This window comes from Lepisosteus platostomus, chromosome 3, assembly GCF_059453375.1.
Source record: "Lepisosteus platostomus isolate fLepPlt1 chromosome 3, fLepPlt1.hap1, whole genome shotgun sequence".
Lineage (NCBI taxonomy): Eukaryota > Metazoa > Chordata > Actinopteri > Semionotiformes > Lepisosteidae > Lepisosteus > Lepisosteus platostomus.
In genome coordinates, this window is record NC_142613.1 from 9,393,995 (window position 1) to 9,499,856 (window position 105,862).

Sequence of the window (105,862 nt, forward strand, 5' to 3'; positions counted from 1 at the left end):
TTTCAGATGTCATTTCTGTGCGAGAAGAGTCATTCTGCGGGCCAAGTGCAAATCGAAGGCAGAATCGCTTGGTCTCTACAGAATGATCTGCAACAAGAGAAAGGAGGCAATGCTCTTGTATTAAATATTTGTGCTCTTATCACGCTCTCAGTGCCCATTATGTCTCATGTTTTCCTTCTGCAGCTTAATCGCAAATGACTGCACACTCCACGGCCCTTAAAGGGAGATGTCTGTGCTTCGGTCTTCAAGGGTCGCTTGTCGTTTGTTGTTCTCCTCAATCGCCCCGAGCGTGAAGAGTCCCCACACTCCCCACAGACAGACACAGCAGGGAACCTCGGGGCTCAGGGCTTGTGCTCTTGGTTCGGTGACATCGGAGCATTTTGTATGAGGAGGGAGAGGCTGTTGTTTAGGCGCTTTAAAAGGGCAGAGCAAAGCGCAAAGACAAGGCGCAGAGGACAACACTCACAAATTCACACACTGAAAAATGCACAAGGCTGCATAATGCAGACACTGAAAATAGGCACGGAAGAGCCACACTGCCGTGTCCTATACACGACATGCAGGCAGTTTCATTATTTAACAAGATTACTGGCCTGCTCGTGTTCAGATGTACAGGTGCTTACACAGGCAGGAGTGCACACAAGAGCAGACATCGCAGGCTCTCAGGCACAACACAACTGCACAAAAACAGACAGGAGCACTGCAGACAGACAGGAGCACTGCACACAAAACACACAGCTGCACACAAACACACAGGAGCACTGCACACAAGACACAGCTGCAAACAAGACACACAGGAGCACTGCACACAAGACACAGCTGCACACAAACAGACTTCTGGGAGCCTGTAGTCTCCCACAGAGGTCTGTCTATCCCCAGCTCTGATGCCGTTTGCCTGTCTAGTTGATGGGAGTCCTTTGCGGATGTTGTTAATAAAGTGATGTCAATGGCTTGTGGGCTTGTGGTTCACTAGAGAACACAGCCTGGTGCCTGAGGGAGCACAGCAAATAGGGTCCGCTATTATTAAGAGCACTCTCAACTCCTGCTATTCCTCTGTCTCTCACTGTCTCTTCCCTTCTTCACTACAGTCCTACTCTCCGAGACACTGCTCCCTACCCTCCATCCACCCATCTTCTAACTGCTTTTTCCAACACAGGGTCACAGGGCAGCCGGCACCTGTCCTGGCAGGCAAGGGGTACAAGGTGGGGTCCCCCCTGGACGAGAAGCCAGTCTGCTCCCTGTCTCCCGTTCTGATGTGCCTCCGTACGCTCTCTCCTGTTCAGCCCATCGTGTGCCTCCACCTACAGTAGGTAGCTCATCAGTGAAGACATTTTGTTCATTGCAGTTAAAACACCTTCCTTTTTCAAAAAGTAGGTATAAATTTGCATGATTCATTTGAGTGAAAATGGAAGGGATGCCTGTATTCTTAAGGGAAGTGTACCTCTTGCTTGTTCCTGTCTCTTCCCTCCCTTCCCTGTTCCCCACAGTCTAGCTCTGCCTTAAACTGTTTTTTTTCTTCTGCTGATGGAACAGGAGACATACAGTAGCTGAAGACTTCCTTGTGTCGTTTTACGTTGTCTTTCTCACAGCTTGTTCTGTGTTAGTACCTACATATACATTTAGTATCCTTATGTGCTAATTGGCCCTGCGTCTGAATTGCATTCACAGCTTTCAAAGGTTCCCATCATCAAATCTGTGAATGCGCTAAAAATACATTCTACTTGGTCACGCGCGGTCTCATCATGAGACAGATGCTTGCATACTGCATTCCAGGTTGAAAGGCTTGAATGAAACTTATCAATGAACACAGGGAGCTGGGCAGGTGAAGTGGGGGTTTCTGAAATGTAGTGCCCTGGTATTCTTTGCCGCAGATGAGCTAGTTCAGAGCGCAGGACAAGCTCTAAGGCCCAGATGTCACAACGTCAAGCCTTGGCCATCTGGAGATTGCAGTGCATGTAAAAGCCCTGGGTTAATCCCTGGGTTGCTATCTGTGTGGAGTCTGCATGTTCTCCCCAGGTTTGCATGGGTTTCTTCCAGGTGCTCTGTTTTCCTCATATAATCCCAAAACATGCTGGTAGGTTAATTGGCTTCCGGGAAAATTGGCCCTGGTGCCTCGGGACCGTTGCTTACCGGGATAGGTCCCGGCTTCCCCACGACCCTGTATCTGATAAAGCCGTTAGAAAACGGCCGGAATCAAGAAGCTGGCTTTTCAGACGACGGTTTTCATGGACAACCATCAGCAACGCAGGGTATAAAAGGCTGGATTCCACCCCAGCTTCATGCAATTTCGCTTTTACAGGGCTGAAAGTGCGCGGCGTCCAGCCACATCAGCACTGAGATTGGCAAATATAAGGCTTTGCTTCCCTTGAAAGCAGTTGTTCCTTGTCTTTCGCCAGGCACAGTGTTTTTTCCTTCACCAGCAAATAGTGCTCCCACAGAATAAGGGGACGGGGTTAGCGCGATCTCGTACAGGCGGGGGGTCCAGCTCATCCTTGCCTAAAAGATCAACCAGGAGCTGAGAAACAAAGGCAATCGGGTCACGATGCATAGATCATTTCTCCTACAGTACCTCTCGCATCTAAGTCCTCCACTTCCTGTGTAAGCATCTCATTCTCCGCAGCGAGTGTTTTACATGTGCTTTACATGTGTTTTACATGTTTACAGGTGGCCTCTAATCCCGTCACCCTGCCCGGAATACCAGATTAGCCGGCTCCCGTGGGATTCGAGGGTGTTCAAGTGCAGCGCTTGCCTCTCGATTTTCAGATCGGAAGGACTCAACAGAAGTTTGTATCTTGCGCTGTTAGTTCTCCATTACTCTCCCGCGAAGCAATGTTACTGTCGGCCCGGCATGCTTCTGAGTCCAGACGAGCGGATTCTGTTGACTGTTCCTTCTTGTTTTTTTAACTTGGACATTGCAAATTAAACTAAAATAATAACATATCAGTATTATTGCAGATAGAAGAAATAAATTACCCTGTTTCACGAAAAAAGCACCTAACACACATCTACACTGAGCCATGCTCAACAGCGCCCCCCAGAAGTTGGCTTTTCTTCTTTGTATAAACACCCATGGATGTGGCAATAGTTTGATGATGGTCCTTGGCTCTCTGGAGTGTAGACTTGTAGAGGGATCTCTTTCAAAGTCTGCGCTACCTTAACAAAATACATTCTGGGAGGTCAGAAAACGATTTAATTTGAAGTGGGATATTTTCCGTTTGGCTGCAACCATTTATTTCCAGGTCGGTTAGCTCTCGAGGAATGACAACTCCTATCAGGCCTTTTTTTTACTGTACATCTCGTGACTTCTCTTCTCCCGGGACACCTGGATGCCTGACAAGTCCCTCACACCTCTCCTCTGGCTTCTGGCGAGCTTGAGGTTCCGCCCCCTTGGATGAACGTGTCGGCTTTGCTCGAAAAGCAGGTGCCAGCTCCCGCACAAAACACGTCCAGGCGCCAAAGACTATTACAGGTCAGTAACAGGAAGTGGAAAAACACAAGAGTTTAGTCAGGGGCACCAAATGTCAATCTCTTAATGTTGTTTTGAGCAAGACGGCACTTTCCTTCCATTTGCAAACATTGTCAATTATGAATGGCGCACCTCTCTAGAAACGCACGCCAGAGCCAGGCAGCTTTGTGCATTGCAGCAGAGCGTCTGAGGAAATTGCACAGCAGGTTAATCTGTCTGTGGGACTGCAGCGCAGGTCACGCTCCGCCTTGCTAGTTACACCACGGGTGGCCTGTGTTTAAGACTCCCACTGCTGCCCCCCATCAAAGAAAAACTCTCAGGCAAAAGCTGTTGAATAATTCAACCGCACATCAAGAATTCGCAATGATCTGACATGAACATGGCCTAGCTTTCCCGTCCTCCTCCGAGATCCTCACTGACTCTCTTGCTGGCCTCTGGAATTGCCTTTTAAAAAAAAAACAGGGGTTATGCTAACAAGATGAGATTATTCGGCCTCTCCCAAGAGCAACTGGTGCCTGCACGCTCCCTTCACTGCAAAGTCAGTGCAACCGTCTGGAAACACTGGCTTGGGAACTCAGTCCTGCAGCTGTTCTCCCTGCATCCCTGCCTGTCACGCCAAAGAGACCGTGCTTTAGTTACATGGACGACGCCACACTCCGGCTGCAGATGGCTGGAAACAGGCAGGCATTTCTGGGTTCCGGCCTTCTTTTGCCCTCTCTTTGACTGGCTATCTGTGCCAGTTACGCAATTTGACCCAAAAGAAGTGGGCACGGCCCAGGCAATCCTGGCACCCTCTGCAGCAGTTGTGTTTTAGCAAAGGAAGTGAATTCCACCCAGTTGCCCTAGCCCTGACAGATCAGAGATGTGGGCATGCACAGTGCGCTTGCCTCCTTAATTTAACGCCTCCTCCAAATTAATTAAATTAATTGACCTCACAGTGTAGCCAGACCCTGGAACAGAAATAAGCAATATTCTGCCTGAAATTGCCTGCGTGTTTAACAGGAAGAAGCAGAGAGACGTGGGACTTCTGTTTTTTTTCCTTGGGTTTCTGTGTTCCTAAATTCTGTGACACCTCACTTACTTCCCTTTTCCCCTCGTTTGCAGATGTGGTCAGGAACGTTTTATTTCCTTACAGATTTCGATTTTTCAGAGTTTATCAAGTTCACTGCACGTATTTAAACCAAGTGTAAATCGAAAATCCCTTAATGGAGTTTTTAAACAGATGATCAGGAGAGCAGACTCTAATCTCACCCACTTCTGCTCTCCAATGAATAAATCTCTCTCCTCCATCACCTTCGCAGCAGCTCCCTGGCTCATTCCCTGCCTCCACCTTACAGCCAGTCTGCCTTCTCCTCGGCCAGACAAGTAAACATGAAAAACAATATCCTAGAAACCTGGTGTTAACCAGAGTTTGACCCAACTACTGAATTCCTGTTTAGAGGTTCAGTCTGCACCCTAGAACTACTGTAAGTCTTGCTCTTATCCTTCCTAGTCCTCATTAAGACTTTCTGCATCAGGCCTATGACTTTCGGCTTCATCTCTGGATTTGTCCCCCGGAGCTGGATGTTTGCCAGTATCCTTAACGCTCAGAACTTACCAGTGTTGGCATGGCAATTTGCCCGTGTCCAATTTGATCACATTTTATTCCAAACTCGACAGCACTATGCCCAGGAGGAATCTCAGACTTAAATGCTGTCAGTCGGACAGGGCAGAGCGATGAGCTCGGTGTGGACGAAGACATATCCAGTGAATTTTTCTCTCCCAGCCCACCTCAGGGCATTTCATTTCAACTTTTTCATGGTCCCCAAAAAAAGGCGACTGGTAGTAACATACGTGCGAACCCTGAGCATTACACAGGCAGTTAAGTAGTGTTATGAAATTAGGCTGCAGGACGTCTAACGCAGCTGTCAAAAAAGCCGGAGAAGAACAGTGAGAGCTGAGGCAGCGGCAAGGGAGGCAGTGAGAGAGAGGAAGGGCTCAGGCTGAGTTAATGCGTAGAGCAGAGAGCCCTGCCCAGGGGCCAAGCCATCAATATTACAGCACACGGGGGGGGGGAGGCATATCAAATATTTATCACCCCCCTGTTTTTACACTCATTCTTATTTTCTCTCCCATTCCTGAAAAGACAACCTTAAAAGCTTTAGTGTCACGGGAGGCACCGAGCTTGACAGGTATTGCTGCACGCCGAAGAAAGGCAGCGCAGAGCTCTCCTGTTCAATCAGGCCACATCGAGCTCATTCTTCCCTCGTCTGCACCAAGGGGGGCGGCCGGGTCATGCCCTCGTCGGTGTTGCTGTCCTCAGAACGGAAAGGGAGGACAAAAGCCAACTTGGAAACGCCCGCATGTTTCAGGTGGCATCAGCTCTCGTCCGGGTATCGGAAACAACTCTGGGAGGTTTTCATTTTGCCCGTGAAGGGAGTTGGGAGGTAGAGGACATGGAAACGCTTTATAGTTCAGCCATTTGTGAGGGCTGGTCCTGAGCTGCTCGCTGGCATTAAAGTCTGAATGAAACCCAAAGGTGCGGAGATCACGGGTTCAGATCCAGGCTGTGTCTCCTCCTGTCTGCGGCCCACAGTCCTCGGCTTTAGCCTGTTTGCACTGGGGGTATAGGTTGGGTAAACCCTGCTAAAGGAGGTAATGTAGCCCTAACAACAACAGCATCCTGTTTTTAAAGCAAAGGCTAAACTCTGCCCCAGAGACTCATCAGGTTAGAGCTCATCCCATTTTCTGTTGCCTTAAGTGGATATGATTCCTCTTTAAACAAGATGCTAGAGGACAGTTGCAAGGGTACTCCCAGCAACGCAGGGACCCATTTGTACAGTTGGGTGGACTGGAGCAGTGTGAGATAAAGTACTTTGCTCAAGGATATGAACAGCAGTGTCCACAGCGGGGATTTGAACTCGCAACCCCCCAATTATGTGTCCAGAGGCCCAGCCGCTACTCTACACTGCAGGCAGATTACAGGACGTAGTCGGTTTTAAATTATAACACATGAGCAATGACAGTCACAGATACCTCTGCAAAATGGCTGGCAACGTGACAGGGTCATCTGCTGACCCAGCCTGCCCTGCAAGCACAGCAGGGCACCATGGGATTGCAGCTGCAGGATGGGCTGAGTAGCAGGCAAACCTAATGCCAGGAGTTCTGGCAATTCTGCTCAGTACTATCACTATAGAGACACTGAACGTGTGGTTGTATTTGTTGCATTTTAATGCCTCTAAATATAGAAGAACTCTTTTTACTATATTTCTGGATTTTCTTTCTAGTTATCAGTTGCCTTTTATTACATAAAATCCTCCTTCCACAACCACGTAAACTCCCAGGGGAAGCGTATAACTAATTTATTATGATATGTCGCTGTGCAGTACTGCTTTAATGCAACTATTGCATAATTCTTAAGTGTCTTTTCAACTTATTTTTAGAGAGTTCCCCGAGGTCAATTTAGGCTCAGAGCGTCTCCTATAAGACCAGATTCACTGCCATGGCTTTAAGATATGAAAACAGGCCAGACAAAGACAGTATATAAGCTCCAAAACTGTAATTAAATTAGAAAAATCAACATTTCAATGACCTTATATATTTATTTCCATCATGCAAAAAAGTCTCCTGATCCAAATATTTGCACACATCACTGCTGCTAAACTACATACCTAAAAAAAACAGGAATAACAAGCCCCAAACTAGAAAAGCTCCAATATCAGGTTCAGAGGTGGCATGTCCCAGCAGCTTGTGCAGGTAAATTACTTTGTGTTGCGCAACTAAATTATAGTCAAAACTGCGCTTTGACTATGCCTCATTTTTCACAACCACAACTATTCCCCCTGCCTCAAAGAAACTCAAAGCGTGCAATCTCTGGAAAATGAAGCTGCTCACAGCGAATGCAGTCTTCAGAGCTGCAGTGAGCGTCTTCTCCAGTGACTCATGTGTTGAAGTATAGCACTTATCTCATCGGCAGTACCAAATAACTCAGTCTGAATTCGGTTTATAAAGAACTTAGGTCTCGAGGGTAAGGAAAACAAGCACTTGCGCTGAATAACGCGGAAGAAAGGCGAACATTTCTTCCAGAGGCCGACGTGAAACAGATGTTGCCAGGTGCTGCCTGGGGAGTTTTCAAAGTCTGCCCAGGGGTACCTCATAATAAAAAGAATGAATCGAGGCAAAATGTGCAGAGCCAGCAGTCCCACTTTTGATCATCTTCTGCAATTCTAATTTAGCTCCTGATCAAACCAGTCAGGTTCAGTCCTTTCTCACAGGCTGCCTGAGCTTTTAATGTACTGTCCTCTAGGTCCATTATTACCCCTCTGAAGCCTGTCAGGCTGATGAGCCATTCCTTAGGGGTCTCTCTCAACTCTCTCCCCTGCAATAAGGAAGTCTGAGGGGCTGCTACACCCTTTGTACTGATGTTTGCTGTAACCTGCCCCTCTTTTTCTTTGGCTTGATTCTGGGGATTCTGATTGACCACCACGTTGTAAAAATGTCCAAAAAATGCCCCCGATTTCTATTAATTTATTTAAAAAGCTAAAAGGTTTTAAAGTGGTACGTAGAAAGTTCCTCTGCTCTTGCAGGGGAGGAGAAGGAGTTCCCACATCGGTTTCTTTGATTCCTGGCCAGGGTGTCGCTGCAAGGACTCGGGTCCAAGGGTGGTAAATGTCTGTCCCTCAGGAACTGATGCCGGAGTGATTCAGACACAGTTCCCACAGAGACCTGTGTGGGCCAGGGTTCAGGCGTTCCTCTCGGAAGCGGGGATGAACTCCAGCCCCAGATGGGAGAAAATCTCCTCTTCGGAGCTGGCGGGTAGGAACACGTTCTGCGACAGAAAAAGAGACCTTTAATAACAGGGCTCACACTTCTGCCCGATTACAGCAAAGCCTGGTGAGTCACAACATTTTCGTACACATTCCATCTGCTGGGCTGGCTGTGAGCTGCGGAATAACGATCCCACTTCCAACTGTAGAAGACCTGAGCGAGAATTAGTCAGGACAGCTGTCTGAGCCCCTGGATGTACACCGGGAGGACAGCAGGGATCCAGTCAGTCATTCAGGTGTGCCTGCTCCCGGGATAACAAATGAAGCTCAGGAAGCCTATATGCAAGCTCCTTCACTCGGGGAGAGACGGGGTTCAGCAGCAGTTCACAAGCAGGGAAAGGCGAGCGTGCCCCTGGAGGGGAACTGCCTCTTGAGGAGCGGGCTTATGGGAACAAGGGGAAGGCGTGGGGTCTGGTGCACGCAGGCGGTCTCCTCCAGCAGGGACCAGCGCACTCGTCTGCATCACCAGATGGGCGCGTGCCGAACACGAACCGGCACCCCGCAGGGAAAGCGCCCCCCACTCACAGACGCGACCGAGTGTCCTCACACGATCCATCCTGCACGCACATCAACACCGTCATTACGCCATGGAGCGACGTGTTTCATCCCCAGAAAAAAAAAACTTTTCAGTGGGGATGGGATGGAAATGCTGGCTGTCTGTGTTTAAACTGAATTTTTTTTTTTAATAACCCAAAAGACATCTGCGTTGGGATTTAAAATTAAAAAAACAAAAACTTGTTTTGCATCTACTTTCACCTTGTGTGAAGAGGAATTTGGGCAGAGGACTGGAGAGTAAATAAAAAGAGCGAGAATCTGGAGTAAGATGCGAGAGGGTGCATCGGCCTCACCTGTGTCCTGTCGTAGAGAGCATGGCTGTTCAGGGTCATGTGCTTCTCCTGCCCTGCCCAGCGACGCAGCTCCCTCTCAAAGTGCTGCAGACAGAGCAGAGAGACAGATCTGTTTTCTAAATGTATGTAGATGATGTATCAATTGTATATGCTTTGGCAACACTAATTTACCAGTCATACCGATAAAGCTGTTTGAATCCGAGTTTGAGGGAGGGGGAGAGAGAAGCACAGGTGATGATTACATAAAGCAGGTCAAGAAAAAGAGGAAGCCAGAGGAGAGCGAGAACGGACAGAAGGCGGAGACCAGAGACTCACAGGAGAGATCGAGATCTGGGAAATGGTGGGGGTGAGGGGGAACCGGAAGGCTGGGATGAGCCACAGGAACTCAGCTTGTTAATTAACCTGAGCAGACACAATTAAGTAATTAGCGCCTGGTCCCCCGGTTTGAGACACCTGATGGCCGGACTGTGATGAGAAACTGGAGCACAGCAGTCCTCGCTGTCTGTGTAATAATAACAGGGAAGTCTGCGAGACTGTGCTGGCATTAATAGAACACTGCTGCTAGGCTCTCCACTTTTGTCAGACAGCAGCTGTTCACCAAACTGCAGTTTCAAATGAAGGTTATTTTCTGTCTTATCTTGTACAACCCTTTTTTTTTTAAGATCTTAGAAATAATCAAAGACAATAATGATAATAATGTGCAAGCGATTAGATTTCACAGGACAATATTGTTGCCCTGCAAGACTGCTGGGTTGTGTTACAGTCTAACATCACAACAATTACAAATGAGAGGGGGCATTTGTTTGGTTTAGCTTATTTGGTGGTTAGTAGCTAACTGATCAGACGATCTGATCCACTAATTTTTGACTATTCCACTATAGCTGGGTTGCTAGTTCCAGTCCCAGACAACCCTATGTGCATAGAAAAAGCCTCCTGTTCTCAGTTCTAATTGCACTTTCCCTTCTGCAAAGGCACATGTGGTTTACTTAAAAATAAAGGTCTTGCACAAAATCCATCTTAAGGAGCCACAGAATTAGAGAATGTTGGTCCTTTATACAGCTGTGGCGCACAAGAAACATTCCAATAAATTACTTGTCCCGATGAATTAAAAAACAAAACCAGAAGTATAAATATTTCTAAACAGTTCCTGGAGTGACCCAGGCATGAACACTGTACCTGTGAACCAGTCCAGCCCAGGAGGCCAAACGCAAACTGACTAACAGGTGTCACCACCAGGTCCACACGAACGGCCTTCCAGCTCCTGGGCTCGCCTGAGCAGTGACCCCCAGAGGCTGCACTCTCTTGGGCTGTCCCTCCACTTGAGGCTCCAGGCTCTGGTGGCCTGGCAAGAGGGTGGTTCAGCCTAAAGATGGAGAAGCACCTCTCGAAGTGGTCCATGCTGCTCTGGGAGCGAGCCAGCTGTACCTTTGATTCTGAGTACGTGTTGTCCTTCACCCTGTGATACAGCAGCAAGTCCTGGAAAAGCAGACAGTGGGATTCACAAGCCAGAACAGCAGGAAATCACAGCCATCACTCTGAACGTAAGAAGTGTCCAGAAAAGATAAGAACCGGTCTTGCAAACAGCACTTGTTCTCCAATTCAAAACCTCCAGCACCAAATCTAAGAAAACACTTTTTACGTTGTTACTGTACTGTTTCATTCAGCAATGCAAAATCTCTCAGTGTTTATGAATACACAGACATCCATGAAAGGGGTAATGAAAGTCCCCAGTTATTACAACTTCAACAGGTGTCAGGAACAGGAATAGGTGTCTGCAGCCTGTCCGTCTGCGATGTCTAAAGTGAGGATGAATAAAGGGCTCGGACTGTGCTCCACGTGGGCTCTAGTATTAGATAAACCACTCAGCAGCCTTGTGGTTTTACTTTCTTGAGAGTTTTTAAAATGTTTTAAAAAAAGAGAGTAAAGATCTCGCACAAGGGAACTATTCCCTCCCATTCCACACCTTAACACAGTATGTTCCCTTTGGTTTGAGGCATTGGATGAATCTGAAGTCTTATGCTCGCCCCTCTCCTTTACCTGGCTGTCCAACCAGCTGATGACTTTGGGCAGAAGTCCCACCTCCTTTCCTTCCTCTGGGTGTGTGATGAGGAAGTCAACATCGTGGCCTGTTTTCTTCCCTCTGCAGAGGGAGGGAGAGAAAGTGGAGTGATCGAACACAGACTTTCCTGATTCTCCTACCAACTGTATTCTAATAACCAACTTTTCCATAGTCACTGCTACACACTCAACTTAAACGTGTAATCAAGTAAACAACTGCACCTGTTCAAAGAAACAAAATGCAACATCAGCACCTATCGATGTTAAAACACCACGAAGCCACGCCTACCTTCTAAATCCTCCAGTGATAGTGAGCTCCGCCCCCGGCAGGACAGTATGAACCGCCTCTTCCACAATCTGGCCAATAGCATGAGCCTCTTCCTTGGTTATGGGTGTGGACAGGTCTTCATAATGCCGCACACCTGTGCAGAAGAGCAGACTGAGCCCAGATGCAGCTGAGTAAGCCTTACCTGAAACTTTAACAACTGCAGAGCTGGAGAGAGCCATCATGAGCATGCCGTCTCATTTAAATGGAAAAACCTGATGGAGTGAGGAAAACGGGAACTGAAAAAAAGATACTTCTCGAGTTCCAGAATACACCCTGGCTTAACAGAGCCAGGGTACAGATTTTGGACTGAAATGGTTGAAAGAGCAATAAACATAAAAATTATACAGTACATTTTCCATTGACATTAAACTAGCAAACATAAATAAACCCACTGGAGACTCAGCTGGTCTCTAGGGCCTCAGCTTGGGGGGGTCATGCCCCTGGAAGATCATAGCCAACATGTTCACAACTGCTGTTTAATACCTCTGCATGTTAGATAAAAAAAGACAGATCCTATATAATGTTAGCAAAAGACATGCACCACTGTCTACATGGTGATTGCTTAGGGGACAGTGTAGCATGGCTGGTACATCTCTAGTCATGTAACTGGTGGGCTGTGGGTTCAAGTCAGCTGCTGTTATACAGTGAGGTGAGAAACCAGTACAAACTCTGGCCCACAGAGCCACTGTGGCTCAATATAGGAACAAACTTAAATATGGTGACTACACTTCATTAGGGATGGTAAAAGATTGTGATCATCTAAGTCACCCCTGTCCTGAAGAAAATTCTCTCTGTGATCTTGTTCTTAATGCGAGAACCTGTAACCCACGTTGTGTCTGAAGTACTAGTCAAAGTTCACATCTAAGGACCCATATTAAAAGTTGATAAAATGTCAAGCATTTTAACCAAATTGTCTGTGGTACATTTACTGTATGTATAGGAATATATATAGATAGAACTGATCATAACATATCTAGCATATCAGTAACATACCGGGCGGTGTGGTGGCACTGTGGTTAAGGATCTGTGCCTGTGGCTGGAAGGTTGCCGGTTCGTATCCCACAACCCACAGGGGAATCCTACTCTGTTGGGCCCCAACTGCTCCAGGGGCGCCGTATAAATGGCTGACCCTGCGCTCTGACCCCAAGCTTCTCTCCCAGTCTGTGTGTCTCATGGAGAGCAAGCTGGGGTCTGCGAAAAGACAAATTCCTAATGCAAGAAATTGTACATGGCCATTAAAGTGATCTTATCTTAGCAGATTCTGGGTGTGTTTTTAGACAATATACATGCTTGCTTCTGCCTTCTTATTGCCAAGCAAGACGCCTCAGGCTCTTGCAGGGGTGTACTACATTAGCGAGAAATGGAAGGGGGGTAATCTCAAAAGCTGGAAAGCCTCCGTGTAGTCTGTGTACAGGCTCAGTCTCCTCTGTGAACTCTGCAAGGCTATCCAGAGGACACGGTCTGAAACCACCCACACGGGACAGCGGTATAGAGGGGCTCCTATGGCCCCAAAGTAATTTCACCCCCGGCCCCCGTTCCCCCCTCCAGGTCAAACTATTTTCATCAGCACATTAAACATGGGATGGGCGCCCAAGGTGACCTCCCTCTCCCCCTCATCCATCACTGTAGCCGGCAGCAGCACCATGTCTTCTGAAACAAACCCCAGACAAGCTCGCTGCAGTCTGAAGCCTTTAATTTGTTTTATTGGCCCAAATCCCAGCCAAGCCCCAGACCACACTCATTCCTCTCCACACCATACCGCGTGTGTGTTGAGTTACCACTGGCTGAAAGATGCAGCAAACATCCCATTCAAGTCCGGAGCATCTGGCACTGTTGTCCGTTTTCCTGATGCCACACACACACACACACACACACACACACACACACACACACACACACACACACACACACACACACACACACACACACACACACACTTTGCTGTGAATGTTTCCCACAATGCCGCAGTGAGGTCTCCCAGAGACACATCTGTCACCTGCTGATGGCTGCAGCCGGCTTTTGATGGGCCTGGGATTCAGGTCACAGACAGAGCAGTCACCCACTATGGTGGACTCTCTCATTTTCCAATAGCAGCTCACAGATCTCCCATGTGTCCATAGCAGCAGTTCTTAACCTTTACTGCAGCTTGCAGCCTCTTGGTTCTCAAAATATCTTCACGCACCCCTGATCACAAATTGCTGAAGCAGGTCAGTTCTCTAAACTTGAAATGTATCATAACTATTGAATGAAAGAGAGAGAACTATATATTTTTTTTAAATTTGCAGCAAAACTAAGAATATATTTTTTACATTGACTTTAAAATACTAAGGTTTGATGAAAGTCGTTGTGCTTAAGTGTCTGTGCTTAATTAGTGTTTTCAGCGATTTACCTTCTAAAAAAAACTGGCATGTCTCGCACTCCCAGCTTAAGGGCATCTTGCACCCCCGGGGGGGGGGGGGTGTGCACCCCAGTTTAAAACCCAGTGGTCTATAGAGAACATCTGGACGTCCTGTGGCGACACTAGACTGATGGCAGGAATGGATGGGATTACATTCTTGAGTGAAGGTAAAATCCAAGAACATACTAAGTTATCAAAGGTTCCCAAACCTGCCTCTCTCTGTCCATACTCCTGGAGGTTTTCCGAATCTTTTTAAATCATCCACACCTCATGGCAGGAGAAAAAGGAAAAGTTGGAGTTGGATCAGTCAGATGGGGGGCAGCACGGTAGCGCACTGGTTAGTGTTGCTGCCTTGCACTGGGCTCAGGTCCCAGGGGGTGGGGATCTGTCTGTGTGGAGTTTGTATGCTCTCCCAATGTTTGCTTAGGTTTCCTACTCCGGTTTCCTCCTACAGGGATACCGTATACTGATAGGTTAACTGGTTTCTGGGAAAGTTGGCCTTGTTGGGAAAGTTTCTATGATAGGCCTCAGCTCCCCTGTGACCCTGAATGGGAAGAACCCGTTAGAAAATGAGTGAATGGCTGGAGCTGTTAAACTATCCCATGGGTATAAAGTGGTTGAGCATTTAAAGTGATACGGAAAGTCAGCTGGACTGTGGACCTCGGAAAAAACAAAGAAACTAAAGGATCACTTATTTCATGAGCTGCTCTGTTCCACGCCTGCCTATTCAACCTGATCAGGAAGTCCCACTGACACATCAATCCACACTGAGTGCGCTTCAGCGAAAATACGCGTCACACCCTGAGCTTCCACTCAGCAGCGAGCCCTGCGTATGGCTCATCTCAGGGGGTATGCAGTCTGTTGCAGTGCATTTTCCTAGCCAGACCAGAATGAATCAATTTAGAATCAGAGACCTTCTCAATTTAGAGGACAGCAAAGCCCGGAATGCTAGTACCTGCCTCCTGCTCCCGGGTCAGTCTCTGGCCGGAGGTCAAGAGGTCACTGGGGTTCCGTACCCCCTCCCTGAACCAGCGGTCCGCTGTCTTCACACCCACCCCAAAGATACCCGTCAAGGTCTGAAACGACGAGCGCAAGACAGAGATACCCCATTAACAAAGGAGAGAATCCGATAGACACACCGCCTTCACCAGTACAGCCCCGAGTTCACACACTGCTCACCTTCATAGCCTGGTATCGCTCGGACTCTACGATGGCCTCCACCTCCCTGGACAAGCCATCTTCCAGGATCTCCTTAGAGAGAAAGGGACCGAGAGAGATGAGGTGAACAAAGAGCAAAGCAGACAGTCGAAACATAAGTTTATAAACCCTTTAAGGGCATAAGAATGTAAGGAGAGACGATCTCAGTTTTAGCACCTAATTAAAACATCAGGAGAGAGAACCATATTGGGCTTTATCATAAGTAGCAGTAAGACATTAAAAATACAGTAACCACACCCCCGCTCCCTCAATTTGAATGGTATGACCTTGATGACTCCGAGAGAGTGCTCCCCCAGGCATGGTACACCCTGCAGATCACCCACACTCTGGACAGCCAATGGGAGAGCCTTCAGCACCGACGCCGCCTTCCGGAAAGCCAGGCTCCGCCCTTCACTGTCACAGAACTCCGCATTCTCAGCTAGGACCTCCAGGGCATCCTGTGGGCCAGGCGCACAGGGTAGCACTGACTGGGCAAACAAGTGCCCTGCAGGTCTACACAGGGTGCTGTTGCTATGTTAGGGCCACCTTAGATGTTCCAACACAATGAGCTCTACAATGCGCGGGTTGTGGGTTCGAGCTTTGGTCATTCTAGCCAAATGTGACAAGGATTCCCCAGGTGTGGAGGGGGAATGCAGAATTGGAAGAGTGGGATTAGCAGCAACACAGCCTCTCCTCCAATAGGTACCAACAGGTCTCCTCCTGTATATTGCTACAGCGATTGCATGGTAAGGATACTTATCCTGGAACCTGTCTGCTCTTCCTCACTCTCAAAGGCCAAAGGATCTACTAAAAATAATTCCAAATTCTAAATATTTTAAAAAATATTTAAACATAGGTGTTTTACAGTACATGTGGTTCAGTGGGATGGAATCAGAAACACAAAAATGCACAGAGTGGAGACAAGTGGGGATATTTACTGTTAGGGCTCTGTTGTGATGTTGGAGGGGAGTCCTCCTCCCGCACGCATAGGGACTGACTGTTCTCGTTCCGCCACCTGCCTGGGACACCGCCTTCACCTGCAAACACAACGAGATGAGCTCAAACCGGCAGCTGGCACTACCCAAACTCCCAGTGCACTGCAGAGTCAGGTCGCACTGAAGGCACCAGAGGAGTTGGTCTCACTTCCCATGTAGACAGACACTCTACTGCACAACGTCATCGCTGAGCAGTGGGTAAAATAATTACCAACGATTCAGATTAGAAGGCGTAGTAGTACAGTAGTGAAAGAACAAGACTGAGCAACATTTTAACCAAGGTAAAACAACCTCTTGGTACAGGCAAGATAGAAATAACAGCATGATTAAGATAAGATCACTTTATTGGCCATATAACATTTCTTGCATGAGGAATTTGTCTTTTCGCATACCCCAGCTTGCTCTCCATGAGACACACAGACAGGGAGAGAAGCCATTGTACAGCACCCCTGCAGCAGGGCCTTGCTCAGGGGCCCAACGGAGTAGGATTCCTCTGCCAGCCCTGGGATTTGAACCGGCAACCTTCCAGCCACAAGCACAGATCCTTAGCCACAGTGCCACCACTCCGCCCTGATTATCTCTTATTAGGCTTCCCTATTGGGAAATAGGTCACTCTTGATACACAGAACTATTCCCTGCTGGTGCAGAGACTGAAAAGATGGAAGGTCAGACTGCAGTATAATAAATTACATGAGTGAAAAAGCTAGCCTAGCTGGCGCCTGTCGCCTCATGTCATGTCCAGACAGTACAGCACAAGGCACGCCCTGGGCTCAGTGACCTTCAGCCTGTGTGCGTCCTGAACGTCCAGCGGCCTGGCTGCCCCCATGCTCTCTGTGAACCAGCTGATGTCCAGCAGGTGGACAGGTCTGGGTGTCCATCCGCCAGGGATCTGTCTGTCCAGCCAGTCCACGACTTCTTCCCCCGTGTTATTCTCCGATACCACATGTGTGACAGCATCACTGCAACAAGAGCACAGCAGGTCCTGATGAGTGGCACATCTTGCTGAAGGGTACAAAATGGATTTGACACACAAATTTCCAGTCACAAGTCCAGAGCCCTGACCACTGTTTCAGACAGTTGATTTGTAGTCCATCCATCTACTTTCTAATCTCTGTATCCAACACTGTCGCTTTTACAAGTTGTGCACAGCACTTACAGTTTTTAAAGCGTTTATATTTCGTTGTACCACGTTCCTACCTGTAGCAGTCCTCCACGCGGAAGCCTTTATTTCTCCCCAGGCGCGTGAGAAAGGCCCTGCGGCTCGCGCCCATCCTGCGCTCCAGGAGGAAAATGACGACATCGGGGAATTTAATGACTTCATTTCTCTCGCAGTTTACGTCATTGCGCACCGTCTTCCTACGCTTTAACGGGACCATGGATAGGTGAGGTTGGGGTTCGAGATTTCCGTGCTGTGACGCTCTGTTGTATAAAATCGTTTCAGCGAAAAGTGACTGCAGTCTTAAACTGCGTTAAATTCCATTTTTGCTTATTCGATTATGTGTATTTATTTCCTTTCCGATTTTGAAACTTTGTAACTCCGGTCCGTAGTTCAAGTCGTTCAAAAACGCAGTGAACCCTATAAAATAATACGGTTTCGACATTCACTAGTATTATGGTTTAACTATAATGTGTGCACTCCAGTCAGTCACAGCAATGAATTACACCTGAAAACATAGTCAATGTCCAGACTTAAGCGTGTTAAAGAATTGCAGTTGGTGTCTGAGCAATTTAACTTCCTGAAAACATTGTTTCTGTCCCGGAGGCGACCGCAGCTGTGCTCCAATTTCTCCCCTATGCCGCGGTGTTGCATCAAAATATATCCGATTGGGAAACACCGCATGAAAAGCTTAAATGGTAGTGATTATTCTTATTAGTTACGTTTATATTAACGTTACAATTTGCATTTGTGACTGATGATTCACAATTAATCAGACAAGAAAAAGTCTGATTAAACGTTAATTCTGCCTGTCCTCTATTCAATCTTTAAAGCATTTTCTGTTTTATAAGTAACCAACTGTTAACTAGGCTATTATAATTTTTTCCGAGGTTGTTACGTTTAAAATGTCTCATGAACTAATAAATAAGCACGGGTGTAAAGAAAACATATAACTCAATAATAACATTACTCGAGAAAACAGATTTAATTGATTCTCGGTTGACTTTCAGGCTGCGACTAGCATCAATCTAGTGACTGAAGTTGCCCAGCCGGAGACATAAAGCGCACTTTCCCGGGCTCCACCCTCTTACAACTGTGATTGGCTACTTCAAAAGGACCGGCGTACTACTCCAATCTGATTGGTCGGTAGAAGGTAGCGCTGCCCTCGTGACAGAAATACGTAGATGACCTTAAGCGAGTCCAGGAGGTTCAAGTCTAGTATGACTCAATAGATTTACGTGTGATGTTTTCTGAACATAATTGTTTTTAGTATGCACTGTTTATATTAATTTTCCTGTTGCTTCGACTGTTCTGCAAATATTTGTACACTGAAGGAGGGGGGCGACGGCGTTGTTTTAATAATAAATAGCAGCAGCCCAAAGTTGGTTCTCCTTTTTAATGCGAGGTTTTAAACCTAATGGAGCACGTAGCTTTTGTAGTTTCTGTTTTATGAAATGGTTATAGTGATGTGAAGCAATACAAACCCAGTGCTCTGTTTTTAATTTCTTTTCAAGCCGCCGTCCGCTGAAAATCCCACTTAAAAAAAAAAAGTCATATGATCAAGAGTCGAACAAGTATCAGGGATAGTTTCTACTTCCTCAAAAGTTCCTCGGGCCACCCCCCTCTATACACACTTTCCGTGTTGCTTCTCCTCTCCTCCATTAGGCATTGCTGTGCGCCCCTCCAGAGTAACTTCAGGGCGAACCGAGTGTGCTGTGCGGTGTTCGTCGATGGCCGGTTCTCAGACTACCGGGAGCACGGAGAAGCGGGGCCGGTTTGGCCGCATGAGAGTCCTTCGCTCCGCCGTGTTGCTGGGGCTGTGTGTCTGCGCGCTCAGGTGTGCGGAAGGCACCAAGTTAAGCAACATCGTCCTCATTCTGACGGACGACCAGGATGTGGTTCTCGGAGGGATGGTGAGAGTCCGCTTTTGTTGATAATTTTATTTGCGGTTCAAGTTGGAGGAGGCGCTCTTCCAACTTGACGCATTCAGGACAGCAGGTAACGACATCAGTCGTGCCCTGCTCTTCGGTTGTCACGAGGAGCGCTTTCCTTGACCTCCGGTAGTGGTCAGGAGTTAAATGTGCTAAAAACAGTAACGTCAAATTTGGTTTTCTGAACGTGTAATGAGAAGAATTTGAATGCAGGGAGTTTAGTCTTGTACAGTAAGTTCTGTAAAATTAAATCAGGAAGACTATGCTTTACATACTTCAGGGTAGTGGGTGACAGGGAGAATCGTGACAGTGTCATTTTAGAGTTTCCACAGAAATCAATTTTCTAGAGGATCAGTGGTTTCAATGTTTCTGTGGAACGTACACGCTGGTTGTCTGTGAGTATGGGTTCTCTTTCCCTGGACTGTCGAGGGCCTGAGTCTCATCTTACAGCGACTAATGGTCACACAGCAAGGCGTGCAAGCGCAAGAAGGGAGAGCCCACTGATCCGTTGGGGGAAATGGGCAGACCTGCCTCAGTAGGGCCTGGAGCTGACAGCTCTGTTCTCTCTCTCTCTCGATTCAATTCAATTCAGTTCAAGGTGCTTTATTAGCATGGCCGATGGGTACAATCAGTGTTGCCAAAGCAAATCAAAATAATGACATTCACATGAAACAAAACAAAAAATAAAAGTAAAGTAAAATAAAATCTACAGACATTTACAACAAAGACATATCCTAAAATATTTACATATACTGTAAACATATTGAGCATTATTGGGGGACAGATTCACTGTTCCTCAGGCTGTGACAGGAGATCACATACTGGGCTGCCAGTTCAATTGAGTTCCTTCCTCCCTCTCCCAGTAGGATTGGGACCCGTTGTTATTCTGGCAGGTGTAGGAACTCTGGGATTAGATTTTTAAATTTAGGGAAGAATGTTTCTCTAATCCCAGAGTATCTGTCACAGTGCAGTAGGAAGTGCACATCTGTCTCTATTTCTCCCAGCTGGCAGTGGGAGCACAGCCTGTGCTCTCTGGGCAGCCAGGTCTGCCCGTGTCGCCCAGTTTCTATGGCCAGGCTGTGGTCACTGAGCCTGTACTTCATCAGGGTCTGTTTCTTATCTTGGTCCAATATTCGGCTACTGTGTATTGTCTGTGGGGTGTTTGTCCCATTGAGTCTAATCCTGGTCTGTGAGGGGACCCCACACTTGGATTACATTTTCAAATATTTGGAGCCAGATTCTTGTTGGTGGGTTGATGTTGAAGAGCCTCCTTCTTATTGTGTGGAATGCCCTGAGTGCCTTCTCTCTCAGTGCCTTCACTACCAAGTCAAAACTCCCAGATGAGCTGATGGTGAGACCGAGATATGTGTAGCTGGATGAGTGCTCCAATGTGTTGCTGTTGAGTGTGAATTTGTACCTGTTTCCCTGAGGTCTGGCTTTCTTCTGGAAAACCATAACTCTGGTCTGGTCCAGATTGACTGTCAGTGCCCAGGTCTGACAGTACTGCTCCAGCAGTGCCAGGTTCTGCTGCAGCCCCTGTTCTGTGGGCGACAGCAAGACCAGGTCATCTGCATAGAGCAGGAACTGGATTTCTGTGTCGTGTAGTGTGAGACCAGGAGCTGCAGACTGCTCCAACATTCCTGCTAATTCGTTGATATAGATATTGAACAGTGTTGGGCTCAGGCTGCAGCCCTGTCTCACCCCACGGCCTTGGGGAGAGATATATCTCACTCTCTCTCTCTATCTCTCTCTCTCCTTACAGATTCCCATGAGGAAGGCCCAAGCCCTGATCGGGGATGCTGGGGCCTCCTTCTCGAACGCGGTGAGTCCAGCAGAATGAGGACTGGGGGTCTGGGCGTCGCTTCTTTCTCTGCTGATAGCCTGACGAGTGTCGGGTTTTGGTACCGAACTTTTAAGAGCGGCTGAGTCTTCCAGCCTCTCGTGCGTGCGTGCGTGCGTGCGTGCGTGCGTGCGTGCGTGCGTGCGTGCTGGGGGAGAAAACGGGGTCTCCACAGTGTTGGGGGTTTGGGGAGGAAGCTGGACCCCCTGGCCTGATTCGTGCTCACTCCGAGTTCGGCTGCCTTGCTCCCCAGTTCACGGTGACCCCCCTGTGCTGCCCGAGCCGCAGCAGCGTCCTCTCGGGGAAGTACCCCCACAACCACGGGGTGCGGAACAACTCCCTGAACGGCAACTGCAGCAGCGCGGACTGGCAGAGAACCCAGGAGCCCCAGGCCTTTCCCGTCTACCTGCAGAAGCGCTCCTACCAGACCTTCTTCGCTGGCAAATACCTGAACCAGGTAACCCGAGCACCGCTGCGCTGCCAGGCCCCGCGCCCCGGCCCTCCCAGCAGCACCTGCTGCCTTACAGCCAGGTGTTGTCTGGAACCGCGGTCATTAAAAAATATTGCACTAATCGAAGAGCACCCCCCCCCCCTCCCCCTGACCAGCTTGCTCAGCCCTCCCTCGCCTGCCCTTCGCAGACGTCCTGTCCCCCCTCTCCCTCTCCCTCTCCTCTCCCGAGCCGCCAGTCTCAGCCCGGTGTCTCTCTCTCTCTGTGTCTCTTCACAGTACGGCAAGCCTCAGGCTGGTGGGGTGAGCCACGTGCCCCCAGGCTGGCACCAGTGGCATGGGTTGGTAAGTCTCCGCACACTGCTGCTTTCCTGCAGGGACCAGCTGCAGCTCTAGACTCTCAAGTCTAACATTCTTCTAGGCCGAGTCATACTGTATACTGACTGCGTGGAGAGACGCAGGGCCGCAGCTTTGGACAGAAACCCACAACTATTATTGTGCAAGGATTGTTCACTGTGGTATTTTGTACGTTCGTTAAGGCATCAATAATTTGTATGCATTGCCTATATATACCAGTAACGTGTTTGAAGTTATGGGCCAGTCAGAATACATCTCCTGTGGTACCATTAAGGTTTAATGCCACAGATACAGAGTGCAAGCATTTTGGATTTCTTTGTTCTCTGGTTGAAAGTCTTGTATGCAATGCATGTTTAGAAAGAAAAGCTCTATCATACTGATCCATATGGTGTTTTAGAGAGATCAACTTTTAAATGTTTTAATTGCTGGTGCTTGTACAAGTAGCTCTTATGAAGCAGTTGTAATTGCCTCTCAAGTGAATTCCACTGTCTGCCCGTGTGCTCAAAAGACGTTTGAAGTATTAAATGCCAGCTGTTGACTTAGGTAAGTGCCTACAGCTTGTGAAACCTGTAGAGGTTCAGATTGCAGTGTGAAGGCATCTGACCCTGCTGCCCTGGCAGTGGGCGAGACCGTAGGAGAGTGTTGCAATCCTATCCAGGTGTTGTGCTGAGTGTGACATGTGCCCCTGTGCCTGCAGGTGGGGAATTCTCAATACTATAACTACACCTTGTCTGTGAATGGAAAGGAGGAGAAACATGGTGACCAGTACAAGACTGACTACCTCACCGATCTCATTGTGAGTCCTGCTGGCCCCTTGTGCTGCCTACAATCTTTCAAGGAGTCATGCACAATTTTTTCAGGCCATTGCATTCTCTTACCTTTCTACATTTCTGTGTGTTGTTTTAGGAATGTGGTGTTGTCTGTTCTGCTTTAGCAGTCTTCCATCAGTTTTCAGTTTTTTCGAAAGGCTGTGGGGACAAGTGTCCGTTTTGCGCAGGGCTCTGAATCACTTCGCTGATGAGCCTGAGAGCACTGCGCGACGCAAATTCTCTTCCCCGCCAAGCTTCCCTGCAGTCCACCTTTTATACAGTCTGTTCTGGAGCACAAAGGCAGATGTGTTTTGAAAGTGAGAGAATGAGTAATTCAGAAAATGAAGAAGCAGTAAAGGTCTGATCTGTTATTCAGACTGAACCATAAGGGGGAGGTCACAGAGTTAGTCATCTGTAGCAGGAACTGCTTACTCATCCTCAGGGTCCACAGTCCAGCTGGTTTTCTATTTAAATTGTCAGTACCTTAAGGCTTTGAAAAATGAATAAACTGGTCCAGTTAAACGTTAATCAGATCAAATTAATGCTCACCCCAACTGAAGAGGCATTTCTAACTTGAGAAGACATGGAAAACCTGCTGGTTTCCAGACCCCGAGGACCAGAGTTTAAAGCCGCCCGTTTTGTTCTGGGGGCACTTCACCCCTGTTCCTGGAGGGCTGACAACCAGGAGACATTTTCTCCCACCCTGGCAGTTTGGTGTTTGAATTGATTGTTTTCAGGTTATTTGCTCATTGAGGATTACAGGTTACTTATTCGTTTCGGTGGACTGTGGCCCCCCAAGACCAGGAATGCCTGCCAGGGAGCTAAAAAATTAAAATACAACAAATTCGAGTGACAAGCCCTTTGATTAAAGATTAAAGAACAAGTACTGTACTTTTTCTCAACAGCTACACTAAAATTATAATGGGTTTTTTTTCCCACTGCCTACCTTGCGTTAATCTTATTTGAGATCTTTTGTACGCTGGAGCTTCTGACAGACTTTTGACAGTCTGACTCTGCCAGAAAGGCCGCTTTCTGAAAAGAGGAGTCTGTCAGCACCTTGCCTTGGGGGTGCAAACAGCCCTGCAAGTTTAGTGTTGCCTCCCGTGTGGACTTCTTGGTGCGGGGAGTTCTGGAGAGATCTTGTGATGAGGCCTTAGTCAGCACAAGCAAAGATAGCATGAGGAAAACAGAGACGCAAATCTAGGAGGAAGATAAGGAAGAGAGTGCTGATGTCTGCGCTGTTCCAGCTGTAGGGGCTGATTCTACATGCAGTGAGATGTCACTTTGGTGCAGCTTTTGTAGAACTTCTTTGGGCAGTTCTGCTTCACCGAGAGACGACCTGCCAAGTGTGAAACCACTAAACAATGTGTTGGAAAGTAAGCAGCAACTTCTTATAACAGTACCTTGCAAAAGTATTCAGACCCTTTTAAAAGTTTTCAAAAGTTGCTGGATCACAAATCATACCTGCACACTTTTTCCAATAGGTACTGGAAATCCGTAAACTTATAAAGGCGATAATATCCTCGTTAGGGCAATTTCAGCTGTGTAAGCGGAGAGCTGTGAGAGCACAGGGCGGGCTGAGTACTTATGCAAGCAGCGTATTTCAGTTTTTGACTTTCTTTCAGATATCTGCTGACAAACATAATTCATTTTTACTTTAAAAGTTTTCTGTTTGAGCATGCGAGTTTGCAGTAAAAATATACTAATTGGAAAAGGCTGTGTAAGTATCATTTGTAATCCAGCAACATTTGAAAACTTTTAAAGGGTCTGGATGCTGTTGCAAGGCACTGTATTCAATTGGGATATTTCGCGACAAAGAGAAACCATCACGCTTAGCAGCAAACATTCCCCCATTGCGTGTACTAGTTGATTATGGGCAGATGCAATCATGGCAGTATGATGCCTTCGTGGCTGAAGTGCAGTTATACGAGAACAGACGCAGTGAAAAATGGTTGGCTGGCAGCACTCGGCGCGCCCTTTAATTGGGTCCTTCCTCCTCCCGCCCCAGGTGGACAGGTCTCTGCAGTTCCTTGACCAGCGGAGGTATCCGTTTTTCATGATGCTAGCACCCCCTGCCCCACACTCCCCCTGGACCTCTGCACCCCAGTACCAGAACGACTTCGGCAACATCAAGGCGCCCCGAGATGGCAGCTTCAACAAACCTGGGGGAAAGGTAACCCAGGCTGCCCTCGTGCAGCATTTCAGAGCCTGTCCACGCAGAGACCACGGCAAACAGCTCAAGTGTCCTCTCCTCCAGGGAGTTATCGCTTGGATTTTCTTAGGCTGCAGTGGAATCCTGTGCTGTCACCTAGTGGGCAGAACATGTACTGCAGGCAGGGAGGAAGCAGAAGTGAAACTGTTTTGACTTCTGCACACAGTTTTCATTACTGCTGATGCCCGAGTTTCACTGTCATTAATATGATGACAATGGGCAACCATTTTAAAGCAGGAAAATAAACAACACAAATCTTTTGCCAATAACGCGCACTTCCGCTGTGGAAACAAGTGATAATTTGTTATGAAGTCGGTAAAGTATGAGGAACAAGTAAACAACCGACAGGTCTGACTGCATGTTTTCGTCAAGGAGGGCTGTTGAATTAAAAAGGAAAGTGAAAACGGTCACAGCTTGAGGAGAATAGTGAACACAGGTAGTAAAGTCTCTATGGTAAATCAGACCAGGCACAGCCCCTCCAAACGAATGTGCACCCTGTTTCAGAACCTGTGCAAAAAGCAGTTTGGGCAGCACAGGGTGTCAGTAATTGAAATGCCAGAGAGAAAAGAGAGAGCCGGGCACTAACCCTTAAATATCTCCCTCTCTCAGGACAAGCACTGGCTCCTGAGGCAGCCACACAACCCCATGACTAACAGCTCTATCAATTTCCTGGACAACGCGTTTCGCAGAAGGTAAGAGATGATGAGGGCAGACAGGGGCTCAACACCCTGTACCACGCTTCTGATCTGGGTACATGTTCAAATGGACGCCCTGGATGGCATTTTATCAACGCCACATGTTACCCATCGTGGGAAACTGTGAAAAAGAGGCTTGCAAGAACACCTCGTTGCTAAATACATGAGTTCTGTCTGTCTGTCCAAGTTTCCATCCCACATTACCCTCATCAAAGACTCTTGAGGCACCCCCAGATGAATACTGCTGGCTCTGGGATTGCTAGCAATCTAGTCACTATCTGTAAACGGTAGTCCAGCGAGGTTGGAAAGGGTTTCAGAATTAGAGGTTTGCCTTTTGCTGACAGCAGTGGGTTTCTGTAGTGAAAGAGTGTCAGCTCAGGGCAGTTAAATGTGGACATTTCCTATGTATTTAACTCTGCAGGTTTGCAAATAACAGTGAATGGTCTGGCTTTTGCAAAGATCTGCACTGCAGACAGGAAGGGCTGGTATTTGGCTACCCCTGCAGGGCGTGAGAGAGAAGGAAGGAGTGTCGTCATCGGACGGGCAGCATGGTGTGCTGACTGCGCTTTCCGGCTCTGTCCCTAGGTGGCAGACTCTCCTGTCAGTGGATGACCTGGTGGAAAAGGTAGTCCGGAAACTGGAGGATCTGAAGCAGCTGAATGACACCTACATCTTCTACACCTCCGATCATGGCTACCATACAGGTGCGCCGCCTGCTCTTCCTGCGTGGCCCTGTATTTCAGTCACCGAGGAGACATGGAGGTCAGGGGTCATAGCTCACAGCAGTCGCCTCTTCCTCCTGTCTTGTTGGAGATGCTACAACAAGAGAATCCTGGGCTTGATATTCTGTTGAATTTTGTTGTTTTGTTTTTGTTTTCTTTTTACCTGAATCAAAGCCTTGCTTTCTGTGTGAGTCCCAGCTTCCGAAGCGGCAGACACAGCTAGCCTTGTGCTAGCGCTGTTCATCAGCATGAGCTTTTATAGTCCTGTCAGCGCAACATGTGACAGCCGGCTGGCCCCAGTGAGCGGTGAAGTTTGCGTGTAACCGTGAGTGTGTCTTGCGTCCCCAGGGCAGTTCTCCTTGCCCATTGACAAGCGGCAGCTGTACGAGTTTGACATCAGAGTCCCTCTCCTGGTGAGAGGCCCTGGGATCAAGCCCAAGCAGACCCTGCAGGTGAGAGGAGGCCGGCTGAGGCCACGTTGGACATTAGTCTTCCCACTGTCTGACGCAGCTCCCCATCACAACACTGATGAAACACCTACCAGAGAGCACAAGTAGAACTGCGTTTCCCCGCCGTTTACAAATTCAAAATAGTTTTTTTTACTCAAAAAGCTGGGGCAGAATGCAGCAAGTACCTGGTCAAGTTGCTAAAGCTGAGCCTTTTTAGCTTTACTTTCAAGAAATGGCTGGATAAGATCCCTGGGTCAGTTAGCTGCTACCAAACGAGCTAGACTGCCAGAGAGGCCTCCTCCTGTTCCTTTCATGTGTTCTTATGTAAAATGCGTGTGATTAGCTTCAGTAATATTTTTATAATTTTAATGTAGTGTTATTTTGCTGAGTGCATGCAGTAGATAGTGAAAACAGTCTTCTTTGTAATTGCATGTTAATTCACTATTGACAATTTACTGTCAAAACGTACAGGTTTACAATAGCCCTTACTTTGCAGCTGCTTGGTTATTGGTACTGTATACCCAGGTTTACTGTAGTAACAGTACTCTAAAGCAAAAGATAATGTGAATTTATCATGAAAGGGGCAGTGAACCATGCTTGCCCAGGTTTGTCTTGAGAAACATTCTTTCTGTTTTCCAATACGTGATATGTATAAAGCTTTGTGTAGTAATCTGCCATATCTACCTATCAGGAGGTGTAGCTGCAGCCAATCAGCCATTAGTAACTGCAACGTGTTTCTGTTTGCCAGGCACCAGTGCTGAACATCGACCTGGGCCCTACCTTCCTGGACATCGCAGGAGTCAACGTGTCCCAGACACCCATGGATGGACAGTCCTTCCTCCCCTTCATGGTGCATATTTTAGGGGGCACCCTGGGATGGGACATTGGTATATTTTAAGGCTGAGGGAATTTTTTTTTTAATGTGAGCATATCAGTAAAGCGCTTGCTCAGAGCTCAGATTATGCTCTGTAATCGAAATGTTGTGGGTTCAAGTCTGGCTCATGTCCCTAACTGCCCGTGGGCTGAATCCCCCAAATGGTGGAGCACTGTTGGCAGGGGGTCACTGGGTGTTAGGTAAGAGAGCCAGGGCTCTGCAGCTTGTCAGGTGTTTGCAGTGATGATGTCAGCAAGAGACATCGGCCAGTCGTGTCTGCCTCTCCTGTTAGGCGCCTAGGAGCGCGTCAGATGACCAAGGGCTCTGGAGGTGGGTCTGCTGGAGAAACATGTCCACAGGTATCATTCTCTCCTGAGTGTTATGGCAGTTGTCAAGGAGTGCTGTCTTAAAACAATTGGCAATTCCAAATTTCTATGAAGAACAAAATATTAGGATCTGTAAAGGTTGCTGTGTTCATATTTGTTTACTGTGAGAAGAGCTTTCCTGACCTCTGTGCAATCAGAGGTTATTGCATATCTTCTGCCTGTATGTGTTGTTCTGTTTATGTGAGCACAATGGATAATTTGTGGCTTTTCTCTATATGCTGCATGTTATGGCTATGAGAGGGCATTGTGTTTACTGCCTATGTGCTGCAAGATGGGTGTGTCCTCAATGTGTCTCTTCCATCAGGCCCCCTCTCTGCGAAACGGCTCCGTGCGCCCCTACTTCCTGGTGGAGCACACAGGGGAGGGGCACTCTGATCAAGACCCTGCCTGCCCTTCTCTTGGCCCGGGGCTATCTGTGAGTATTCGCCCTGCATCATCATCATCATCTTCCAATCACAGCTCTCTTCCTCCCTGCCCCCGTGTCACCATGTGTGAGTGTACCCCTTGACATTAAGACTCATCACTGTGGGACTGAATTAGTAAATTAGTAATTAGTTCCTTGTCTCCAATGTCGAGAGATTTCTATGGTGAGGGAGCTAAACAGGATTAGAGATGTTTAATCAGGACCCAAAATAGATCGTGAACATCTTTCCTGTGGGAGGCAGTGTGGAGTCGCACTATCCTGGTATCACAGTAAAGTGCAGAAGGCTAGTGTGATCCTTCATTTCACCCATATAGGATTTGTGGGCAAATTGCAGGCTGCTACAGCTCATGGATGGTGCCCTACAATCCCCAGATGTATAGGTCATACAAAGGCAGTGTGCTGTTACTTTGGGTCGTTTGTTGAAGAACCCATGCAATAGTACAGACAGGTAGAAGTAAAGCATTTGTTCTAGCTAACCCTTAATTACTGAAGTGATCTGCAACACCTGGGTTAATTAAGCAATTAATTTACATTGGAAGGTCAATTAATTCAAGTGGCAAAGTTGAGCACTTCTTGTATAGACTGATGCTGGGGATCTGTTTCTTCTGACAAATTTCAAATTAATGCCTAAAGTGTCCTGGTAAAATACAGCATCATTTGACAATGTGATGCTCTGTAATCCAGATGTTGTGGGTTCGAGTCTGGCTCATGTCCCTAACTGCCCTTGAGCAGGATTCCCCAAATGGTGACGAGTAGTTGGCAGAGGGTCGCTGGGGGCTAGGTAAGCTGGCCGGGGCGCTGCAATTTGCCACATTAATACATGTTTTAGTTCTGTTGTACAGAAAACATGATCTCGTCCTTCACTCCACACACTATACCTCTGAAGTGTCGATCTGCCTGTGCACTGTCCTAGGACACTGAAACCCAGATGAATACTTGGCTCGCAAGCAGAAAGTCCTGCATTGCAAGCTAATACCAGACACAGTCTGAGATCTGTAGGCAACAAGCTTGATGGCTCCAGTTTTTGTTAGTAGAGATGCTTGTATTTCAGCATTTTTTTTTTTGACAGTCTGGAACCTTAGACATTCGTGTCACTTAAGAGATGTGAAAAATATCGCCTTTCTCTCTTTATCTTCCTTTACTCTGTAGCAATGCTTCCCAGACTGTGTGTGTGAAGACGCCTTCAATAACACGTATGCCTGCGTGAGGACACTGAGTGATTACAACCTGCAGTACTGCGAGTTTGCAGACAGCGAGGTAGGACTCTCGGCCTCTTGAGTCCTTGTCATGCCACCGAGGGTGGTGGACTGGATGCAGGCTTACCAGTAGGAGACAGCGCATGGTTAACAGCTTTCATCATTTGTTGAGTCAGGCTTTCACAATTTCTTCAGAAGATTGTAGATAATCAGGAGGCAAAGAAGCAAGGATCTGTAACGCGTTTTACAGAAAGACATCAATGTCGAAATTTGTGCTTTGCAGGGGGCTTGCAGGGCATCAGAAATGTGGAATGGCAGCTGATGTTAACCTTGGGTTTTGCAAAAGTGACCTGGTGATGTGAAAAGATATGACAGAGTTTGAGAGAGTGTGATAGGGCTGAAAAGCTAGCATAAACTGATAAAAATAGATATACTCACAGTAACTTTTTTGTACTGTGCTGAGTGTTCTGCATACACATAGTCTCAAGTAATATTGTCAGTAAACCTTGTTCTTAAGTAATTTGGGTTATGTATATAACTATATCTGAGGATTCTGCGGATTAATAGGCGTAATTGTATCATTCAGCACATCCTGCAAGACAAATGTCAATATGAAGTGAGGGTTTCACACCGTATTGCCATAATGTAGACTAAATCCATCCTCAAGGCTTATATCCAACACCTGAATACCCATTCCCATTCAGCTGCTGGCAGCTGTACTCAGTCTCTGTAGCAGTACAATGTTTTACTGTAAGTGCACAGAACTACACAGATCTACACTGCACACCATGGGTGATGCAATTAGTGGAGTACTTTAGGGATCTGTACTAGGACATCTTCATTCATATCAATGATAAAGATTCCAGAATAGTTAGTAAAGTAGTCAGGTTGACCGATGATACCATTTTAGGATCAGCAAACTCTGTAAAAGCAGCAAATGAAATTCACTGAAATCATTGCACTGAAACCGGTGCACTGAAAAGACTTAGTTGTTTGTGTGGTGATGTCATTTACAGTCTCTAGACAATGGCAGTTGATAAGGCAAACAAAATGCTAGGATATATTTATAAAAGTGGAAAAACTTTAATCAAGGGATGGTAGTTTTAGTCAAAGTGTTACAAGGGAACCTGATGCAAGTATTCCAGATCTTTAAAGGCATTGACCGTGCCAGCCCATAGAATGCAAGTGGAAACTACAAACTACATTAAAACCGAGAACGGGGGGTACATCTTTACCCAAATGGTTGTGGGAGTATGGAACAAGCCACCTTGTTGTTATGTTGTTGAGGCTGAAAGCTGTTTTTTTTTAAGAAACGATTGGATGAGATCAATTAGCTACTAACAAAACAAGTTACATGGGCTGTATGGCCTCCTCTCTTAACTTGTGTTTTAAATGTAGCTGTACTGGCAGGGGGCCAGTGCCTGAGAGAGTTTCTAAATACAGCAGGAGAGGGAAGTAAAGACTTGTGGGGGGAAGGGGCGGCGAGTCCTGTAGTCCAGACATTACTGTCTCGAGCCAGTTGACGTCATTGACCACTGGGATTCCCCAAGCGGTAATGAATGATTTGTCAAGCCCCCTGTACGACTGGCTGCCCTCAGCTTGCCATGCTGGGAACCTGTGACTTTCTAGTGTCACCAGTGAGACAACATGACATCTCCAATCCCTGCTCACTGTCCTGTGAGGGGCTGTGGGGTTCACAGTGTGTAAAATGGCAAATGGCTTGACAGTGTGCTTTGGAGCAAATGTGCCCTGTCTTCGCTCAACAAGTTAAAGAGCTTGGAGGCTATAAAAAGAATGAATATGCGATTCCAGATTTATTAATCACAGCTTTAAAGGGGCTCAGGGATATAGGAGCTCGGAGAACAGTGTAGAATCAAGACTGTGTGTTATCCAATAGGCCTTCATAGGGGTTTAGTTAACTGGGGACTTGGGTTCAATTCTTTGTCTCTTACATCTCTTCCATAGTCCTTTGTGGAGGTCTACAACCTGACCTCTGACCCTCACCAACTGGAGAATGTTGTCAAGAAGGTGGACCCCACCCTCCTGCAGACTATGAACCAACGTTTGATCAAGCTACAGTCCTGCTTGGGCGAGTCCTGCAGGGTCTACAAGCAGTAGCTGAGCAGGCCAGAGACCGTGTGGCCTCTCAGTCAGCAAGGTACAGGACTTAATAATAAGAGATTTCTCACCCAGCGACAGTTCTTAGTCTTGCATTACGCATGTGGCGGTGATTCGAAAACGAAGTCTGCATCAAGCACGTGTTTTACACTGTCATCATTATCATTAGCATAGAAGGCGCTCTTCTCAAGCACACTACTTCCTGATTGTGGCGGATCAATGCAAATATGGAAATCCATCTCTGCTAAAATTAAAGAAATCCTTTACCTTTATGTATTAAGAGATGTGGCTGAGTAGTGCAATGTGATAATACAGCACAATTCTCGAATAGATTTACACTGCATATACCCATCAGACCTCCAGAAAGTGACTATTATAGGTTTCTGGATGGACTGTTGACCTTTTGTATCCTCGAAATTCAGTATGTATACCTTTTGTTTTGCATATATGACTGGTTAACTTCACATTAACTTAATTTTTAGCACTCGAGTAAGGGTAGCATATTCTTGATTAGACCATTTCCTGTTTGTGCTATTCCCTGTTAGTCATGTCTTAAGGGTGTGAAAATGAAGCTTTATCTCCTGAAGTTAGATGAGTATCCAGACACCAGCGCTGTTCTATAAAAATAGCCAGAGAGAATATTAGAAGGAAGCAGAGAAACCCCATATTTCAGCCCTTCTAAAGGACGGTGTTCTTGCCATAGTCTCTGAGGATGTGATCGTCTCACCAGGACATTTCTCATGCAGGCTGGGCCCATTGAGTTGTACAACGTGGTTTCTGACATGACTCTTTATTTGTGATTTTATTCTTCATCAGTCCGTGGTAGTTCACAGCGCCTGATCTGTGCTCTTGTCTTACAGGATGTGAAGCACTTTACTGGGTGGAAGGGACTGGAGCCGTCTGCTCTGTACTTCAATGTGAAACCAAAGATTTTACTTTTTCAAACTTGTGTTTCCTTTCTTTTGTCCAAATTAATCGTTCGTTTTGTTTTAAAAATCGAGACTTTTCTGATCGAGTCCTGAGGGAGTGTTAGGGTTCGAGGAGAACAGCACACAGGCCTGTGAGGCTCAGTTTAATAACACTAATGAAGAGTGCGAGCCTGTTTTCAAGACAAAGGTGGCTTTAACTAATCCCTTGCAGTGAAGCAGAATTGAAAGCCATGAATTCACTTTTGTTATGTGCTGGAGTCTGCTGTTGGTAAAGTGAACGAACTGTATAAAACTGTATTCCTCTTTCGGAGACAAGGGGTCGTCTGTATTCTGTACAGTCACAATGGTTTCGCTCAATTCAGGCCTGAAAGGGGCTGGTTGTATCAGTCAGATACAATACAGTGTAAAAACAGAGTTTTTTTCTACAGTCAGATCTTTCAGAGATAGGTGCTCATCCTTAACCAGGAGCACAGTTGACTCGTTTTGAGCAGTAGCAGAAGCACCCTGAACTCTGCCACAGACTCTTTGTTTCTTATAATAAAAAAAATAAAAATAACCACTGTGAGGAAACACTTCTGTTCTCAGAAGGTTTTGCATGAAACCCCTTGTCATTCTCCTTGCTGTGAATCAAGGTGACTGTACTCCATGAAGAAAGAGGTGTGTATCTTACCTCAAAGAATCATTGGTATCAGTTCCTAGTCGAAGTTCCCCCCCCCCCCGGCCCGCCATTAGAGCTGCATTAAATATTTTGAACTTCCTAAATTGCTGAGCCCTCCGCTGCAGTGCAAGCGGTGAGGAGAAACAATCCAGTCTTCTCTGCTCTCCCCGCCTCCAGATAGGAATTGAAATACAAACCAGTATGTTGGGGTTTTTTTTGTGTTTGTAAAACAGCGAGAGTTTCTAATCAGGCGGAGGCTACTAGGCCGTGCGGAGGTGGGATATGAAATTATCCCGCGCTACACTGGTGGAGTCCTTGCGCGGCTGCAGAAATTCAGGTCCACGGCGTTGCTAAGCAGCCGCCGCACAAGCCGCTGACACTTGGGCCATAATGTCAACAATCCCATCCTCGCCGGCCCGCACTTCCATCGTGGGTCTTGACCAGCCTCCCCGCCCCCCACAGTACTACACACTCAGCCACGCACCTCTCTCACGCGTCGGCCCCGCCCCCTTGCTCTCCCACGCCCACCTTCCCGCCCCTGCGGGTACCAAAGGTTATGAAGACGTTCAAGGCTGCGGCCTCACCACTGGGTGCTCTTTGGAGCCCGCCCCCGTGTCGCAGACGGGCGGCGTGCTCTGTCACCGTTGCGGAGGAGAGCGTGCATCGTTCCTGCAACACCAGCCAGCTCTTTTGCATTCATTTTCATGCGTTGCTGCCTCCAGGTTTCGCTGTAATAGTAAGAGCTTTGTTCGCAGTGGCGGGAGGAGGAGGCACAGAGGGGGTTCCTTTGCAGCCGCCTAATATCAGTCATTCTCATCTTCCTGCTTTCGTCTAGCACAATAGCTTCACTGTTATCAGGGTGTTAATCGCACCCGGGCCGCCCCCCTTCGCGCTGTTGAATTCAGTGTCCCTCTTTCCCAGTAACGATTGCAGGTGGATCTTCCACTCGCTTCTGCGCAGGGACGGGGAGACGGGTCTGATAACGCGATCAGCGAGGTGTCAGGTGGAAGGCCGCGATGGTTATCCCGTTTTTGTCAGTTAGGGAAGACTCTTCTTGCCTGTTTTGAGTATCTCCCTCCGAAGATCTCATTTCACCCGAAAGTGGCCCCGTTTCAAAGGCCGTATTTGTACCTTTGTTTTGTCCCAGGATGAAGTGCGCCGCCGAGCACTCAGAAGTTAATTGTGTGGGGGGAGCTTCTGAGGTTGTTAATGGTAGTGGTCATTTTATGTAATAGAACAGGAACAAGGAAAATTGCGATTAAAAATATTGTTTATGATAAGAAATTTTGGCTATATTATGGAAGAGGCTTATTCGTGTTTTATTAAATTGCTGTCGCGTTTTGTTTTGGCTAAATATAAAATTAAATCGACAGGTTCGGTGGTCAAGAAAAGAAAAAGAAAATATTTTCCGCTTGAAAATGAAACTCAGCAAATACAGACTGGCCGTAAGTTTTAGGTGGTGCAAAAATCAACTACGATGCAACCAGAACCGATCTCTGTGGTTGTTACTACGCCATGTGGAGCACCTTCGCAAATTTAACTAAGCCAAATTAATAAAATATATATTTTTTAAATTCTTCGATATTCGTCGTTCTCTTTCTTATCCGTATACCCCCCCTGTGTGTCTTTAACAAGGGAACAACAGTTTTCATTCCGCAAATGTTTGGACATTAGGTTATGCTACAGAAAGCTGGAAAATAATGTATTAAATATTCATTACTTTAACCCTATTAGGTCGCCTTGACAGAAGGTAGAGTATTAACCAAATATATTAACGAAATATACCATCTCAGCGCCGGCACCTATGTCCGTGCCATAAATGTGAATAATTTCCCGGGCTTCCTGTTGCTTTCACCTGTGACGATGCTCTTTGCTGTTTATTTGAAGGGTCATTTATACCATACGGCCGTGTAAACCATTTTGTAGGCTCTGGGAATTATTTTTTTCGCTTCTCGAATACAATCCCAGAACAGCGCTTGGTCTGTTGACGGTGTCCTCCTACCGGCAGGGATAACAGCAATGGCAGTATGCTCAGTCAAGCCCTGCACCCGTGTGCAATTCCTAAATGGAGCCGAGATCCGTGAATGCTCGACCGGTCCACTTGATCTTTTGCATCAGCTCCCAGACCGACCCCATAGCGCGGGGTTCCTAGCGCGCAGGACTCCCAGACTCTCCACGTCTAACGCGGGTGTCTCACCCTGGTAAATCGCATAAGAAACGTTTTGAAGACTATACTGCACCTTTAAAAGGAACACGAAGCGCGAATTTTTTTTTTTCAACGAGACTGTTAAGAGAAATCGAAATTGACGTGTGGGTGAACCAAGCTGGCACATGCGACACAGGCAGAAGTCGCGTCGCATCTCCTCGCACGCACAGTCCTGCGTGTCCACAGGAGAGATATGCAAAAGAGCCCTCGCTAAAAGCGAGAGAACCTCTTTTTTTTAATAGGCTTGTTTCTAACCTGATTCTTCTAAATGACGATTTGCATTCGAGATTTCCCAGATGAGTGAAGCGCACTAGATCAGCCACTTGTTTGAGCAACACTATGGTAATGTAGTAATTTTTATCATTCGTAATAGTAGTCGTATTAGTGCTGTTCTTGGTAGTGGTAAGAAAAGATGTCAGTCCTCGCTTGATTTGTGATGTATTTTGTGTTTCCATTCCTGTCAGTTCATTCTGTATCGCGGTTACGTGCTGGCGAAGGCACTATGTTTACGTTTTATCCTAAAACAACTTTTAAATCGCGAAGGCACAACTTCTTGAAACTTTGCGCCAAGTGCGTGCTCTGTATGCTCGATTGGTGTCTGTGCAGTGTGGAATTGGTATACTGTAGTGGATCTGTTTCCTGTTTTAACATCAGACATGAAAGTCGTAAATGATCAAGAGCAAACAGACAGACGCGAGCGGTCCTTTCATTCCGGTCAATCTGCTATTGAGATGTCTGGCAGACAGCAGCGATGTCGCGGCGATGTTGTTAACGGGGAAGGAGCGCAGCACCAGCAGTGGCGTTTCGAAACCCTCGCTAGAGACAGCTCCACTGCCACACGATGCCGGCGATTTAAGACATTTGGAGTAGTTATGTTTTTTTTTTAAGGGGACTGAGAATTACAGCTGAGTAAGGTTATAGGCAAATTAAATGCACCAACTTCTGCAACAAGGCTGACCATTTCCCACTATCTTGATATCTTGATACCAGGTTTTCACATTTGTGTTGACGGGTTTATAGTCAAATCTCTTGGACCTAAAGCTTGATTTCCAACTGCTTTGAAAGTTGCTTTTTGGGGATGACCGGACAACCGCTACACAAGGATGCTCTAACACAGCCGAGACCGTAATCAGTCGGGTTTGCAGGGTGGGGTGTTGTGCAGGGCTCTGGCTGTGTGACTGGGGGGGTTGTGGGTTTGAGTCCCAAGGAGCAGGGCACGGGTGAGGCACCCTCCCCCAGAGCAAGGTCTTTCACTCAGACTGCTCTGGTAAAAACTCCCATTCTGTGCCAATGGGTTGCAAACCAGAGCCCCTGTGTGTGAAAGTGTCAGCCCCAGAAGCTCAGAGTGTGTTTCTATGACTGTTCTTATTTTGCGTCTCTCTTCGGATTGTCTGCCAGAAACACGGAGCCACATCATTGCCTGATTAAATCAATTCAATTCAAAATACTTGATTCATCCCCGGTGGGGGGGCAGTTTAAGCAGCACGCGGTGCAACACACAACACAAGACAGAAACAAAGACAAAACAAACCAAAAACATTGCTTAGATATAACAGCAAAGAGAGCACAGAAGTGAGTGAAAGTAACAGTGTGCAGTATTTCGTAAGGAATCAATACCTGCATATTTGTGCGGGGGAGGGGTCTGTCCAATAGACATCATGTGATTAGAGTTCTTTACAGTCATTGTTTGCGAGTCTGATGGAATGAAGGTAAATTTCCTTTTATTTGGCTTGCACCCTGGACAGCGAAAAAACGTCCTTCCTGAAGGCAGAAGTTCAGAAGACTTACTGTGTGAGGGGTGTGAGGTGGGGCTTCAGTGATGGCACAGGCCTTCCTCAGGGTCTGCCGGGCACACAGCTGTGCCAGGGGTCTTAAAAGCTCACCGGTGACTTTGGCGCTGAGGGTTACAACATTTTGAAGGCGTTTTTTTTGGGGGGGGGGGGGGGGGCTTTTTGACTGAGCGCGTAGAACCAACAGACAAATGAAAAGGTTAAAAAACTTTCAATAAAAGAGCTCTAGAATGTTGAAAGAATTCTTGTTTGGACTCCGGAGGAACTCAGTTTTCTCAGAGCATACAAGCTACAGGCCCCCACGTCTGGTAGTCCTCAGCGGAGCCCACTTGCCCTCGGAGGGGACGAGCGGTGCTGTTCATCTGCCCTGTCCTGTCAAGAGAAACCTCCAAAAACTGCCAGCCTCACGGATTGCCCAGCCCAGTTGGCACAGAGTTTTACCAGGAAAGTGTGCATCAGATAGGGCTGAGGGACGTTATATCATCATTTCCTCTTTCCTCCTATATCATGTTCCCGTCACAATCAATACCATATTTGTGTCTTTTACCTGTTTCTCTCTGACTGATAATGTTAATGTGCCTACTTGTTTGCCATTGTCACAGACTGCACCAGAACAAAAAGACATTCTGAAAGCTGATATAGAGGTGGGGAGGTAGATCAGGGTTGCGCAGGCTTCAGTTTACTGTGCTTTTCTTTAACTGTGGGCTTCAGAGCACTGTGTCACAAACATTTACTTCCCCCTGCACAGCTACCCTGTCAGCTTATCAAGGAGAATTTCTTTCCCCCAACTTGTTTAATTATGACAGTAATGCCAGTCTAAGTAAAGACTAAATAGTTCATAAGAAGCTAAAAGAAACTAAGAGGAATTATGTGAATTAACGCACGTAAGTGACAGTAATGCGTAACAATTCACACATTGATTAAAAGAGAAATGGAGGTGGCATAAATTGCTGCTTAGCAAGAAACACCATCCAAAACAACAGCAGCAATTTATGCAACACTTGTCGTTGTGACCAAGGGCTAAGAGCTGTCTAATAATGTTGCCATTGAATCAGCCTTCGTGCACGGAGACAGAGACACATCTTCGAACTCTGAGTTACAAACCTGGAAGCTCTCCAAAAATGACTGCAACCTTTTGTAATGGGGTTTGCTTTTCAAATATTAACTTTCTTCCTGCCTGTCCATTAATGAATTCTGGGCTGGATCAGTCCCAGTAGGCTGCAGTGGATGCTAACAGTGTGTGTGTGATTACCTTGAAGATCTCTCCTCTTGCCTGCCAGCTACGCAGAGCTTCAAGGTTGGTGATAACAGACCCTGTGTGCGTTCTGCAGCAGGACCAAGATTCATGCATGTTCACTGTAGCACTGATCCTTGGCGAAGTCCTGTTTTTCCCCCCTTTTCCATTTTTTTGCCAACCTGAATCACCTGATTAGATTGACCCCTCGGCCTTTCCAGGACACCTTTTTCATCCCAGTAGCAGAGTGGTGCCCAGCTTGCTTGCTTATGGAGACTTTTCAAAAAGAGCCCCAAATTTTTTAAAACTTTCTTCCTGTTTCATTCTCTCCTGTCTAGCACAATAACTGTTTCTGCAGGACTGTTTGAAGTCCAGTTAATAGTTAAGCAAAAGTCAGATAAACATGTAAGGCTGGGTTTCACTTGTCTAATCGCTACACTCTCTCTCCCTTTCTCTCTTGCAGAGTTTTTTTAGCAAACTGAAGAATATGTAAGTGTCTAATCGTGCACTAATTATGGAGTTCACATTGAGCAATACTGTAATATACTGTACATGTGGATTTGGTTAAATTAGTGAATATACTGTGCTGTTCCAGGCAGCTGAAGCCGTGTGCTGTGGTGTGGTTTTGTGCAAACATGCACTGTGGGTTTATTATGAAGCATGCTCTGCATTCCAGCCCCATTGTTTCATTTGCCTTCCTGTAATAAGGGAAGTCTGCTCTCATGCTGTTCTTCTGCTAAGATGACTTTCTCATTGAATAGTTTGCAGGTATGTTAAGATTATTCTTGAGTGTGTTGAAGTATCTCAGAAGTTTTCATGCCTTCTTTTCTGCTTGCCATGTTTGCCGTTATGCAGCACCTCCTTTGTCTTGGGAAGAATTGTGACCTAGATTGTGGTCATCATTGCATGAGCCAAGACAGAGGATTTTACTGCAGTTGTCTGTCTTTGTTGCAGCAGATAATTTGCTGCATTGATGTCAGTGGTGCCCATAAATTCATAATGCAAAATAGGTACATCCTCATTAAAAGCAGAAATCACTTGGAAACCAGGGGCTGGTGTTATTTATTTAACTCTTGAGTTTACATCTAAGCTTCTGAGTGTCCACTAACACTCGACCTCTGACCTCTGACCCCTGATATCTGGTATTGTTCTCCCTCTTCCAGGCACAACACTCCACCAGCCCCGCCCAGGAGGTCAGGTAAGGAAAGATGATCCTGCACACCACTGACACAATTCTGGCACAATTCAGAGTGAGGTGTGCCAGTCCGCTTTACAAATAAGCACGAGTTAGGTGTAGTAACTGGCTCACAGCTACCTGCTTATAGGTGCATCTCACTGATGTTGCCAGGGCAGGGTCACTTTTATTTCCTTGCAATACATGTGTTGTCTCATCACAGAGAACTAGGCAAATGTGGGCATCACGCACGAGCAGCACTGTCTGTTGCTGACATGGTGAAAGTTAAATTTGATATATATGTAGTCAAATCTCCTTACTATTGTTGCTCGTCTTTTCAGACAACAGTGACGCGTGTGGCTGGATGACGGACGAATTTGTAAGTTTCCGAGATGTTTGCTATTTTTATCGCCTTCTTAGGTGCGTTTTCGCAGTCAGTCTGCTTCCGTGCCTCTTTCGCTGTGTCTGTGAAACTCGTCGAGTGAGTTGATTCGAGAGGCTCAGCCAAGAGACTGCTCTTGTCTTTAAATAGCAGTGAAAACAGCAACACCCACACTAACGTTGTACCGCTGATGGAAGTGTGGTGCTTGGGGAGAGTGTGTTCCACTGCAGATTCCCTACGTAGCCCAAAAGACTTGTGCGGCGGGGCCACAGGTCAGACGGGCCCTGTGCTGCGCTGAGGTCGAGCGGGCAGGGGTCGTTTAATACGCTCTGGACTCAACTTCACCAGTGCCACCATGGTCCACACACACACACTCTGAGACATGACAGGCATGAGAGCAGCACAGGGAAAGAGAAAAGACAAAATCAGCAAAACTTCCTTACGCTTCCCTTTTCAATGAAAACCAGTCCTACTAACCCCACCCTTCCCTAAGGCTAAAGCTTTGGCGTTACTCCGATGAACCTGAGAGTCACGTATTGAAATCTGGGCTTCTCTGTCAGCCGGATGCTTAAATAGGACCCTCCAGGTTGCTATGTTTGAAGAAGTTCCCCAGGAGCTGAATGGCTCCTTCTTTTAGTTCTCCTGCTGTAGAGACAACAGTACACGTTCCTAAAACAGATAGAAAAATATTTAGTAGAGCCGTATGCATGCACAGGCTCTATTGCTCAGTGATGATACCTGGGTTTCATCGGTGAAAAGGTGAGACTTGGGTTTTTGTGGGCTTCAGTGCTCAGTAACCTCAAAAGGCTGTGACTGTGGGAGAAGGAGTGAATTGATGAGAGCTGTCTTCATCTGTCCATCTGCCCCTGTCTCCGGTGGTCACTGCAGGACGAGGAGGATGGCGACACCTACGAGGCGCCGCCTTGTGAACGTCCCGCCATGAAGGTCCCGCAAAGAAATATGGAGGAGAACGTTTACCTGGGTGAGCGGAGATTGGTGGGGTGTCATGAAGGGTGGAACGTCTATTATCTAACCTAATATAAGAGGTTCTTGGCCTTTTTTTTTTCTTTGTAGTTACTCCAAGCCTGCTCCATAATGATGTCATAGTTGTCCATTCAGTGCCATACTGTAATCGGTGATGTCATATCGTCTCTGCAGTGATGTCACAGTTTAGTGTGTGATGTCATGGTTTTGTGCACAGCAGTATTGTTGTTCTAGGTGTAATGTTATGAAAGCTTTGTGTAAACAATTCTTCATGTAAACACTTTCATGAAGACAGTAATCTTTTTTGTAATTACAGATATCTGTAACTGGAAAGCAAGGCTGATAAGTGCAGTAACAATCCATAATATATGTGTGTGGACAGTGGTCTGCAGTTGGCTGATATTGTTGTTTGGTGTTGCAGGGATTGGTGTGTGTGATGTCATTGTCCTGTAATGTTGTCTCTCCACAGAGAGGGCAGCAGCACCCAGCCCCTCCAGACAGGGCCCGCCCTCTAGACCTTCCAAGACAGCGCCAGGGAAAAGCAAGGTAACCCTTCTGCGTGCCTGACAGACAGGTCGTGTGTTCATAAGCTTGTTCAGGAGCCTGTCTGTGTACCAGTCCGAGCTGGAGAAAAAGACTGCCACCTCAGCCCGCATGCTGTTCTACACATTGTCCTGAGAAATAAGACGCAAATACAAGGGCCTTATCAGCAGTCACAGTGTTTGTGCATAATCTAGTGAGGTGATCCAGGGGGAACAGTTCAGCCCATGTACCGCTACACAGTGGGCTTTCCGTTTCCCTCCTGGCGTGGGAGTGAAGCTGCCTGTTCCTCTGTGTGCTCCTGTGTGTGTGGCCTGTGTCCCCCGCACACTGTGACAGAGCCTGTGTGTGTCCTCTTTCAGAAGCCCGAGCTGCAGGACAAGTCCGAGGACACCTACATCGACCCCAATGCCAAAACGCGTAAGGGCTTCTCTAGCACTTCAGCCATCCAATCCAAGAGTCCTGAGGGCTAAACTCCTGATTTAACACGTACCAAGTAGCATGCTTGCCAAACAAGCGCATCCAAACTCATCCGATTAACTTAGCTTTTTCAATCTCCTATTAGCCAGGGGGGGTTTCTTTATCTTGTAAAAAGGACTAATTAGCAAGAACCACTAATTTATTTTAAAAGGCCCTGCTTCTAGCCTCAGCCCTAAGACTGCCGAATATCTTTAGTTATTGCTGGTGACAGTCTAAATGCCACAACCCAGAAAACATCTCACAACCTTAAATCAAATGGTTAAACAAACAACCAGAAGGAGGTGAAGGTCTAAAAATGTTGGAAAAAAATTGAAACGTCTTGTAGCGGTGAGAAGGGGAGTGGTTGGTGTGAAGTATTGACAGTCCTCTTTCTCTGCTGCTACAGCCCCCCAGGTGAACCGTAAGGAGAAGCCGGGAAAGAAGGTGCCCCCAAGACCTGTCTCTGTCCCACAGGCTGATGAAGGTAAAGTGATGATATACGGAGGTTCTGTACAGGATGATGAAGGTATGGGTGTGGAGCGGTGGCTCTGTGGCTAAGGATCTGTGCCTGTGACTGGAAGGTTGCCGGTTCAAATCCCGCAGCCAGCAGAGGAATCCTACTCTGTTGGGCCCCTGAGCAAGGCCCTTAACCCCAACTGCTCCAGGGCCGCTGTACAATGGCAGACCCTGCGCTCTGACCCCAAGCTTCTCTCCGTGTCTCATGTAGAGCAAGCTGGGGTATATGAAAAGACGAATTCCTAATGCAAGAAATTGTATAGGGCTAATAAAGCAACATTATTATTATTATTATTATTACATTATCATTACTATTAGGTAAAGTGATGATGGAGGTTTTGTACAGGCTGATGAAGGTAAAGTGATGATGGAGGTACTGTACAGGTTGATGAAGGTAAAGTGCTGACGGAGGTTCTGTACAGGCTGATGAAGGTAAAGTGATGTTAGATGATGGTTCTGTACAGGCTGATGAAGGTAAAGTGATGTTAGATGGAGGTTCTGTTCAGGCTGATGAAGGTAAAGTGCTGACGGAGGTTCTGTACAGGCTGATGAAGGTAAAGTGATGTTAGATGATGGTTCTGTACAGGCTGATGAAGGTAAAGTGATGTTAGATGGAGGTTCTGTTCAGGCTGATGAAGGTAAAGTGCTGATGGAGGTTCTGTACAGGCTGATGAAGGTAAAGTGATGTTAGATGGAGGTTCTGTTCAGGCTGATGAAGGTAAAGTGCTGATGGAGGTTCTGTACAGGCTGATGAAGGTAAAGTGATGTTAGATGATGGTTCTGTACAGGCTGATGAAGGTAAAGTGATGTTAGATGGAGGTTCTGTTCAGGCTGATGAAGGTAAAGTGATGATGGAGGTTCTGTACAGGCTGATGAAGGTAAAGTGATGTTAGATGGTGGTTCTGTACAGGCTGATGAAGGTAAAGTGATGTTAGATAGAGGTTCTGTTCAGGCTGATGAAGGTAAAGTGCTGATAGACACAGGTTCTGTACAGGCTGATGAAGGTAAAGTGATGATGGAGGTTCTGTACAGGCTGATGAAGGTAAAGCTATGATGGAGGTTCTGTTCAGATCTGTGAAGTTGTGGCATTAGTTGATGCACAGCTGTTCTGCCCCAGCAAACATGTAGTTTGTAAACTATATGTATGTATTGTGACGGTGATCATTGTAGAAAAGAAATGCAGTTTCCTAAGTGCCACACTAGAGTGCAGGAGGAAGGCTACAGCACGCTGGCACAGCTGTGGAGATGATGCAGTGATCCCCAGGCCTGGAGTACATCATGGCATATCTACCGATACTGAGAGTGGTCTGCATTCCCCTGTACTACAGCACCCCAGTGTGGCCAGGCACTCGGGTTGAGAATCACCCACGCTAAGTAAAGCTGAAACCAGCGTTGGTAATTAATCAGGAGCCCTGAGTGGAGCCCATGCTGTCCGGCCCTCACCTTGTCCCTACTGTCTCTTGCAGATGTATATCTGGACCCCAACGAAGGCCAGGTGAGGACTCTGCTCACACTGAGCTCTGTATTCCAGGACAAATTCATGGTCCCTCTCCTTTCCTGCTATTTCCGTATATCTTACACTTTTTCTTTCTTTCTCCAGTGTGCTTCTCTCCAGTCCCCTCTGCCTCACCTGTGTTTTCCCAGCTGGCTGGCTGTCTCAAGTGAAACAGCAGCTGCAGTGTGGTGGGGAGGTGATTGTGCCTCAGCACAGCCCTCTGAGTCCCGCTGGTGAAGCTTGTGTGAACCTAACGCAGCTGCTCAGCCTAATAGCTCTCAAGATTTAAAATCCAAATCTGAAATTTCGGTACAAAAACAAGAAAAGAGCTGCAGGCAGAAGAAGCCTTCTTATTGATCTCTATTCATTTTAAGTACAGGCACCTCCAAACTTATTGGTATCCATGATAAAGTTCAGCATAAAAGGCTGTATACAATAAAAAACACAGGTAATGATTATATATTATATACTAAAAAGTATTAAATGGAAACAGCGATTGCAGCCAAAGTGCGCCAGTACACTCCCCACCCACCAGCATTCAGTAGAGAGGAGAACAGAGTGATGAAGCCAGTTCATGGATGAGGATTATAAGGCCATGATTGGTAAAGACTAGGGAGAAAATACTACATTGTACTTTAATGCAATTTGTCAGAGAAAAAAGGTTTTTGTTCACAGGTCATAGACTTTTTTCTCAAAGAGATAGGTGTCAAAATTAAAAGATAATTTCATAAATTATAATTTGAGAAATGTGTGACTTTGGTTGATTCTGTTGAATCTTGGATAAAGTTCAATATATTCTCCATGTTGGAAAATGACAGTATAGTTCATCTATTCCGTCGCAAAGGCAATGATGCTGTAGCTGTTACAGCCTGTCCCTTCTGCCCTGAATCGACTCTCGGTTCTATCTGTGTTTCAGGATGACAATGACGACCTATATCTGGAGCCTGATGCAGGTCAGTCACACAAACAAGCAACCCGCACCTGATAACTCTCACTGACTTGACAGAGAGAAAGTTCTGTAGCTGTCGGCCTCAGAACCTACAATCAATTGTGGTATTTGTCGGAATCTTTGATTGGCTATGCCTTCAGTAGTGGTTTTGTGCTTGGCACTCAGTATACCCTGTTGCAAGCAAGCACTTTCAGATAATGTACGCTGTAAAGTGTCTATATAAGCTACAATGTCCATTGCTGTTTGCGTTTATCTAGTAGGCTCTTTGTTTCTAAAGTCTGTGAACTGTTGTATTCATGTTTTTGAATGTTTCTCTGATATTTTTATTTTAGGAGACGTATCACAGGAGAGGCAGAGAGGTGAGTTGACAAGCAGGTCCTTAATTTGTTTCCTGCATCCTACAGTACAAGTGAAATAATTATTATCATGATAACTGTTTGCCTTTGCATGGCTATTTCCAACCCAGAGGATCTGACAGTGCTTTGCACATAGGAGAGAACCCAGCTGACTCAGATAACCTCAGTGAACTGGAACAGTCAGCCAGTATAAGTCAGAAATTACTTCACTGGTTTATTTCTTTTTAGCCTGTGGACCTTTAGAGAGTTTTATTTTTAACTAAACCAATTAGTCAAGATCTCAGTTTAAATTCTATTTTGAAGAATGGCACAATGTCTAACCCATTCTAATCCCGAGGGAAGAGCAAGACCTACTGCTTGACCAACATCACACACAGCAGCAAGCTGGATTTCTCGAAGGACCCCCTCCATCACATAATAACTCAGCTTGCAATAAGCACAGCAACCAATACAGGCCACAGGCCGTAGTGCTCAATTTCAGATTCAAATTCATGGTTTTATTTTTTTTTTCTCTTTGGGATTCACACAATTGTTTTTCTTTTCGTACCACTCCAATTTGGGATAACGCCCCGTGCTTTTTAGCATCTAGTCCTTCCTTGACCCTCGTACTGGCCCAGAGTGTGTGCTTTGCTCTGAAACTCGTCATCCCTGCCTCCCCTGCTGCTTTTTTCATACTGGTGAGCACTCATTGGGGGAGCGTTGGGACTTGCGCCAACAGCACGGCAAGCCTGGCAAATCACAAGGCAAGCTTGTTTCTGTACTGCGCACCCAGACCCGGCCCTACCCTGACCCCAGCCCCTCTTCAGCCAGCTGTGCCTGCAATGAACAAGGGGTCCTAGGGGTCCATCAGCACAGCAGCCATCGGATGTGCTCTTTGAGATGGCGTTTGCCAGTTTACTTTGCTAGTGCTAATGATGCTAAGGACAACTGAGCTGACTTGTCTAGCCACAGACAGTGATAGCACACTCCCTGGGTATTTCATCAACATACGGTGCACAATACCAGTCAAGAGGGAGATTCGGAAATGAAACCTCTTAGTCAAGCCTGTTGTTATAACCTGTTAGTGTCTCTCTCTCTCTCCCTCTGGCGTGAGATGATGATCTACTGTGATCTACTTAAGTTCCTCTTGAAAAATAAATACACCATATCTTAGCCATGTCTTAATACTAAGCAACTTTTTGCCCAAGATATAAACTGGGCCCCTGAAGGATTTTCAACAATGCAGTATTCTGTTGCTTTTTCTGCTGCTAGAGGCGTTTTGTAAAGCAGTTTACGGCTGAGGGGCAGCTAGGCAGTGCTCTGACTCACCGGGGTTAGGAGTGTGCCCTTCACGTTTGTGTTTTGTAGTTGTGTAGGGGTTTTGTTGTCTGGGTGATCACATGTCGGGGTGTTTCTCATCTGTCTGGTCAGTGTGTCCCTCCATCCCCAGCAAGATCCCACTGATCCCTCCCTCACCAGGACCACGCGGTCTCACCATACCCATGTGAGTACCCTGGCGCCCCCTGCCTCCTGCCCCTGGCATTGCCCGGGTGATAGCATTCCAGGGGCTGCTGTCCTCCAGCCCCCCAAACACTCACAATTAAATCAGAAGAAAATTCTGCAATTGATATGATGGTGCATTTTAACCCCTCATCCTTACAAGTTCTTTTCAGCACTAACGGCAATGAATGATGAATATTTTATTTCTTTGATCTAATTTTGCAAAAGTAATTTTGAGCAAATAACCCATATTTGGGTTGAATTCAAGTAAGAATGCTTGAATAATTTTATACTCTGTATAAAGCTCTCGGATACTCTCAGAAACTCCGTATATAATCTCAGATAGTACTGGAAGTAAAAGCATACTGGTTAAAATTGCTACTTGTATTTTTACTCTTTAGCTATTTTACAAGTAACTTTTGTGTTAAAGCTAAGTGCGGAATTACTTTTGAGGTTAAAGTGGGTGGCTATGTCAGTGTGTACGTTTGCAATACCCGATGAGACGTTGTGTTTTTCGTTCTTTTATCCTACTTTTCAGTGTGGAATTAACCTTTGCTTGTTCGTTAATACCTCCATGGACCACTATACATTAGATTTTGTGATGCCGTGGGACAAATTCAGTAGCATTTTTAAATTTTGTCTTCCAAACTTAATAAAACAAATGACAAATGTGAATGGGTCACAGGTTATGAATGTTAATGTCTTCTCTCCCTCTGATCTTTCACAGGATGAAGCCCCCAGTTCCCAGGGATAAGTCTGTACGTATCAGAAATCATAGCATTTTCTAAATACCTAACCATTTATGGTGATGTGTTATGTCATAAGCTGACATCCCAGTTAGTTTATAGAGGGGTGTTAGAGGAGCAGAAAAACCCACTCGAATCCCTGGATCCCTGCTTGTGTCAGTACAGCATCTTTCCAGTAAGCGGTCACCCTCAAGGACAGAGCAGGCCCAATCTGAGTGTTTTCACTAGGCGTTTAACACTGTTTCACTATTACCGATGTTTAGCTCGTAAACGTGGCTGACTTGAAAATGAAAGTGCATTGGGTCATGGCTATGCATGTAAAACCGTGGTAGCACTGAATTTGTCGAAGATCCCTCATGAACATAGGCCAGAAAAGAAATGGAGCTGGTTTTGTAACTTTGCTGCAATCCTGGGGTCCTGATTACCTGTCAAGAATGTTAATGTTGCGATTTGATATTTCTCCACTCCCTCGGCCTTTATTTGTCCGTGTAGGGATTCTGTGACCTTGTCCCGGATGTGGTGTTTCTCATTGGATTATTTGCTTTAACTGTTCTAGAAAACATCAGCAAACTACCATGAAGAATCTCTGTAAGCTAATTGATTGCCAGTGAGTTAGGGAAGAATCTGAGTGCAGTGCAGCCTTTAAGGCCTGGTACTGTCCCAAAAGGCTTCAGAGGATGATGCGATGGTCATACACTTCCTCTACACACTGCATGAAGCTCATTCATGCTTCTAGATTTTTTTAGAGCAAGAAAAGTAAGAAAACCAGAGATATGGCAAAGATCAACGTGATCTTTCCAAACACACAGCAGAACCCTTCTTGGCCATAAGAATCAAGCCAAAGCAGTACAAACTGTACAGCAATGAATCCTTAAGCCTCCATGGCGAGATGTCTGGAAACTGCGTGAAAGGTGTTCATGTGCCAGTGGAGTGAAGGTATTTCTTCAAACTGTGGTGTCTGATCCACCTCCAAGCTGCCTGATCAGCGCTTCTTTGTCTTTTGCAGACGAAGGACTTCTCCTCTGATGGTAAGGCAGCTGCCTCCCTGTTATTTTCTCTTCTCTCACGTAGAGCATCCAGTCAGGGGCTGCCCAGTTGCAAAGTTAATTTTTAATCTTGTCAAGAAAAGGCCTGGGCTTGTCACCCTGCTACAATACTGGGGTCCTGATTACCTGACAGGAATGTTAATGTTGTTGACTTGAAATGTTTCCAGTTCTTTGGACTTTATTGGACCGGTGTATGGGCAGGCATTCTGTGACATTGCCACTGATGTGATGTTCCTTGTTGGAAGATTTACACAACCTAACTTTTCTAGAAGAACTGATCTTGATTACCTGTCAATAATTGTCCATTTTAAATGTCCTGGGAAATTTGGAATTGGCATTTTCTTTCTCCATACCCCCGTTCACCTTCCCTATTTGGAATCAGTTCATAATGAAGTCTGCCTTACCTCTCAATCTGTATCAGCTAGGCAGAGGTGGTGTGGGCAGTAGGACTGTTGGTTCTTGCCTCTGAGATGTGCAGTTGTAGTGGTCTGTTTCACTTCCTGGCTCCCACAGTGCCTGCAGAGGGCCACTAGCTTTCATTACAAGGCTGAAGCAGCTCTTACTGGTACCTGTTTAATCCCACAACTTCCTGGCATGCCCAAGGGCTCTGTGTTGCACAGTCTGCTCAGGAACCCCAAACTGACTCAATCCCTTGCAACCACCCCACCTTGTGGTCACAAGCTGCTTGGACTGTACAGCTAAAACTGTGCTCTACTACTCAGAACCTCTTTAGAGCCCCCTAAAGTGCCAGTAACCAACTCTCGACGTTTCGTTTGAACAACAGTGGAAGTGCTGAAAATGAAAGGGGCAAATGATAGACCACGTTGCAAGAGATCATGAGACAATCGCTGGGGCACTCTGTTAACTTGTCCTATGTCTGGGACCCCAAAGTTAGGGAGATAGTCACTTCAGGCGACTCTTGGTGTTGTGAGACACAGAGATTAGTAATATACTAGCCTTGCTCCATAGGGATGTAATACCAAGGCGTCCTCTGCTGCAATTTAGCAAGTCCCTGGAAGTGCAGAATCTACTGCCTATTATTGCACTGCTGATGACAGTGAATGCACTGTGTAACACTGATAATTGTTGCCTGCCCATACACAGTAAAAAAATACACAGTAAAAATATCTGGGGGCTTTTTCTCTAGTAGGCTCTAGTAGGAATAGGAATGTCTCTGAGACTATTTGCTTATGAGGTTGGCCGAACTGATAGTCCGTTCTCTTTCTCTGCATCTGTGGTTTGTATAATAATGTCACAGTTCTTTTTAAGTGTGCCATTGCTAACCCCCACATACACAACCCCCTGGCAGGGACAGAGGGCAGGCGAACCTCTTTTCCAGGTAAGGTGCCACCACCAATGCCAGCAGCCAAGCCTCCCCTGCCCACTTCACTCAAGGAGCACAAGCCCAGGTAAGAAGTGTCGGCGGAGTTCGGCTGAGCCGAGCCCCGTTTGTTAAAATGTTCTTAATGGTCATGTTATCCGAGTGAGCGAAACACTAGAAGCCTGCCGCTGTAAGATATAGGGAAGGCCTTTCACACTGCCAGGCCCCACTGATCTTTTTCTGTTCATGATTTTAAAGAATCTGGTGCACGTAGCTGAGTGTGCGAAATATGTGTTCATTTCAAAAAACGTTCAAGGCCTGTCTTTTACCTGTGTTTAACAAAGATGAGTAAAACTGGGTCACCTTGTGGTTTTGTCATTGAGTTAGCAGCAGATATAGGTCATGCACAGAGAGGTGCTTCAGAGTCTGATTTGTTTTCCGAACAAACTGGCTGAGGACAGGTAGTCTGGGAGAGAGGATTCGAGCAGTTTGGGTCGCCAGTTACTTGTCTACCTTTGTTACTCATGTCATTTCCGAGCTGCCAGTGGAGTGTCTGTATCACCTGCTGGCGGAATCAGTATGGACAGCGGTCTGCAGGTTTTCTCTGGCCACAAAGTGGGAATGGGGAGGAGGAATCGCACTGTGGCAATGGAGGAGCATGGTGGTGGGGGAGTGTGGAAATGCTCAGCTACAGTGCACAGGCGTGGGAGCAGGAGAAGAGCTTTTCTGAAACCCAGTCTGTCTGTGTTCTGTGATTCACTGCAGCCCTTCTTCGCTCAGAGTGCCCAGGGACGGTCCGGGAGGTAAGAGTCACCACCGTGGGGGGGAAGGGAGTGGGACTCTGCTTGACATCGGCACTTCATATCACATCCTCTCGATTTTCCTGTTATTTCAGTTTTGATATCGTGTCGTATCCTGTTGCTTGTGTTCTGTGTGATGAGCATATTAACAGCTGGAGCTGACGCACTGGACTCTCAGCTGGCATGAAACAATGACCGGGAGGACACAGCTTCTAGTGCACGGGCACTTTTTGGAAATGATGTCATCGGAACGTTGGCATGCGCTCCCTAACTTGTTTGTTTCCTTTCCTCCCTCCAGTCAAGCAAATGGGGCTGAAGCTTTCCCTCCAGTCTGGGCCAGAGGTGGGTGTGTCTTGGATTCGGGGTTGAACTCTGATGAGTTCAGCCCGTCTTGATCCAGTGGCACTGAAACAGCACTCTCTGCTCCTCACGCCAATCAGAAATTAAATTCTTTACAAAAGGGGAGCTGCTGTGCTAAAAGATGTTAATTTGTGAGCGTGCCTTCACTCAGCCTTTTCCGAAACACTTTTTCCTAAATCAGCTGAAATAGTAGTGGGGGTAATTAAGTAATAATACCAGTAGTTGTTGTGGTAATAATATTAGTAGTAGATATGAGTTGGTTCTCATTGATGTTATTAGCTCAGGATGGAGAGCACCATCTAAAATCGGTTTTCAACATGGCCGCCATAATTTCCCAGGATGCCAGGCTGCAGGACAAGGACTGGTTTGCAGGAAACTGTGATCGCAAGGCAGCGGAGGCCGTCCTGCACGGAGTTGGCAAGGTGAGGAGTCCAAAATCCTGCACCCCCTTGGCACCCTGCTTTCACTGATCTGTGGGGGTGCAGGTCTCTGTGTCTGCATGGCTATGGGCAGCACATGTCCTGACAATGTTAGCTCATTAGAGCGACTCGTCTGCTACTTGCTAGGGCTGCTAAGTATTATTGATACAGACACCTATCCTGGAAAGCCTGTGTGTGTGGGCCTGTTCTTACATTTCTGTGAGTGTAGTTGTGTCTCTGTATACTATATCAAAAGACAGATGTTAGGTAGTTATTGTCATAGTTGTCAGGCCTGTCGTTTAAGACACATCAGCACCCTGGGTAGTGTCAGAGCTGGATGCGAGTGCTGATCTCTGTGTCTGGGTCTCAGGATGGGACGTTCCTGGTGCGCCTCAGCTCGGCTCAGGGGGCGCGGCAGCCATACACACTTGTGGTCCTGTACATGCAGAAGGTCTACAACATCCCCATCCGGTACCTGGAGGAGAGCCGCAGCTACGCACTGGGCAAGGAGGGCAAGAGGACTGAGGAGGTGAGCAGTGCTGGACTGGGGAGAGGGGGTAGAGTGGAGAAGACAGAGAGAAGAGGGCACAGGAGAGGGGAGAGCAGAGAGGGGAGGGGGGGCAGGGGAGAAGGGAGAGGGAGGACATGGGATAGGGGAGAGCAGAGAGGGGAGAGGAGACAGGAGAGGTGAGAGGGGAGAAGAGAGGGGAGGGGGGACAGGAGAGGAGGAGAGGGAGGACATGGGATAGGGGAGAGCAGAGAGGGGAGAGGGGATAGGAGAGGGGAGGGAGGACAGGAGAGAGGAGACAGAAGAGTGGGGACAGGGGACAGGAGAGAAGAGATAATCAATATAATAATTCCTTGCATTTTTGTAGCACTTTTCTACTCAGGATCTCAAAACACTTTGTATAGATGATCATGCATAGATTATTCACTAGGTTAGGGGGCTCATCACATGATACTTCTGACATCCTGTCACTGTCTTTTTAAAGAGGCCCCCAGATATTTAAAAATGAGCAGGGAACATCTTTGGCTGTGGGTTGTTTTTTCAGATTGGTCTGCTGGTTTAACCAATTGCAATGACTCTCCACCGGTAGGCGCTGTTTCCTCTTTTCAACATACGAGTGCAACTTGTTCAGCATCTGTAAAAGAAATCTGTTGAAGCAGTCCGAGGACCTGTACCAAGTTGTACTGAGTGAAGGTTCAGCTGTGATGGTCTTTATCAATATGTAACTGATGGGCAGCATGGTGAAGAAGTGGTTAGCATTGGTGGCTTGCAGTACTGGGGCCCAGGGTTCAATTCCCTACCTAGGGTGCTGTCTGCGTGGAGTTTATATGTTCTTATGTTTGTGTGGGTTTTCTCTGGGGTGCTCCAGTTTCCTCCCAGAGTCCAAAGACATACTGGTAAATGAATCGGCTTCTTGGAATATTGGCCCTGGTTGAGTGTGTTTGTGTCTGTCTGCCCTGTGATGGACTGCCTCGCGCTCGTTGCCAGCTGGGCTAGACTCCGGCTCCCCCACGTTGATTGAAAGTGATGTCATCATGCTAGAAGATGCTTCTCCTGAAGATCTTCAACGAGAAATAGATGACAAAAATGTGTTTATGTCAGAAGACGGCAGCGCAGGTTTTTTTTTTCTGGTAGTAGTCGATTTCAGGTTGAAAATGCTGTATGTAGCTATAACTATGAAAAAGCTGTCATCCTTTTTGGGCACTGGAAAAAGCTAGGTTTTGTGTAGATTCGGATTGGAAGAATTACCTTAAAAATATGTATTTTGTAATATTACAGCCTGCCATTCTGGGATTAATCAACACTCACTATTATCTAAGTTATCTATAAATGGTATCCAGTAAAAGCTTATTAATTCAATTCAGTTGCACAGCATGGGTTCTGGCAGGAGTGAGAGCAATGTTGCTATAATAAAGTGGTCCCCAGTCCTGGTCCTGGGCACCCACAAACCTGCTGAATAACTGAACCCTACAGTAGGTATGATTTGAACTCTTGAATTGTTTTCAGTTTATAAACATTCGGGAAGCTGCTTATTCTAAGCCATTATCCCTTTGGCTCAGTTAGGGATCCCTTTAAGTAAGAGTATGTGGGTACCCCTGCCAATGTAACTCAGGTTTGCCCGACCATCTAATTAATAATAATAATAATAATAATAATTAATAATTGCTTACACTTATATAGCGCTTTTCTGGACACTCCACTCAAAGCGCTTTACAGGTAATGGGGACTCCCCTCCACCACCAGTGTGCAGCCCCACCTGGATGATGCGACGGCAGCCATAGTGCGCCAGAACGCTCCCCACACATCAGCTATCGGTGGGGAGGAGAGCAGAGTAATGTAGCCAGTTCAGAGAGGGGGATTATCAGGAGGCCATGATTGGTAAGGGACAATGGGAAATTTGGCCAGGACGCCAGGGTTACACCCCTACTCTTTTCGAGAGACGCCCTGGGATTTTTAATGAACACAGAGAGTCAGGACCTGGGTTTTACGTCTCATCCAAAGGACGGCGCCTGTTTTACAGTATAGTGTCCCTGTCGCTATACTGGGGCATTAGGACCCACATGGACCACAGGGAGAGCGCCCCCTGCTGGCCCCACTAACACCTCTTCCAGCAGCAACCTTAGTTTTTCCCAGGAGGTCTCCCATCCAGGTACTGACCAGGCTCACACCTGCTGAGCTTCAGTGGGTTGCTAGTTGTGAGTTGCAGAGTGATATGGCTGCTGGTTTAGGTATCTAGGGATCTGGTTCTCTCTTCCACTTCCTCTAGTTTGGGAGAACACTGTTGAGGTGATACTGAGAACTGCAGTAGTTTCCCCCTCTCTGTTCCTCCCTCAGGTCTTCGGCAGTCTCTCGGACATCATCACTCACCATGCAAGCAACCCCATCCTGCTGATCGACAGCAAGAGCCAGGCCAAACACACCACCTACCTCAGCCACCCTGCCCGCCCCTGACCTACCACCCCATTGACACCCCCTGTACAGCACGCAGGGTGGGTACAAGAAAACAGCAGCAGAATGAGTAACCCACCATTAACCTCCAGAAACACCCCAACACCTGCTCATCCCAGCCAGTGCTGTTCTCCCAGCATGGTACAGGAGCAGCCCTGGAGCCTGCAGATCCAGCTGTGCTGCCTCTTGCCCGACAGCTGGACTCCCTGGTGAAATCAAGACCTGCAAATCACCTTCCTCTCACTAACGAGACCCACCCTCCCTGCACAGGGGAGCAGCCCGCACAGCTGGGGCTACATCTGGATGGGACCACCTGTGTCCCAGACGCAGGTTTTCTTCAGTCAACGGAGATGCACAAGAACGCCACCTGCAGGACATGGAGGAAACAGTCCCGAAAAGTCGATTCTAGGTTTCTGTCCGCTTCTCTCAGCACTTTTCCCTTCGTTCATATTAGCACCCGGAACCTAGCATAGAGGTTTGTTAATACTGTTCTGTATGTTTAAAATTAAATTGTAGAGTTTCTTTAATTCGATATTTATTTTAACTATGAGGTAAGGGAGCGAAACGTGTATAGATATATGCGTTTTTTTTTTATTTTGCATCGTACCTGAGGACGTTTCTTTTAAGAGAAATACCAAGTGTCAGCAACCGGCGTGCAGATGTTTCCACGAGATGGCGCCAAACTCACACTACTGTGAAAAGTGAAGATCTACAGATCCGCCTTCAGATTTAATTACAAAATTTCTGTTCTTGAAAAATATTAATAAAACACAATTTTCATTACTTTTATAATTCTACTTGTTTTAAAACTTTGTAATCCAGCATAATATACATACTGCTGTACTATATTGCCAAAAATCACCCTTTTGAATTATGAGTAATTGCAATATTCTGTCGTTGTTGCCTTTTCTGTCACGTGACAGTGTGAAATATTCCAACTTCAGTATAGTGAGGCAATGGGGGGTTCCCCAGCTCACCAGGCAGTTTCCAAGGACTGGCATCACCTTTTGGGTATTGATGAATCAAGCAAGCGATCTGTTCAATTACAGAGAACTTGTTCTTGAGGGCTGTGTCCGCTGACCAGCGTCCTCTTCTCAGTCCTACTCCTAGTGGCTCTAATGCTCATTGGAGCCAAGGTCTTGACTTGAGCCACCTTAGCTGAACCAGTTTTTATATATTTATATGCAAAGGTTCCAGATCTCCTCTTACTTCAAAAGACAAGGCAACCTCCTCCATGTTTGCAACTGAGCTCAGAGTTCAATGTCCAATTTCAATTCTTTAAACGAGGGCTTGGGTAGAACATTCTGGGTCCCCAGCATGAGAATAGGGACCCCCATTTTAGGGTTTACTCCACAGTGATCTCTTACAAGACCCATGACCTGTTGATCACAATGGACCTGTGCATTTTAAGAAATCGATTAAATCAGACCTACAAAGCTTGCTGGTCTGGAATTCCCCCCCAATCTCTGCAGAAGTAGGCGCTGTGCACACTTCCAGCAGGTGAATGAACAGACCATTGTTTTTATTTTGAGGATGTGCTCATCTCCGACAATCACGCCAAACATTTGATTACTGCAACTAGCCCTTCAACTTGGGTTTGTGACCATCCACTAGAGGGATACTCCCAAAAGAAAGTCAGCATTTGAAAATGGGAGACCTAACCCCCAATTGTTTGCAAGCCCATTTTATAGAACAGCACCAGCAGCCCGATTAAACCCAGCAGAACAGGGAGGTAAGGCCCAGCTCAATCTCAGCACAGCTGGCACATAGGACTGTAGCATGCCTGACATACTGCAAGACCTGATCTTAAGCTGCATTGAAATACATTTAAATTGAACCCTAAACCCTTCAAGATTACTCTGAAGACATGGAAATGCTAATTAGATGAATAGCACAGAATTTCCACAAAATGTCTCTTTCTGAAATCTGTGGATGGCACAAGTCTCAAATAAAGGCAATGATTTGAAGGTACCTTAGACCAAGGCTGTACCCAGCTGAAATTTGCAAAATCTATCCTGGGATAGTACCACAGTGTACTATTCTATATCTGTACATTATGAGTAACAAGCAATGCTTCAGTGCAAAGTGACATGTAGATGCTTTGGTGCATTAGAGAAATTCTACACACTACATACAGTAAGCCTTTTGTCCCACTGTTCAAATTGAACATGGCTATGCTCAGACAATAAAAGGTTATGTTAAAGTACAACTTACTTCCCCACAGTCAAGTGCAGCCCACTTCTAAATATTTTTTGATACTGGGAGGCTCCAGGAAGTAGTTGACCCACATTCTGTCAGTAATTATGCACAGCTACAGGTCCTGGGTGTAAGCTGGTTTCTAGAGCACACACACGTAGCTGGACATACACACAGAATGCACATATGGGTTGTAGGCTGAAAGCAGCACCGCATCTGTACTTGTAGAGTAATGCAAAGACCGAGGTCTTGAAGCCACAGCTCCCCTGTGCACCCTTGCCCACCTAGCATCACTGCATGCTGTGGATGCTCCCACTGCAAGACCTGCAGGCTGGAGAGATGACATCATCCAGCTGTACTTTTCCACACCTCCTCCCCCCAGTCTCCACTGCCTTCTAACCCGCTTTACTGCAGCAGATCACAGGTAGGATTCTGCATTTTAAAATTTCCGTTCAACTTGGATTTGAAAGGCATGGAATAAGCTTCACATCAAGGTCATATGATTTCCTGCAAAAGATCCCCAACGCAGATGGGGGCTCTCAGGATCATATTCTTTTAAACCCCATACACACACTCGTTTCCTCTTCTGCAATGCAGCAGGCTAGAGTCACATCAAGCTGCAATGAGCCCATTTTACTTGTGACCCAGAAACACCCCTCATCTACCCAGCACTCCCCTCCCCCTACACTAGCAGCTGCCAACAGCTCCGAGTCCAAAGACTGAGGGGGCAGCTACTGCTCTTCTGGCAGTTTGCAGGAATACTGACATAGCACTGCACACACCCAGATGAGGTATAAATTGCAACAATGCTGCCTGCAAACCATGAGCCCCAGCATCTCAGTCCCCATCTCCTATTTAACAATTCTCAAAATGCACCCCTCAGGTAAAAAACAAACAAAAAAAGCCAGATTTATTCCATCCTTTGAGGAGTTCCCCCCCACAACTTTATTTTTAATCATTTATAAACAACTTTGTGTCCAGATGGACTTCTGAAAGAAAACAAAAAGGCGCCACAGAAAAGTAGCAATAATTGGAGATGCAGAGGAACAGAATGAGCAGGGGGTGGGGGGACCACTTCCATCTCCACGGTGACAGCGATGGGGGATGCAGAGGGATGGGACGGGATGGGGGGGGGGGGGGGAGGGAGGGGTCAGAGGGCAGGAGACTCAGAGCTGGCCGCAGTTTGCGATGGTGACCTTCATGGAGGTCTTCCCGCCCTGGGAGCCATACTTCTCCACCGTCTTCACCACATCCATGCCATCCACCACCTGGCCGAACACCACGTGCTTCCCGTCCAGCCTGCGGGAGAGAGAACCAGGAAGGGTGAGGGAAGAGCAGACCCCGCCCGGGCTGAACGAGAGCCTGCCATGCTTGTGGCCATCTCTGGTCTGCAGTATGCAGTACCGATTCTCCACCCTTGTTCCAATGAGAACATGTGTCCATCACCTTCCAGAGTACATATTTGACTTAAAAGGGGGGTAATTGAAGTCTTGCACCCTTAACATGCTGCGCTGATGTGTTAGCCACTTTCATGCTTCTGCACATTCCTGCAACTTGTACCCAACCCTAGCTCTACTTACTCCTGGACAACCTTCCCAACACCAGACCTTGCTAGCATCTTGTACACAGCACAGTCCTTTTGCTTTTCTCAGATACATGGGATAGCTTCTCCACGCAGCAGCTCAGGTGCAGGAGGCAATTCTCACTTCATGCAGCCCCTACTGCACCAGCTCAGAAGTACCAACCACTTCCAGAAGCAGTTATTCACCGATACTCGCTTCCCAAACTCAAAATCCTAGTAAGTACGAGTCAAATGTCATTTACAAATGCCCCGCTGCAGCCTGGCAGAAGGCTCAACTATGGGGAAAGGGGGCAGGGATCCAGGAGTCTCACCAGGTAGTTTTAGCTGTGCAGATGAAGAACTGGGAGCCGTTGGTGTTCGGCCCTGCGTTGGCCATGGAGAGAATTCCGGGGCCAGTGTGCTTCAGAGTGAAGTTCTCATCCGCAAATTTGTTCCCGTAGATGGATTTGCCTCCGGTTCCATTGTGGTTTGTGAAATCCCCGCCCTAAGGTGATGAAAGCAGGAACGGCATTACCGGACAAGCCTTCCCTGAATCTCCGTCCCAGCTTCCTGCAAACACTTCAGAGCAGAAGACCACCCAATACAACCCCATCCCCCATGGCTTCTTGCTAAACAACCTTGCATAACAGACAAAAAAGAAACCACAGAAACGTAGCAATACTTGGATATGTAGAGGAACAGAATGAGGTGGGGGGGGATTAGATCAGAGCTAATGACTGGACCCATAAACCACTCCCCCAGCCCACAGAAGAAAGGCCTGATTGGCCACTACAAGCCCCACCCCCTGCCTTACCTGGCACATGAAGTCTGGGATGACACGGTGGAAGCTGGAGCCCTTGTAGCCGAAGCCCTTCTCACCAGTGCACAGGACGCGGAAGTTCTCTGCAAACGGAGCACATGGGTCAGCCACAGTACCCCCAAACCCCGTCCACTGCAGCAGGTAGCCAGGCATGAAGCATTTAGGCTAACCCAAAGCCTGATCTGCTGGACGATGGAGACTTCGGAACTGAGCATCACCATCTAACGCCTAACTGCACTGCAGAAACACTTAACGGAACAGAACCCGCCCAATTGAATTAATCCAGAGGAAATTAAACCCTACATGCAAGTAATAATAATAATAATAATAATAATAATAATAATAATAATAATAATAATAGCTTACACTTATATAGCCCTTTTCTGGACCTTCCACTCAAAGCGCTTTACAGGTAATGGGGACTCCCCTCCACCACCACCAATGTGCAGCCCCACCTGGATGATGCGATGGCAGCCATAGTGCGCCAGAACACTCACCACACATCAGCTATCAGTGGGGAGGAGAGCAGAGTAATGTAGCCAATTCATAGGGGGGATTATTAGGCGGCCATGATTAGTAAGAGGCAATGGGAAATTTGGCCAGGAGGCCAGGATACTCGGTATGGGTATAGTTCTACTAGGAACACTGTAGTTATCGTTTCAAAGTTAAGACTAGGAAGACCACAGACAAGACAACAGCAGGAGTAGAAGAGAAAGGGGGAACTCCAATTTCCTACCAAATCTACTTAAATTCTACAGCCTCAATAACTCACCTGCAGTTTTTGGGACGACATCGGCCCTCAGCTGTCGGAGAGAAGAGAAAGAAAAGTGAGTCAAATCCCTTGCTGGGTGGACTGCAGTTCGTGCAGTCAATACCTTCCCTCAAGTAAGACCAAAGGATTTACAGGGCAATCTAACGACCGTTTATTAAGCCTTGAGGCCACAGTTCATTAGCTCACTGCTCCATGAACAGCGGCCTGCGAAGGCAGGCAGGCTCAGGCCTACTGCACAGGGGCCCAGGCAGCTGCAGAGACAGCCAACACCCTGCCAACTGCTCATATTCGTTAAGGGCTTCAGTGATGGAAGCACTGCTCCTCCCAGTATTGTGCATTCAGCAGCTGCACAGCCCCCGGCTCACAGTTGCAGTGCGAGATCAACCATCAGCAGGAACAGCCTTAAATTGGGAGGGGGGGGGGGGAACTATTCTTTCACTGCTCCATACAAAGCAGCTGTGCGATGAGACTCAAGAACCCACCCTCAGCTGTCTGCAGGGTCATTTAATCCCTCACTCCTCAGTGCAGCAGTGTGCCCCAGGCAGACCCTACTCTCACACACACCACAAGTCAAGCCAGCACGCTCCCGAGCATCGCGCCCAGTTCTGCCCTCGGGCTCAGAGGCAAAGACCACCGCAGGACCAGCGTGCCGATTTGGCAGATCTGGGATTTTAAAACGCCTCTCCAGACCTCAAGGATGAGGGCTCTCTTAAAATGAAGGATTGGCTTTAGAATATAAAAATCAGAAAGGATGCACACTGGCCAACTTGCTAGCACTTAGGCCACCTGTGGATTTTTATCCAGACACTTCCAGGATGTACTGTGGAGCGAGGAACCGGACTATGACCTGTGAAAGATGTGGTATTGAAGATCTGGATGTTCATTTCATATGCGGATTGGGAATCGGGGACAAGTAGTTCAATCCTAGACTTATTTTAAATTCTGAATGCAGAATGAGGACCAAACCTCATGTTAGGGTGCCATTACCCCTCTTACAGGCTTTAAAGGCAAAAGGTTATCGTTTATTGAAGGGTTGCACTGAACGTGTTCAAGACAAGGTTTTAAAGCTATTTGCAAAACGTCCAATGGAGTCTTTTACAGATTGAAAGAAAATGCTGCAGGAAAAGGTCAAACCCGTTACTGCAGGTGTACCCAGGGCAGTCCCAAAACACCTCGCGATTCACATGACAAATGCCGATGTTAAGCTGCTGAACCCTTTGGGTCATTAATAAATGCATGAAGTTAAAAGTCTGCCTCCACAGCCAGCCAGTTTTCATCTCTACTCGTTAACAAAAAAAAAAAAGGCGAGCTCCACACCCCGGTATCACCTGCCCGCTCGCACGATGCTGGTATTTTTCCACTGCCCAACAACAGAAAAAATTCCAGCAGGAAGCTGACTTTTTTTAAATAAAGAAAACGCCTCTCCGCCAAATTTCGCAACGGCGGTTCGAAACCGTGGCCTCTATTATACCGTCCACAGTCACCGACTTCCACATACAGCCCAGTGTTACTTCCGACTCACCCCGCAGCCGAAAATCTACCCTAAGTTCCGAGCCAGCGGACACCCTAGTGAACGCGTTTTACTTTTTTTTTTTAAAAAAAAAGGACCCGCCGAATACTTCCGAGATGCTGGACGTCGCGGCGGCCCGACTGCGTTAAAATCAGAATCACGAAGTCGGTAAAGCACAAATGCCAATACAGCGCACCGAATCGATTCGGGTAGGATCGGGCGATTCTACACCCTCGTGGCACCCACATGAGCACGTGGAAACGGGCGTGTCCGCGCGCTGCGGCTGCGGGATTAATGAGCGAACAGTCAGCGAGGGAAGGTGACATCCGGTCTCTTAAAAACACTCGCCCTTGGACTTCGTAGTTTTGCGCCGGGTTATCGCGACACTGGAACGCCTAAAACCCTCAGCAGCAAGCGGGAGGGCGGCCGTTTCCATTCCTTCGCAGCAGCAAGACACGATTTTATTTAAACATTGTTATTGAAACGCGTGACGATACAGCACATCACATCAGAGGCCAGCAGAAGCGGTTAATCGGAAACCCCTCCAAAGCTGTACTGCAGCACCCTACCATCACGTTATTGACACTTTAAGGTCCTTTAAGGCGGCTAACAAAAAAAAAAAGCGTCACGAATACATTTTCATGTAACGGACCCCTTTTGGCCCAAATCACGTCTGAATGGAACCAAGTCCCACTGAAGAGCGGATGGAAGCTTCTAGATTTGCGATTCTCCAGTCGACGGAGGGCGCGCATTTACGCTTCCTGTAAAACCGCAGCTTCACGATGTCCCGTCCCGAGTTACGGTATTCTCGAATTCGTCCACCACGCAAACCCTTTGCTATGGTACGCGTTGGGACGTGTACCGCTCTCCCTTCCATTCGGCAACACGCCTCAATTTGAAACTGAACACCAAATTAGTCCGACTATTAAGAACCAAGTCCCTAATAGGGCACCGGTAAAGCTTAAAAGGGAGTGCATAGAATGCTACTCACCCCCACCTCAATATAAACGTTTTTCCGTCTGCGGAAAGTTACTGGGTTAAAACGCGGTTCATTTTTTTTGCCCTGAAAGTGCGCTTAGGCCACAAGGCGCGGCCCCGGCAGGTCCTCGGCCCACGTGCAGCCGGAGCTAGGCAACAAAGAGGCGAGGCCGCGTGGGAACGCGCTGCGCGCGGTCACGGGCGCGGAGAAAAAAAAAAGTAAAGCAATTTTATTCAAGCGAATGCAAGTTACTGATCCCGAAAATGATCCCGAAATTGGGTATAGACCCAATTGTCGAAAATCGCAAGCCGCAATGAGACCTGCCCACTGCTAGATAAACTGCCAAGAATGCAGATTTTTGAAGACTGACAGCTCTGCGCTTGAGATGTCCAGTAAGCGGAAAAGACTTCATTGATCAAGATGGCCACACGAACTGAAAATTCGTCTGTACCGGGGGGGAGACTCCCAGGAATACCGCATTTCTAAACGCGGCATTCCTTCTGCAGAACAATAGAGCCCACCCGAACACCGGCTAGGGAAAAATGTACTGATACAATACAAATACCACCGTACAGACGAATTAAACACTCTGGGAGTATCCGATTTCCAAAGTCATCCCCTTCCACAAATCTTGGAATCAGATTAATAGAAGGCTCGCATTTTCCCCCAAAATGGCCTCTTCCGCGGTAAAGGAAGGATGACAATGAAAATGGCGCCCGTCTCAATAAAAACACAAGACTGGAGAATCGAACCAAATTAGGGTAGTTGGGCAAAAACGGGGTATTCGCCTAGATTCGCATTTCCAGGAGACCAGGCATTGTTCCCGGTGCACGATAAGCAGTGGATAGTTAAGTATTTGTGCCCGAAGTTTATTCCAATGCTTAAAGGTGTGCAAAAAACGATCATTTTCAGGACAATCTCATCAGGTTTAAATCTAGGATAGTTTTTTTTTCCAACCCACTAGAATACCCCCCTCCCCCCCCTACAACCCCATCACTACCCAGCTCAACTACGTCACTTCTTGCAGTTCATGTCTAATCGGCCAACTGCATCGTTCTGAGTTAAGAAGCATGAACAGGGGGAACGCTGGAAAATGCTTAGCCCTGTTAGCAACCTCTATTACAGAGCAGATACTTCATGGACCCAGGTGTAGGCTCGGCTATCCACACAAAACGTGCAGACAGGGAACGCGTCCCACAAGACGGCACACACGGCCATACATGCGCTCTTTAATCCCATGCGTTTACGATCCGACTGCAAGAACACCACATTTCACACACGCCTGAAGTCCAGACCATTCAAGTGCCATTATTTACCTCCATGATAATCCTGCCGATCACGTTGTCGCCAACGGCGATGTCGAAGAAGACCTTTGGGTTGCCCATACTTGAAGATGAATGGAGGGGGGGGTTACCGGATAAAGTACTTGAACGTGGACTTCAGCCAAGACCCTACCCGTGCCGCAGCTGATTCGGAACAAAAAGAGTGCCGGCAAAGGCAAAGAATTTATAAAACGTAAGGAAGTCCCCGGGACAGTTACAACCAATGGGAAGAGGGGAGATTTTGAAGGGCGCAGAGCTTGACCAATTAGAAATCACTGCGGCGCATAAATTAGAATCTCCGTCTCCTCTGGAGACGCTGCGCTGTGGTGAGGGAGGTGCGTGATTTGCATGGTCCGTTAATGATAGACGTGAGCACTATTCAATTAAGTGGGAGCTTGTAAATAACGGACCTGCCTTTCGCCCAATCGGATTCACTTTGGAAGCAGTGGGAGGGCTCCGCTTGACAGCGCGGTTTGTGCTCCGTCATGTGCATACAACGCTGTCGTAAAATGGCAGCCATTGGGGCTCCATTCGCCCACAGCCAGGATAGCATTCTGCGTTGGTCCACAGATCCGTAATGGCGCCGGTTTCTGAATCCCTGGAGTTCTCTGAACTCGATGGGACGTGTGTTTTTTTTAAACCCACATTTTAAATGGCATGTTAGTGATTTGACTTGGAAAATACACATGCTCATCCTTTTCAATGCCAGATTTCAGCCTGTCAGATTTCAAACGTGTCTGCAATTTTTCAACAAGCCTTTACTCATAATTTACATTAACCACGCCTTTAACGTGTATGTATGAGTGCTCGTGAGGTGCTCTTTGAAACGAGTGATCTTCAAGGTTTGACATTAATAAAGTTAAAAATGTAATCGTGGCAAACGAGTCAATACACAGTCTGTAATCCTTTTCTTCGTTTCTTGCGGTTAGGCAGTAACTTTACTTTTAATTACTTTGTTTTAGTACATGGTAAACCAAACAAGCTTTAACTATGTTTAGCTCTGAATGCCCTGAAAAATGAAGTTCCGAAACAGAGAGAAATAGCACATTTCTAAACTGACTGCTCAAAAAGTGACGGCTTTTGAAAATGTACTTAAAATGCTTGACGTGTAAATTCCTGGACTCGCACAATTCACTTTAAGTACTGGTTTCGAATCACTTCCGGGTGTCGAAACAGTGCCTGGCGAAACGAAAGGGTGTAGATAAAATACTTCTTATTGTTATTTTATAGTCCGCCGCTTTTGTGGGCCCCACAGTGTAGTCTACATAAATCAAGAGATCATGATTACTGCAAAAATACAAGTCCATAGCATAAACAAAAACATGCATGTAAACGATAGAAAATTTCGACGCATTTATCTCCAATCCCGAGTTAGAGGGATGAGGTGTCTCAAAATGTGTTGCATCCTTACACGACCGTGTTCAGACCCTGTTTTTTAAAGGTGTTAAAGGCTCCTTCAAAAGTGCCTCAGGAATGTGGTGGCCCAAGAACACGCCTTCAGTCGAAGCCTGCTATGAGCTAAAGCGAATTTAGCGCCATTGTGCTGGATGCATTCTGAGTAGCAGACAAGGCGCGCCTGACCCAAAACACACGACACACACACACCGCTCACTCCAATGAGAAAGAAAGAGGCATGGGGTACACCAATTATCTTTAATAATTATAATAACAATAATATTATTATTAATAAAAAAGATGAATATGATACACATATAACTTGGAACAAAACACAGTTGCACATCCAATAACTTCCGTCGCTCTGGGTCATTATCATACAAACTGACGACAGCCGACACAGCGCGTAGGCAGCAGTCATAAATAAAATAAAAAAATATAAGAACGGGCAAGAAAGGGAACAAGGAACGTCGATCGATTAATTGGCATTCTCTTCAAGAAAGAACAGGAGTGGGTCTGGCAGAGCATGTGTTTTTGTATGCACTTTTAATTATAGTGTTTTGGATATTTACAGGGACAAAACGTTGTGCTTTTTTTAAAAAATAAGTTTTTTTTTTGTCCGCACTCCTCGTTACTGTACTTAATATTTCCTAGTTCTCCCAAGAACCTACCCGCACGGATAGGATTTCGTCCATCATTTCTAGCTTCTCGGGTTTTTTTTTTAAAGTAATTAATCCACAACTTCCAGTCAAGGATTGAGACAAATTAAAACCCACAATATACAGAAATCTGGATAAATGGTGCGAGCGTATGAAGTTGGAATTCGAAGTTAATGGCTGCTTGTCTCGGAGAAAAGTTTGTATACAAAACTTGCATTTCAAATGTAATATATTTTTTCTGTTTTCTATGACGTCACACACCCCAATGACGTTTCCCTACAATTAATGCAGCCCTTCTTTACAGGTCAGAGAACACTCATTCCTGCCCCCTGTAAGCTCAGGGCTGCCTGACCGATCGATGCCCACTACCTCAGAACTTCAAGCACTTGAGATCACAAACCCGGTCAACACTAACGCCTGTGCACACTGCAAACACTATACACTACACTCTGCCCGCATTGGGCCTGCTGAGGTCTGGGTTAGGGGGATGCTGGGATTTGTGGAACAGACATGAGGAGACAATACCCAGAGGAAGAACGGCAGCAGTGTTTCTCTGAGCTCGGTGCTGCGTCAAGAGCAGGGCGACAGGAAGGGGAAGCCACATTCCTTTCAGCTCATTGCGCGATCAATGAATGGCTGCACAGATGACCAAAAAAATATCCAAAAACATGGGAGTTAAGGGAAATTGCCATCCCTTCCCCCTCTTCTGCAGTTGGGAGAGGGAGACAGAATAATTTGCCTTCTAAAAAGGGCATGGGGAGATTTTCAGTTGATGCAGCAGATCCTATCCAGGCCTAACGGGCTAGAGGTTCATAAAGAAAGCGAGATGTTATCCTGCAGATGCTGCCAATTTTACGGCGGAGAAGGTGCAAGGCGTGGGGTCGGGCGAGCCTCTGGGTGAATGAACCTTTGAGCAATGCGGACTTGCGTCAGGCAGAGCGATTTCCCAACACGAGGGAATAAATACAGAGCCTTATCCCGAGCCAGCAACTTGTGACTGGGGCAGAACCAACCTGCTGTTGTTAATGAAATGTGTCAATTCCTGAAGCTCAAGGCTTGTAGCTCCCAGATCCAGGGCTCTGCAGGTCTGGGGCTCGGTGGCTGCCTCAGACACACCGGCACGCCCTGCGAGCGTCATCATCTCTGGAAGTCAGCCAGGAGAGGGAAATCAACACAGGGAAAAGAACAGAGCAAGCTAACCAGAGGGACTGGCCTTTAGACTTTCACCACAGCCCGAAGCAAAGACTCTGGGCCCGTGCCAAGGCGCCAGACAGGCCTGGGCAGAGAGAGGACGGAAACAGGGGGTTGTGTTCTTCCTACACCACACCAGAGGATCAGCCACACGCATTCCAGCTACGGCAGTGCTGCCCTCGCACCGGTGCACAGCTACAGAAAGCAAAGAGAGACGTCTCCGCCACGCAAATTAAGAACACAAACTAAAGACTATCAGAGCTGCTGGGCAGAGTTGTACCTGCTGGGTAACTGTCTATGAACGACAAAGTAAGAAAAGAAAACTTGCTTTCATTTATGGGGAGGAATGGAAAGCCACTGCTGCAGTAAATGGCTCTTGAAGACACCCCTATCGCTCTCACTCAGGTGTAGAATGCCGAGCCAGGTGTCTCATGCTCCAGCTCTCTCAATAGACACAGTGTCTTCTGGCCTTTGTTCCTGCTTAAGGCATCTCAAACATTTGCTCATTTGCAGAGCCGACTGAAAGCCCGAAAGACCGAAAGGCTGTGCTTGCTTCAAGGTGCAGGTCCAGAAAAGCATCAAAGGCATCGCCCGGTTATTTAAACAACATTTTATTAAGTAACTCGTGATGGGACAAAAACAAGAAGACTTCTGGAGCTGCCGGACAGGAGCCGAGCTTAAGACCCTTGCTTAAGAATGTTAAAAGCATCCTCCGTCCACGTGGAGGAGTGGTCAGGGCTCTGGACTCGCAGCTAGAAGACTGTGGGTGCGAATTCCAGGTGTGAGGAGGGGGTAGGTGCCACTGCTGCTGGACCTTTCAGCAAGACCCTTCGCTTGGATTGCTCCAGTAAATCTCCCCTGCCATACTGATGGGTACAGACAAGTCACTTCAGATAAAATCGTCACCAATTAAAATTCCAAATTGTTAAACTGGTATTGTGAACACATTATGCACATCTAAAAGAAAGGAGGAAAGGTGAAGAAAATGCTTTGTACAGTGCCTAATCAAAAGGAGACGAGACAAGGCCTTTTCAAGTTCCCTGCTAAGGATACAATGCATTTTCTATCCATTCTGAGCTCTATATACAGACTTCATGGACACTATAGATGTTTAGTGGGACACATGGTTTACTTTACATGTCTGTTTTTAGATTAATAAAATCTTTTTAAAAAAATTAAAACAATTTAGACTTACAGGTTAAAATAAAATGGCATTTTGAGATTGGTTTGAAACAGCCTGCAAAGCCTTCGCTTGAAACCACAGATACCAAGCGCAGGGAAGAAATGTCAAGACCACAAGGGGATTAAATGAGGCATCCGTCTGCACTGTGCATTCTGGTGCACTTGAGCACAACATCCCTGCCATAATCCACATGCACCCCAATTCCCCATCTTCGACACCTACCCCCACCAGTCTTAGTGCAGTTCCCAAGTCATCATCAGAAAACTTATGGGATTCTGTACAAAAACATCTCAGCTGAAAAGATTCCAAAACCTAGGACATCTGAACTGTCTTTTTTTCCTTCACTTACTAATTGATTTCATTAAATAAAAAAAAAATATTTGCTGTAGCTTCTTTGTCTCTCACCCCTGTCTTGAAGAAAAAGGGTTAGGGACTGGCAAGGGAAAATCTCCCAACGGAATGCTGCTTTCGCTCTGAGACCTGCCCAAGGGCTTCTTGAAGGCTTTACCTTTTTTTGCAGTGGCAAACACTATCAATGTCTGCAACAGAAGGATCGGCTTCTAGGAACTGTGGGATTTGTAGTTCTCTCATTGCAATGGGACGGGCTTGTTTGAGCCAAGGATGGAAGGGATGAGACCTTAAGTCTGAAGGTCATAGCCCAAGAAGCATGGGTGATTTTGTCATGCTCGAAGAGATGAGTGGAACTACTTTGCTGCGTTACAAATGTTTTTTTTGTGTGTGTGAGACTGGCCTAAGGAACTCTGGGAAATGTAGTTTTCTCGTGGTTTCCCGCTGCAAGGGAATGCAAGGAAGTACATTCCTCTGAATGGATTCTGGGAGTTGGAGGCGAGGACCGTCTCGGAAGGTCTCGGAAGAGGATCCAGGGAGGTGTGGCTCGTGGCCCCCGCAGCGGGCGTGGGAGGTGCAGTCGGACTCGCTCAGTTGTTCTCGAAGAGAGAGAGCAGGTCGTCGTTGCTGTTGTTGGGCAGATCGGGGGGGCCAAGGTACGAGAGGAGCTCGTCGGGGTTCGTCAGCTCGGGGAGCAGCTGGAGAAAGCAGTAAAAAGAAAAGGAGCGTTATTCAAGAAGGAGATGCAAGAGCGCCAGAGAGAGAAACCAGCCAAGACAGGAGTGAGGAGACACGGGATGGTGAGGGATCTGAGAGCACGTGCAACACGAGGGGAGCGAGTGCAAGAGTACGTGTGTAAGACACGACTGAGGCTAACCTCCCAGCCAAGGGAGCCGCTCGGATTCCTTCAGGGCGCTTGCAAAAGCAACAAAGAGCCAGACAAAAATGTAGTTTGGAAAACGGTCAGCCATCAGACACGATGGGACCAACCCATGACAGGGGAAGGAGCGGGATGAGAAACGGCTTCTATGTCAAAGTACTCAGCGAGAGAGATAATGGAGACGAGAACTGTGCAGAGCCTGTCAGAGACAGACGGGCCCTACGGGCAGCGGGCTATTGCGCAACTCACATCGAGAGACGGTTCTGGCACCTCTCCTGCCCCTCCAGGGCCTCCTAGCCCGAAGGAGCCATCCGTGTGCAACCGGGGATTCTGGGAAGGGTTGCGGGGATGGAGTGGTGGGCCCCCCTGCCCGGCCATGTGCGAGTTTCCATGGAGACCCTGATGCTGCTGTTGCTGCTGCTGTTGCTGCAAGGGATTATGGGAGGGGTCCATGCGTCCAGAGTGAGGCATCTGGGAGCGAGCAGAGAGGACAGGCTGGGTTAGCCGATACTTCCATGGCAGTGCTGTTGAGCAGATTAACACCTTCATGCACCATTATTCTGATTTCTAGTTTGCCTTGCCTTGTTGTTCATTGCGAATTTCAGTCAACTCGCAACTTACGTGCTCATGAGTTACGTAGTCGGCTCCAGAAAACAAAAATATTGAAAAAATGCTTTATTCTCTGAAAGCTTCATCAAGCGTGCGTACAAGATCTAGTTAGTGTGCCTATACAGTTGTCTTATTTACTTTTATGTACTGCTTTTATACTTATATTTAAAATCTTGACCGTGAGAGGTTAGGAGGGTTTTTTTTATAAGGGTTATAGGGTAAAATGTTACTATATTTGAATTTGGCTGTACATGGTACTCAAAATCCCTAACCTCCGCATAAATGGAGTCGACTGTACAGCACACCCAGACTGGGAGAACAGAACTGCACAAAGTGAATATTAAAAAAAGATATGTATCTGTCCTGCCTTTAACTGGGTAGGTCAGCATAATTCCAACACTATCCAGTGTAGCAACAACATAAAAACACATTACAACAACCTGTAAAAGACATGTAAAGGGCAGAGTAACACAAGGGAGCCTGGCTCTTACAGAGTTTTAAATGCACACACAGTTAATGCCGTGCCATGGGAGAAGCTCCCTGGACTTATAGAGAAGAGGAAGCTGTCAAAGACAGATAGAGGGAGGCTGTCACTGACAGACCCACTCTGGGCTGCTGAGTGGGCGTGCATGCTGGCGATACCACACAGATATCACTGCATGTCTGAGGACCAAATCTGAGAGAATGTCTTGGACAGTGAGGAGGCTGTATCATACTTCTGTCCAACACTGAGTGAGCCGCAGGTCCACACAGGTAAAGAAATACCAGCGTGTGCTGGTAGGGGGCAGAACCTCTCTCAGCACAGCCAAAAAAGGCCAGAGGAAAATCTTCACAGTCCACTGAAAAATCCTGACGGTAGCGGTTTTTCCCCCCCATGAACGTCCGTGCAGGTAATGGAAATGGGGTTCTCTCAGTATGCCCAGCGCTGTAAGGTACCCAGATTAAAAGCAACTGACTTTATAATGAGACTTGCTGTGTCACGGCATGAGTGCCAACGCAGTTTGTCATAGCTTCATCCCTGTACCTCTGCCAGCATCCGCTTCATCCCACAAATCACGACCAGCAAACCAAGGAGGAATGAGAATCCAGACGCTCAGATGTGCACAGAAGTGCTCGAGTGATCGGAAGGAAAAGGGGCAACACGGAGGTTTCACCTGGCTGCCCCCCCCCTCAGGACAGGAGGGTTGGGGGCCACTGGACCCACCGGGCTTCCACCCTGCTCCTTCCTGGGGGGGGGGGGCGACTGGAGGCACAGCTTCCAGAGGAGCGCCGGTTGGGCAGGCAGGAGGAGCCTGTGTGCTCTTCCTCACTCGCCACCCGCGTGGGCACCGGGGTCATCGCCGTGACCCGCGCCCCCCCCACCCACACAAACACACGTGGAGCGAGTCTGAGAATCGGCAGGGTGTGTGAGAAGACAGGGTGTGCCTCAGAGCAGGAGAGGTGCAGCGGACAGGGCTGCCTGCCAGGTGCTTACCTGCGCAGGCATGGAGTGGCCCAGGGGCTTCTCAGGGGTCAGCAGCCCGCTGGGCAGGTCGGCCTGGTAAGACAGAGGTGGGGGTCCGGGATTGAACTCCCCCAAGGTAGGGGTCCCCGGGGCGTTGGGAGGGAAATCAGGGAAGTTAGGCTGGCCAGAGTATCCTGAACCTACGGAAAAGTGCGGGAAAGGAATTTGGAAAATCGGGATAAATAAAAAATCACAGCCACAGGGATTCATCTTCATGCCTATTGCCAAACAACAGAAAAGGTTGTTCTGCAACCCGGATTTTAGCTGCTCTGAACTGCTTCCGTTCTAAACATTTTTGAACCTCCTCCACAATTAAAAAAAAATAATCTGACATCTGTTGCTAATGACGTAAACTCCAATTATTCTCGCGGCGACATGCCTAAAATTAGACTAAAAACTGCCTTTACTTCGCTCTGCATGAAAATCCCAGCTCCTACTCGGCACCACCTGTCTTGGAAATACGCATTGATGGCGTTGATCAATTTAAATAAAGAGGAGAGTAAGGAGGTCTGCGCACAATAACCTTTCGGGGTTCAGGCAGGTTTCTTACCCTGGCTGGGGTACTCCGGCGTGCTGTTGCTGCCCCCCGGTGGCAGGGGTGGGTATGGAGTGGAGGAGGGGCCCAGGGCTGCAATCATCTCCATGACACTGGGCAGAATCATGTGACTGGGGCTCAGAGTGCGGCAGCGCTTCAGCGCTGGCCCATCCGGGTCTTCCTTGATGTGGATGTCGGGCTTGACTGGGACCGGCTTCCAGCTGCACAGCGGGTCGATCGTGATCTCCTCGTACTCGGAGCTGGCAGGGAGACAGGAGGAACGGGAGAAGGGTGAGAGTCCTTCCAGTGATCCGGCCGAAGCTGAGGAAGAGGGAGGCGGAAGGAGGGAAAGCAGCGTGGGAGCAGGCTGATGAACAGGAGTGGCGTAGGGCTCCGCCCAGGGCCGCCGCCCCCCCACGCAGCCAGACCCCGCCCACACAGCCAGGCTCCGCCCATGGTCACCCCCCCAGCCCAGCCCAGCTCCACCCACACAGCCAGGCTCTGCCCAGGGCCACCCCCCCAGCCAAGCCCAGCTCCGCCCACACAGCCAGGCTCCGCCCAGGGCCACCCCCCCGCCCTGTCAGCACAGTGGAAACCAGAAAGAGCGGCAGCCCAAGAGAAAGACCATGTGATTTTAACGCTGTGACGTACATCAACCCAAATGACAGTAATTACTACAATCTGTAAAAATGAGCATTTAATTGAAAAAGGTTTTTTAGCGGACACCTGAAAATAGAAGGGAAGAGACACAGGCACCCCAGCTCTACAATCCTGAAGGAACCCGCCATGCTGCCTAATAAATGCTTTTGGAGGGGTTGCTGGGAGAATGAACGGCTCTTGCTCTGCCCTGCTATGTTGCAGACTGGTGCTCCCATGCTCTGTTCTGCTGCCGAAACCTGCTCTAGACACCCTGCCACTAGAAAGGAGCTGGATTTTCTTTTCCCCTCAGCACACTGGTTTGCACACAGCTAACAGGAGTGCAGTTGAACAGCACATACTGAGAATTCAAAGAGAGGGGCACTACTTATTAATTCACAGACGGAGGGGCAGGGGGGGGGCACAATGTCTTCCGTAGGCCTCAAGCGAAAAGCCACCAGCACGTGACCAAAGTCCACGTCGAGGCCAGACAACCACAAACTGCAGCCGCGCCAGCGGGTGAGGCAGGAGAACAGACGTGGAGGAAGAAAAGGAGGCAGGGTCTTACTTCTGGATATAAATGAGGATCCCCAGCATGTACTGGTCCACCTCCAGGCCTTCCAGCAGAGCTGTTTTACTGGGAGAACAGAGGGAGACGCACACTCAGTTACAGTCATAGCAGCATATGAAAAATCAAATGCTTATTCAAATGTCCGAAAGAGAACGTGAGATTTCCTTGACGGACACAAGAGAACTGCAGGATCTGTGTTGCTTGCAGTTATGCGAGAGACTGATGAGATGGGTATCTTACTTGCACACAGGACAACGCCAAGTTCCTCTCTCACAGTTCAGCTGCAGGTAGGACTCCAGATCAAAGCACTGCACGGACACACACAGAGAGAGAGAAAAAGAGAGAAAGAGAGGAGAAAAAAACGTCAGTGACCTCATTACACATCAAACTTCTCTCATATATCCGTCTGACACCGAGGAAACGGGAGCTGTGCTCGAGGGCCGGCAGGAGAGTTCCTACAACACCTTCCACGCAGAAGACAACTGCTCAAGACTTCCATCGCCCCCCCCGGGCACATACAAGCGCAGGCGATTCCCCAGCTGGCGCGGGGAATCAAACAGCGGCCCCTGAGGAGCGGCCCCTACGCAGACTGTGGCCCCCAGAGGGCCTCACCTGTATGTGCCGGCAGTCGTGGCCCCGGGCAGGCAGCTGGATGCGACGGAAGGTGATCGGACACTTGAGCGACACCTTGATGGCCGTCTGCTCCACCCCGTCCTCCCCGTTGAGCCCCGGGGTGCCTGGGATAGTGCCGCTGCTGAAGTTCCGCTTTACTGCGGGGGAGATACAGAGGGAGAGATTTTCTAATGACCCACAGCGCCAGCGGAAGAGCCGAATGCTTGTGGATGCGCTCACACCCGAGCAGCGCGCGCGAGAGGCGGCGACTGCGGCGGTGTACTCACTCTTGGTGACGCAGTGCTCCGCGGGCAGCAGTCGTTTCTTCATCAGGCCCTGCAGCACCGAGCGCACCGAGGGCCGGTGCACCAGCTGCAGCACGAACAGGTGGGACTGCGGGGCGGAGAGAAGAGACAGGCGGGGGATTAGGCACATCCCGCGCGGTCTCGGCCGGGCAGAGCCACGGGGCGAGAGGCGGGCGCTGGCAGAGCCGTACTCACACAGCAGCAGGCGGTGACCGTTATCTGGATGGTGTTCCTTCCAGGCTGGCACACCTGCTTCAGGTAGAGGGGCTTGTGGGAGGTCTTGTTGTCCCCTCGCTCGATGCTGAGAGGGGTGGCGTTGACGCTGACCTGCACCGAGGCCGGCCAGTTGGTGTTCATCTGCCTGTCTTCGTGGTGGTAACACTTGAACTGCAGCTCCAGGTCCGGCCTGCGGGGGGCGACAAACGCAGCCTCTCACACCCCACTCCCACCACTGCACCCCTTGCCCGACTTGCGTTTAAACTGAACTTCAGCTGCACGAGTCTTTGCCCGCCTGAAATGTTAGGTAAATTGGGAGTGACCCCGTTGCGTGAACCATTCACGATACAAATTTTGCTAAATTCAAATGTTTTAAAACGGTATAATAAGAATAAACACACCAAATAAGGTACTTAAAAATACTTTAAAAAAAATATACACAACAAATACTTAAAAACACACAGTGGAGAAACATGCAATAAATTAGACAGGAGACAGGAGAGATTTTTTCATCTTTGAACATATTTATAGATATTATTCATATCATTAACTACACCCTACTTATCAGTAATTGTATCCAAAATCCACAGAAAAGAATAAAATCACGTGGGTGCTTGCCTGACATGATTGCAATAGGTCATGCAGAGGTTACCACACCTAACCAGGAGCAAAACAAGACTGAAGTGTAAAACAGAGCCCTAGAAGATACTGGAGGTGATCGTATTCGCTCACTCTGTGCTGAAGAGCAGAAGAACCATAACTACACTGCTTCGCCTTTGTGTACACAACATACTTCCCATAACACGGAAATGTTCATTATGGAACCCAGGAGCCTCAGACACAGGCCTGCTCCCTAGCAAACCCCAGGCCACAACTTTCGACCTTCTGTCACTGGCATGCTTCCCCGCGGCTGCTGAGGTTCGGACAATTACTGTTACACCAGACTGTTCAGTGTCTAACGAGCTCGCACAGGCCCACCCCCGGGACAGCAGAGAACTCCGCCACTCCCCAAGATCAGAACCGCCACAGCAGAGCTTCCCCTCCCGACTTGAGGGGGCAGTGATGTCACTTCTGTAACCTGCCCCGTTACACCGGCCAATTAAAATGAAAGCTTCAATTCTAGATGGCCAGGAAGCTTAAGAAATCGGAGATGAAAGCTCATCTTTTGGAGTTGACTGCATCTTTCCAAACCCCAGCAGATCAAATGACATTCTAAGGCTACACCTTTCAAAACAGCCTGGATGTGTCAATACAAAAGATCCCTTAAAGACCCGACAGGACATTTTCCATGTAGCTGGATGTCCTACAGAGCTCACTCACAGCCATGATTTTGGTGCATAATGTTTGTCAACTGAGAATCCATAATTATTTGCTAGAATGATTTGCAACAGTACCGCCAGGCTCATCCCCAGAGCCCAAAGCACGGCTCATCTCCACCCCTCACCTCATCATCAGAGTCTTGTACACCGAGTCCCGCAGCTGGAACACATGGTTGCTGACTGCCAGGTTGTGCTCCAATCGGAAAGGCTCCAGCACCACCCCATCCCGTACGGGAAACGTCAGCCGCAGGTCATCGCTAGGGTTACCTGAGGAAGGCAGAGGGGGGAGGGGGAAGACGGAGTTCAGCTTACAAAGACACTGTCACACATCACAGTACAGGACTTGGTTACACCCTCTGACTCATTCAACACAGCAAGTTGCGCACCTTCTCAAATCAAAACAACCGTCTCCAAAGCAAACACCTGGAGACTAAAATTGCAATTAGCATCCGTGCACAGAACACAAACACTCAGCACACACGCCCAAGGATATCTTCCAGCTGAGCCACGAAGTTCACATACACTGCTCTGTGCCAGGGGTTTGCACTACACTTGCAAACGCACTTGGCCACTGCAGGTCAAACTACACTATGGCCACACTATACTTCAGTTCAGCTCATCACTTGGGAGAAGATGGCAAGATTCGCGGTTCGGTTATCGGGCACTTCTTTGCACAAAGGGTTGTGGGAGTATGGCACCAACCACCTGCCATGCTGTCAAAGTCATTACCCTGGCTTCTTTTCCCTGGTTTCTCATCCCATTGTAAACTCCCAGGTTCTGAACCAGACTCAATTCTCTTCCCTGACGGACACATTTAATAGTCTTATCAAGTGATTTAACCAACAACGATTCCAAAGATGCATTCGACGGAGGATGTACTTCCGTTTACTACGAAACACTGCCCAGCCTAAACGGAAAACCGACAAGGTGTTGTACCTGTAGGGGGAGGCGGCAGAGAGTTGATGTTGGGTTTGATATCGGTCAGGAACGGGGACTTCACGTCCTGTCCTGGTGACATGTAAGGTGGCATGTTACTGCCAGGCGTCATGGGTGGGGTGGGGTTACCAGGGAGGGGCGAGCTGGGGTACCCTGGCATCGCTCGCCCCGGCTGTCAGCAGAGAGAGAAGAAACGGCAGAAAGGAGGGGAGGGAGGGTGGGAAAGAATGAGAGAAGATATCAGACCAGATCATTTCACCCTTACACGCACAAGGAGCCGTTTATTTCAATGTAAGTCTAGTTCAGACACGATCTGAGCATCTTGCATGCAAGGAAGGCCTCCTTGCTTCTGGTAAGAAAGCCTCTCCATTTTTAAGACCTTAAAATTGTGCACCCAGAAATACAGTCAGGGTTCAAGCGCAGAGCACGTGTGATTAGGGGGAGAAGTCCAGGGCCTGCTGAAGCGAGATTCTTACCCCATTGACAGCAGGCTGGCTGAAGCTGCTGTAGCCCCCTGGCCCTGCCCCTGCCCCTGGAAGGCTGGTGCCCTGTCCATTAAACTGCTCGGCCGCCTGGGGAACAAACAGGGCAGAGTGAGACCTCCAGCACACGTGAAGCGGAAGGCTGTCAGATTCTGCCGTCTTGAGACGTTAACGCTGCATCGCCTGGCAGTCCGCGCACTTAACTAGTGAGTGACCCTGGCTAACAATGGCAGTGCCTTCTTTTTATCCCCTACTAATTAAGGATCCCGAAATACAGGACTTCACAGTGCTGAATGATTCCAGTGGATGCTCTCTCTCTCTCTCTCTCTCGTATAACTTGCACCCACACTCTGGAATGCTCATTTTATTACCAGAGATTAAAACGCTCAACAGATGACCTATGTTCTAACCCACATCACCTATATCAATCCCCCCTGCATTCGTTTAGCCAGATATTTGGGAGCAGCTAGTGCACAGATGTAAACTGATCAAGGCCTTTCAGAACAAACTGGGACTACAGAACCCAGTGGCAGCGCTATTTGGTTTCGCACTCCTCTGTTCGTGTCACTGCAAGGGCGGTTCTTGAAACGCTGTGTGAAAGCGGCCAGGGGCCCGTGCGTTTTACTGCTCTTGACGCACCTTGTAATATTGCCCCGGGTTGCCAGGACCCGGGGGGTACTGCCCCATGCCGCCCTGCTGCATTGGCATCCTGTGCCCGGGGTAAGAGGGTGAGGGGGCAGAGCGCTGGGCGCCGGGGCCGTGGTACTGCATGGGCTGACCTGCGTATGGCCCCCCGCTGCCCATCCCGGGACCGTACTGCTGGCCTGGGAAACCCTGAGCACAAAGAGGGGAGAAAAAGTCAGGAGAGGCAGAAAAAACTAACAGTGAGACGTGTAGAAGCCACAGATCGTTCGGCACTGGAGCAAGCTGGCTTCAAGGACATCTTCCGGGCCTTCACGTGCAGAAACTCCCAAGTGACCCTGCCGTTAATACATGAGCAGGTTAATACAAGAAAAGCCCCTGCACAGTTCCCCACTGCAGCAGAGCCCTTGCAGTACAACCTGAGAACAAGCAGACTGCAGCAGGGGTCAGACAGAACCCAGAGGAAAACCAGGCCGCTGGTGAAAGTGCCGGTGGACCAGTAGGTGGCGCTCTCTCATCTTAACCAGTCCTCCCAAGCCCAATGCCCCAGCATGGTGACCGGGGACACTATGCTGTAGGTGTTGCCGTTGTACAGGGGCGAAACACGGGTGCTGAATACCTGCTTTTCCCCAAAGTTTAGAAGGATTTTATGTTTAGAAGGATCCCTGCTAACTTTGATCCCATGCTTTCATTGAACAAGCTTACCCAACACAGCCCTCTTGATTCAACTGGTGAAGCAATTCCTCACTCCTCCCCCTGATACGCTGTGTAACGTATATGTATTTGTAAAGTGTATTGGAATAGGAAGTGCTATAAAAATGCCATTATAATCATCATCAGAGATGTCCTCCTGTATCTCATGGTAGATCCCAGACTCACCTCAGAGTTATAAGGCCTTTTCAGGCCCTGTTGTGGGCGTGGTGGCCCCTGGGGGCCCCCAGGGTACCCTGGGTGCTGAGGAAGCCGCTGGCCCTGTGAGTTATACAGGGGCGCCATGGAGGGGGGTCGGGAGGGGCCCATGCCTGTGGCGGTCATGCCAGGGGGTCCTCTAGGGCCCGAGTGAGGCAGGAACTGGCTGTTATAGGAGGAAGCGCCACCCATCTGCAACAGAGGGAAGGCAGCACTGACATCACTGTTCATAAACCTGCAGTTCATTCGGTCAGTAGGTTTTATTTTAAAATTGTCACTACTATTGGCAGTGGATCAGCATGCAAGTGAATCCTCCCTTTTTTGTTCTGAAAATGAAAATTGAAAAAAAGTTGTCCCCCGTTTTAAATTTTAATATATAAACCAAAAATTAAATGTATGATGGGCTTGTTTCCACATTTTCTATTTTTTGCAACAAAAAGAAGGTTTGATTATATGAAATTAAAGAAAAAGATTCTACTTTAATATGTACAAAGAATCGAAGTCAACACAGAAGAAGCGGACACAATTACTTGTAGAACCACTGTTGAGACTGGTCTGGCATCCTGGTGGGGCCAAAATTAAAAATGTGTACAACTGTGATCACTGTTATAAAAGACATAGCTGTACTGGAACCAGTCCAAAAAAGAATAACCAAGGGAATGGGAATGGACCGACAGGCTGAAGGAACTGAAGGTTTTAGACTTGAACAGAGAAGAGTCTGAGGGAACTTGATAGAAATATTTAAAATGTTAGAGGTACTGACACAGTCAATACAGTGAACTTCTTTCCAACTCGCAGTAAAACATTAACTAGAGATCACACGTAGAAAAAGGTGCCGTCATGTAGTTATCTTGATGAACCCGATATCCTTGCTTCCTTCAAGAAACAGGAGAGTGAGAGCCCTGGGTCAATGAACTAATGACTATGTCCAAGACTGCCCGAATGGCCTCCTCGTTTGTAACCCCACTCAGGTTCTTGCGACGTACTCAGACACTGGCGTGAGCATGACTTTGCACATCGTATTCTGATGGCAGTCCTTCTGGAGCCACCTGTCTCAAGTCCGAAGAGCAAAGTATGTTTTAGAAATGTCTAAAAAGAAAAAAGAAAACCGGGTGGGTCTTTCTCGGCCTGCAGCTATGAAGCCTGTGACCACACACAGGGAAGAAAGAGGAAGTGGAGAGAGACACCTCTGACACGCCCACCACCAATCCCCTCCTCTTTGAAAAGGGGGGGTCATGGGCTGCACAGCCTTGCGCCCGGAGGCTCAGCGGTGATTGGAGGAGAGCCGTGTCCGTCACCGATGGCACTGTGTGCCTTGAAGAACACGGGAGGCTGCAGGGCTCTAACGGTCACATGTGCTAACTAATCCCACCCTTTCCTGATGCTCAGCCAATTGCAAGCAGCCACTGGGGGAATCCCGATTGTAGTCGGCTAGAAACAACCCAGGCTCGAACCCGGAACACAAAAAACGAGAGGAAAAGCATGTAGAGGATTTGCAATCACAGTATTAATTCAACGCTTTTACTGTACTGGGTTGCACACATTTTCCACCGGAATCACACAAAATGTTCCCCTCACTTCTCGAAGTGTAAAAGGAAATAAGCACAATCAGCCAACCAAGCATCAGTATGTCCACAGCAATAAATGACTAGAATTTCCTTAAGTGCACACTTAAAAAAAAATATTTACTCAAATTGTATTTTATCAGCTAAGTATCTTACACCTTTTGGTTTCTTTTTACACTTGTATTTCAAAAAACCCATGCCCACTACATTTAAAATGAATACAAGTAAATAAAACAGGGACATAACACTCTAAGGGCTAAGGCTATATCTGTGTGGTTTCAAAATGACTGTTTTCTTATGTCTGAATTAAATCACGGCGCACACCAACAGCAGAGCATGAACTCGGACGCGTCGCGCACGCATCTCTGAAAACAGAAATTCAATATCGCAGTCAAAACGTAATGTTGCGAAAAACAGAAATCAAACCCAAACTATTTCTTTGAAATTTTAGGGATTGAAAAAGAAATGAAAACAAAAACAGTACGGTGCTTCTTTTTTTCTCCCAAGGTCTTTATGGGGAAACAAATGAGAAAAAAAGAGCCAGATCCTCCTGTTCTGAGGTTGGATTTTGAAACCACTGCGACCAGCAGGCTTGCACTGTCTCATTGCAGCAGGATTGACTAAGGAAATTCCCACCGGCGGCCACAAGGGGGAGCAACACCCCTAAAGGACAGCAGCCACTGTCAGTCAGGCTGGCTACCTTACCGCCACCGGTAGGTAGTGTGCGTGTCAGAGCCTCGCTGCGTGGATGAGGGCGAGCCTGTATTTGCAGGTCACAGCGTCAGGGGGCCACTCTCCAGATGAGTTAGCGACAGCACAAGTCTCGTGTTGCCACAGTACGATCACGATCCAGTGGCCTTGCCTGCAGGTGACTTACCGGTCCGTAGTTCAGCTCCTGGTTTTGTTTCTCCTGTATCGCCGCCACCGCCGTGGCCGTGGCCGTCGCCGTGGCAGCCGCCGCGGCCACCGCGGCCGCCGCCGCCGCCTGGGTGAAGTCGGCAGAGGGACGCACGCCGTGGGGGGGCATCCCCATCGACCCACCGCCACTGCTGGGGTAGCTGCGGGAGACAGAGAGGAGAGAGACCGGGCGTCAGCACACCACCTTGTGGATACGGGCCCTGATCCCGACACCAGATCCCGCACGGCGCACACCAACGCGCCCGCTTCGCTCGTCGGCCGAGGCTGGGTGGCACAGCTGTTCACCAGAGCCTCTTTTTCCCCTGCTGCCATCCCCCACCAGTCCCCAGAAACAACCCAACGCAAGGCTCTCATCCAGCTGTTTCCTGAAAGAACCCAGACTGTCTGGATCGGCTGGGCAGCTTGTTCCACACTCCTACAACCCCTTGCGTAAAGCAGAGCCTCCCTGCACTTTCTGCACAGTTTTCTTTCGTCTTCAGAATCGTGCTCCAAGAGTGCTGCCTGCCGTGATTTTAAGTGGGTGGACTCGGCCGACTCTGAAAACGTGAATCGGGTCGCCTCGGAGTGTTCTCTGCTCAAGAATGAAAAGGTTCAGGTCTTTCACCGTGTCGGGCGACGCCGCCAGCACTGCTGCTCTGCAGGCAGGGTGTGCAAAACCACTCTCTTTTTTTTTTTTTACTCTGCGCAACACAGACATTTGCATAATGGTGCCGCCTGAGCCGCACTGAGAAACACTTTCAGTTTTAAGATCCCTCCGAGACGACGCTCCACTTGACGAGCTCGTCAGCCGAGGCACTTAAAAGAATTGCGGGCCTCACTTGACGAGAGTTAACCTGTCATCTGACACTTCTGTCATTCGATCAGCTGTAACTCGGCACCCTGCGGCCCTCACTCTCATCGTGCTGCCATGTGAAATTATTTAAACTGCCTCTGAAATGTTTTTGTCTGAATAGTAAGCAACTCGAAGTAAACACACAGGCATGTGTGTAGCTGGAGTGAAAAGACAGAGACCTGCTGTCACACAGGACATTTGCACCAGTGGGCGGTGCTCATGCGGGCACCATCACCCGTGCCCTCGTGTGGCCGATACCCCCCAGTCGCTCTCTGCGACGCCAAGCTGCTGCCAATGATGGATTGCTGCGGGCATCATCGTGCTACTCCTGAGAGCCCGGGATCCTATTCTTGCAATAATGAAAGACTTTCACGAAAGAAAACCCAGGACTCGCTCTTATCTGAAATGAAAAAATCCCACCTATGTATTGCACGATATGAGAAATAAAATCGTGAGGCCAAGGTCACACCATGTGGTCGGATAATTGACTTGAGGTTCTTCAACCCTTAAAACCGCCTGATAAGGCTTTCGGATCAATGAACTGCTAGGAATTAGCTGCACGATTACAGAGGTGCCAAGAGAGGCGCCCTCTGCAAACGCTCTCTTCCGTTCTCACTGCGCGGAAATCTTCCGGTCAGAGGCGCGTGTGCCCTCACCTGCCCCCGTATCCCGGCCCGCCGGGGTAGCCCCCTCCCGGCCGGCCGTACAGCCCCTGCTGCATATAGCCCTTGCTGGGCTCGGGGTATCCCTGCTGGCCCATGAACTGCGGAGAGCTCATTCCCGGGCTGCTGCCGGGCATCATGTGACCACCAGCCGAGTTTCCACCTGGACCCATGGGATTGCCCAGCACCTGCTTGAGAGGGAGGGGGCCAGAGAGGAAGAAGAAGGAGGCGGATGAAGATCCTGCGTTTGCGAGCAGCCCGCAACGCAAACAGCTGACGGAAGGACAGGACCAAATCTGACTGCACAACAGAGGTGAGCAAAAACAGTCTTCACAGAAGGTGTTGCACCCAAATTCACAACAGAAACAGAAGCAGGACAATAAGGTACAGTCTGACCACAATACAAAACAACACCCAGAAATAAGCACACAGTGTCATAAAGATGTAGATGCAAAGATGGAGAGAGGAAGGAATAGAGGAGGCCCACACGAAGGGCAACAGAGATCAGAGCAGGACTGGATGCAGAGACTGAGAATGAGCTCTAGAACAGGCTGTTCTAGTGGAAGAAGGAGCCACTGCTGTCGCAACATTGCCGAAGGGTCACTACCCTACCTGGCTGGGCGAGGGATTGGTCACCCCCCACACAGTGGTTACCACCGAGAGGGAACCTGCTGGCTGATTGCTGCCTTGCTGCCAAGAGACAGGGTCATATGGGTAGGAGCCGTCACTGTACGGGGCAGAGAGAGACAGCAGGGTTATAAAGCCTTGTAGTGGAGGAATTCCCACTCAGGACTGAATCCCACAGCCCATGCACCTCTCTGTTCTATCAGCTGTGTGTGAGGGTCGGTCTGCCTGATGCCAATAATGACACAGCCCTGCATTGGTCAGCGCATCACCACTGACTAATGTGACACTGTGTGTGGGTTTTTCTTTCCTAGCTGACATCACAGTTACATACAGTGTGCGAGTGTGGCTTACTCACTGCCTAAGCAATCTGACTGAGCACGTATGTGTCACCCTCTAGTCTCTGAGCGTGGCGCCCGGGCGTGTGTGGCTGCACACTTCTTGATCTGCGCGCGCCGAGTGTGTGTGTGTGTGCGCGCGCGCGCGTGTGTCCGAGAACATTCACACAGTCACATGCTCAAGCAGCACACGGAGCTCTCTGCTGCGTTTCCATGGAGACACCACTGTCACCTAGAGACGAGGAAGAGCGGTTGTGCCTCGGAGAAAGAGTGAGAGAGTGCGCGAGAGGGAGGGAGGGATAGTGAGGGTGTGTGTGTGTGTCGCACTGAAGAATCATTTTTGCAACACATACCGGATTCCTACAATCCGCTTGGTCCTGTATAATTCATCCCCTCGGAGGACATGGCCTGAGGTCAGCTTTGTGTTAACCCTTCATCTTTTTACCTTTGCTGCTGAATCTGTATTTAACATCACCCCTCTCCCTGACGCGAAACCCAGCCTCCCAGCCATACACAGTCATTTTACACATCCTGGGGCAAGAGAGGTTAAATAACTAAGCTGACTGAAAACCTTCCAGACTACATCATTGGAACAGGCTGAAGACACATTGCAGCAGATCCTGGGCTTTAACTATTTATTACACCTCTTGCCGAATGAATGGAAACATGTAATAGAAGCAGCAGATACACAGAGATGACACTTCCTAGCTTTTACAAAAGTGTTCTTTGTATATCTGCTACATGTTCTTTCCTGGATGGTAGTATTTAATGTGAGAGGACAGTATGGTGCTGAACTGTACTTCAGTACAGAATGGCAGGGTGAAACACTTTGATCAAGTGTCTGGGTGCTGTGCTGTGCTGTGCAAGTGTCTTGTACTGTACTGTGGGATAGCATTAGCATGTGAAGATGCAGTGCAGAGTACTGTACAGCAATGTAAGAATTGTCAGGGGGCTTTTGTGGTCAGGTTCCTGACAGAGTAGGCTTCTATCAGTTTCCTCTCTGCACACCACAGGAAGTCAGGCCCTCAGCAACAGGAAATCGGTGTTCCTGAGCACAGATCAGCAGCAAAGCTTATTCAGCCCATAGGCTGAGAGGATACACCTAAAACAGTCGGCCTCTTCATGCCCACCCAACCCAATCACATTACCGCACCGTGCTCACTCAGTCCCAGCCTTGGATGCAGCTGAGCCAATCGCAAACATAGGAAGACTGCTCGCGATTTCCAGACAGCAGAGCTGTCTCTAAAACCGACCGGTCAGTTTTAGAGACAGGTGCACCACCGTCACTGCAGGTGCGGCAGCTACAGTGCAGCGACTGTGCCCGCATGCTTGCTTTTGAGCACTTTTAGTGTTGAGGTTCAGGGTTTCGAATCGGTGTGGAGTGCTGGCGTTTCGATTCGGGCCCACGGCACTGACCTGTGTGGCGTTGGAGGCAGGGCGGGTTTCATGGGGTTGATGGGGTTCATCGGAGGGGCGTGGGGCTCAGCAGGAAGCCCCGATACACCTCAACCCAGCAGGCAGCCTGAGGGACATGGAAAGACAGGGTTACGCACTGCATACACAGTGCACCACGTGCCACACAGACAGACACACTGCTCCTGAAGTTTTGTACACTCACACTACGTCAACGCTGCAGGGCCTGCTCTCAGGCCCTTGCTCAGATCACCAGCGGGCCTTGGTCCCGCTGAAGGGCAGCAGGTGACACTGAGCTCTGGTTTCGCATGTCAAGCGACAATGAGGACCGTGACCAGAGGCCAGCAACCAACCGAACATCCAGCCAGACACACGTCATCTGCCCAGATAGAGACAAAACCGTAGCAGTAGTCCCCCGTCAAGACACGGCTGCTGGGGAAGCAGACCATTTTGGCTAGCTTTTACAAGCAACAGAACCACCTGACAGCACCTCTGCTGTACCTGCTGTGTGAACACGCCTGTCCTGTACAAAGCTACTGCCGCACCTGCCCAGCAGACATTCCCTCTGCTGCACTGACCCCTTGCAAGGACACCAACATCCCGAGCTGTACCGGCTGCAGAGTGGACCAGGCCGGTTTTACTTATCGGCACGCTGCCCTTACTGGGACCAATTGCACTGCGTTCTCTTCCAGGAGAAGCCAAGAGCGATTTCAGACACTCAGCACTGCGGCCACGAGGCGATTCCACGGAGTAATGAGAACAGAGCTGTTTTTCAGCGCCTCCAAATCACACTGACGTCAGCAGGGGGCTCCTACACTTTTGATGCACCACTGTCTCTTTTTTTTTTAAGTGCCTGTGCTGGCGATTCTGCCGCTGACAGCTTTCCTTGGAGACTCCTTTTGTTTCCGCTACAGAAAGGCCACTTTTTCAAGGGAATGCTAAATATAGTGCTGAGAGAAAAGTGTCTTATTCCTCTTCCTTTCGTTTTCTCCAGTCTCCGCAGAAAAACGTCTCATTACGAACGCCGACGGTAACGTGGGGGGGGGGACCATCTTGAACTATCTATGACCGTGCGCCTCCTTCTGTGATACAGGGGTGAGTTCGAAGTTACTGCCAAAGAATTTACCTCTCAAGCTTCTGCTTGAACAAGAGCTGGTCTGTTTGTTCTGCCAAAAACACAGCCCCCCCCTGCTGCCCCACCGGTTGAGGGATCAGCAATCCAGTCCCAGCCCTCACCTCCACCCCACCCCCTATTCTCAATCTCGGGGATAAACCATATTTACTGACATGCTAATTTGTTACAAACATCACTGCCTTCCAACACCACCACCCCACCCCCCTTCTCCCCTTCCTCCTCCTCTCCCTCCCCCCAAATTTAGGTCACTCGGCAGGCAGACAGCCTAAAGTGGAACAGGGAAAGGGGGTGGGGTGGGAGAGGAGAGAAGGACACACACAATGATAATGGAGAGGGAGAGAGTGAGAGAGAGGGGGAAAAAAAACACAAAGAATCCAATACCAAAATAGCGCTCGCAGAGAGAGAGAGAGAGAGAGAGAGAGAGAGAGAGAGAGAGAGAGAGAGAGGAGGAGAAAGGCGAAGGAAAGCATCAGTGAGGAGGAGAAGAGACGGGGAGAGAGAGAGAGAGCTCTCCTGTGGAGCCTGCAGCTCTGCCGCAGACAGGAAATGAGCCCCCAGTCGCCTGACAGAGTTAACTGTTACGGCTGACAGAGGCACGCCGACGCGGGCGGGCTCTGACCGGAGCGACCGGGGCCCGGTGAACTCTCCCTCCCCCGGCCGCTCCCCGGACACCGCTGCGGTCCGAAACACGGGGGGGGGGGGGCAGAACGAGGGAACCCTGCAGTGCCCGCGGCCTGCCCGGACGGCACAGCGGTTCCCCCACTGCTGCGCACACAGCCAGGCGGGCAGCTGGGCACAGGGTTCCAGCTCGGAGGCTGTTGCAATGTTATTTACGAGCCATGAGGTACTGGAGCATGGAGCAGTCCCCCACCCCACACACACACACACACTCACACACTCCGGCCACCTCCTCCCTCTTCCCCTCTCCATGAGCCGGAGCTCCAAGCACACACTGTTCCTGCCCTGGAATGAACAGCACGCGCTGTTCTCTCTCTCTCTCCTTCTCTCTTCCTCTCCGCTCGGCTCTCCACCCCCTCCTCACCTCCCCTCGGTCCATCCTTAATCCATCTCTCCCTCTCCTTCACTTTCTCTTTGTCCTAGCCTCATCCCGACGGGGATCCCGAAAGCCCCGTACGGCCGCCGCCAAGCGCAAACGAGCGCTGGGGAATGTTTTTCTTTGGGGGGGGGGGCAACCTGTTTTGATCCGATGCGGCATTCTTCCCTCACCCTGAAGACAAACGGCCAAACGTCTTTATCCCATTCTCAGGCAGAGCGCTCAGCTCCCAGAGAAGAGGAGGGTGTGGGCCTGCACAAGGTGGCCAGGATTTGCACAGGCTCTCTCAGAAGGGAGATTCTACATTTGGGTGGTACCTGCAAAACAATGCAGAGCACCCCTCCTCTTCTAATCCCACTCCATTGTGCCTGTAACCCCCCTGCTGCCACTGTGGGGTCCCTGGGCCGAGCTCCCTGTACTCACCACCCAGCTGCTCGTCTGGGCAGGGCAGCCAGCAGGTCAGGCCAGCGGAGCTGCTTGAAGCAATTATTTCAATTTGTTGGGTTTTTTAGGAAGATCTAAAAATGACTGATTGCAGGAGGTGTATGCATCATGCATCCTGACTCTTAGTTGTCAGGATATTCCAATCGTGCAATCAAGTGAGAATTCTGGTAATTGAAAAGAGCTTTGCATGTTAATAGGAACAATAAATAACACAGGAAACTGCTGGACTCGGGGACCTTCGACGAGAGGAACTGATGGACTCGCAGTGCGGCTACAGGAAATAACTCTGCAGGAAATTAATGTCATTGGATTGTTTTGTTTTTTTATTATTTTCTGTGAAGGAAAGTTAGGTTACACTGACCCTGACTGAGGTGCTCAGGAACTTTGCTTAATGCTGACAGAGAGAAAACACTGCCGTCCTGAGCCCCAGTGGAGACAGCACTCAGGAGACAGGAGCCCCGCCGCTAACCAGATCCAGCAGGGGGCGCTCACCCTGCGGTCTGTGTGGGTCCCGATGCCCCAGTATAGTGACGGGGACACTATACTGTAAAAAGGCTCCGTCTTTTGGGTGAGATGTAAAACCAAGGTCCTGACTCTTTGAGGTCATTAAAAATCCCAGGGTGTTCCTCGAAAAGAGGAGTGTTACCCCAGCGTCATGGCCAAATTTCGTCCTGGCCTTTCCCAATCATGGCCTCCTGAATCCTCATCTCTTTCCCCATTACTGTAAAGTGCTTCAAGTGGAGTCCCAGAACAGCGCTATATAAGCATAAGAACTATTACTATTAAAAAAGCAAGCTGAACTGTGCCTGATCAAAGCAAGGACACCCCGACACCACGATCTCATCCTGCAGAGCTGTGGTCAGGACAAGTACCCTCACAATCACAGCGGCGAGGGTGGGTCCCACCTGCCCCACCCCCGCCGCTAAAAAAAAAAAAACACATGCGAACTCATGTGGGGGGTTTGTAAGCAGGGACTCCATTCACAAGATTTACAACACCCCCCACTGTCCCTGGAGAAAGGGAGTGTGGGAAGGGGGGGCCGGGGTGGGGCCGTGTTTGACCAGACATTCCTGAGATTGCTGCGCCTGGTCCCGTTCTGCCTCTCGCTGGCCTCTGTCCAGCAGCCAGGGGCTTACCCGAAAAACCCCACCCCACCCCCCTCCGGCCCGCCCTGGGACAGGACTCCCGGGACTCCTGAAAGGCCTTAGGCAGGCGAGGCCCTCGCGTGGCAGAACCCCCGCACACAGCACGTCGCCCCGTGCCGCTGGGTTACGCTGGCATCCTGCGTGCTGCCCCCCCGCGCCAGCGTGGAGCGGGTGCGTGCGCCGCGATGGTGCTCTGCGCCGCGATGGTTGTGGAACTGCGTTGCCATGGCCAAAGGGGTGTGAGGGCAGAAAGGGAAACGTGTGGTGAAACACCACAGAGTCAGTACAAACCGCTGTAGCGGAACAAATTCCTGACACTTACACAGCGCTCTTCTGGACACTCCACTGAGAGCGCTTTAAAAGGTAATGGGGGCTCCCCTCCACCACCAGCAGTGTGCAGCCCCACCTGGATGACAGGACAGCAGCCAAACTGCGCCAGTATGCTCACCGCACACCAGATTATCAGTGGGGAGGAGAGCAGAGTGATGAGGCCAGTTCAGCGATGAGTTATAATCAGGAGGCCATGATTGGGAAAGGCCAGGGGGAAATGTGACCAGGGCACCAGGGTAACACCTCTCCTCCTTTCGAGAAACACCCTGGGATTTTTGATGACCACAGAGAGTCATGACCTTGGTTTTATGTCTCATCCAAAGGATGGCGCCGTTTTACAGTATAGTGTCCCCGTCACTATACTGGGGCATTAGGACCCACAGAGGCGGCAGGGATGAGCGCTCCCTAGTTGTCTCACTAAAACCTTCCAGCAGCAACCTTTTTCCCCAGGAGGTCTCCCATCCAGGTACTGACCAGGTGCACACCTGCTGAGCTCCAGTGGGCTGCCAGCTGCAGAGTCATCTTGCTGCTGCATCTGGTCACCCCCTCGCGCAGCCCCTCTCTCCTCCCTGCAAGACTGCCGCACATCGTCCAAGGGTACGAGCACACACACCCACCCACTACTACTACAGCGCACACCCGCCAAGATCCATCCAGACACGCTTCCAGCTTCTCTCACGCTAGCGATGTCATTCTCATGCCCAGCTGGAACCTCCTCTGTGCACATTTATCAGTAAACGAGCCCGAGTTTGCCTGCAACTCTATAGGCTTTCCTGGGGAGGGGGGAGGAAATTCTCAGCCCATTAAACAGGTGAAACTCCAGCCTCTCAGCAGGAGGACCTCAGATTTGCAGAAGACATTTGTTTCCTCTTTTTTTTTTGGGGGGGGGGGGGGGGAAGTGACACAAATGGGAGGGGAGAAAGAAATTCTCAGCCTAATCAAAAGCACATGGGAGGGAAACACGCACAGGAAGGAAAACACTGATCTGGAAGCAGTCAGAACCCCCGAAAGCCGTCGGTGCTGTTGCAGAGTTGCAGACACAGTCAATGTAGTCCACCCTCCACCTCCCACAGTCACTAAAGAGGGCCAGAGCTCCGACAGCACTAACAATACCGGACTGCGCAGCCCTTAAACAAACCCTGGATCTCCACAACACAGGACCCTGTAGGTCAATCAGCTGACCGGCTGTACCCCAGGAGACTGATCAAGATCAAAAACTGAATTATAAAAAAAAAGAACAAGGCACAAATAAGACTGTCAGCATAAAGTGGTTAAAGCAAAAAAAAAAAGAAATCAGCATAATGCAACACGTCAAACATTAGAAGGAACTGCAAGATGTACAGGGATGAATCACAAGACCCACCTGTTTGGTCTGAACAAGCTTGTTTTCAAGCGCTGCCCCCTTTTTCTGTAATGCATCAGGAACCACACAGTGTGAAGTGGATCTATGTTTGGCGAAATGCACTGGTGGCCAGCTGTAGTTCTCATGCACTCCAAGCTCTTCTTTGGTGCTCTGCATTGCGGTGTTAGGGCGACACATGGGGGCTCCCCAAGATCCCTCCCAGTGCCACCCTCCTCCCTCATGTCAACTCCTGCCAGAGGAGTTCTGCAGAAACCATTCCGCAGAGAGAGGGCAGCAGTACTGGTGTGAGAACGCAAGTCTATCCTGGCTGAACGACACTTTCTGCTTTGAAGCCCTGTTTTCTTATTGGCGAAGCAGAAGAAATAAAATGCTTTTACAATCGCTAAGAGCTCCTCGAGTATTTCATGAACACACTTTTAAGTTCATGCTTGAACGTTTCCAGATAAATGAAACCGGTCTGCTCTGCTGTTTTCACGCAGGGAAGACTACTGCGCCACGATCAGGAGTCTAGCTCAACACCCCAGCTGTGTCAGCATCTGTGCTGGTAGCTGTATAATCACCCCACGCCGCTGCAGGAGAAGGAGTTGATATACACCGCATGCACGATGGCACAGTGGAGGCACAACATCTGTAGGTCATCGTCCCATGCCACCATCTTCAAGTACAGTCCCTGTTCCTGGTTTCGGGCCTGGAGAGGGGTTTTCTCCACCAGCCAACATTGCCGGGATGCCAGCTGTTCTGAATCCTGCCTAGTATAGTCTAGATGGCAAGGTCATGCTGTGCCCAACATACAAGAACGTATCCTGAGGACTGTCTCACTTCCTGGAGGACCTAGTATCTCCCAGGTTTTTGTTCTGACTGGAGTTGTCAATTAACGAAATAATCTTCTTATGTAAGACACATCTAGAACGACTTGATTTACCCACTGTAGCAAAAATCATTCCATCACTATCCCTTTAAATATTAGTATGATTGACTGATCCCCAGAGGATTAGATTTGCACCCATTTTTTCAGCCAACTGTGTTACTAGAACAGCTCAGATGAAGTATCTTGTTCAAGAGATCAACAGCATAGTCTCATATGGGATTCAAACCCACAACCTTCCAGTTACAAGTCTTGAACCCTGATCACTGCTGCCATTCATTTCAGTAGATGTACAGTCACCTATAAAACTCTTTGGATCCAGGTTAGAAATACACCCAAGCAGCTAATTAAATACCGAGGTGAATACAGTTAAGTATGTGATTGAGAGATGGCGTGGAAAAAAAAACAGGCCCTCCTGAGACCGAGTCTGACTGCCCTGTTGTATGTACGCACTATGTAAATACTGAATTCACAGAATTGTGAATCACATTTTCCCCAGAAATCAGGAAAGTGTTCCATTAAAAAGGAGGGCTCGGATACAGAGAAGGTCAGAAATATGAAAACATGTACGATACAAGATGGGCAGATAATAGGGCAGGGGTCCCCAGTTCTGGTCCCAAGAGCTCAGATCCAGTTAGTCTTCTAGGCCACCCACAATCACCTGGAACTGAAAGATCAGGAACGCTGGTTTAAGCCGTTGATCAATTAATAAGTAAATGTTCAGTCAAGGGAATACCAGTCCTGAAGGGTTTTGATTCCAAAAGACGTAATTAAGCATACAACCTGTTTAATTGATCACAGTTAAATTTGTTCTAGGCCTTTAGAAACTGATGAATTAAAGGCAGACTGTAAAAGCCGCTGGAGTGTGGCTCTCCAGGAGCAGGGTTGGAGTCTCCTCGGATTTGGGGTTTACTTCCCTTCGGCGCTTGTACGGGGAGGGCAAGCTGGGTAGGTGCCCTGACCCATGAGCAGAATGGAGATACCCCAGGTGGGAGCGTTTAGCCAGAATCCTTAACACAGGCCCAGGTTCAAACTGTGAAACATGAAGCCCAGAGCACAGATGCCCACTGACCTCTGTATATTCTACTACCCTGTTCCCAGACAGACCCGGGCTCAGATCATCAAACTCACCATGACTGGGCAAATTCAGGAACACAGTCTCCCATTGAAAATGCCACACACAGGCCTCCCCCTACCCCAGAGAGCACACACACCTACCGACCCGCGCTGGGAGCAGGCGTTAGAGACCTGCGTGGCCGGCAGACATATGGCGAGAGGTCTGACCCCCCGCCTTAAAGCACGAGTCACAGGGGAGCCCAGCTCTGGTTCTTGGCTCTGAAGCGGTGTTCAGGAGGAGGAGAGGCACAGCAGGGTGAAGCTTCCCTTTCCTCAAAACCGACTTGCTGCTTATCTCACTCTGTCTTTCCAGACCTGCGGGCTGGAAACGGGTTGATCGAGCAGAAACGCGACCGCCAGGAACACAGGCTTGTGACAGCGGAGACCTGCCGATTAATCGGCCAAACAGCACGTCCCCGCAAGAGCAGGGCCTCGAAAAAAAAGCAGGCACGGTCTGGAGGACAAGCTCCCATGCTTTCCAGCTCTAGAACGAGCGAGCTGTATGCTTGGGCCAAATGAGATCCAACCCCAGCTAAGCCATGCGAGAAGTGCCAACCTGCTTTAGCACTGGACTAAGACACTCATGTCTGCACTAGCCATGTCGTCTGCAACAAGAGCAAAACAAACTGTAACGTTTATAATCTTCTCCTCAGCGGCTACAAAGCTGGTTTCACATTGCAGAAAAGCAGAAGTAGAAATGCGCACTCCTTCAGCGGTCGAGTCCTCTGACTGTTTCGGAGAAAAGCAGGAAACTTGAGATAATTTCAGTCGGTTAATCATCCACCTGGAGCCAGCCGGGTAATAAGAGAGCAAAGATCCTTATTTTATTTATTTTTTCTTTCCTTCTGTCTGGGCTCATGCACGTACAGTGATGTCTGCCGACTAATGGGAGCATGGGGAAGAAAAACTGCAGCCACCTCAATCTGAAAGGCGGTGAACTTGTGCTGATTTGGGGTCCCCAGGTCTGCATTTGTGGGTCTGCAGTCTGAAGAAAAGGGCTAGAGGCACTGCGAGTTTTGTTTTTAAAAAAAAAAAGCAATGCCACACATCATCCCACTGCTGTCTCTGGACTTCCCTACCGCTGCCTCCAGAGACACAGGATGGCAACATATTGCCTCCCGATGAATCATGACAGTTCACCGCCCAGGCGTCTGCAACAGAGGCACTTTTCATGACCCATGACCAAAAGCACTTAGTTACCTCTTGTGGTTCACTGAATAGCTGCTGAACGCTGCCCTTGCTCTCATCAATAGAAATGCTTAAAAACACTGTCGCCAAACCAAACCCCCTTCTTTCAAGATCAATTTGTCCCACATACTTTATTAAATTTTAAATTACACTATTAATACATTAATTACATGCCTAATTGAGCCAACTTTTTTTTTTTCCCAAGTTTGGAATATATTTTTAACTATAGCAAAAAAGCAGACTGAGATTTTAAACGGGTCCTCCCCGGCTCTTCTCCAGAGCTGCGAGAGCCTGTGTAAGTTGGCCATACAGTAACACGTTGGATTAGAACACCACGAAGATGATTTATTAGTAGGAAGGTGCAGAGTGCTTTAATCCAAAATGTCCCGTGCTGTCACGCCATCCCTGGGCCCTCTGCTAAGTGGATCAGCATTCGGGCTGCCAAGACCACTGCTTCTCTCACAACCTGTGCACACGGGCCATGAGCAGCCTGACTGAGGGCTCAGAAACAGGCTGAGGAACAGCCCATTCATATTTCCACAAGCACCGATCGTCCAGGTTCTCTTTCTCCGGTCAATAGTAACATCTATCTGTCCATCCTCCTTTATCCCATGAGCCTATCCTGGCAAGCAACAGGCACAGGGCAGGATACACCCTGGACAGGACGCCAGCCCATTGCAGGGCAGACAAGAAACACACACTCACACCAGGACCAGGTTTTCCAGAACCCAATTAAACTCCCTGTATGTCTCTGGAATGTGGAAGGAAACCAAAGTCCCCTAAGGGAGAACATGCAAACTCCACACTGACAGTTCCAGAATTGAACCTAGGGCCCCAACGCAGAGGCAGCAATGCTGATTACTGCTCCACCATGCTGCCCCCCTCAGTAACATGTTACGTGTGCATGTACCTTTCTAGAAAAGTGAGTTCTACTGCAGGCACATTGTTAAATGGCTCTATTGTGTTTAAGAACCGAAGGCACTATGCAAAAAAAAAACCCTGAGTCATCTAATCCTACGCAGAGATAACCTCAGCACTTTCCCCTCTCCACACGCATCTCCACAGCTGCCAAGCAGCAGAGCGCGACACACAGCCCAGGGAGCTGCGGGCACCTGTCTCGTACCGGGAACACTGCTCAGACTCCCAGAATCCGTGGGGATCCCAAAACAGGCACACGTCAAGGAACAGGGGTGCTCCCCCAAAGCAGGGGTCCATCCGAAGAAGAGATCAGGGACAAGCCGGACAAATCCCCCCACCTCCTCAGAGCACATGTAGCACAGCCTCAGCTGCCCTTCGAACCCGGTTCCAGGTGGGTCTTGTCCGTAGTACAATCAAAAATGGCCCAAGACACATTTGCTTATGGCATGGCTCATGGCTTAGACACACACACATACACGCAGAGCACTGTACCCGTTACACTGCGCGTCACTCTGCAAACCACCTGACATTTCGCAAGAGCGAGCAGGCGCCCATCTCGGGGGGCCTGTCTGCGCCCCCCCCCCCATCCACTCAACACGAAGAGAGAAGCTGACAGAAAGAGCTGCGGTCTTGCTGCCTTCATTGAGAAAAACCAGGAAACAAGATACCATCTATGTGGTCTTGTGTGCAAACGTCACCCCCCTTTGAGCTTCAACTGTCTTTCCTTGAGTGGAGGAAAGGCTGAAGTAAAAAACGATTTCAATTCTAGAGCGCTTCTCTCCACTTGGCTCTCTCGAGGAGAGAGGAGAACATTCAGCTGGGGGATCCCGTCTCAACGTGGGGCCCTGCGGATGTGATTTTATTTGCGAACGCGCCCCGATACACAAAACGTTTTGGAAACAAGACATTGCACAAAGAAATCATAGCGTCTATTTCCAATGACCTCAGTCCTGTCTACAGAGCTGCCCGAGCCGATGGGAGGGAGAGATTGAGACCGAGGGGCGATGCTCTCTGAAAACAATTTTGGGGAGGCGGAGTGGTGGCTCTGTGGCTCAGGATCTGCGCCTGTGGCTAGAAGGTTGCCGGTTCAAATCCCGCGGCTGGCAGAGGAATCCTACTCTGTTGGGCCCCTGAGCAAGGCCCTTAACCCCAACTGCTCCAGGGGCGCCGTACAATGGCTGACCCTGCGCTCTGACACCAGGCTCTCTCCCTATCTGTGTGTTTGTGTGTCTCATGGAGAGCAAGCTGGGGTATGCGAAAAGACAAATTCCGAATACAAGAAATTGTATAAGGTTAATAAAGTGGTTATTATTATTATGCCACACCGAGTCCATTTGTCCATGCACAGGACTGATACCGCACAGCACAGCAGAAAACACAGTGTCTGCAGATCTAGGCACGCGGAAGGGCTCCTCTACGTCCCTTTTCCCGAAGATGAGCGATTCAAACCTCTGCTGTCTACCTTTCCACCTTTTCCCAGAGCAGAAACGGCCGAGACGCACACACACGAATGAGCGACGCGGATCCCTCCCCCATTGCTCTGTACATGTGGTTCTATTTTCTGCCTCACCTGTTCTCCCAGACTCTGCAGAGGGACACGCCCCTTGATTACTCAGAACTGAGCCACTCCTGCGGGTCCCCCCCCCCTGCAGACGTCGCCACGTTCTAGACCCCAGGAGGGCGAGCCAGCCCCTCGTGGTGCCTGCTGTCAGTGCCACAGCCAAGTGACTGAACCCCACCCCCCACCCCCCAGGTTGCTCTACACACTCATGCTTACTAGACCAAGGTACTGATGTTTCCTGCACATCACGGCTCCCCCCCTGCTCGTGGAGCCAGCCTGTGTCTGCTGTGCCACCAGGGACGCCCTGGCCTCGCTGTGAAGCGCCATTGTCTGTCCGCCATGGAGTTAAATATAGCTCCTGCCCGGCAGACAAGCTCAGCGCTGCTCACATTGCACAGTCTCCTGGGTGGTTATAAAAAGCCAGAGGTCTTGGCAGACTGGCACGTGTGAGCTGGCATTCAGCGGGACAGCAGCCTGCGAGAGAGGAGCTGAGGGGCAGGGCTAGAGAGGCACTCATGCCGCTGACCAAAAAAAGCAGCCTCATCCTCACCTTCAACCCTGTCTTACAACTAGGAAGTAAAGAAGCGGAGATCGGCTGTGTGCTGTTAGGTTTTTAGATGCCCCTCATTCACATGCAGGTTATATACCCTGACCATGCAAGGTTTCTGCAAGGCATCTGCCCGAGTGAAGCCCAGTTTAATACTGGCGTGCACGCCCTGCAACAACAATTAAAAAAAAAATCATTTAGAGGAGCATTCAGAACCTGATTCTTTAACACGGAAAAGAACAGCGTAATGGCACAGGATTTCCCTAAAAGTTCCCCGGATAACATCACTGTGCCCACTGCAGCACCGCACTGAAGTGGTGTGTAGTGCCATGCTTAAGATGGGCCATGTGCTGAAGGCAAAGTGGGTCTGAGGTGTTACTTTACACAAAGGGTAGCGGGAGTATGGAACAAGGTATCGGGTTCCGCAACACACTTCCCATGTTGTTGAAGCCAATACCATATCTTATTTCAAGAAATAGTGGGATGAGTTCCTTGGATCAATAACCACTATTTAGCAAGCGGCACAGATGGGCCGACTGGCCTCCTCTCGTTCCCAACCTGTCTGAGGTTCTCGGATCCTGACCTCGCAGCCAGGGGCGAGACAGAGACGCATCACAGTTAAAACCAGCTGCTCCCCTTCTCTTCTCCCACTCGCAGCGTCCCAGGCTGAGAGAGTGGGGCAGCTCGGGCAGGAGGGGGGCACAGAGCACGCAATTGTCCTAGCACGTCCATCCACCCAGCCCCCCCGAGATGGAAAGACGTGGCAAGACTGACCAGTCGGACCACTGGCAGCGGGGCGGGGCCGAGCCGAGCTCAGGACACTCCTCATTTAGGAGAACAGGGAAAAAAAGATGGGAGAGCTACCAGATCTGTGTGTGTGTGTGAGAGAGAGGGGTGTTCAATGAGTTGGCAAGGCCATCCACATTCAGCCTAATCAAACTCGCCTCTCGAAAAGCTCGGCAGGCGACGGTTTCGCAGCAGACAGGACAGCCTTGACTGAGCTGGGTAGAGGGCACAAGCGAGTCTCACCCTGACGCACAGGAGAGAAAGGGCACAATCCCGAAACTATCCGCACAGCGCCAGCGCGTGCATTTCAACCCCGCGTCTGAAAGAAACAGTGGCCACACAAAATTCATTTCACCCCAGACATCGCCGAGTCCCTTGATCAGAGAACTGGTACGTCGCCAGGGCGTTTCAGCCCCTCCAAGAGAAATGAGTCCCACAGCAGGATACACACAGCACTGACCTGTCTCGGGAGCTTTTATTACAATAAGCACTAAAGCACATAAGTATGAAAGCATCATGAACTATTACACAGTGTAACAGAACACAGCAGCACTCACTTAGAGTTAACTTTTTTTATTCCAAAGTCACCTCACAAAATATTACTCACTCTAACTCCTACAAACAAAAAATACCCTCATGTCACCCCAGGAGCGATCTATTACTAAATCACTTACTGAAAGCAAAATGTCACACCCGAGCATAAGTCTGCACTAGCATATTTCTCTCGACAGGTCTTAAGCACAGAGTTTGGCACAAAATGTCATGTACCGTTATCAATAATTCACAGCACAGTCAGCAACCCCGGGTCGAACGCTACCCACCCACATGGACAGAGTGAGCTCAGGGTCCTCGCACTCGTGAAAACACAAAACGCCATCTGAACTTTAGCATATTATGAGTAAGCAACACGGAGAGCCGCCGCCATCTCTGAACAAAACCGAGATGCAGCCCTGCTCGCAGATGCTAACAGGTAACAGATTAGTCAATGGCATTTGGGCAGTCGTCTCCATTTCTGAGCGAACTCTTTTTAAAACTCTTGCAGTGACAAACGATAGGGTCAGGCGGTCGTTCCGATGACGTTTTTGCACAGGGCTTTTAACAAGTCACCGACACACGCTGCCTGAGTTTTGGTGGACAGCCATGGGCGAGTGATCCGTGCTGTGAGGAGCAGGTGGAGGTGTGGTATCGACCCAGCTGTCCGCCACAAGACGCGATCGGATGAGGGGGTTCAGTGCGCTGGTGGACGCCGTCTCAAAAGTGGGCTACAATACGATAATCGTAGCCCTCCGAGAACAAGAAAGTCTGTGCTGAATTCCGAGGAGACGACAAAAAAAAGTGTACACAAAATTGCCTCCATAGCCAACTACCGACAAGATACATGCTCAACACCTGGAAACTTTCTACTGTAATAACTACTCCATCTACCAGAGAAAGCGTACTCTACAGCCAAGAACTTAGATCTTAACAGTTTCTGACTCGCTCTGCTGAATTCTTTTGACGGGCTTCATCATCAGAAGCCAACATCCTTGGGGGAGAAAAACAAAACTACGAAACTGGCCAATCTTGCTTTTCGTCACGAAACCGCGGCATCATTCACGTCGCATGCTGGGTACAGGTCTCCAGAGCTCGGCAGGTATCCAACCAGCACCATTTAAAATACCCTCGCTACAGCACAAAAACATTTCTCACGGCATCCCCATCTCGAGTGACAAGACGCAGAAAAGTACGAGGAGGGTAAATAGCACAAAAAAAGACCCCCCAAAAAACGTGACTGCCAGACATCGGGCAGGCAGGTCGTACTCAGGCAGGCTAGGTACAGCCAGCTCAGTCGCACAGTAACGTGTGCCCAGAATGAAATAACAATTGGAAGACATTTTGTACGTCCTTGTAATACCAACACACACTGATGTACGGGAACTAGTTCTCTCTTTCTTTCTTTCCTTCTTAGAAATGTGGTATTTCCCAAAGGCACACCAGGTGTCTCGACCGCGGGGCCTTTGTTAAAGCGCCTGTAATACACCGCGAACTACACGAAAACGACCATTAAAAACGACGGCAAAAAAAAAAAACTGTTTTCTTATTTCGGATTTCTCACACTCTAACAACAACAAAAAAATCAAAGCCCACGCCGATCCCGTATCGCAGATCGGGTTGTCCGTTCATTCGCCCTCTCCCCGGAGCACGATTATAAATCAATACATCGTGGTAAAAACAAAACAAAACCACACGCACACACACGCACATCAAACACGGAGCAGCCGCCGACGGCAGCAACAATGTGGACGCAGCGTCAGTCTCTTACCTTGGACGCGAACTGCCTGCGGTCGCCGCGCGCCGGGGTTCAGACTGCAGGAATCTCCGGGCAGCAGCAGCAGCACGCGCTACTCCTTTTAAATATTGCACTGCGCGGAAGGCGAGAGCAGTTTCTCCTCCGTCCTCCACTCCCCACTCGGAACGGTGCGTGTTCTTTTTTTTTTAAAACCTTACCTCCCCCCCCCCCCTCCTCTCCTCCTTTTCCCCCTTTTTCGCTCGCAGTCCTCGATTACCTCGGCTAAGTTGTATTTTCCATGTCGTTATTTCTTGTAATCCTTCGTTTTCCCCCCCTGTTCTCGGCTCTCGTTATTTAGCAACGCGACAGAGCTCCGGAGCTCAGCCTGGACGCGGGTGGCTTGCGGGGAGCTTCGCTAGAGATCGTCCCCGGACACTGCATGAGTGGAGAGTGAGAGTTAGCCTACATACAACGCGACTCGTTTCGCTGCTCTGTGCACAGGCAGTATTTGCCTCGACTCCACGGCTTTACCTCCCTCGGTGTTGCACAATGGGTTGCTATAATTTATTCATGAGATCATGAGGGATGTTGGTTCTCTGTCGGAGGAGGTAAAAAAAGACACTTTTTTTTCTTCGCCTTCCTCACTGCCTTCCCGTCGTCCGCAGTCGCAACTAACCGATCGCCTATCCGATCACAGCTAGAGGACGTTCGCCCCCTCCCCTAGTTTCTCTTGGCTCCGAGCAAACCCCACGGTGTTGAATGAAACGCGGGTCATTTTGGCTCCTGAAACAGAGCCTGTTCCCGTTCCTTGATCTAATCCCGAAGCTAGAGCCAACATGGCTGTCTGTTGTGAGTTGAAGGTGGGGGTGTCGAGGACTGCAGAGTTTTGGGGTTTTCGTAAACGGCGTGATTTCTCAATTGCCCGTCGACCCTTTTGAGGTGGAAAAAGGAATAACATTTGAAATGTGTTGTAACCGCGTTATTCTATCACCGCACGACATTTGTTTTAAGTGCAAAATAATTGAAGTCTTATACAAACATTCGGCATTTAAAACAAAATAATTTCCCACTAATAAATGATGCATTTGTGTGTGTCCGTTATTCAAAATGAATTAAAAACAGCCACAACACATCAGGAAGACATCTTACCATGTTATTTGGACACTGACGTTTCATTAAGAAGTACCATCTTTGGTGTAATTAATCTCAATACTTTTGATTGGAACGTACACATTCTTTTACACAACGATCATTTTTAGTAACAGTGATGATTAAAATGCAGTCTCACAATAACCAATGATGAAGAATGTCTTCATAAGGAAATCTGGGTTTAAAAATAAGTGGGAGACGGTGTGCTATGATCACAAAATAACACACTAACAAATGGTGTCCCTGTACAAAACCCATACTGTACATATTGAAATACCTCACATTTTAATGTCAAAAATCGGCTCCAATCATGTGAGCTGTTCTTCTAACAACTGTGATTGATATAGCACAAACCACTAAACAGGCTAATGTTATTTCTTCTGGGATATCTGTGTTGACAATAACAAATGATAAAACACAAAGTAGAGTAGAGGGGTTTATTGCCACATGTACATGTACATTGGAATTCTTCTTCACGTGTTTATCTCAGTACAGCAAACAACACAGTCCAACAGAAAACACCTCACAATGTAGACAGTACATTACAAAATGTTTCAGAATAGAAAGTGATAGTGTGTACAGTCAATAAACAACCAGAACAATACAAACACGGTAGAGAACAATTTATACGTGGTGAACAAAAACACATGGTAGCCCAAGTCAAAAGTGCATAGTGCAGAGGTGCATTGCGTTCTGGGGCATTGCACAGTTAGCTGTTTATGATGTGTACTACCATAATTTAGAAGCTGTTCTTAGGACGTAACTAGAGGACACAAGAAGAATCTACATAGAAATGGATATAAAACTGAGAACGGAGGATATTTCTTTATGCAAAGGCATGTGGCAATGTGGAACAAGCTACCCAGCCATGCTGAAAGAGAAATATACTCTTCCTTCAAGAAATGGCTGGACGAGTTCTTCTGATCAATTAGCTGTTAATTTCCAGGATGGGTCTCCTCTCGTTTCCAACTGCTGTTACGCTCTGATATAGCTATAAAGATTCATGAATGTAATGTCCTTCTTTACAAGTCTTTGTGCGCACCTTGTCATGGTGCCTTATGCCTCCTGTTTGCCCACTGCTGCCTAAGAAAATAATTGACATCCTTTCTGACATGACCTTCCCTGAAAAGGGCAAGTTTAGTCCCGACAAATTAAACCTTTCATTTACTCAACGTGTGATCTCTTTCAAATCTTACCACTAGGCAACCACTAGGTATTGCATTGATTTCAAGAGGAGAAGGCTACATTACTAATCAGTATGGCTCCCTATGTGCCAGATCATCAAATACCCACTTTGCAATTACGAGCTCCATACCTACAAATGAAGAGTAAGTAGGTTCATACTGGAGTGTATAAATACATAAAGTTTCCTCTCAGGTTTAGCCGTAAGTGCCTCTTGAGTTTAAAGTTATTAATGCATTGAAATCCATGCCTTGGATTAAGAAAATAAGTTTCCATGTTTTATACTGTAGGCGTTGGATGCTTTGGGTGTTTTTATGTGCAGTGCTTTCAGTCAATAAACTCATTGGCTTTGGAACTGTCTTCCTGAAAGGACAATGAAGGCTAAAATGTCCTTTCTGGATATACTTAATGGAAATTGAGTTTATTTTATTTGAAATGTCATTGCCTTTGAGAACGCCCTGGCTCTGCTTTCACAACTGATTTACTGTAAATTGATTTGCTGTTTTCAGTGAACGCTGCTGCCACTGGGCTGTACCAGAGTGTCAGGCACAGAAGGCCTACAGTACTAGCATGGAGCCGAGTTCCTGGTGGTGGTGAACTCTGCTGAACTGGCTCGGTCCACCTTTCACCCAGCACATGTCAGCATGGGGCAGGAGGATGCAGAGAGTGTCCAGCTCACCCCCGGCAGTCTACCTGCCAGCCTGCATGTCAGCACTGCAGCTTGAATAGCAGGGGGGATACTGGGGAGGAGTTACCAGGCCATGAACAAACACAAAGAGAAGGTCAAGAAAGGTCACACCCAGTCACACCCTCATCAGGACTCAACAACACTGGGGAAAATTCCATCTGAGAGGGAGAGAAAAATCTCAGGAAAGTAGAGAGACACAGACAAGGAGATAAGGAGCAGGACTGGAGATAATGACTGAGAAAGGAGACAGACAAACAGAAACGAGGGGAAGAAGAAGAAGAAAGGCTTGCACAAGAGTACATGACAAACACATCTTACCTTAACCATCTCCCACATCCTTTCCACTCAAACAGAAAGCTACATTGAAGGCTACACCATGTGAGCCAAGCAAATCCTGCCTCAGGAACAGTGCCAATATTTCATTGACACAGGTTAAACTCTGGCTTCTTTCTCAGTAATTTCATACAGATTTTCTGACTTGACCCACAGCTGTTCCAAGATTTTACATCACCTCAGTGGTAAGGATCAGCTGATCCATTATTAATTACTTGATTAACAAACTTGTTCGCTACACTAGGTTTCCCAGAGTCCCTCAGCTAGTGGCTTACTCCATTTAGACTGACATATGAGCAAATAACACTGTACCACTAATATTAGCAGTACCACACAGATATACCATCCACCAGGACACAAAACACTTTTGCACATGAAAATCACTGACTAAATCAGTAAAAATCTCTTTGCATTGAGAAATATCTTGTCTTCTTAATTACGATTGAAAGATGACTACAGCTTTGTATATGCAGTATTCAGTGCTTCTAGTATCCACAACATTCCTGCCATTTTAATGCTAATACTATTAAATATAGAACTTCATCTTTCCCATGCTTGGGGCATGTTGTTGATCTCTTCCTTGCCGAAGACCCCAGGGAAATATTCATTCATCAGCCATTTCCTTTATCATCTCAGAAACTTTGCCATTATCATAATCTCTGAGACATAATTTTTATCCTGCACCATTCTTTTGCCGACATGATACGTGTCACAACATGACACAATACTTAACAAAATAAAACTTTATTTATTACTCTCCATTGCATTTATTTTTCTTTCCATTTTCTTTTTTTCTCTTTCTTGTGTTCTGGGATATTCTGTTTTAACCAAACCCTATATGGTTGGAAATATTCACTTAACTGTGCTCCATTTCTTTAACTGGATGCTGTACTTTTTGAATCACTCTATAAAGTACCTCCTTTCTCCTCACATTTTTCTTAGTTTATTACACTATATGGACAACTGCTTCTGGTGGGAGTTACTCATGGGATTAAAGTAAAAAGAAATAATCAAAGTATTGCCATGCATTCTATGTAAAGTTTCAAAAATGAAATGTAAAAAAATGTGGTCCATTTTATGATAGTTACCACAGTTACCTAATGGTTCTCTCATCTCTGTTTTCCTCACCCTGTCTTGTTATAGATGATTACAACGACATATTTATTCCTTACCCTAGCGTCCTATGACAAGCTCACTAAGCTGTTGTATACGTGAATTGGATATTCAAAAATGGAAAAAAAAAGTTAAACGATTAACTATGCACTTGTGAAGTCCTTAATCTATTTTGGGGATATAAGTGCGCGGGTATGCTTTAGCCTTAATTACTCATTTACCTACGTAAGGGTTTCAGTTGAACTGTTTCTCCCTCTTACAAAACGTGGAAAATTGCACGCGGCGCAAGCCACAAATTTAAATGTTCACATTTAAACATGTAGTTGTTGAGGATCTGTTCTTTGTTACGCTTCCTTAACGTCTGAAATTGTGGTTCCACCTTTACAAAAAAGAACAGTCTCTAAGACATCGAGTCAATAAGGCACTTAACCAAGCGAGGCCGGAATGGCCTGTACCACATCCACACATGAGAGGTGCAAGCGTTCGCAAATTTTATTGAGAAATTGTGAACACCTGCGTGTCCTCGGTAATACATGGGCATTTCTTTTATTCAACCTTACTATACTACATTTAACAGGTTTTTAAACAACAAAGGCCTTCTCCAGTTACAGAATAATAAAAAATAAAAATATACCATCCTGGCGGTGGCGGTTGGTATATTCTGCCTGCGAGTGCTGTAGCACATCATGGGAATTAGCCAACAGAGGAACTGAGCTCTGGGGCCAGACTAAAGCTGTAGAAAGATGAAAAATGGATAAGCCACAGTGATGTTCACTTATTTACGTATCTATTGCAAACACAACAACCAGTTCTGCAGTCCAAGCAGCACCACTGAGTGGTATTCCCGCCTGCCGAGGATTCATAAGAACGACTTTTTTATATACAGCGTGTAATGGCTAAACAAGGTATTTACATGCCACAAAACAGACTTTCTTTGCAAAGCAATGTGGTCCATTTTATGCCTGAAGGGGTTTAGATGCAATTAATCACGAAGCAAAACGGGAATATTTTTAATGCTCTTTTAGCATTAGATGTGTCCTAGGCACGGAAAGGTCTCTAAAAATACTCACAATACTTTAAACACCCCCTACCACCAGCTGGTGTCCTAAGAGCCTACAGTTCAGAAAACCTGACATGGAGTAAATTGCTCAACAACGGGATTCTTCTGTTCCTCCGGAGTGACATTAATAATCAGCAGCCGGGAAGTGAGGAAGGTCACAACTTTCGTCTTTTAGGAAGGCCAGACACACAGTGCGCGTTGGAACATCTCCTGTCATTTCCTTCTGCAGCGCGTCGTTTTGTTTTAATACGTTAAAGGCGAGGTATGGCAAAAAAAAGCAAACCGCAACACTAAAATACTTACAAAAAAATAAAACTGAATGTCTTACATGATGCAGAAATGCACACACAGCAGGCACACTTCGTGTCAAAGACATAAGTGCACTATCGCAGCAAGTGACTGAGCTGCACAGCGCCATTCAGACATTAATACTGTACAGTAGCAGAACTGGGGTGTGATTTCTATATAAAAGTGCTTCAGAAATCTGTTTGGTCTTCGCTGGTAACCTGTGCAATGAATGAAAATAATTTTGCAGAAAAAGAGCAAAATAATTCGCCATGTGTAGAGGTGCTTTCAGACTTTGTTTGTTGTCTTAAACAGAAAACTGCTTTTAATTAAAATAGCAATTTTCATGGTAATCACACAAATTAATTAAACTGAC

At 48.0% G+C, this 105,862-nt stretch overlaps 5 protein-coding genes and 1 long non-coding RNA gene across 19 annotated transcripts; 3 read left to right on the plus strand and 3 right to left on the minus strand.

The window, feature by feature from the left end:
- Window positions 1-7,027: 7,027 nt before the first annotated feature.
- On the minus strand, window positions 7,028-22,949 carry polm (polymerase (DNA directed), mu). Of its 7 annotated transcripts, none has more exons than XM_088624335.1 (12): window positions 22,706-22,949; window positions 16,874-17,054; window positions 16,039-16,137; window positions 15,388-15,558; window positions 15,083-15,154; window positions 14,859-14,979; window positions 12,499-12,714; window positions 11,467-11,599; window positions 11,157-11,259; window positions 10,296-10,595; window positions 9,120-9,203; window positions 7,028-8,273 (listed from the first exon to the last, which is right to left on the minus strand). In XM_088624335.1, exons 2-12 carry the CDS (start codon window positions 16,919-16,921, stop codon window positions 8,187-8,189), a joined length of 1,434 nt encoding a protein of 477 aa, XP_088480461.1. In that variant the 5' UTR covers window positions 16,922-17,054; window positions 22,706-22,949; the 3' UTR covers window positions 7,028-8,186. The 7 variants fall into 7 exon arrangements, with proteins under 7 accessions (XP_088480461.1, XP_088480458.1, XP_088480457.1 ...); XM_088624332.1 differs by lacking the exon at window positions 22,706-22,949 and adding an exon at window positions 17,293-17,471 and having other exon boundaries at window positions 12,499-12,696; XM_088624331.1 differs by lacking the exon at window positions 22,706-22,949 and adding an exon at window positions 17,293-17,471.
- On the plus strand, window positions 18,269-33,194 carry gnsb (glucosamine (N-acetyl)-6-sulfatase (Sanfilippo disease IIID), b). Of its 3 annotated transcripts, none has more exons than XM_088624341.1 (15): window positions 18,269-18,404; window positions 18,917-19,164; window positions 20,945-21,004; window positions 21,276-21,479; window positions 21,750-21,815; window positions 22,525-22,623; window positions 24,645-24,809; window positions 25,458-25,540; window positions 26,129-26,247; window positions 26,614-26,717; window positions 27,463-27,564; window positions 28,279-28,389; window positions 29,548-29,655; window positions 31,560-31,752; window positions 32,573-33,194. In XM_088624341.1, the coding sequence occupies exons 2-14, from the start codon at window positions 18,982-18,984 to the stop codon at window positions 31,710-31,712; spliced, it is 1,557 nt and encodes a 518-aa protein (XP_088480467.1). In that variant the 5' UTR covers window positions 18,269-18,404; window positions 18,917-18,981; the 3' UTR covers window positions 31,713-31,752; window positions 32,573-33,194. The 3 variants fall into 3 exon arrangements, with proteins under 3 accessions (XP_088480467.1, XP_088480464.1, XP_088480465.1); XM_088624338.1 differs by having other exon boundaries at window positions 18,399-18,469; XM_088624339.1 differs by lacking the exon at window positions 18,269-18,404 and adding an exon at window positions 18,422-18,520.
- A 1,906-nt stretch (window positions 33,195-35,100) lies between these two features.
- On the plus strand, window positions 35,101-55,294 carry LOC148674304 (B-cell linker protein). 3 transcript variants are annotated; one of them, XM_088624342.1, is made up of 20 exons: window positions 35,101-35,847; window positions 38,993-39,018; window positions 39,693-39,727; window positions 40,045-40,082; window positions 40,974-41,067; window positions 41,539-41,615; window positions 41,972-42,029; window positions 42,475-42,552; window positions 44,051-44,079; window positions 44,996-45,032; window positions 45,361-45,387; window positions 46,795-46,867; window positions 47,591-47,621; window positions 48,616-48,637; window positions 49,965-50,064; window positions 50,742-50,779; window positions 51,075-51,118; window positions 51,475-51,558; window positions 51,926-52,084; window positions 54,398-55,294. In XM_088624342.1, the coding sequence occupies exons 1-20, from the start codon at window positions 35,845-35,847 to the stop codon at window positions 54,512-54,514; spliced, it is 1,170 nt and encodes a 389-aa protein (XP_088480468.1). In that variant the 5' UTR covers window positions 35,101-35,844; the 3' UTR covers window positions 54,515-55,294. The 3 variants fall into 3 exon arrangements, with proteins under 3 accessions (XP_088480468.1, XP_088480469.1, XP_088480470.1); XM_088624343.1 differs by lacking the exon at window positions 38,993-39,018 and having other exon boundaries at window positions 35,105-35,847; XM_088624344.1 differs by lacking the exons at window positions 35,101-35,847; window positions 38,993-39,018 and adding an exon at window positions 39,048-39,297.
- A 2,322-nt stretch (window positions 55,295-57,616) lies between these two features.
- ppiab (peptidylprolyl isomerase Ab (cyclophilin A)) lies at window positions 57,617-63,847 on the minus strand. Its single transcript, XM_088624347.1, has 5 exons — window positions 63,666-63,847; window positions 59,861-59,891; window positions 59,083-59,171; window positions 58,601-58,773; window positions 57,617-58,006 (listed from the first exon to the last, which is right to left on the minus strand). Exons 1-5 carry the CDS (start codon window positions 63,732-63,734, stop codon window positions 57,874-57,876), a joined length of 495 nt encoding a protein of 164 aa, XP_088480473.1. The 5' UTR covers window positions 63,735-63,847; the 3' UTR covers window positions 57,617-57,873.
- Window positions 63,848-65,310: 1,463 nt separating this feature from the next.
- Window positions 65,311-100,261, minus strand: zmiz2 (zinc finger, MIZ-type containing 2). Of its 4 annotated transcripts, none has more exons than XM_088624327.1 (19): window positions 99,710-100,261; window positions 84,959-85,064; window positions 83,193-83,307; window positions 82,575-82,768; window positions 81,046-81,226; window positions 78,574-78,795; window positions 77,692-77,886; window positions 77,047-77,142; window positions 76,571-76,742; window positions 75,760-75,901; window positions 74,295-74,505; window positions 74,082-74,187; window positions 73,795-73,952; window positions 73,423-73,490; window positions 73,180-73,248; window positions 71,991-72,235; window positions 71,411-71,580; window positions 69,577-69,798; window positions 65,311-69,145 (listed from the first exon to the last, which is right to left on the minus strand). In XM_088624327.1, exons 2-19 carry the CDS (start codon window positions 85,006-85,008, stop codon window positions 69,038-69,040), a joined length of 2,724 nt encoding a protein of 907 aa, XP_088480453.1. In that variant the 5' UTR covers window positions 85,009-85,064; window positions 99,710-100,261; the 3' UTR covers window positions 65,311-69,037. The 4 variants fall into 4 exon arrangements, with proteins under 4 accessions (XP_088480453.1, XP_088480452.1, XP_088480455.1 ...); XM_088624326.1 differs by having other exon boundaries at window positions 82,575-82,771; XM_088624329.1 differs by lacking the exons at window positions 83,193-83,307; window positions 99,710-100,261.
- LOC148674307 (uncharacterized) lies at window positions 100,145-103,789 on the plus strand. Its single transcript, XR_015935292.1, has 2 exons — window positions 100,145-100,284; window positions 102,517-103,789. It is a non-coding gene; the product is annotated as an uncharacterized LOC148674307 (long non-coding RNA).
- The last annotated feature ends 2,073 nt before the right edge of the window (window positions 103,790-105,862 follow it).

Excerpts from the sequence above, each read along its gene's own strand:
- polm (XM_088624331.1), bottom strand. The coding sequence starts at position 17,471 with ATGGTCCCGTTAAAGCGTAGGAAGACGGTGCGCAATGACGTAAACTGC. Across the intron at positions 12,715-14,858 it reads GACCCGGGAGCAGGAGGCAG|GAATTTGTCTTTTCGCAGAC; the intron begins GTACTAGCATTC and ends TTCTTGCATTAG. Across the intron at positions 8,274-9,119 it reads CTCTCTACGACAGGACACAG|AACGTGTTCCTACCCGCCAG; the intron begins GTGAGGCCGATG and ends TTTCTGTCGCAG.
- gnsb (XM_088624338.1), top strand. The coding sequence starts at position 18,436 with ATGACCTTAAGCGAGTCCAGGAGGTTCAAGTCTA. Across the intron at positions 19,165-20,944 it reads ATGTGGTTCTCGGAGGGATG|ATTCCCATGAGGAAGGCCCA; the intron begins GTGAGAGTCCGC and ends CTCTCCTTACAG. Across the intron at positions 22,624-24,644 it reads ACTACCTCACCGATCTCATT|GTGGACAGGTCTCTGCAGTT; the intron begins GTGAGTCCTGCT and ends CTCCCGCCCCAG.
- LOC148674304 (XM_088624342.1), top strand. Across the intron at positions 41,068-41,538 it reads GGAGGAGAACGTTTACCTGG|AGAGGGCAGCAGCACCCAGC; the intron begins GTGAGCGGAGAT and ends GTCTCTCCACAG. Across the intron at positions 46,868-47,590 it reads CGCGGTCTCACCATACCCAT|GATGAAGCCCCCAGTTCCCA; the intron begins GTGAGTACCCTG and ends GATCTTTCACAG.
- ppiab (XM_088624347.1), bottom strand. The coding sequence starts at position 63,734 with ATGGGCAACCCAAAGGTCTTCTTCGACATCGCCGTTGGCGACAACGTG. Across the intron at positions 59,172-59,860 it reads TGTCGTCCCAAAAACTGCAG|AGAACTTCCGCGTCCTGTGC; the intron begins GTGAGTTATTGA and ends CTCCGTTTGCAG. Across the intron at positions 58,774-59,082 it reads TCCCAGACTTCATGTGCCAG|GGCGGGGATTTCACAAACCA; the intron begins GTAAGGCAGGGG and ends TCATCACCTTAG.
- zmiz2 (XM_088624326.1), bottom strand. The coding sequence starts at position 85,008 with ATGAACCCCATCAACCCCATGAAACCCGCCCTGCCTCCAACGCCACAC. Across the intron at positions 73,953-74,081 it reads GGAGCACTGCGTCACCAAGA|TAAAGCGGAACTTCAGCAGC; the intron begins GTGAGTACACCG and ends TCTCCCCCGCAG. Across the intron at positions 73,249-73,422 it reads TGGCGTTGTCCTGTGTGCAA|TAAAACAGCTCTGCTGGAAG; the intron begins GTAAGATACCCA and ends CTGTTCTCCCAG.